This window comes from Carassius carassius, chromosome 27 (assembly GCF_963082965.1).
Source record: "Carassius carassius chromosome 27, fCarCar2.1, whole genome shotgun sequence".
Taxonomy (NCBI): Eukaryota; Metazoa; Chordata; class Actinopteri; order Cypriniformes; family Cyprinidae; genus Carassius; species Carassius carassius.
The window spans coordinates 2,443,129-2,565,024 of NC_081781.1; the positions used below are offsets into that span (position 1 = coordinate 2,443,129).

The 121,896-nt window shown below is 35.5% G+C and overlaps 4 protein-coding genes and 1 long non-coding RNA gene across 7 annotated transcripts; 2 read left to right on the plus strand and 3 right to left on the minus strand.

The window, feature by feature from the left end:
• Positions 1–17,149: 17,149 nt before the first annotated feature.
• LOC132107193 (uncharacterized) lies at positions 17,150–20,647 on the minus strand. Its single transcript, XR_009424246.1, has 2 exons — positions 20,431–20,647; positions 17,150–17,294 (listed from the first exon to the last, which is right to left on the minus strand). It is a non-coding gene; the product is annotated as an uncharacterized LOC132107193 (long non-coding RNA).
• Positions 20,648–50,195: 29,548 nt separating this feature from the next.
• xrn2 (5'-3' exoribonuclease 2) lies at positions 50,196–79,574 on the plus strand. Its single transcript, XM_059512095.1, has 31 exons — positions 50,196–50,414; positions 51,351–51,478; positions 51,558–51,669; positions 52,231–52,342; positions 52,472–52,530; positions 52,710–52,799; positions 52,892–52,964; positions 53,186–53,236; positions 53,947–54,104; positions 54,189–54,263; positions 54,773–54,906; positions 54,991–55,048; positions 55,201–55,308; positions 55,445–55,489; positions 55,907–56,044; positions 56,609–56,650; positions 56,795–56,889; positions 58,589–58,724; positions 61,412–61,519; positions 61,655–61,744; positions 64,236–64,308; positions 64,405–64,488; positions 64,620–64,717; positions 65,012–65,091; positions 65,243–65,299; positions 66,712–66,780; positions 66,879–67,007; positions 68,098–68,258; positions 72,515–72,557; positions 79,121–79,259; positions 79,341–79,574. Exons 1-31 carry the CDS (start codon positions 50,340–50,342, stop codon positions 79,395–79,397), a joined length of 2,877 nt encoding a protein of 958 aa, XP_059368078.1. The 5' UTR covers positions 50,196–50,339; the 3' UTR covers positions 79,398–79,574.
• Positions 79,575–80,426: 852 nt separating this feature from the next.
• nkx2.4b (NK2 homeobox 4b) lies at positions 80,427–82,955 on the minus strand. Its single transcript, XM_059513435.1, has 2 exons — positions 82,314–82,955; positions 80,427–81,406 (listed from the first exon to the last, which is right to left on the minus strand). The coding sequence occupies exons 1-2, from the start codon at positions 82,654–82,656 to the stop codon at positions 80,826–80,828; spliced, it is 924 nt and encodes a 307-aa protein (XP_059369418.1). The 5' UTR covers positions 82,657–82,955; the 3' UTR covers positions 80,427–80,825.
• A 16,288-nt stretch (positions 82,956–99,243) lies between these two features.
• nkx2.2b (NK2 homeobox 2b) lies at positions 99,244–101,279 on the minus strand. 2 transcript variants are annotated; one of them, XM_059512099.1, is made up of 2 exons: positions 100,777–101,279; positions 99,244–100,015 (listed from the first exon to the last, which is right to left on the minus strand). In XM_059512099.1, exons 1-2 carry the CDS (start codon positions 100,964–100,966, stop codon positions 99,504–99,506), a joined length of 702 nt encoding a protein of 233 aa, XP_059368082.1. In that variant the 5' UTR covers positions 100,967–101,279; the 3' UTR covers positions 99,244–99,503. The 2 variants fall into 2 exon arrangements, with proteins under 2 accessions (XP_059368082.1, XP_059368081.1); XM_059512098.1 differs by having other exon boundaries at positions 99,244–100,018.
• A 5,421-nt stretch (positions 101,280–106,700) lies between these two features.
• Positions 106,701–111,461, plus strand: LOC132106427 (paired box protein Pax-1-like). 2 transcript variants are annotated; one of them, XM_059512097.1, is made up of 5 exons: positions 106,701–106,922; positions 107,915–108,520; positions 109,386–109,519; positions 110,121–110,316; positions 110,903–111,461. In XM_059512097.1, the coding sequence occupies exons 1-5, from the start codon at positions 106,913–106,915 to the stop codon at positions 110,971–110,973; spliced, it is 1,017 nt and encodes a 338-aa protein (XP_059368080.1). In that variant the 5' UTR covers positions 106,701–106,912; the 3' UTR covers positions 110,974–111,461. The 2 variants fall into 2 exon arrangements, with proteins under 2 accessions (XP_059368080.1, XP_059368079.1); XM_059512096.1 differs by having other exon boundaries at positions 110,900–111,459.
• The last annotated feature ends 10,435 nt before the right edge of the window (positions 111,462–121,896 follow it).

A 121,896-nucleotide genomic window follows, 5' to 3' on the forward strand; every position in this document is an offset into this window, starting at 1 on the left:
GACAACACACAGCCTGCTGGGACTGTGAAAGAGAATGAAGGCTTGTTTTGGTATGGTACACACTTTACCAAAACTTTCCATCTAATCCAACATCCAGATAAAAGTTTAATTCACACAGCTGCAACTCAGAGACTCTTAAAAAAATGTCTCATTCAGTGTTCAATGAAAGACAAAGGTCTATATATAGAAACAAACACACTACCATTCAAAAGTTTGGGGTAAGTCAAGTCAAGTCACCTTTATTTATATAGCGCTTTAAACAAAACAGATTGTGTCAAAGCAACTGAACAACATTCATTAGGAAAACAGTGTGTCAATAATGACAGTTAAAGGCAGTTCATCATTGAATTCAGTGATGTCATCATCCAGCTCAGTTCAGTTTGAATAGTATCTCTTTCAGCATTTTCAGCTCCATTACTCCAGTCTTCAGTGTCACATGATCCTTCAGAAATCATTCTAATATACTAATTTGCTGCTCAAGAAACATTTCTGAGTATTATCATTGTTGAGAACATTAAAAAGTTCAAAAACATTATTTATTTGAAACAGAAATGTTTACAGTATTATAAATGTCACTATAACGTTAGATTAATTAAATGCATCCCTGCTGAATAAAAGTTTTCCTCTTTCACAGTTCAAGAGATTTAAAGATCACTTATATGCTTCACTGAAACATCAATCTTTGTTCAGATATCTATTTTAGAGAAAGACTGAATATAATGCATATCAGTAAAAATTATGTTCTCTCTGTGTGTGTGTGTGTGTGTGTGTGTGTGTGTGTGTGTGTGTGTGTGTGTGTGTGTGTGTGTGTGTGTGTGTGTGTGTGTGTGTGTGTGTGTGTGTGTGTGTGTGTGTGTGTTGGCCGGTTTGGCGTGTCAGTTAAACGTGGCACATGTCTATTGTGTTTTGGGACCCTGGACCCTCGGCACAATTCAGCAGGAGGTTTGCAGACGGCTTTCTGCGGTGGGGGGGGGGGCACAGCTGATCCACACAAAAGACTCGGACCTCCTGTTCACAAGCAGCACACAATACCCCGACCCTAATGCTTGTAAATCTATTCACTGATCAGAGCACAAGGTCCAATGCATTTACCAAACCAAAAACTGCCTGTGACAGCTTTAACAGCACAGACATTTCTGCAGGAAAACATTTAGTTTCACCAAATTACAAACTACCAACAAACCAAATGGTGTACTTGGTTTGTAAAATACTGTTCATTTCTTGCATCTAATTTACTTGAAACAATTTTCGCTCAAATCCTGCTAGAAAATTTTACTAATAATAACATTTAAATACAATTTTACCATAGTTTCCATTTTCATGTGCACTTTGCAGGATTATTATAGTTAACTAAAACCATAAAACATTTCCAGTACTTGAAATAAACATTAACTGAAATAAAATATAACAAGTAAACATTTCGATAGTCTCCAAAGAAACATTTCTCATTTTCATTTAGTTTTTACTGGTGAAATAACTAAAACTAAACCTGAAATAAAAGTTAATAAAAAGTATGTATGCATATTTAAAATCAAATAAAATTGTATTCAATTAAATAAATAAATTAAGTATAACTAAAAGTTAACTAAAATTAGATGATAAAATTATAAATGTTTCGGTATGGAAATAAATAAGTTTAAGTTGCTGAAGTAACTTTAAATTGCTTAAACTGAAATAAAAATAAATAAAAGCAAAACAGACATTTAAAAAAAATAATAAAAATGGCAAAAGCACATAACAAATTTCTAAAACTTTAAATAAAATGCCAGTAAAAACTAAAAATATCTAAGTTCAATAAAGTACCAATAAAAACATAACACTATCTCAACAATACTGAAATAACACTGGCACTAACAAGAACACCCTCAGAAGAATGTAGAAACATCAAACACACTCGTTCTGAGCTCTTCAGTATTCGGGGTTGCTGAAAGGTCGGCAGAGGGCGGGGCTGGGTTTCAGGAAGCACCACCATAATTATGCAAATGAAGCTAGCTCCCCCCGCCTTCTCTCGTCACTGTCAGACTGCTGATCGAGCCAGACTGCTACGAACACAACCTGCACATCTCAACACACACACACACACACACACAGATGATGTCCCTCCCCAAAGTGCTTGGCTAGATTACATCAGACTATGTGATCTATGACATCAACCTGTGTGTTTCATGTGTTCAGTTTGGATGAACATGCAACAAATGCATCTTGGAGACAAAACAAATAATAGATGCCAACAACACCAAAACACCTATACTTTGAGGCCAAAATACTGATAAATGTCCTGCTTTTGCAGAAATCCTCATAGGTCACTATCATTCTCAAATAAAGGTATACTATGTTATTTTACTTGTATATTTCTAAGCTTGTAAACTAAGGTTTAGTTTTCTTGGCTGAGTAGTCTTAGGTATGTCCTCATTTACCTACCTCTATAAGTGTGTGTGTGTGTGTGTGTGTGTGTGTGTGTGTGTGTGTGTGTGTGTGTGTGTGTGTCCGTTTCTCCAATTCAGTTTCAGCTGCTGTTTAATGAATGCATGGAAACAAGAGCAACAAAGAATTCATTACTCCTTAACTGTACAAGAAAGGAAGAGACAGAGAAAGTGAAAGCAAGAAATGTTTAAACGGCTTTAAAATGCTTGAATTGTTTAAACTGTTTGTGCATTTTAGCATAATTTTTTAAGTATTATTTATCTTATTAACAATATTTTGAATAGTTTTTAATATTATTTATATATTATTATTAATTCATATTTTGAATACCTTTTTATATTTCTTTTTTTTAAAGTTTTAGTCATTTTGTGCTTTTGCCATTTTATTATTTTCTATATAAAGAAAATTATTTTGCCATTTATCTATTTATCTTATTTTTCTTTGTTTATTTTAGTACTGTTTACATTTAGTCATTTCGTAGGCACTTTCATTATTGCTTTTATTATTATTTTTAATTAACTTTTATTTTTAAGGTTGTAGGATTAACATTTTTAGTTTTAAGTACTTTTTGTACTTGTGTGCTTCTACAATTTTCATTAGTTTTTTTAGATTTAAATTTTTATTAGTTTATTTGAATATTATTCATAAATTACTATAGTATTTGTTAATATTTGGATTACCTTTTACTTTATATAATTTATATACATTTTTATTGTATTTTTAGTTTAGGTTTCAGTCATTTTATTGTGTACTTTGGCCATTTTTATTAGTTTTATATTTATATTTTCGCTGTCATTAGTTTTTTATTTCATAATTTATATTTTATTTTATTTCAACTTTATTTCAATTACAGAAATTATTTTTAATAGCTTTAGACACAACATTTACAATTCTGGTTTGTAGGCACAATGCTCTCAGAAAATGGCAAATCAATCAATAAAGTTACATTTACTGTTTAAAAAAATAATCAGAATAAACCACTGTCCTGACAATAAGTGTAGACTATTTAAAGCTGCCAAGCAACACAGTGCATTAATAGGCCAGCAGAATAACATTTTTGTATTTCAGTATTTTACAATGGCTGAAATGATAAACTGAAATCACAAAGTCAGTCTGAATCTGACCTTGTCTCATCCTGACTGGAGTAAATGAACAGTCTGCGGAGCTGCAGGGTACAGCGTGTGTGTGTGTCCTGTGGGGGTTTCTGTCTGGCCCCTGTGCCTGCATCTATTCTGGGTAGGGGTTGTGGTTGCGCTCACGTTGCCAGGGCCGGGAGCCGGTGCCCGGGCGCAGGGCGGGTGACAGCAGTGGTGGGCTGTCAGGACGATGAGAGGCCGTCTGGCACACAGGGAGCAGAGCTGCGTCGGTGATCTGGCACGTGCCATCGCAGCAGGGCCCAACAGAACCATGACAAAACCATGACAAAACCATGAGCGCAACACCATGCACCTGAGGACACTGTCAGAGGACAAACACACACACACACAAAGACGCACACCTCAGAATTCCAGCATGCATCCTGCTCAGAAACCCAAATACAAATCAGAACAGCCTAAACCGTGCATTTTCCTTTAATTAAAGAAAAAAAAACCTATATTTTGTTGCCCAGAAGCTGCTCTTTGATAGCTCAGGAGATTTAACTTTGTATTAGACCTTTCTCCTAAATAAAATAAATATATAATCAGCAAACGTGATGAAAATGATAAACTGTGTATAGCTATATGACAATAACAGTATTTTAGATTTGATAAGAAATACTGCCATTTAATCTCTTTTATATTTTTTTATTTATATATTTTTCTAAATGGTTCATTATATTTATTACATTTTATATTAATAATTTTTTTTCCGTTATGTGTGTATCATTGTTATTTCAGTATCATTGGATGCTATTATACTTTCATTAATTCTTTAATTCATTTTTTTATTAATACTTTAATTCAAGTTATTAATAATTTAATTGTATTTTTATGTTAACCATTTTCATTTTAATGAATGTTTTAGTAATTTAAGTTTTTTTGTCATTTTTAGTAGTTATTGTTTGTTTGTGTGAGTGTGTATTAGTTTTTATTTATTCTTAGCTATGAAATTAAACTAAATTATGCTGCTTTGACAACTAACTGAAAATAAATAATTTTTATAACTTGTGTCTATTTTATTTCAGTTAAAGTTTATTTTTATTTAAAGTAATGAAAATGTTTTTTTTTTTATGATTTTAATTTTAGTTTCAGTTTCAGATTTAGTTAACTAAAGTAACCCTGGTGTCTGTGCCTCCAAAATTCCTTGTTGGTTCTGTTTGTTGTTGCTGCACAGTGGGACAAGGAACTTTGTCAACATTGTTGGTCACCAAAGGTATGTTTTCTTCATTCACTCTACAAGTGATGACTGAGTATGATGGAGGACACCTACAGTTTACAAGCAGAATCACTGAGGATAAGAGGAACAGCAAGAACAGAAAAAAAACTATAGCACACATCCATAAATTACATCAATATCTCACCAGAGGATGATTAAAAAACTCCAAAAACAGCATTACCTTATTCACTTAATACAAACAAGTTTGGCTTTTTTTTTTCTTTCATATGGTAGACTACATGTACAAAGGTTGTTTATGTGTGTTACCTTTATGGTAATTAGTGTTCCCTTTAGTTGGGCACTTGGTCATTGACTTGTTTCAGTTATTGTTGAAAGTGCACGCTTATAACTATTTTCAACAATATTTTAAGGTCCTGACTGCACATAATAAAATCATCCTCTTTTACTAAGACAGCAACATCTTCAAGAGGCTTCAAGAGACCTTCCTGCAAAGCTACAGTATTGTTAAAAGGGTTTGGCACCTGTGTAAAAATGCTGTCAAATGAGGATGCTGTCAAAAACATTGCCATAAATAGATTTTCTTTATCAATTAACTTCTATTAAATAAATTAAATCAACATTTGGTGTCAGCATAGTTTGTTTTTACAGCAGTTTGTTCTGTTTCTTCATGTCATTCCAGACAGACTGATGATGATCAGATCAGATCTCTGCAGCACTGGTTATTGTCAGATTCCTTGTGCAAACAAAAATCTCACTGGATTATTACAGTTTACCTTCACATCATTGTATAAAATTGAGAAATATGCAAGCAAAAACTATGCTTGTTCCCAAAACACTGCTTGCATACAGACAGCTGGCCTAGTGTTACTGAATCCTGCAAGACCATTATGGTTGCTGGTTAATCCGCATCACCAGCTCCATTTTGCCTGTAATGCTTCCACCAGCAATATACTAGCATTAACCAGCCTAGACGATAAAATAATTACAATATATTTAAACGTAGCGAGAGATGGTACAGATTCCATATGTAATGTACAGTGTACATTACCTTGAAGTTCCTTCCATACATACGGAATGCAGATCTCTGGTGAGTGTGATTGAACTTATCTTGGTAAAATGTGTATTAAAAGCTTCTGCTATATTATATTTATCCTTCATTTCTTCATTATTTACCTTTAGTAAATCGGGAGCAGCTAGGGCCAACATAGACCCAGACGATAATTTTATCAGCTTCCAAAATTTACTAGGATCATTAAATGTTTTATTTATCATACTAAGATAATACTCACTTTATAATTTTGCATTTTCTATAATTTTAGTGCATTTATTCCTTAGTGCTCTATATTGTTCTCAATTACCAGCGCTATTAATTCTTATGGCCTTGGTCCAAGAAATATTTCTTTCTTTGATGGAAGAAAGATGTAGTAAACTATGGATTTTCTTTAGCACAGACTATAAATAGTTTTAGACTTTTAGAATTTTAGTCTTAAAATAATTCCATGCCAGATCAACATCTGCCATACCACACGAGAAACTTCACTAGTATACAGGTCATGCAAAAATGCTTGCTCACAAAAATTTTTTATAATGTCTTCTAAAAATAAACTTAGACTTATATTTATGAAGTCTACTATTTCTGACACAGGCAACTGTACAATGATCAACTAAATCATTACTAAATATTCCAACGCGGGAATACTTATGTAGAGAATTTGTAAGTATAACATCAAGTGATGTGGACTTGTCCATATGTTTTAATTTCAACCGAGTTGGGGAATTAATTAATTGCGACATATTTAAAGCATTGCTAATATCCTGACAACTGATTTTGAAGATTTGGTTAACCAGTCCCAGTTCAAGTCTCCCAACAATACAAAGTAATTGTCTGAAAATGTTTAAATATAGTCCAACAACAGTGTTAAAGCTTTATAAGATGCAGATGGTGGACGATAGCATCCCATTACTATATCCCATACCATATCCCATCCCATTTGGCTTGCTGATAGACTCTATTCAAGTACAATTGAGTGCCGTTTTGACATAGATCACAGCCCCCCATCCCTTTTAGCAAGATCTATCCTATAAACATTGTATCTATCAATGTGATGTGAATCATATTGTTCATAACTGATGATTTCAGCCCCATTTCAGGCACAAACTGCATAAATTTTATTAATTAAACTACGTACATTTTAGTTGATCTGGGTTTTTCAAGTTGTGCCAATTCAGGGTCTGGATTCAGGTGAATGTCACCTGATAAAAGAAGTAGAAGAATCAACAAGGGATTTCTTAACTTGAGCGCATATATGTAATTTGTATGTGACAAATTGAGCCTAGTTTGAGACATTGTTCAGATCCGATACTCTATATAAGAAACAACAGCAGTCTCCAAATTCTCTATTTGAGATCACACTTGTGATTTTTCTCTTTCCTGTGGGCATGCACAAACAGCATCAGCTGTGTCCTGAACAGATTTCCACACAAACCTTTCTTCTTTATTAGCTCTAGGAGAATGAAATATCTGCGATCCATTGAGGACAACAGACCAAAGGTTCACGACGGACCTCCCACCTAAAGCAATTTCATTAAAAATATGTTGCGCTCTGTTGGGATTGGGAAGTGTATCACTATCCATGCTGCCATAGCAACAAGGACTATGTCATAAGGGGTCATTTCCTGAGTACCGTGGTATTCAGCGCAGAATACAATGTGAGCACAGCTGAAAGGGCTCTCACACTCACAAAAAAGCAATGCTCATTTGCTGATTGTGTCTTTGTTTTGAGCATTATATATTTATTTATGCATTTAGTCACTGTTTGATTGACTTGTGGTGCAACAGATTGAAAAGAACATCAGAGCTATGCGTGGACAAAGTTTATTGTTGATAAAGTGCTTTGCTTTTAGTGCATTGTGATTCAATTCTACTGTGGAAAATAAAGAAAAAAAAATGTTCCAGAATCATTCAAATGCATTAGTTTATGAATATGCTAATTATTCAATACCACGGTATTTATGTGATACTACCACTGCACTACGGTAACAACATTTGTAGAGAAACAAAGCATGCATTACGTGCATTATGTAATTCTAAGCATGGCCACGGTCCACTATATTAGTCTTTTTTTCCCTTTATGTCAGCTATTTTCATGGCAGAGCAACAGTTTGTTAAATTGTTGACATTGTTATAATGTGATCCTTGAAAAAAAACAAATCCTGTGTATTTGAGTACTGAGTTTAGTTCGACACAGTAATTAATTACAAGCAATTATTTGTACAACCAATTTAGTACTTTAAACGAAGTTTTTTTTAGCTCAGACCAAATGCTTTATTGCTTTTTTTAGAACAATTTATTTGGTATTTAAAAAAAAATGCTTAAGACAAAACAAAACTGTTAAAAATTATCTCAGCAATGCATCTGTTAACGTACACAGACCACTACCAAAATCCAAGCATCTGTTCATCATTAGTTTTTCAAATCAAATTTACTAAGCACGCATGCAACGTTTCAAAGTACCATGGACAGCGCAAATCAATGCTTCCATTTAGAGTTACTATTGAACATATTTCAGTGAAGGAAAGCCCTTTGAATTCATTGTTCACTTCATATTGTTTGTCCTTTTGGAGATGGATGACACCGTTTGTAAGGGTCATGAGGGGTCAGCAACGGTCTACTCTGACATCCACTGTGGTAGAGAGTGGGTGTGTTGACCAGACACAAGACACACGCATAAGACAGAAGACCCTACAAATCTATTATAGATGCATGGTTGTTTAAGAATGACAGCATCCAGAAGACAAAGACGCAGCTATTGAGAAAAAAAAAAACACAATATCAGCAAGAAGGTCAGGGCTCAGAGAAAATTGGCTTGGAGAAAGGACTACAACATTCATGCAAACTCCCAGCTGCAACAGTGTGCTAAGCCCAGCACATGAAAAAGTGGTGGCTACCTTCACGGGTTATCCTCCTTTAGATGAGGTTAGCTAATTAACCTCCATGGATCAAGATGACCTTCCCTGGTGCTCCTTAACTGGGCCGACCTGAATCCCTGCAGATAATTGCCTCGTTGACATTCAGCCAATCACAAAATCCAAGCCTATGAGAATTCAGTCCATGCTGACGTGCTACACGTTCTGCCAGTTTCGAGATTTGCCCCTTCAAGTCAATAAAGCCACAATGAAAGACTCCAATTAACCTCATCAGCTCCCGCGTCTTAACAAGGTGCTAAAAGCAGACAAGAAAATGCATCCACTGCCGTGATGAAGACGGAATCGGAGCCTGCTAATCCAATCTCATCTCCATTACTCAAAATAAGTGCACTAATTACATTTTTATATGCATTACAGGGCCAGTATAGATCAGTTTACCACAAGCACCAAGAGGCAGCTTGATTATGCAGCAAACGTTTTATTTTTTCTGTAAGTAGTCCATGCTGCGTCAGTACAAGGGTGAGTGTTGAGGAAAATGAATGCTGTTAAAGTAATTATGCTTGTGAGTAATCACATTTGGGCTAAATAAATCTGACATGGACACCGCATTAGTCAGGGAAAGATGCTTTGTGCACGTATCTTAAAACAGTGGTTCCCAAACTTTTCCATTCCACGACCCACCTAGACAAGTGTAATATATTTCACGACCCACCAAAATATTAAAAAAAAAAAAAAAACAACGAGTGAAATTACTTTAAACCTAATCTTACTTAAAATTTTTATGACAGAAATTAAGTATTTAAGAAAAATAACCATTTTATTTTAGAGTACAACTGAAAATTTCACTACAAATTTACAAGTTTTAATTTTTGTTTACTGGCGTTAAAATATGTAGTGTCCATAAAAACGTGAAGCAGGCTCACTCCAGTGAAGTGTGATCTGCGCTGCTGTGTTTTGTTGCATTCATGATCCTTCCGTGTGTGTCGGCGAGAACGGAGCACAATCCAACACTTTTTTAGAAAAGCATAAGAAGCAAAGCAGAACTATCTAAAACAGTTTGGAGATTAAAATAATTGTGAAATAGGTAAAAAAAGACCGATTGAACCTTTTAATGACATTGCTCTGAGACCTTCAAAACACGCAACGCACACGGACTTAATTGCAATTTGAAAATCACACTAAGGATATTGCAGTTCATTATTAATGTTGGTGGGCTATATCGTTGTGATGAGTGGGTTCCCAGTTCCCGCCTCCTTCTTCCTGTGATTGTGAAGATTTTAATGTTTTACACTGGTGCCGAAGCCAGGGAGGAAGGAGGGGCGCGCTGCCGAAGATCCTTCGCCGCTGGGGTGAATCCGCAGTGCCATCGAGCAGGGCGAAGGAGTCTGCCGCCGAGGGTGCTCGATGTGGTGGGCTGGAGTGAGTTGGAGTGAGAACTCACTCCAGCCCACCGCCTCGATGACTCCTTCGTGGAAAGAGGTGGGAACCGGCGGACAATCAAACAAAGTTTTAATAACCAAATAAACACAAAACAGCGCGACAGCCCCTCTCGGATGACTGCCGTGCACAAATAAAAAACAAACACAAAATAAAACCCAGGCCTGGTCCTCTCTCGTCCTTCACTGTCATCGCTCCTCTTTTGTATCTTTCCGATCTCCTCCGTGGTTCTTGAGACCGGTGAGTGTTGCTCATTTCCCAATCACTCCACCGGCCTAGCTCTGTTCCCATGGCACTAGGCCCCGCCCCACTCGTCACATTCGTGCAGCCCTAGACTGAACTGTGTTAGTGTCTGTGTGTCATTGAAACGCAAAATTAGCTGCAGCCAAGTGACTTTGTGCGACCCACCTTGTTCCATTCCGTGACCCACGAGTGGGTCGCGACCCACAGTTTGAAAACCCCTGTCTTAAAACATGAAACCTCAAAACTGTATGACTCATTTTTTCTCTCTTGAGTGACAAGGAGAAAGTGTTACCATGTCCATCAGATGAAGTTGCAGAAGTCTCCCAGGAATTCCAGTGCATTACTGAAAAAAGGCTGTCACTGGGTAGGTACCTTTTCAAAAGTTTCACCTTTGTACCTAACTTTCCCCTAAGTGGTGCATATTAGTATCTAAATGTACAGATTAATACCTGAAGTGCACATATTAGCACTTTTTGAGAGGGTACAGTTCCAATGACAGCTTTCATACATTTTTTCTGAGAGTGTAGGCACCACATTCTAGGAAGTATTTATATTTGTCTCATTCCGGAATTCTGCTGGTATTGGAAGTTGGTCACTATTACTACTTTAGAGATGACATCAGTAGGCAGCTGTGGGTGGGGAGTGTCCCGTGGCCCCGGCGGCAGTTCTTGTACGGTACACGGCGACGTCTCAGCACTGTGCTGGCAGGCACCAAAGCCATCTAATTAACACAGGCAGAAGAGAGCGCTGTGCTGGCAGGTTAATTGAGCCTATGGGGCACTCTCTTACAGTAAGGGCTGATTCCATTTACCAGAACATTGACTCCGCAACATGAGTTTTCAGAGGCACGTAGGAGCTGCATTTGAGGGAAAGAGGTGGTTATTCTGGAGATGCGTGGTCTGAATCTCAAGTCTAATTCATCCCTCTCTGGCCACTATAGGTGTTTTTCTCATTTGGTTATCACTGTATGCTTTTGTCATAGACGCAAGTGCCACTGTTGAGCAGCAGCAGCAACTGTTTACCATTGTAGCTAGGTAGCAACTCAAAAGGGGAAGACGACAGCATCCCATGGTTTTGTCCCTTTGCTCTTATTACCAAAACATGCACAGAACAGAACTTGCATCCACCCCGGATGCACCAAAAGAGATAAAACAAATGCTTTGTACTAAATAGGCAAATTATGTGTCGGCAAAAGACTGTACGACATTCACATTACATGATTTGACAGATTTGTATGTAGAAAGGGTGACAGCGCACCGCATTAAAATAAATTATCATTCATGTTTTCATAACCGGTGGCCAAATAAAAAAACAAAACTAAAATGTAAAATTTGAGAGCAAGAGGGCACCCTGGGATTTCGGGGGCCCTACGCAGCTTGCGTATTTTGCGTATAGGGAGGATCGGCTCTGCTCTTGAAACATTAGTGTTACATATTTTAAAACAGCTGGGAAAGAAATCAATTCTGTCTGTATGCGTGTGAAAAATATTCAGATGTAACACCTTTTGTAATCGTTAACATGTTCATAAGTAACACATTTAATTTTTTCTCAGTAACTGTAACATATAACAGTTACGTTTTTGTAATTAAAATCCATTACATGTAACTAGTTACTCCCCAACAGCGTTCAGGTATGTATAATTGCAGTTGAAACTGAACTTTGAAGGATAATGACCCACCGGGAGCAGGATTGGACCTTAATTTACGTCAGTCCAAGCTTGCGTGACTTTTTTCTTTGGAAAAGACACAAAAAAACATCGGACACCATTTACTTTCATAGCATAAACAAAAAAGGCGTATAGGTTTGGAACATCATGACCATGAGAAAATGATGTGAAAATTAAAATTGTGGTGTGAACTATCCCTGTACTTGCATTTAATTTCTTAATATTCACTTTTAGGTTTAGTTTCTTCCTAGACACCCCTAAAAATATGGAAATGTGTGATAGACAAGCCTAAAAAGGTTTGGAAACCCTGTCCTAGACACTGCTTAAAGAGTGCTGTGCATTTGCATTTGCAAAACAGCTTTCAAACCAACCAAACCAACTGAACTCTGACTTCAAAATCTCTAGTGTGAAATCGCCCTGAAGCTAACATGTCACCTTTATTTCTAGCTAAGTGCCTAGCCATGATTTCAGTTCATGTAGAGGTGTGTCTGTGATGTCAGTCATCCAGACTTGTCACTGAAAGCTCAGGGGACCGTCTCTGCCACCGCACCACATGGTCCCACGACGGCCCAACGCCCAACGGACCAGAGTGATTCAGCAGATGTGCACATACCGTCTTGCAGATGGTAAACAGACACATACACAGGCCGACTGACATGAAGTCTGCTCGTTAGATGGTCCTAACGATGCCAGATTATCGCCCCTTCGGCCCTGGCACTGCAAACTCGGCTCAATTTTCTCATTCCTAGGGCCTTTCGTAAATAAATAACAACAACAAACAGCAACAAGAGTGCTATACCCAGCGGGGCTTCATGTGACATATGGGATCTCCCTGCTTTGGCCGCACTGAGCGACACGGACACAGATGGCTGCTCTCAATATGGCCTCCCTCTCTGTCTCGCTCTGAAAGCCCCCCGTTCACTGCATATTCAAATTAGCACGCTCGCGCTGACAACTGCTACCCTGCGACTGCATTTCCAATTGTTGAGTCCTGTCAGAGTCTCAGATGGGTTAAACACAATGGCGCACAATTAGAGGAACGGTTCTAAGAGCAGAGTTGCATTAAACACAAGTTGTAACGAGCTTGAAAGGACCAAGGCGAGGCTGACTCACATCTCCCCACAGGCTTTGACGGCGTCTCCTGTGGCCCGGGGGGAAAGGGTGGGTTAACTAGTAAAAGCGCTGTGCGTTTGCTGATAAAGGGGTTGTCACTCTCACATTAAGCTTTGGATGGGGATCTCAGAGGACCGTAGAGGAGATCCTGGAACATTACAGCACTTACACACATAAGCACAGATGGCTTTCAGTTGCATTCAAAATACAATGCAAGAAATGCATCACAAACACATCTAGGTAAATCAATTAAAAATGAGTTGCAAAGATTCTCCTAAAATTTTCCAGGAGAAATATTAACCCAAATTAGAAAATTGTTGATGTACCGTAATAAGTATATAAAGCTTTTCAATCATTGCTCACATCATTAGGTTTTGGAAGAACTTTATGAGAAATGTTCGAGTTCACATTGAAATACGCATGTTTTGATCCCAAATATTTGGAGTGAGTATCTCCACTTGAGCATTTCTCATTATTTTTCTCGAGCTTCTGAGATTTACAGTCGACTGTATTTTAATGAGGTGAAGGAGTGATGAGTTTCAGAGTCATCAAGTTCGTAAACAGATGGAGCCAATACCTTGCTTTATCAAAATCCACTTCAGATCTCCACCTCCAGTGTATTAAACAATACGACTGGCTTTTTTCCCTCTGTCTGTCTACCCTCATCCCTCAAGTCTTTCTTGGGAGGAGTGCTGGGATTGTGGAGGATAGGGGGGTGGGGATCTGGAAAGAAAGAAAGAAAGAAAATGGACTTCTGTGTCAGCAACAGCGTCTTTCTTTGCTCTAATCCTCTCGCCCCAAGCCGCACAGTGCAGTCAAGCGCACTGTTACATGGCAACAATTAGGAGAGCCGAATCTCAGCACCTGGTCCTCCCCAATCTATGGCAGCTGACTGTACACACACACGCATACACACAGCCAGGTGGCACCCCTTCAATTACATTAGCTGGCCACTCTAGGGTTAATAAAGGCTGCAGCCCCCTCCCTGATCTGCCTGCCGCCCAGACTTTTCACCCCGGGGCAGACACTATGTATTCTTTACAGGCCCAGAAACAATGTCGTTTAAACCCATTTAAGAGGCTGGATCCCTGCACTGAGGGCCGGGCCGAATGTTTAAGAGGCCTCTGTGATTTCTTCAGGTCTATTTATTCCAAGTGTACTGTATCACAATGGGGCCTTGACAGAAACAACAAAACCTTAACACTAGATTTTGACATATTCAGAAAACAGGGTAAGGGGTGCTTGCCAACAATGGTTAAATTTGCCTAATAATTTCCCCTGCATTTGACAATGCATTGCTTGAACTGTTTCTTGGTGGTGGTGGTGCAGCCATGTTGTCATGTCCCCTCTGGCTCTACAGGATTTGAAGCGGTATGTATGGCATGGGAGGTGGGGGCACTAACAAGCATGCTAAAGACTGCAGCCCTTAGCATCAGTCGCTAAAGCACCTCTTGAGATCAAGGGAGTGAGGTTTGCCTGCACAGCTGTTGCTAAAACAAATCTCCCCAAACCTCACTCCTATCCAGTTCTACTTGATTTGAACCAGCATTTCCGACACGGTCCGTGTGCCCCCTTAAGATTTAGTGAAATTTTGGGGATGTAAAATTTCACCAGATGTGACCTAATGGTTAGAGAGCAATATGGCTGCCCACTGCTCCGGCTATGTGTCCACTACTGTGTGTGTGTGTGTGTGTGTGTGTGTGTGTGTGTGCACTTGGATGGGTTAAATGCAGAGCACAATATCACTTGATTTGATAGGGACATGCCACAGTCGACCGCTCCAAGCACACAGATGCATCCGCCATCTAAATAATAGGGAATCTACCTATACATATCTATGGTTGTACCTGCGATTTCGATTGTGTAGTGAAATGCAGTGAAAACACAAATGTAGACAAGGATCGTTTTCATTTTAAAACGCTGTTTTATAACAAAAACGCACTAGTGTAAACAGGGCCTGATATTCTGGCTCGGGCCGCTCCATCAATCTATGTAATAATCTGTCAGACAAAAATGATTAGTGTGACCATTTAGTTTTTGCACACCTCTCCTTAACAATCCATATAATTTAAAATATTTTTTTTTCACATCTGTACCATAAACTGTGTAAAATTGTGGGCGAATTACAAACTACTAATGACATGATGACATGAAATTAAGCTGCTTTTTACAAAAAAGGGATGGCATCAGACAATAACATCATTATACTGTTCAAGTAACATGGTATTTACATTGTATTCCAAGTATTCTTTGGTATGCATCCAAAAAACAAATAATTAAGATCATACCATAACAAAAAAAATCCATGGTAAATCCACGCTACCATTTTGTTAGTGAAATGGCCGTTGCATGGAAATTTGAAAATAATAAAGCCACAACACTGACCTTTTGTTTTCCTTCTTTTTTGTTTGTTTTCTTTTGTTTCTTGTCATTATAATGAAAGTTGAGTGAACAATGCTCATTTTAATTACAATACCTGTAGATTTATACTCTTAGGTTTGTGAACACAAATTACAATATTGAATTAAAAGCTTCAGCTTCAGCTGAATGTTATCAGTGATCAGAACGCCTGTTGCTTTGTGTTGCAGTAAGATGCCACAGAGCCATTGAATCAGTAAACAGACATACAGAAAGATTAATTGAGCAAACGAACCTCTCCTGGATGCTGATTAATTCAGATGGAAACTCAAATGAACAAAAAAGCATGGCTAATCCTTCTATCTCCTGGGCTGATGATATTCTACATTTGTCAAGCGCCAAGGGAACTTTAATGGTTTACACAGGCTGTGCACTCCATTAGACCCATGATTCATTTCTTCACATGCATTTCTACATCCTCTCTGCTCTCCTCTGCCTTTTAGGTTGACACACACACACACACACACTGAAGATGCCCCATTTAACACATCAAAGCTTGGGGACTGAAAGCTGCGAGCTGGAGGACAGACAGATGCAGTGCTGCATCACTTTAATCCTCTTTACCAAGCCACGTGTGGAGAGAGAGACAGAGACTAACAAATTCCACTCAGAGTAAACATGCTAAGGTGCTAAGGTGAGGAGTGCATGCATAGGCACCCATGCATCCACGCGCGCTCACACACACACACACACACACACACACACACACACACACACAAACACACACGCACACACACACACACACACATTTCACAAGCCTTTCAACTATGTAAAGAGGCATAATGCACATCCTATTAATGATTAATCAGTTCTGGTTCAAAATAAACATTCGCTTCAGGCTCGTCAAGATACAGAGAGACCATGCATGAGGGAGGAAAGAATGACAGAGATAGACAAAGAAAGAAAGAAAGAAAGAAAGAAAGAAAGAAAGAAAGAAAGATTTGTTAAAAAGGTTATTAGATGCATAGACTAAGTAACAAATATTGAAAATTACAGATCACGGCAGAAAATTACCATAAATAAATGTTAAAATGCAATAAATAATAATGTTAAAATAAATAAAATGTTGTTATAATGTTAAAATAAATAAAATGCAATGCCAAACATTAATTATTTTTTAACAAATAATAAATACAATTTGCTCAGTTGTTAATGTTATTAGATGCAGAGACAAAGCACCATCAATTGAACATTATAGACCATTAAAGAACATTATAATGAATAAATAAAATAATAAATAGTTAAATGAGTAAAATTAAATATGAATCAAAATTGTAAGAATAAAATAAAAAATAAAAGTAACAAATCATTTTAAGAAATTATTTTAAATAAATAATATTAAATATAAAATGAAAAAATAAATTATATAAAAAAATCAAAATATTACAAATACAAGTTATCAGATGCAAAGACAAATCATAAAAACTGAACATTATATGTAATTACACAACACTACCATAACTAAATCTTACATTGTTAAATTACACAAACCAGAGAAACATTACCTCAAACAATGGTGTGAGTTTGGAGCAGGTTTTGTTTGTTTATTATGGATAAAGTCTTCAGAAAACCTGTCATTACTTTTTGATTCATTTTTTTTTTGAAAAACACACACCAAAAGTAACAAAAGTTATTTCTCTTTCGACAGGCTGACAACTATCTCATCCCCAAACTCCTCTAACTTTCACACAGAACATGGATTGAGGCTGTTGAGATTTCTGCACTGGGATCAGCTGTGCTGAAGGTCTCACTAGAGGAAAGACAAAAACAAATGGAAAAAGTTCCAAACAAGAAGAAAAAAACACTCAGGGTCTCAGTGATAGTCACATGAAAGTACAGCGCGGCCTGAGAAAAGAAGAGACAGTGTTATTGAGACAACAGTAGACAGCTAAGGTGAAAAGAATGCGGCTGGAAACACAGGTATTGATTTCTACCACAACCGAGCACAGTCAATGCATTAGGTATAATGAACTAGCAACTAAGAATCTTTTTTGTTTGTTTATTTTTACAGAATTGAATCTAGGTTATAGATGAATAAATAAATTAATTCATATATAAATACACTACAGTTAAAAAAATTTGGAGTTGGTAAAAAACTTTTTTTTTATGTTTGTGAAATCTCTTACACTCACCAAGACTGCATCTGATGAAAAATACAGTACAAATAGTAATTTGCCAAATATTATAACAATTTAAAATAACTAATCACTCAAATAATTTTCTATTTGAAAATATTTTAAAATGTGATTTATTTCTGTGATGTGCAGCTGTATTTTCAGCATCATGACTCCAGTCTTCAGTTTCACATGATCTTCAGAAATCATTCTAATATACTGATTTACTGCTCAGGAAACATTTCTGATTATTATCAACGTTGAAAACAGTTGTGCTGCTTCATATTTTTGTAAAAAATAATAATAATAATTTCTGGATTCTTTTAATGAACAGAAAGTTCCAGAAAGACCAGCATTTATATGAAATAGAAATCTTTTGTTTCATTATAAATGTCTTTACTGTCGCTTTTGATCAATTTAATGCATCCGTGCTGAATAAAAGTATTAATTTATTTCAGTAATTATCCAATTTAAAAAATCCTTGAATGTTAATGAATATATCATTATTCATAGCTAATTCATGTTTGCTCATACATCATCAACTAATGTCAATTTATACAACTTAATACACATAGAAATAAACATTAACCAACCAAAATTAATAAATGCTGTAAAAGTATTGATGATTATTTTTATAATTTGTGGTAGCTTGCCTGTGATAGTAGTAGCCACAAATCTGCTGTTTGATTCACCAAAAATGAAGAACCGGAAGAAACACAAAGCATTTGCGGAGCAGCCATCTGAAAAGTGCTCTCGCAGGCTTTTGTGCTGATTAAAAATTACTGGAGTACGAGCATCTCCTTCAGTGATCCAGGAACAGGCAACAGCGATTCCATTTCACATGGCGGTGATTTTCATTTCCTAGAGAGGGGGAGAATCCCCGAGGAATAACAGCGCTCCTCTGGCAATGACAAGTTTGACAGCTTCAGCCACAGAGACAAAGACAGGACAAAAGTGGATAATGAGTTCTTCACATCGGGGGATTCCTGCGGCTGAAGATGCCAGTGAGTCAGAGCCACACAGACGGACGGCAGGTTCCTCCTCCAGCACCTGATGGTGGCAGCTGCTTTTGCACCGACATGTCCTCACATGCCATTCCAACACTCTGCCATGCTGTTCCTGACAACAAACACAAAAACCAGACAACTCAACACAGTTTCTGAGATGAGCTGGGTTAACTCCAGTATGGGGGAGAGAGTGAGAAACTCAGATTAGCTACGCTACTTAATCCAACTATTTATTGTAGTAGTGTTAAAGTAGCTCAGGTTTAAACAGAGGGGAGCTTTTCCAGATAGAAATGAGTATATATATATAGTATGTCTTTGAATTTATCAAAAATATAGTAAAAACCTTAATATTGTGAAATATTATTACAGTTTCTATTTTAATATATTCATTTATTCCCATGATGTAAAGCTGTATTTTCAGCATCATTACTCCAGTCTTCAGTGTCACATGATCCTTCAGAAATCATTCTGATATGCTGATTTGCTGCTCAAGAAACATTTCTTATTATCATCAGTGTTAAAAACAGTTGTGCTGCCCAATATTTTTGTAGAAACCTGCTTTTGACTCGTGGGGTTTCGTCGTGTTACTTAGTATTGTTTCTTCAAAGTAATGCTAAGTATTCTAAACAATAAATAAATTATGTTACTCAAAAGGTAATTAACTTTTATATTTGTTTACAATTTATTAATCAATTATTTATTAATTTGTATTTTATGAAACACTGTTTTCATTACTTGAAATAAAGATGAAATAAAATAAATATTAGAGTTAAAAAATGTAAACTGAAATAATTTTTCCTCGACAACTATCTGAAACAAAACCTGAAGTACTAAAATGTCTAAATATAACACTGAAATAAATATAAATCTAAATAATAATATAGAGCTAAATATAAATGAGACTAAAGCACATAAGAAAATTGCTAAAACCTAAACTAAAATGTAAATAAATAAAAAAATGTTTCATCAAGATATAAAATCTAATTAAAAAAATAAAAAATATGATAATAGTGTATAAATAATATTAATAACAGTTATACTTCATATGTAACTATAATGTGCAAAAGCTTGATTTTTAGGTTGATTTCTCCAAAAAGCGTTTGTTCTCAACCTGTATCCAAAAATAACATTATTTCAACTAATGGCATGTGATTTAGTCTGTTGGACCGACCGATGGAAGACACAGGGAGCTTTTGAGAATATGTATGAAAATAATCAGAATTTCGCATGTTTTATGATGCTAATGCATAGAAATCAGACAACTCATCTATAACAAAGATGTTCCTTCAATAAAGTTTCATTTTCAAACACAAGTAGCTTGGGAAGCCACCAAACTTTCAAAGCAGCTTAGCAAGTAAACCTACAGTAAGCTAAAATGCCGGCTGTTGTCCACAGAGAAATCAGTGCTCATTTGAAAATTGGCCCCAGTTCAGATGGACTGACACATATCTCGGCTGATCCGTCCTTCCTTATGGACTGCGTGTCACTTCATACGGGGGATTTTCCACTCAGCCGAGTGGATTTTGCATCATTTGTTGTCAGTTCGCTTTGTTTGTGTGAGGTGAGAGAGGACATGCATCTACGATACACGCTAATCTCCGTCTCATCAGAGCGACGGGTGCAAGGCATTTATGGCAGATGTCCATTAGCAGCCGATCAGCAGGGTCTGTCTCCTCAGGGGCCGTGACAGGTCTGAGTGTGTGTGTGTGTGTGTGTGTGTGTGTGTATGAGTGAGAGAGAGAGAGAGAGAGAGAGAGAGTATTACGGATCTGGTCCTGTGGATTTCTCCCTCGCCCCACTCGGGCGTCTCGGACACAAGCTGCTGTCCTCCCCCCCGCCTCTGAGATCAGGAACCCACTTATCCAGCCACGCCATTGTCTAGTGTGTCCACACACATCTGTTATGCTTGGGCAACACCGCCACTGACAGACAGTCCATTGTTCCTGCGGCCGGTAGGAGGACGCAGTCACAGTTTGGGGTAATTGGCGCTCCTAATTAGTTCAAGACACACAAACGCAATTGCTTTTTAATTAAACGCCATCCAGCCTCTAATGAGCAATCAGTGTCAACCAATAAAAAGAGCAAACGCATGCACAGTCACAGTTTTGAAAGCGGGATAAAGTAAAATGTGACTGCAAAAGTCACTAGGGTGTTGTTATGCAGGTATTTTGGAATGTTTGTGTGTTACTACATGGTTGCTATGGTCTTCTAGGTGTCTGTCTTTTCAAACATTTCACAAACATCCTAACAAGAGTAGATTCGAATGCATAAGTAATCTAAAACATCTTTGCATCTGCTAAAGCATCTGTTGAATGGTGTTTTAAGAGGCATTTTAGAGAAGAATTGCAAATTCCGTGCCAGTTGAGTAAAAAAGAAAATATAACTGGAGGCATAGATTCAGTCAATGGGAAAAATACAAAAAGAAAAAGGAGTCAGCACACCAAGCAAATGCAAAGTTCATGGTGCATTGAACAAAAATTGATTACTTATTATTACAACAAAAACTAAAGTGCACTAACAAAAATGTGACTCTGCACACACACACACACACACACAAAGCAAATGTTTCACTCGGTACTGGACTTCCTTCAGTGCTAAAAATTACAAAAGTGGTTAACAAACATTTAAGAAAGTCAAGGCACAAATGGTGTAAAATAACATCTCCCAGAAGAAAACGCATAGAAGTGCATGTAAGCATGAGCAATATTAACAGTGATGCGCTACTTACCAAAAAAAAAAAAAAAAAACTAATAGATTAAAGAAAAAATAAACATTTTATTCAGCAAGCATGCATTAAATTGATAAAAATTGACTGTAAAGGCATTTATGATGTTATGAGAGATTTATATTTCAAATAAATTTCAAATTAGATTTCTATTTCAAATAAATGCTGTTCTTTTAAACTTTATATTCATCAAAGAATCCTGAAGAAAAAAATGAAACAACTGTTTTCAGCATTGATAAAAATATGAAATGTGTACTGAGCAGCAAATCAGCATATCAGAATGATTTCTGAAGATCATGTGACACTGAAGACTGGAGTAATGATGCTGAAAATTCAGCTTTGACTCACAGGATTAAATTACATTTTACAATATATTCAAATAGAAAAAAAAATATTTGAAATTGTAATAACATTTCACAATTCTACTGTTTTTACTGTATTTTTAATCAAATAAATATATGGTGAGCATAAAATACTTCTTTTTTTAAAAAACATTTAAATCTTTTGAACATTTGTGTATGTAAAGAAAAGAGAAAGAAAGAAAAAGGGAGAGCGAGGCTGGTCTTAATCCCAAAATGCCGAGATGTCCCCATGTTGCCATGGATTCTGTAACCTGATAATGTGAACAGACTGTACCGTCACTGTGGGAATATGGACGGCTTTCACCTCATCTCACAACTCAGGTCCTCTCTGAACTCCCTCTGGGCCGCTGGCTGACACAGACCTGCTAATGATGACGGGAAGCGTAACCTGTAGATGCTAGAGGGAAAAGAAAAAAAATCAGAACTCCATCTGTACCCAAAATCACAGTTAATGCATATCGAGCTTTACAAGCTACTTATAATTTAACATTTAAGCTACCTGTTACTAACTAAAAGTAAATAAAGAGAATAACTCTGTATCTTTTTAAATATATCAGATGATGTCATTTATTTTATTTATTATTATTATTTTATAATCAAACAAAAAGCAATGAAGACATCAGCTGGAAAGGCTGTATGAACCTTGAGCACAAACACACTGTACACTAAACACAACTAATAAAACTAGAAACACTCATATACGAACAAATAGGCACAAACAACAGCATTTATCTAAATGAATCACTGAATTATTCATATGCATGATCCAAATGAACCAATTCACCAAAATCAACAGGCTGCTCACAGACAGTCAAAAATAATATAGCAAAATAGCTAAATCTAATGATATTAACCGGCTTTTTGCAATTCCCAAGAGTCAGACATGTTGAAACAGTACCAGGCTGAACAAGCATTTCTTGGACTAGTCTCCAGATTTGCCACGGTTCATGGCAGCATATCTTTGGAACATATCGAAAAGTTTTGTTTGAGCTATAGTCACTGTATGATTTGCAAAACAGACCAGTCTGCCTATACTTAACTACGAGCTCTTTTTCCAATGCTCAACCACATCAGAAAGTGCTTCTTAAAAGGGTCATTAGATGCTTTGCTGCACAGATTCAGGTTGTGAAATGTAGTGTTACTGCAGTCAGAGGACTGTTTTGACTTTTTATTTGAATGTTATGTGCATGGTAAAGTTTTGTATAAAAACATTTAAGCCTTCAGTGTGCAGTTTAACATATTTTGAGCACATACCTGGCAGCTGTTCACAGAATCAGTGACGCACTTCTCCAGAGTCGGCCAGCAGATATAATTCTTCACCAGCACAGTTGTATTTGGTAAGCCTGGTTGACCAGCACTCAGGAGAGAATTTGTTGGATTAACCGCCGCTTTACTAGTTCCCATTCTTTAGTTCCCTTCAACAAAGAGCAAGCGAAGTGTAAATCCTGGAATGGAATGTTGATAAAATTGCAAATCCTTGAAAATTCTACAATTCTTCGGTTTCCCGTGGTTATTCCGGTCTCCTGGATCTCTGAGACCGGCATGAAAAATAATGTTTTTACAGCCTTTACAAAAAAGTTCAAGTACCTACTTAATGATATATGTATTATATAATGTTAAGTGAGTAAATAAAACCATCTTTTGAGCATTTTATTGTGAATATTTGCAAATAAATTAAAACATTTATAGTGTTTCACATTTTTCCAAAATTGGTGAGATACTTTCCACTCAGAAATTGTTAATAAATTTGATAAATGATTTGAGAGAACAGTTAACAAGACATTGAATTAAACATGCAATTTTGAAGTAGAAAGACTAAAACAGCACTTTTTGTTTAATTTACAACGTAAAAAAAAAATTCAATGTTTGTTTTAGCTGACAATATAACTGTAATCTACGAATGTACAAAGTGATTATGCATTTAAAAAAAATTTGAAATATGTTTTTAAAACCTTAAAACATATAATTTTGAGACGATACAGTTTATATATTCTTCAGAATGAACATACCTACATAAAAGTTCAATAAAGAGGTAATATTTTCATCATAATATAAATCAAGCGACTGACTGAATGGCGTTATCTCAAAGTTTGTTCTCAGGAGATTTGGGAAGGAAAATAATTCTCATGACAAATTGCTCAGGTGAGGCGATGCTACAGGTGTTGAGGTCAGCGAAAGGTCCAGGTGACCATCTGTGTGTGTGACGGCTCGCAGAGATCAGAGAGGATGTGAGAGAGGAGTGTGTTCAACCTGAAATCAGCCAAGATTAAAGCCAAAACAGCAGCATCGTGCCAACACTGAGAAGAAAGAGAAAATACACACTGGAGGAGACTGACAGAGTGATACAATGTGACAATATGAGAGAATGGGTAGAGAATAGATAGAACGATAAACTGAAAGACAGAACAATAACCACATAGATAGATAGATAGATAGATAGATAGATAGATAGATAGATAGATAGATAGATAGATAGATAGATAGATAGATAGATAGATAGATAGATAGATAGATAGATAGATAGATAGATAGATAGATAGATAGATAGATAGATAGATAGATAGATGACAGACAGACTCTGTTAACTGATCTTCACATCTCTGATCAAAGGTTTTGGTGTGTGTTTCTCTTCTAATCATTGATCTGTGTTTTTTCCTCGTTCATGATACTCATGTCTGTTCAGTATCCGGATGTGTTTGTTCTGGACATGAATCTGCCAGCAGAAAAGTCCAGATCCCATAAATACTCGTTCATAACATTAAGAGCGTGAGCTGTAGTGCATTAAAGTACAGAGAGACGGGAGGGAGGAGAGAAGCTGCACTTGTACATTAACGTCCTCTGGGTTTTGTCAATACTAACCCAAACCTACATCACTCACCTACTCACACCACTGTGTTTTTCTTCTTTGTAAAAAGACAATGTGTGTGGAATGAACTTAATGGATATTTTAGTGAAAGATCAAACCATTTGCACTACATTCTTGGACAATGTGACTATATAACACTTGATATAAACAGGGCGCCTGGAGCCAATCTAGATAAATAATTCATAGATGCACACAAACTCATATTTGTGCACTGATGGGTTTTCATTCACGATGTGAATAGAGTAAGTGAATGGAAGTAGTCACATTAAAGCAGTGGCAATATTTCATGTTCACAATCAATATTGCAGGTTACAGTACAGATGGAAGAAGTAAAAGTTTTTTTACTCATTGTTTTCGTGGTTTTGTAAAAGGCAAAGCCAATTAGAGTTGAAGCTCCTGGATGTTTTCTGCCCATGGGGAGGATTGTATTTAATCCAGGCTTTGGCGAGATCTGAACATAATCTCCAGATTAAAAACACAAGCTTTAAATTCAGGCCTCTTTTTCACGGCCCAACGTTACCAATCAGTAAATATTCAATAATGCACTTACACCACAACACTATGCATTTATATCTATACACATACAAATGGGTGACTAATGGGAAATGAAATATTTAATATTTTCAAAATGTAAAACATTTATTAAACGTCTTTTTGTTTTTCCTGTATGTATATAAATAATACACACACACACATATATATAAACACATATATGCATATACCAAAACTTCATCACACTAAGGATGTCCTTATTTTAGCTCACACACTGTGAAACTTATGTATCTGAGGTCATTCAATGTTTGTCCTTCCTTAAGCATCTGTGCACACACACACGCACAAACACACACACACACACAGCATAAATCAGGGTAGTTAAACACTGTGTACTTTTACTACAGCTTCTGTAAATACCTGCTGTGCACCTGGATTTAACATGTTAATTTAAAATATAATTAAAAGAAAAGACCTATGCAGGGGACACCAAACAGAGGCTTTGTAGAGATACCCACACTACTTAATAAATAAATGCATAATGATGATAAGGAAAAAACAAAAATGGAAAACATACTGGTAATTGTTTGCCCAAATGTTTTCTATTAATTTTACAGACCTTTCCATAATCCTAAAACATAACAGAATGAAGTGCAAACTGAAAATAAAGGTAAAACACCTGTAAAACATCAATAAAGAGAATTCCCTCATTCTAATACAGTACATTGTGCCATTTTTGGCCATCGAACATCTTGCTATATAACGTAACAATATTTTTTTTTTTTTTTTGCTTGCTGTTTACAAACATTTCATTTACAGATATAAGAATCTTGCATATTTGTCTGATCAGTATCCATTTTGAACTGATGCGTAATCTTTAGATAATCAAAAAATGCTACAATACACTGGCAGGAAGTGACTTCATCCCTAAAATGTGTTTCATGTTTTAAAATCTAAACTAATAGGTTAAATTTAGCAATATAATTTCATATGCCTGACCTCACAGATATGAAGTCAATCAGATATGAGTCAAGGTTATTATTGTCAAAAAGACATCAAAATTACTAAAAGTTTACCTAAAATGAAAGAATAATATAAAAAATAATATCCAATTCAAATTATTAACACAAAATATAATCGTATATCATTGATATTAAAACAACAGTGATATGTGTCACTGTCATTCATTATAAACTCAATAAGAGAATGTTACTAAAAAAAAAGTCTTCATAATCTTTCATTATATAACTTACAACTGCCTTCATAAAAGTCTCTGTAATGTGACTCTATAATATTTCTATAATATAAAGGAAGACTCTGGGAATAAGACCTGTTTGCAGGTTTAGGACGCTTGGAGAGTCTGTCTGGCTGCACTTTTGAGCGCTAATGGCTAATGAATAGGCAGCACCTGGTTCCTCCATGCAGCAGCACCGCAGGTTCACAGGAGGAGCTGCTCATGATGCCAGAGATCTGATCTCTGCCAAACCCTGATAGCATCAGACCGCCTGTGTCCCCACACCTCCACCATCCACCCACACCCACACGCAGCCCTGCGGACCCCACTGCCTTCAGCTACATTCATGAGGTGTGGAATCAACCAAGCATCTCTTAAACATTCAGAATTCTTCAAGCACACGGTCAAAGTCACTTGATAAATGTATAAACGCAAACTAAAGGTGAGCTACACTCACAACTAGTAATTACAGGGTATGTCGCACGCAAGTGCACAAAATTACCAAAACTGTCACATGTGAATATATTGTGCTGTCCATGTGAACAAAAGTAGTTTTTATGGTAAACTTCAACATGCTGTGAAGTATTTTCCAGATTTTCTTTTTAGTTACAGCACCCCTAGTATTGATGAATTTATTTTGTTGAAGTATTTTACTTGTGTTCAGTTGCTGTAGGCCAATAATATGTCATTAAACTACTTCAAAGCAATTGCAACAGTTACAATGAATTCTTTTTATTTACAGGTAAGATTTATTTATCTGAATGTTCAATAAATAAATGCTTACTACCTTATATACTATTCATATAAATAAATAAATACACTGATATATATATATATATATATATATATATATATATATATATATATATATATATATATATATATATATATATATATATATGTTATACTTGTATACAGTGATTTAACTATATTTTATTTATATATAATTTATAATAAATAATAGTTATTAGTCACATTTTATATATTAATATGTTTAATTTCATTTATAATAACTAATTTATTGAACATTAAGATATATTTTTGTTGAACAACAGAACTAATTGAATTTTTGATTTATTATCATCATCTACACATATATAGATGATTTTTGCTTTTATTACAGTAATCAATGTAGTAAATCTTTTTTATACAAATAAAACGGCTGAGGTCTTCATGACTTTGTGTAACTGTTAATGTGCCAATACTGTGATATTTAAGGGGAATCAAGTATAACACATGAAGAATCTTATAAGGGTGTATCCCTCTTAACCTCTCATCATCTATAATAGACATTTCCACAGGGAACGGGTGCAGCAACACACCCTTAAACCAGGGTTTCCACTGCATTATCCCATGAGCTTCAATCCATGCTGGAGAAGAAACCAGTCTGCCAGCTAAGGGATCAGATCCAGAACTTGTCTTTTCTGAGGGGCCACATTTCACATGGGATTGTGCTTTTGACAAAAGGAGCGGTTTGGGATGGCACACAGCCAGACACTTTGAACCGGAGCCAGGTGCATGTTGGGATGCTTTAGACAGGGTGAGAATGAAACTTGCTGCGAAAGCAGGTTGAAACAACCACCAAGGACATGTAGTAGAAGCACTGAGACTCCACAGTCTGTGTTGGTCTCTTGTGTCATTACAACTATTAACATGTTAAAACAATAGCAACACTCTGGGTACCAGACTCAGGTTCAGAAATGATGGATCGGATCTCTAAGGAGATAAAGTGAGATGTAACTGTGAACGACAGGCCAGGTTTGATCAAATCCAGACAGATGGAAACATGTGCTTGAAAATATTTGCTATCAGCCGGATGTGATGATTCAGATATGATGGTGGTAGAAAAAGAGGAAGTAAACTTGAACAACATCACCACCTGGTGTACACTCAAGGGTGTGAATAAAAGATAAAAGGTCAATTACACATTACAGTTTTTCTCAGTCACTTTGGTGCATTTCTCAAATTAGAAATGAAATTCTCAAAACTACTTGTACAACTTCCACATCATCTAGTCATTTATACACATCATAAAACCAGTTTCTCATTCTTTTGAACAAGTTGCGATAGTGACTCATGCATTTAATGACTTATATGATGAACTAAAGACTAGATGTTTTGAGGGGTAAGACTATTGCACAGAAAACTGTATAATACATTTTGAGCAACATGACATTAACAATTGATAATGTAGGAAACCGCAGCTAAATGTGCTTAATCAATTGAATGAATGTACAAAAGCAATCGCAACTTGTTCAAAAGAATGAGAAACTGGTTTTATGATGTGTATAAATGACTAGATGATGTGGAGGTTGTACAAATAGTTTTGAGAATTTCATTTCTGATTTGAGAAATGCACCAAAGTGACTGAGAAAAACGGTAATGTTCCTTATAATATCTAAATGATTAGCTGATAAATAAATATATATTATACACATATTCTGCTTTTTACAAATTGAACCATTTAAATTACATTTGTTTAAATAAATGATATTGTTACAGTTTACAGTTTATTAATGTTATTACATTACATATTATATTTATTATTATATATTATTTACAACTATGTTTTAAAAAATATGTTTCCTTTGCTCACTAAGGCTGCATTTATCTGATCCAAAATTCCATAAAAACAGTAATATAGTGAAATATTGCTAACATTTTTGTTATTGCTAATGTAGGATTTAATTTATTTCTGTGATCAAAGCTGTATTTTCAGCATCATTACTCCAGTCTTCAGTGGCACATGATCTTCAGAAATTATTCCAATATGCTGATTTGCTGCTCAAGGATGCCATTTATGTGCAATAGAAATAGTTTGAAATATTACAAATGTTTTTACTAACACTTTTGATCAGTTTCATGCATCCTTGCTATATAAAATCAGTCATTTCTTATCTAAAAACAAATTGTGTGTGTGTAGCATATATCTGATTATAACATATTTTGTGACATTTTTTAAATAGTAGATATATTTCATTTCACTAGTTTCACTACAGTGGCATCAATCTAATTAACCTAAATTACAATAATGTAGATGATCTAAGAAGCTGTGTTGCAAATAACCACACAGACTGAACTAATATCTTTATTCAGAAATGATATCTTGCAAAAAGAAGGTCTATCTCTGCAACAAAAGTCAATAGTTGCTTCAATATCATCAAACCAAGGAGAAGCAGTGTTTGAGAAAGCACACTATTGTTCAGCCCTGGCTGCTTAGTAGTGTACACTTAGAGGTCACTAAAAATAACATACTGAAGGATGACAATGCATTATTAACGGTTTTCTCTCGCTGTGTGTCAAAAGTGTTATTAATAGAGGAAGGCTTTGATTAACACTGTAGGGCAGAAGGTCACAGAGGTCAGGAAGAAATGTCTCTGGCATCAGTTTTGCAGTTCAGGAGCATCTGAAGGTCAAGCTCTTTCTAGAAGAATCTCAAATGAATGCAGAAAGACATGTTTTTGAATGCATCAATTAAATAAATATAAAAGAAAGAAAAAAATCCCACAGCACTTTTGGCAACATTGTCGCATTTTAAAGAGATTTCGATGTCTAGGTGATATAAATTGTAACTTGTTAAAGTAATTAGAGGTTAATCAGACTCACTTAGCTTTCACACTGTAAATTACTTCTACAATTAGATATTATCAAAAGAGCTAAATTAATTGTGACCACTAGGAGGCAATAAACGTCCACCAAAAAATGCATTCTGTAAAAGTGAATAAATTAACAAACTACATAATTTAATAAATATAAATATCATTATTTCAATAATTGTATGAACTATTTAAAGTTATGCTATATTTTTTTAAATAATAATAAAGGATTATAAAACAAAAGCAGTTGCTTAAATATAATGATTATATTCATGTTCAATTACAGTAATTGTCTATAATCATTATTTAGAAATAATTTCATTATGATGTGCATTTTGCCTTATGATTGGTAAACAATCAAAACATATATATCTAATGCATAATTTCAGTCATCCAAAATTCTCCAGCCAATCATTTATTATGATGTTCCAAATACTAAATGCTAAAAAGCTGTCTATAATTAAATTATACTTTCCTAAATCGACGCAATAGTGTAAGTATTTTTAGATAGATAGATAGATAGATAGATAGATAGATAGATAGATAGATAGATAGATAGATAGATAGATAGATAGATAGATAGATAGATAGATAGATAGATAGATAGATAGATAGATAGATAGATAGATAGATAGATAGATAGATAGATAGTCTTTATGTTTATTTTCTGTGTGGGTTTGCCTTTCGATGTGAAGGTGGACACAGTTAATGAGTAAAATACGTTCAGCAGCGTCTCGACGACTGATTCTCCAACTCTGAGCCTCATCTTCAATCTCAACAAATCATGTCTGCATCTAATGCAATCAAAAGTGTGGCCACATCTTGACAAATCCAGCAGAAATCCACGTTCACCCAAATGTTTGAATAATTGACACCTTAATGAGGCTAAATTAATTTGCCCCTAATGACCCTGTGCCTAACCAGAAGCACACTTGACATGCTCCTCAAATTTACAGCACAGGAAATCTGTCAGCTTCGGATGGTTTCGCCGGAATACAAGTGTTTGTGGGTTTTAGAGGATTTCAGGTTGGATGAGATGGAAACAATGAAGGAGAGGCTCTTCAGCAAATGATGATGAATTCTGTGTTTTTAAAGCAGGCAGAGATCAGCACGTCAGGAGCTAAACTCTGTGGAAACATCTCACTGCCGGGTTAAGATCTTTTGTATTATCGGTGCAAAATAAATAAATAAAAAATCCATCGCATAAAGGATCATTCAGCCTAATCCTGTGTGTTTTATTCAAGTAGTGTTATGCTGATCTGAAACCATGCATATCCATTCAAGCACTGGGTATACAGCCTGTTTATTATTCAAATTAGTATCAGAATTATTATTGTTCTTATTTTAATCGTTGAGGTTAACTGACTGAAACGCTGCTAATAATTTAGATATTACTTCTTTAAAGCTTGTCAATGAACTTTTCAATGAATTTACATTGATTTATTTTAGCAGACATAAATACTATTCATTTATATTATCAGATATCTGGATAGACTTTAAATGTTTGCTTTCCTTCGTTGCCCTGCATGTTCAAATGTATTGATTTGTTCTGAAGTAACATCAGCCATGAGACACATTATACTTTTTTTGATGTGAACAGTGAAAATACAGTAATCGCCTTGAAATACAGTGCAAAAATGTATAAAATATATTAGGCAGCATAAATATAGAGTGTAAATAGCTGTAACAAATTGTGCAAATAGTAATAGGACTTATTTGTATGTGAGCTATTCCTTTAGTTCATGTAAAAAACAGATAAACAGTAAGAGGGAGTAAAAAGACGCTCCTCCAGGTTTAAGGTGAGCTAAAGCCTCTCATATAGACGCAGCTGTCCCTCATTTGTGATTCCCAGGCCTAAAAAGACATTGGTGCTGTAAGCTCCAGGTGTCCGGGGCTCTTTCAGCTCTCCGAGGCTCTGTGAAACCCGCCGCTACAGACCCAGACAAGATAAGAAACACGCTCATTGAGGGGGAGGGCTCATAAAGGGAAAGAGAGAATGAGTGGCAGATGAAAAAGACGAGTGACGTGATGAATCAATGCAATGCGCCACTGCACACAAAACAAAACAGCAGACCCTGCCTGCCACATTCACGTTCAACGAGATATTCACACGCTCGTACACTCACAGCTCCAGTGAGCGCTTTAATGAAGGCCTTTGAATACAACTGCCAGTCTTGCTCAATAGTCATATATCTAGACCCATCTGAAACTACCAGAATGATAAGGTGTTCTAGGTGGTTGTTAAAACATTGCTAAAAAGTTGCAAGGTTGACTCTAGGGTGTTCTGGGTGGTTACTAGAATCTTGCATTCTGGGTAGTTGCTAAAGCAAAGCAATAATGTTGCAAGATAGTTACTAAGGCCTATAGGGCATAGGTTTAATTTTGAAACAGCAGAAAAAAACTCCCTCCCCATCCAACTTCCCGACATTTTTTTATTTATGATAGACTTTTGACCACATGTCATCTAAAGTTTATAGCTATTACACCCTACATGCTCATGAATGATTAATAAAGAGAGCTTTTTATGTTAGCATATTCATCAGATAATAATTACACAACAATATTACAGCAGCATCAGAGCACCGGGTGTTTTAATTAGGCTGTCATCATCATTTTATTTTAATATTAAAAATGAATTGGACCAATGATGATTCTGAGAGAAGACTCACCAGAGACCCTGCTGTTGCTATTATCATGTGTATCTGAATGACAGATAGCTAAACCAGATAAATCAGTGTTGTGATTGTGTTGTGGTATATATATATATTTCAGCTAACAATTTACATTGTACATTCAGTTTAACAACATAAAGAGGGCAAACCTTATCATTCAACTGAACTGTGCACACGTATATTTTAAACATTATACATTCTTACTCTGCCCATGTATTGAATGTACAAGTTAGCTATGACCATGTCAACATGATCAAATTTTAATGAATTGTTAAAGTTGTATTAATTGTTGTAACTTGTTATTTTTTATCTAGTTGCAGTTGACCTAAACTAACATTATGATTGCTTGACTTGAAAGACAACCAACCGTAGAAGAATATGCTTTATAAATGCTGCAGTATTGCTAATAAAATCAAATACTGAGCAACTAGAAGCATTTGTATTGCACTCATATGTCTGTTTCAGATCTTTAACATTTTAAGTCACACAAATAAACCATCTTGGCCCTTGAAAGATTCCAGAAACCCAAACCCTGGTCTGAAGAAACTAAACCTAAATAACTTTATTCTCCAAAAAGAAAGAGTCCAACTTAAGACTCCAAAAATGGTTCTTGATTAAAACGGGGCTCCATACATAGATTTCTACATTTTAGGATTATTTTTAATGACATTTAGCTCTTTTTGTACATTTATCATCTTAATCGAGCCCCAAGAGTTTTTTGTTGTTGAAGCCCTCCCATCTGTTGCATGACTGAACTGACGCTATCTTTCTTAATTAAAAACAGAACAAGACACGAAACTCTAATAAAGACAAACTAGCCCTTCCACCAGACAACAAAACAACTAAACAGCTTGCAGTCTGAGCAGGAATGCTGTCCCGGGTTACACTAATAGATGTTTAGTTAAACCCTCTTTTATGGGTCCCGACCTTCCAAAGTCCCTCTCAACAAAAGGAAACTCTTCAAGATTCAGTCATGACCTCAGTAGAGGAGCGACTGCTGATTGGCTGAAACAGATGACCTGTTGAAGCGTTAGGTAAAATGTAAGCTGTGATAAATGACAAACGTTTTAAGTTTTTAAGGAATATTCCAACTTTAGCACTCTCCGAGATTAAATATTAAACAAAAAATAAAACATTACACTACCTTCCAAAGCCTTTTGCCAGCTAACAATAAATATATTTTGAGAATGTTTTGCTAACATTCCCATTTTCTTTTTTTTCCAAACTTTTTTACTGAGACAGTTTCTTCTTGGTTATGTGAATGTTAGGGGATTATTCCATTCTATCATTTTGAAAAAAAAATTATTGTTATATGTAGTCTAAACAATACTTTTTTTTCTTGGTAATGCGACCATTAGAGGAACATTCCATTTTCATCATTTTGAAACCATTATTTCTATTTTTTAAATACCCAGAACATTTCTTCTTATACAGGAACATCCCATTCTATCATTTTGAAAACGTTATGAGAATGCTACATTTTAATGTTCTCTTAAATTTAAACAAACTTTTTTTTTTTTTGTTTATGTGTACGTTAGAAGAAAATTCTATTTTTATAATTTTGAATGTTTTCAATGTATGAATGTTTCATTTTTGGTTGTGTAAATGTTGGAGGAACACTCCATACTATCCAGCTGAAAACATGAGAATGTTCTGTTGTTATTAAAAAAAAACATTATTGAACATAGTTCTGAACAAGTTCTGAGAACGTTCTCTTCTAATGATTAGCCTACTTTCTGAGAATAATGGTCAGAAAATGTTGATTGTTAATGAAAAATTGGCAAATTAACCTTATATGGACGAACATAACTGCCACAACGTTTGCAGCTGCTAACATTACGAAAACAGTGAGCAATCTTCCCTGTTAGCTGGGTTTCTGTGAACATGCTGCACACTACTGAACAAACACACACACACACACACACACACACACAGACAGAGCACTAGAGGTGCATTTACGCTTGTGTGGAAAAGAGCGAACCCTATAAGTGGCCATTAAAATAAGCTGTAGCATCACTTACACCTGAACACTTACAGGACACAACAGTGAAGCTCTCTCTCTCACACACACACACACACACACACACACACTTTCACTCGTTGTCCATCTATCCATCCATCTCACATATACACATTTCTCTCATTCTGTGTTTATCTCTCTTTTCATGTGTCAGTCTATTTTAGGCTTTCTTCTGGTATAGTTGCTGTTGTCACTTATTATGTGAGGACTGTGGCACCAGATTTATTGTATCATATTTGTTAGCTGAATATCAAAGACATGAGGAGGGAATCTCAGGCTAAATAAGTAGGTAAAGAAGTGAATAGACAAGTAAATAAATTATTATAATATAATATAATATAATATAATATAATATAATATAATATAATATAATATAATATAATATAATATAATATAATATAATATAATATAATATAATATAATATAATATAATATAATATAATATAATATAATATAATATAATATAATATAATATAATATAATATAATATAATAATATTATTTAGTTCAGTCAAACGATTAATCACCCAAAATAAAAGTTTTTGTTTACATATACTGTGTATATTTATTATGCGTATATATATATACAAACACATGCATGCATATTTTTTTAAATATGTTATATTTATATGTTAAATTTATTTAGATATAATATAAAAAATAACAATAATATAAATATATACATGTAAAAAAAAATTATTATTTACTGTATGTTTGTATTTATATATTCACATAATAAATATACACATTACACGTGCATATGTTATGCAAAAAACTAAACTATATTTTGGATGCAATTATTCATGATTAATTGTTTGACAGCAGTAATTATATTATATTATGTATTATGCTAAAGATCAAACTCAAGTATAACTGGTCAGAAAATGTTTAATACAATAATTTGCTAATATATATATACTTACCTGTATGTTAAAAAAAAAACATCACATAATGTCACATCATATACTAAAAAAAACATATGGTGGTATTTCAAGTCAAAGAAACCCATGCAACCCAAAAAGTTGAAAACTGAGAACATTAACTATCATTAACTCATGGTTTCCTCATTGCTGTACAACCATCCAACCATTCACAAACTGATCTGAGATCAGTATGAAGACAAATCATACCATATGGAATGAAACATATCAGTCTTATTTTTAAAACAACATATAAGATGTCTAAAACACACAGATAGTCATTATGTATGTTTCATTTACCATGAAAAATACTAATAATAGACATTTTTAGTAAATAGAGCTCTTATTTGTACGTAAAGAACTACTTCACTAATTAGTAAAGCACACACATCTTGCAGTATTGATTTTCATAAAGACAGATTTGCAAGCCGCCTGTTAATGGTGCAGGAGCCCACAACCGTGTGAGAGTACACTCAATTCCAGGAGGAATGGAAAACATGTTTTACTTGCACTAGTTTCAGTAATGATCTACTGAAGGAATAAAAAGCTTTGGGTACGAGGAACTATACTGGGCTGAGCGCTGCTGACATCGTGACTGGAAACAAACACAAGAAAGAAAATGCACCATAGAAAACAAATGACTGAAGATGAATTCTAAAAACACAAGATCAATACTGGATGACATTTCAGATGCACATGAAAGCTGTATCCTGTCTTGGAAGGAAAAAAGAAATTAAATAAATTAATATTTTAATAATGTTTGGCTTAACGTTACATTTTCTGAAAGTTATTTAGTTCTTAATTTACACCTGTACTCTTGACAGAAAGCAAGATTTCAGAGAAAATTATATTAAATACATTTTATCCTCAACTATAACTATATTACAAGGTTGCATTTTCTTATGAATTCATATGAAGTGATTTGCATTCATTATTTTTTAAAAATGTAAACACATTATAAAAATAAAGTATATTTAATTTCAAGTTATTATTTGTTGTATTTTCGACATTTTTATTAGTTTTTGCTTTTTGTAATATATTTATACAGTTTTTATTTATTCAAGTTGCTTTAGTTTTACTTAGTTTAGCAATTAAAAACTAAACAAAAATAAAAAATGCTGGCGTGGCAACTAAAAAGAAACGTATTTTATTTTAGTTATATTATTAAGTAATGTTTTAGTTTACTATAATAACCCTGACCCTAAATATGAGGAGTAACAGTGTCAGTGTTAATTAAATTGGTTTTTAATAAGACCAGATGTAAAGTAGAGCAACGCATCATTAAACAGAAAAGTGTCCTTTAATGTGGTTCTCTCCCACAGCTGGTTCCTTTCAGTGGGCTTACGGATGAGCTCAACACTACCCCCTCAGCACCTGCCCTCCATTACTGTCCGTCTTCAAACATATGTTTTCACATGCAGGCCTGCGACACACAATAACCCCAGCACACGGGGGCTCCGGGGTGAGGGTATCTATCTCTAATGAGAGGGCAGCTATGGGTTTGTGGAAGAAGGCCAACAGGAAACAGACTAATGCTTCTGGGCTAAATGGAAATCCCTCGAGTTGGAGGATACAAAGAATCCTCTTCGGGTGCCTTTGCGCTTTTGTTTGGGTTTGTTTACCCTGTCTGGCGGCCGGGATTGTTGGTGGTCCGGCCCGTCACGGCCCCCCGGGGACAGTTTTACACTAGCACACACGGTTAAGAGAGATCTATTGTGATAAACGAGAGGGCACACACTCGGAGTCTGGGCTGGGGTGAGAGGCGCTGTGCACCAGCTTTCACAGGTATTTGGGTTTGGTTTCAGGAGAGAGCTGTGTGTTAATGAAAAGTGATAGAGCGCTGTGTTTGCAATAATGTACAATTTCAGCCATTCATGGAGCTTCCCCTTTATCAAAACCTCTAAAACTAGCCTATAAAATGAAAAAACTGTTACTGTTACAAATCTCTATGCATTTCTTTCTTTTGAAGAACACAGATATATTTTTAAGAATATATAACTTCTACAACATTGCAACTGTGCAATAAATGTACTATTTTAGCAATTTACTGATAATCTTCACCTAAGTTAACACTCAATTCTGACTAGTGATAGTTTAATCATAAATAGAAAAATTATCATTGCTACAAACCTCTATGCATTTCTTAAGTTGGAAGAACACAAATGAAGACATCTTGAAGAACATTAGAGCCTGAAAAAGCAAAGCCACTGAGATGTTATTCAAAATATCCTCTCATGTTCTCAAGAAAAAATAAAAGTGCAAAGATTTACAACTTTCAGTTTTGTGTGAACTAGCTATCTTGTTAATGTAACTAACTCAATCTCACAGGCTTTTCCTCAAAATGTTGCTCTGCCACGCTGATGAATTAAACATAACTAACTTCTTTATAAACTGACATAACATTAGTAAAGAGGAAAAAAAAATCCAATCTGATTTTATGAGAAATGCCTATTTTATGAATTATGAAACAATTCTTGTAATTTGCTCAGAAACTCAATAAGGGCAGTGAAAAATGAAAGCTAAATTACAATAAACCTGGTTGAAATTATAGACAAGCAAGTAAACACCAAAACATCTAAAAAAAAACACATTTAAATTAAAATTAAAATCCAAAATGAACCAGCAAAGCAGATTGTATACAAATGTACAAATGAGACTGTAAATTAATTGCCACCATGTAAAGTTTGCCAGAATGTAAAAAGGTTATGAATTGCCATGAGAATTTTAGGAAGGAAAAATTAAATCCCATGCAAAATTGAGCATAGCTCTGCAATTATAGTGATCTCTGCAAACCATTGCAATATACTCTTCTATGTGACAAAACACAATCATCACCTTCGTGACATAATTTTTCAACCAACAAAATGCTTATATGTGCCATTTCAGACAGATTACATCTATATGTGGCTATTTTCTACTTATTTCTACTGTTTTCTCTTGTCTTATAATTCAACCAATTAGACTATTTTTGATGATATATAACAGTGGCCTCAAAATATACATGCGTTACAATATATATGGAAACTTCAGAAGGGCTTAAACGTGTCTGATTGCTGCAGCATTAGATGACAAGAAATGAAAGAAAATAGCATCTGTTATTAAATTCTGCAATATCTTTTCTCTTCACTAACTTAAAAGTCATTTTTAGTCTCAATGTCTTTGAATCAGCTGGAGTTCGGTGATTTTATGATGTGTGAAGTCACGTGTCAACACTTTATCATGCTATTATCATTGCATATCCTTCAACATTTTTCCACCTTTGTTCCACCTTATGGAAAAAAAATTATAACCAATGGTGTAGCCATTAGATGCCAGAATAGCCATACATATTCAGTGCTGTGTAGTGTGTACCATTCCTTAGTTACTTAGCAGTGTTTTCAGGCAATATTGTCCCTTATTTATTTCTGCATTGAGGCTCATTTGTAGATTGTACACATAAAACATCTCTGTATTTTTGTGTATTTCCCAATTGTTTCTCATGGCGAGCAAGTATGACCATTAAACTTTTTTTTTTTTTGTCATTGTGACTGCTATAAAATTAACCAAGTTTTGTATCATTCCCATGAAGCAGCAATTTTTTTAATTTACAAAATATTTTTGGAACTATCAAAAATGACTAAACAACACTAGAGGGTTAAAAAGATTGCCATGCAAGGTACAATATAAATAGAAAATCATTCAAAGTATACATTTTATCAGTTCATGCATTCCCTGGGATTCGAACCCATGAAGATCACATGGTGGCATTCATTTGTGAAACGTTTGGCTCAGAAAATGCTCAGTTGGTTTGATATTTTATGCAATCCAAAGAAATGCATATGTTATTGTAACAATAATTGCAGACCAGAATTCTTTTTCTTGCATAAATATGGTCCAAATATACTAATTAATACTATACTAATACTAACAAATTCAGTTGTCAAATTCAATTCACCCTTTTTTACTGCACCAATTTTGCTACTTTTTTGTCTTTGTTGAACAGAGCCCACAGTTGGTCCTTTCCAACAGAACAGACAGACTGAACTTGACCTGTACGATAGAGAGCACGCAGGCAAGAGCGCTAAACACTTTAGAGGATTTCTGAACAGCTCCATTAGCCTCAGCCTGATGGATCGGGCTCCATCTCACATGCATATCGTTCTAATGAGGTCTACCTGTGCTATTATGTCCCATAAATGTGTCATTTGTGTTCTGAATACATTTCATGCCAATCCGAGAATTAAGAATGTGTACGAGACAAAGACAGAAAAGACAGAGAATGATCAGATCTATTATTCATGTATTATTCATAGAGATGAGGTTGTAATTGAGTTACTTTGCCTCATTTTGTAGAAGAATATGCTATTTAGAGCTCTGTAAAGAGCTATGTAATGTAAGATGGTCTGAATTGTGTCATTGTGTATTAACAGCACTATTGTTAGATTTACCCTGCACTGATCTTGTGATACTGAGCCGTAGTGAACAGAACAAACATCCAAGACTGATGGATACAGTCAGTGTCCCCTAAATGTATTTAGATATGCAAGTCACTCTGTAATTTTTGTATTGTCTTGTTAAAACAAGGTTTATTCAGTTGAAAGCCACTCAGAAAATCTTGAATTTATACTGACACTAGTAAATGCTGCTTCATGCAAAAGCAAAGATTTTTTTAGTTATCGATGCCAATATGGAAACCCATCTTTCACGATCAGTCATGATTGATATTTTAACATGGAGTCAGAGACGTTTGGATCCATATGCAGTACATTATTAACAGAATGGTAACAGGCAATGATCAGAGGACAGCGTCAAGTATGTAAGGGGATATCCAAAATCAGAACCAGTAACAAGCAGAGGTCGGGGCAGGCAGCAGAGAATCACAGTCGATATAAACAATCCAAGATCAGACACGGAAGGAAAAAACACAGGGAAAATGCTCGGAAATGCCAGACAGAACTAAACAAGACTTACTTAACTACGTACTTAATGAGAGTCCAAACACAGTTTATATAGGTGAGTGGTAATGGGGAACACCTGGTAGTGATTAGTCCTAAGCACGGGATTCTGGGGAACGGAGTTGGAAATGGAAAGTGAGTGGAGTGCCCTCTATAGGAGTTCATAGGCACTCCAGCTGATGATCGTGACAGATATATTGTGAGAGAAAATGTGACAAATAAAAGATTTTTGAAAGATATTATTACTTTTATTCAGCAAAGACACATTAAACTTATCAAAAATGACAGTAAAGACATTTATAATACTACAAAAGACTATTTTTAAATAAAGTCTGAGAAGAGATGATGCCAACCCTGAAACAGCAAACAGAACTACCAAATTTTGCTATAAGTTTGATTGCATCATATAATAATTGCAGTTAATAGTGTTCATCGTCTGTTTGATTACGTCTTTAATTGATTGTTCCGTACATTTCTGTCATATGCACATGAACTGATATTATATATATATTTGATTGAGTAAATGCAGCCGTAGTTAGCATAACAACACCCAAAAATGAAAATTCTGTCAACATTTAGAAGATACTTTGAAAGACGTTTCCATTGTAACATTGAACACCAAGGAATTTCATTGTTTTGGACAAAAAAGAGAAAAATGAAGACAAAATAGTCATATGCACATAAACTGATATTATATATATATTTGATTGAGTAAATGCAGCCGTAGTTAGCATAACAACACCCAAAAATGAAAATTCTGTCAACATTTAGAAGATACTTTGAAAGACGTTTCCATTGTAACATTGAACACCAAGGAATTTCATTGTTTTGGACAAAAAAGAGAAAAATGAAGACAAAATATTGTGGTTAATAATTAATTTCTTGTGTGAAAAAGCGTTTTTATGAATTATGGACTCATTTTTATCAGCTGTTTGGGCTCTCATTTTGACGGCACCCATTCACTACAGAGGATCCATTGGTGAGCAAGTCATGTAATGTTACATTTCTCCAAATCTGATGAAGAAACAAACTCATCTTGGAGTACATTTTCAAAACATTTTCATTTTTTAGAGAACTGTTCCTTTAAAGGACCTTGAGACTTCCAAAAAGTGATGTTACTGAAGAGAAAAGATCATGCAGCATTTGAGACATGCAGATACAGACACTTGACATTAATAAGTGTGGCTTCAGTATCCAGGTTTTTTTTAAAGCAACAGCATGTTCTTTCCAGCTGTCCATCAAAACTGCAATCATCCATAGATCAGAGAGAATTATGACCATGAAGAGAAACACACAGATTCGCCCACCTCTGACAGCATTTAGATGCACTTATCTTCCTCTCAAGAATACTTCTCCCAACATATTATGACTGCATTAATTTTCAAGACAATACAATGTGACGGCACTTGAGATCAAACCTGCAACATGACAAAAAGCAGCCAAATCTATGTAACAAAGAAGCTTGTTTTATAAATAATCAAAGATCTGTATGATTTTGGCCTGTCTCACCCTTTGACCTTCAATTCTGCAAAATGTTTAAACTTTAAAGGCTGATTAAATGTTCTTTATAATATAATATTACAAACCAAAATTTGATTCCAAAAATGGCAGCCACTTATGCTTGATTTCTATGTAGATTTTTTTTTCAACTTTATTTCCAGACTCAAGGTCCACTAACAAGAATCACACAAAACAAACCAAAACAATTCACATTAAAAAAGGCGTTATGTTTGTATAAACCTATTCTACCAAATAAATGGTGCGCAGTAATGAATGGGAAATGCTAACCACACAAGGTCAACACGTTTGCTCTGGTAAAAGAGGTAATGATGCTCCGGATGTGACCTCTGTTACTGAAGGTCAGCAGGTAGAGACACAAGACACCAGGACGACTGAAGGCCAGAGACATTATTACAGCACTAAAGCTCAGCTGGACGAGATCACAGCCATCTGTTCCTTTCAATAGTGTAAAACAACATAATGGTTAGAAACGCAAAGAGGAGAAGCTCCTTTAAAATATTTACATTAACAATGGCAGCCGTTGAGTGTGTGACCCACATCCGTTTTCACTTTAAATGACCCAAGTGTAGCTAAGAATCTCATTAACGTGAGTATAGGGAAGGTATCCTGGATCCTTGAAAAATAGAAAAATAGCTCATGGTTTGTAACGGCCTTCAGACTCTAGGAATAAAATCGTTTTAACAGCCCCTAAACATTTTAAAAGGTAACAACTACCTAACAACAGGTTATATTAGCAAGTTCTGGGTGATCATTTGAGTCTCTATCTAGCAAAAAAATCTTACACAACCAACATACACTCAATTTTTATCCATTTCCCAAAATATGCTGCAGCCATAATGACTAAAACTATGTTTTAGTTCTGTATTACAAGCTGAAGTAGTCTATAGATGCATGACAAATGGCTTCTGAAAATGTTTGACTCCCTCTTGTGCTGGAGGCTAACGGGAAAATGTGTTTATTATTAAAATCGTGTACGGTGGATCCTCACCCTTGGCATCTCTATGCTAATGTGCAGGTAAGAGCCCTTGTGCTTTTGTGTTACTGGGTACAACAGGCCGCCTGCCAATGTGGTGTCTTGCTTTTAACTGAGTGCTTTCAATTCTCATCAATTTAGCCCAATTAAAGCGCTCTGCCTGCACGAAGAGCATTTTAGAGCCACGTTACAAACCCACTCTTTTCAATTAAGCTCAGTGATAAAGATCCAGGTTTCACTGATGCATTGAAATGCACTGCGCCTACTTTCTGTTCAATACCGTAATGCAAGGTCGGCACACTTAATATGAAGCAGAATTCAATGCTTTAACCTTTACTATGAATGCTACTGAGCAGTAATACTGTGCACTTGAAAAACATAACTACATTATGCACCATAAAGACAATGAACAAAATCATAATCATAACATAAATAACCAATTTTAGGAGTTCTGATGAAAGTTTTAAATATCCCATCTGTATGGTAGTGTACTACTAATCGTTCATTATCAGTAGGAAACAACAAATTTACACTCTTTCTTGAATTAAAAATAGACCCAAAATATTGATGACTCATCCTGCACCTCACACAGTTTTGTCCAATCAAATGCTATCTAGCTGTCAAGCTGTAAAAAAGAAGGAAATTAACAACAAAAAAATCTATTTCAATATGAAATGAGACAGGAAAGACACCCGTTCTCATAAACTGAATTCACTATAATGGGACTTTTGATTACAAAATCATTTGAACATAAAATAATATATTATGATACACAGTTATCCTACAGTTAGAAATAACCCCAGAGACAAATTTGATTAGTCGAGCTCTATGCTGTCTGTCTTTTCACCTAAAACCATAATTTCTATGTAGTGTATTCAATCATGTATGTATTAATTAATTCAAATTATAATTAATGTATCTATTGTATTTTTTTATTTATTTAACATGTAATAGCAGAAAAATGTAGTCACCTGTCATAGCATGCTATTTGTTTTTCAGTAATGACCTGCTGACAAAATTATCCCTTTCTTAATTTGTTATTTTTATTTGTAAATATTTCATATTTTTACATGTTAATATAATGCTGATTCGAAGTAAGAATAATGGTTGGTGATAAATATACATAATTATAGCCTATCTGCTGTTTATGTACTAGAAGTTTACTGTATTAACATATAACAGTTAGAAACGTTACATACATATTAGAGCAATTCAGCAAAACATTATAAGGATCTACTGTCTCGCCAAATTCACAGAAGCCATAATAAGATTATATGGCATTTGCACTCATTTGGGCCATATACCTGCCCAAATGTCCTCTTGGCTTTCATTAACACATCCTGATTGGCTTTATTAATGCTTAATTTTTTACCTCAATATAGATAACAACAGAGGTAATTTTCCATTCTTGTTTAAGAGTTTGAGTTATACTGAGGTTTAGAGTCGAGGGCAATTATGTTGTTGCCATTTATTGACTTGTATCTGTACTCCTCTAACCTATTTTCCTCAATCATGATTACATCAAAACAAACCAAAAAAACTATTCGCTCAAAATGATGAACAGAACAGGATGCTTTAATTGGTGTGGGTCAAACTGACCGCTTTTATATAAATAAAAAAAAAATCTTCTTTAGTCTGGCTATTAAGCCAAAATGTTGCTGTTATTTACGTATGTTCTTCCTTCATTGCTAATTAGCAGATGTTTTAAATTCAGGACATGCTCTCTCATTCTTCTGGAAAAGTTACAGTTGTGACGTCTTTGGCTTTTTGCCAACTGGATGATTGACTTCACAAGTCCTTGTTGCAAGCTCCGATTTCAGTCAAAAATTTTACTTTTCACTAATCCAAAATCCTGCTAGAAGATGCTAATTGTGATGGTATACGAATGAATGTCAGTTGTGTTGGGCAGGATTGCTATTCGTTATGTTTTTTTAAACAAAACCATCTTGAGTGGTTTCTTTTCTAAGGCATTCAGAACCAAGCCCATGGATCAAGACCAGCTCTCAGCCTTGGGTGCATAAAATGATCCTTTGTAGCATGTCAATTGAGACAGAGCTTTTCACATGTTCACATTCAAACTTGTAGACACACAAAAGGGAAAAAAGTCATCTCACTCTCTCAATATCTGTGTTTTGAGTGTGTGTTTTATGCAGTTTTTAATGTTTGTAACATCTCACAGAACATGTCCAAGTCATATTTCTCACCAAAATCAAAGGTGAAATTACATTTTGCATGATAATTCAGCACCTTTTAGACCTTTTTGCATATTAAAAAATGATGCTTGTTGAATTGCCTTATTTTATAATGTAATAACCCCCTATTTTGGATGAAGAGATGCTTATTCGTGTGACTGCTTCTGCCTAAATGCATGTATGCTCATTTGTAAGGATGCTCATTATATGTTCGCCCAGTTCATTAAGTAATTGGTCTGTGGTTGTTTATGTGAGTGTTAAAGTTGTCCATTCAGGAGCCTTTGAGAGATGTATTGTTGTCAGGTTTCATGTTGTGAATCCAGAATGAGATGTGCTGGTGAATCCTCATTGGTCAAACCTGCTACTCCACTGAAAGGCCAAAACACTTTGTCCTGCCCTGAATAATAATAATGGGAATAATGCCAATAAACCATGAGGAATAATTTACTTGGTCCTCCACAAAAGAGCAACTGTTTGCACATTTGCCATTGACATATTTTATTTAATTGCATTGGTATAAAGAGTAATTTGATGCTTCGCCATAATTTTAACATTTGTAAAGAATGCAATGGAAAACTGGAAAATGGGTTGTAAAATAAAAAAATGCACCGTTAAATCCAAATGTGGCACATTCAGCTGAGAGTTAAATGACTTTATTGATTCAGAAAAAAAAAATTTCACAGTTTCTTCTATATACATTATAAATGTGTTTTATTTACTTCAGCTGCTTTAAATGGGCTTCACCAAATATATATCAGAATAAATGTTGTAATCTATTGAAGGGTGCAAAGATAATTTTGCAAACATGCGGTTATGCTTTATTATCCACTCAGTTTGTTATAGAATAGGTTTTGTCTTTGACCATTTCAAAAGAAAATACATTAGACATAAACAGACATAAATATACAAGCAAGAATGTGTATAGTTCGATAGAGAGTTATTAGCATTACTTAAGAACATTTAAAATAGGACATTAAGAAAAGTGAAAAGAAAGGTATTGTCCAGCAGAGGACGCTGTTCTTCAAGGTGTAATATTTTTGGTTCTCCAAAATGACATAAAAATGCATACAGTTTGATTACAGAAACATGGACTCATGTCCAAATCCCTGCAGGGGATAGAACCATAATAAACCCTAAAACAAAGTGGGCACCAATATTTGATTTTCTGGTTTTACCGAGCGCCAACCTCCCGCTCTCTCTCGTGAGGCCAATAAGGAAGTGACTAAAACTGCAATTCATCGACTGGCCGCTTGAGGCTGGCTGCAAAAGGGAGTCAGTCCCATAGACTCCCCATGTTAAAATGCCCAACTTTACAGCAGGAGAAAACATGCTTACAGCCTGGTTCAAAAAATGATTTTGGTCTAAATAGCTAATTTTGCCCTTCATGACAACTGTGAGGGGGGTGAATTTTTTTAGAACTCATCCGTTTAAATTATATTAAGACTTAAAGTTCTGCATAATTAAGGGCGTGGCCACTTGAGTGACAGGGAGATTGCCGCTGCTGACACTGCCGTCGCGATAGGTGGGCGTGGCTACAGCAACTAGCTCCCGCCTTTTTGCCCTTTTTTTTTTTTTTCAAACTTTATTATGAACAATGCACAGGACAATAGGTACAGAGAACACTACAAATACTGTGAAACCTGCACAACAAAAAAAATAAATGTACAGACCAGAGGATAATAACATATTAATTTATAGAAGGGGAAAATTAAAATATATTCAGTTCCTTCAGGAGATGAAATGTTCTTGTAGCCTTCATATTTTGCATGTTTTCTATTGTTTTGTAATATGTTTTAAAGTCCAGATGAAATACATTAAAGCTAGGTTGTGAATTAGACCATTTACATTTGTGAATATGGTATTTTCCGAAGATAATAAACAGTTGAATAACGAAAATTAAATTTTTGGACAAACCACATAAATAAAAGTATAACATGACATCAAAAATATTGATTCTGACGTTTACATTCAATTTTGTGATTATAAATTCTTCCAAATCAGACCAAAATTTGTTTGTGTACATACAGTGATAAAATAAATGAAAAATAGTCTCCCTATTTGATTGGCAAAAGACACAATACTCTTCTATGTTTATTTTAAATCTTCTTAGCGTATCTTTAACAGGATAAATTTGATGTAAAATTTTAAATGAAACTTCTTTTATTTTATTATTAATACAATATTTATAAATAGTAGTGTTTGCCTTTTCCCAATTTAAATCACCCATGGTTGAATACCAAAAAAACTTTGCAGCAGGTGGAACCGAGCATGAAATTTGATTTCTAATATATTTATTGGTGTATTCTTTCTTTGTAATGTCTGTATCTCATATTATTCTATATTCTATTAAATTCAGCACTAATGTCTGTAAATGATATGTGTTTTAGAATTTGAAGTGAACCTGTAGGGATTGCATCAAATACAACTGCGTATTCTTTTGGTGTCACTGGGAAGTTAAAGTTCTGAAGAAATTCTGAATATGACATGAGCAAACCATCTTTGTTCAATAACTGTCCTACCAACAGAATTCCTCTATCAAACCATGGCTGACAAAACAGAGACTTCTTTTTATAAAGAATTTCTTTATTATTCCAAATAAAGTATCTATGTGGACTAAAGTTGTGTTTATATATCAATATCCAAGATAGAAGGGCTTGTTTGTGGAAGTCAGCTAATTTCAAGGGAATTTTATCAATAGAAAAATTAAATTTCAGTAGAAAATGTATGCCACCAAGAGTATTGAACAGATATGATGGAAAAGCATTCCAGATGCTGTCAGGGCTTTTCAAGAATTCTATAATCCATTTAATTTTAAAAGTATTATTTATAGTATGAAAATCCAGCACTTCCAGACCACCTTCGTCTCTACATCCTGTGATAACATCTTTTTTTAGATAATGGGGTTTTTTCCTCCAGATATAATCATACAGTATTTTATCCAATTCTTTAATTGTATTTTAAATGTATTTTTTGGGATATCCAGTGATAAGGCAACATATACAGAGCGTGATATACCTTCTGCCTTTGATATTAAGACCCTGCCAAATAGAGATAAATCTCTCATTAACCATGAATTTAATTTAAATTGTTTTTTGCCCATTTTTGATTGTCCGGGAGAGTCGCGCGGTGACGCGCTGCCAAGATGGCGACGGCACGCTCTACACACTTTAGGCTTCAAAAACTCTCTTCAGTAGTCTACGGGTGACGTCAAGGACACTACGTCCATATTTTTATACAGTCTATGGGTTTTACAGGGGTTTGAAGCCCTTATCAGCTGGAGTACAATTTAACACAAATGAAAAACTGCAAGTGCTGCTTTTCCCCTTTTCACGTTTTCTTGCATATGAATTTTATTTTATCTTTGAAAAGGACCATTTGTCATGCAATGCATTTTTGTTTGCATGAAAATGTGTTACATTTTAATTAAGCACTTTCATTAATGGCATAGTTCACAAAAAAAGGAAAATTTGCATGAAAATGTACTCTCCCTCAAGATGGACTCTCATTCTGACGGCACCCATTCACTGCAGAGGATCTATTGATGAGCAAGTGATGGAATTATACATTTTTTCCAAATCTGTTCCCATGAAAAAACAAACTCATCTACATTATGGATGGACTTAATGTAAGTACATTTTCAGCGGAATGTAGTTTTTGCACGAACTATTGCATTAGTGTATGTTTTCATTGTACTTGGGAGCATCAGAGGATTCAATTTCAACATGTTTTGTTTGCTCTGTTTATTTTTAATGAAGGATCATCCTCATCTCGATTCATTAGAGCTCTGTAGTAAATGATGAGTCAGCACAGGCCCTGATAAACACATTTAAGCTCAGTAACAGACGAAAAAGGCATCTGAACTACCACAATCCACCACGAGAGAGCAGTCAGACTATGAACGGGAATGCAGAAAGGAACTTGTTCACTGGAGAATCACCTGCATGCAGGCACTTGAGCACAGACAATAACAAGCAGTGGTTTATATAATGAATTGAAACAGAATGCACTCTTTTATATTATTGGGTTGGATACTTTTTACTTGGATTGCTGATATGCTTATTGCTTGCTTCAAAAATTTATGTTTTTATATACATTTTAGACCAAAACACGATTTGTTTTATGTTTATGGAGAAGTATATGATTGAAAGTAAGTATGCCATTCCTAGCTCCCACTGAATATGACTTACAAGAGCTGCTGGGATGCTGATGGCTTTTCGTTCTATGTGTATGTGATTTCAGACACAATTGTATAAACGCGAGTGTGTGTGTGTGTGTGTGTGTGTGTGTGCGTGCGTGCGTGCGTGTGTGTGTGTGTGTGTGTGTCAATGTTTGTGTGACAAGAGGCTTCATCAATGAATAAGCCTCTGGGTTCATGGATGTAATGTGAAGACTCAAGAGCAAATGAAGATAAGGACAAACTACTGAATTTGCATTACCAGAGATCAAACAGCTCTTCACCGAAATCAGCTGAATACTTCAAGTGTCCATAGATTGTCATGATGTTAATTTGCATTGGAAAGGATCTACATAAATCTTCCACTGTGTAGTGAAAGAAATGCAATTAAAACACATAAACCTTTATTCACTGACACGAAATTCTGGTTATATTATGGTTAAAATGTTACACACCTACAATTACTCTAATAGTCTTAATATTATTATTTATTTATTTATTATAATTTTTTTTCAAAATGTGCTTAAGGACAACATTTAGTTAAAACCGTAATTGTATTCAACATTTGTTTGAAGTTTAATTTCAAAATAAAATAAAAAATTTCAAGTTTGAAAACTAGCCTAGTGTAATATAAAAAAAATCTAAAATGACGAAAAGCCATTATTATTAATAGGCTTATCATAATTTATAATAGCATGGTTAATAAGAAATATCAAGTCTCACTTTTCATTATCTTATAATTATTTATTTATTTTTAATTCACACCTTGTTGTAACTAGCAGTTGATTTGGAGGCGAAATTCGCTTTTTATCCAGCGCAGGGCGCGTGTAACGTCACTTCCTGATAACCCGGAAGTCACTCACAGTGTACTGGTATAAATAAACTGCGTGTGCGCTGTTTGGTAGCTGTCTTCATCCTGCTGCGTGTTCCGCTGTTTTTAAACCGTTTTTAAAGTAGCACTTTCGTTCAGAAGTGCTGTATTTTTTAACGGGAGATGGGAGTCCCCGCGTTTTTCCGCTGGTTGAGTCGGAAGTATCCGTCAATAATAGTACACTGTCTTGAGGAGAAGGTGAGAAACACTAGCATCTCATCGACTGTTTAATTAAATGCGTAATGAGTAATTTAGTTATGTTCATGTTGGTTGTAATCAAATGAGGTTTACGTTTCTGGCTCTCAGCTGTAATTTTACGCTTTATTACAGGTTATATGTGTGTGTTTCAGTCCACGTGGTTTAATTGTAGTCGATGTTTTGATTGAATACACGTTTACTCGCGAATGTATTAGAGACGCTTAAAAATTAGAGACGCGAATGTATGGTTGTGTCCCAAACACCTTTGAAGGCTATTACCTAGACCGCATTTTTAGGGTACCTACATGTATAAGACCGCTCGAAAAATCAACCAATCACAGAGAATTATGCAAATTTCCAGCCAATTGTAAGGAGGAAGGTGGTTCAAGTACCTAATCAGTAATATTTCGCTTCAAAACGCAGCTGTAATGCATTGTAACTTAAGTAGTTTGACAGTTTACTTTGGTTTTAAGACTGCAATGTCCAAAACGTATATCACTTTTTTTTTTTTTTTTTGCTATCTTTTTATGTTTCCCTGGCAGGATCACAAAACCAGTCATAAGGTCCAAAATTCTGAAAGCTGGATAGATAAGCTTTCCATTGATGTTTGGTTTGTTAGGATCGGACAATATGTGGCAGAGATACACTATTTGGAAATCATAATATTGAGAAAATCGTCTTTAAAACTGTCCAAATTAAGTTCTTAGCAATTCATATTACTAAGCAAAAAATACGTTTTACAGTAGGACATTTAGAAAATATCTGTATGGAAAATTATCTGAATATTCTAATGATTTTTGTCATGAAAGAAAAATCCATAATTTTGACCCATACAATGTATTTTTGGCTATTGCCACAAATATACCCGTGCTGCTTAAGACTTAGGTCTTGTGGTTCAGGGTCATATACATGAAAATAATCACAATTTCTTCTCAGGCCAAGGAGTACAATGGCATTACAATCCCAGTTGATACAAGCAAACCCAATCCAAATGAAGTGGAGTTTGACAACCTGTATCTAGACATGAATGGAATTATTCACCCGTGCACACATCCAGAGGACAAGTGAGAATTTTTCATTAATGCATTTATTCAAAATGTTCTTTAAGTGACTTTATTAAAACATTATTTGAACTCTTTGCAGGCCAGCACCTAAAAATGAAGATGAAATGATGGTTGCCATTTTCGAATATATTGACCGTCTCTTTAACATCGTTCGCCCGAGACGGGTTCTGTACATGGCAATTGATGGTGTGGTATGTATCCTCCTTTATAACATTTCTATTAGGCCTGTTTGAGACTGGATGCATGTTGAGCTTTCAGTATTTCTGCTTAATCTCTTACAGAAAATTGTAATTTCTGAGTCAATAAATTCGATATTTCATTTAATAATATTCTTAAATTCAGGAGTTAGCTACTTGGGGATTATTACAATTGATTATTACAAACAAACAAATATTTCTATATATTTTTATTAAATGTTATAAGTCTCTTTTAACTAGTTGGACATGTATGTTTATAACATAACTCCATATGGAGTTCATAAAAGTTTGCTGAAAGATAATAGAAAACATAAAAGCTGGCATGGCAAAACAAAGCTAATGAGATCGATGAAAAGTATTAGTACATGGTTTAGCAATTTGTTTGAACTCTGGTTTCCAAAACTAAAGGCAGCCTGATTGATAAAGACTCAAGTACTGTACATAAAATGGCCATCGATAATCTCTCTAATACACTTATATCAGTACATTCATGCAGTTGACTGTTTCCGTAACCATTTCTTGTGCTCCTCATCTGTGTTCTTGAATTGTTTGTAGGCTCCTCGTGCCAAAATGAACCAGCAGCGCTCAAGACGCTTCCGGGCATCTAAAGAAGGAGTGGAGCTTGTAGAGGAGAAAAATAAAATGAGGGAAGAAGTTATTCAGAGAGGTGAGAGATGTTGCACTTCTTGAACCAACACATCTAATAATGTTTAAGTTGCACGTTAACACTAAATGTTGATTTGGTGTTTGTGCACATGTTCTGGTTTAGCAGCCTGATAGATGTTTCTCTTTTTAGGTGGTTACCTGCCACCCGAGGAAATAAAAGAGCGTTTTGACAGTAACTGTATCACCCCTGTAAGTGTTCATATATTTTGGGTGGTTTAATGAAGTTATGCATCTTCTGATTATGTTCAGGCCAAACGTCATCTACATTTTCTCCACTTTGTTTCCTTGTTCATAATTTAAGGACGGCAGGAAATCTTAGTCTGTGTTTTTGTCAGATGTAATGAGTAGTTTTCTTGTTTTGTGTTTAGGGGACTGAATTCATGGATAATTTGGCCAAATGTTTGCGATATTACGTCGCAGACAGACTGACCAATGACCCTGGATGGCACAATATCACAGTAGGTCATACGACTCCTCAAATCAGCTGTAACATTTGGTGTTTTTGTTCTGCTGTGGGATGTAATCAATAAATAAATACTTTGTCCTGCAGATTTTCTTGTCAGATGCCAGTGTTCCCGGAGAAGGAGAGCATAAAATTATGGATTTCATCAGGAGACAGAGAGGTAGAGCTGATAATTAGGGTTATGGTCTTGTTGTTAAAGTCTTCTGAAATATTGATTTGATTTGTTGTGATTTATTTATTGAAGACTTTTCCTTTTCTTTTGTGTTGAATGATTAACTTCAAACATTTTCTAAAAATGCTGAAGACTAATAATGTCTGAAATGCGACTAGCAAAGGTTTTCATTGGTCTAATGTCTGATTTGGGTCATTTTTCTTTTCCAGGTCAGCCAAATCATGACCCAAACACACATCACTGTCTCTGTGGAGCTGATGGTAAAGTGTTTTACTTTTTAAAGTTTTAAAATGTTGAAATTAGCTGCGTATTTTAGACTTTAGTGAACAGAACTCTGAAAGTGTAAACAGGAAATTGAATTTGATCCTACATACTTTTTTTACAGGTTGTTAGTAGTCTTATTTATGAACTTTAATTTATTGGTGCATTATTTTTGTTTATAATTTTGAATTTGACTAATGTCCTAATGCCCTAAACACTTTCAGATTGTTTCACAAATAATTAAACCCCTGTTCAACTTTTCTTATTCAGTAGCTGTTTCACTTGAAGATATATCAATACTATAGTAAATTTGGCATAACTTAAGTTTCATGATGACTTTAAGCTACACACAACATAATTTTGTTCACTGATTGAGAGGGAGTTTTTAAATCCGTCTGGTTTTATTAGTATGTATAAGGGGATCTGATGCACAACATTATTCCTGTAAGTGAATGAATGAGGAAACATGTTGCATTTGATTAGTCTGGAGAGGAGATGCTTCAAAACATCCATCTTACTGAAAGCTTATGCTATTTACATTAATGAAGAACATTAGCTGCATGTTTATGTAACATAAGCGTTCATCTTTTTGTACCTCCTAGAGTCACCATTCTCTAAAACTTTGCTGGCTGAAAAGTATTATGAACTGCCCATTTTAAAACAACAATTCAGTTCAGTGAACCTTATACATTTATTTTATTTTTTTCAGCCGATTTGATCATGTTGGGTTTGGCGACACATGAACCCAACTTTACCATTATAAGAGAAGAGTTTAAACCCAACAAACCCAGACCCTGCGCCCTGTGTGGTCAGATGGGCCACGAGATCAAAGATTGTCAGGGGCTGGCCCGAGAAAAACAGGGCGAGGTAATTGACTCATCCTCTCCTTCCATCAACCCTGAGCATCATATCAACTCTATTTAAGAACTTGTATTGTGTTTTCTCTCTCAGCATGATGAATTTGCAGACACAGTTCCGGTATCAGAACAGGAGTTCATATTCATCCGACTGTCTGTGTTACGAGAGGTTTGTTTGCTCCACTTTAAAGAAATGGTTTACTCAAAAATGGAAAAATTGCTGAAAATTTACTTCAGCTTGAGGCCGTCCAATATAAAGATGTTTGTTTTTCAGATTTGGAGAAATTTAGCATATCACTTGCTCACCAAATGATCCTCTGCAGTCTTTGTGGATTATTGTGATGGTTTTTATCAGCTGTTTGGGCTCGCATTCTGATGGCACCCATTCACTACAACACTCCAAGTGTTGTCATGCTAAATTTCTCCAAATCTATTCCCATGAAGAAACAAACTCATTGTTGAATGGCCAGTTGTCAAAATTTTCAGCAAATTTGAAAGTTATGCTTTTAACGTAGTATAATTGTGTCTGATTATTGGTAGTTTAAACTAGATTATTTTATAAGAAAAATGTGATGTTTGCATGTGCACAATTTGCTGCCACAAAACCTGGGAAATGTGTATTTGTTTTAAAATGTTTTGGATAACCATATTGCTAGTAAAGTTTTCTTCTCATCTCAGTATCTGGAGAAGGAGTTAACAATGGCCAGCCTGCCCTTCCCGTTCAACTTCGAGCGGAGTGTGGACGACTGGGTGTTCATGTGTTTCTTTGTGGGAAATGACTTCTTGCCCCACTTACCATCTCTCGAGATCAGGTACACTTACAGAAGCTGCTTTATTTAGTTTGTGGTTTCCGTGTGCTCTACTGTGAGTTCTGACTCTCATCTGTCTTCAAACAGAGAGGGCGCCATCGATCGTCTGGTGGGCATCTACAAAGATGTTGTGCATAAGACCGGGGTGAATATTTCAGTGTCTATATGCTGTATTCTTGAAGTCGACATAAAATGTTTTTTTTTTGTTGATTATATTCAATGACGTGACTTGATTTAACCGTACGAAATTGATTGAAGAGAGAAATGTATAAATAAGCTGTTTTTCTCTTTCTCTAGGGCTACTTAACAGAAAACGGCTTTGTCAATCTCGAGCGTGTCGAGCTTATTATGCAAGCCGTAGGGGTGGCAGAGGACAACATCTTCAAAAAGCGCAAATACGACGATGTGAGACCACACAATAGATGTTGTTTGCTGTCAACACTGCACAGCAGAGGGCTTGTGACCTCTGACTCTTCACGCCGATGATTGATACAGAAATGTGCACTTCATTGGACTCATCATGGCCTTTTATTTCTTGCAGGAGAGTTTTAAACGGAGAATGAAGGAAAAGAAAAAACGAATGAAAGTGAGTGAAAAATGTGTTTTTTGGAAGCAATTAAATGTGAAGAGGGTTTACAATTATTCCTTTTGAAACGTTAACGCATCTACAGTTTCTTTGAAAGACGGTGAGTTGAATTCATTCACAAGGTCGTTTCATTTAGCTGACAGTGGCTGAATGGTTTGCATCTTGACCCTGCAATAAAAAAATCATGCATTCACTCACAATGAATGTGCATTTATATCATGCAAATAACACATTTTTATGGCGGTGAATTAGTAGGACTGGATGGTAGAGCAGAGTAACTTTTTTTTTTTTTGCACAAAGATTTGTAAATCAAATTTTAACGTATGAACCAATTTAACAAATGTTCCTTTCATTACTGTAAATCTAAAGTCTGCGGAAGTATCTAAATCATGAACACGTGACTTGCCCTCTTTGCAGGCGGACAAGGGTCCATCATTTGTCCCTGGAGGCCAGTTTTCCCCTCAGGCTCTGGGCGGCAGAGACAGACCCATAGCAGTGCAGAACGCCAGACAAACTGCATATGAAATGAGGATGCAGGGAAATCAGCGCAATCAGGTCTGTCTTTGTGATTTGTGAATCTGAACCACAGTAAATCAACTCGAGTGCTAAGAAAACCCCTCAAATTATGGTTTAATAAAATTTATTATGGCTAATAAACAGAAATGTTTCTTAAGCAGCAAATCAGCATATTAGAATGATTTCAGAAGATCATGTGACACTGAAGACTGGAGTAATGATGCTGAAAATTCAGCTTTGCATTACCGAGGTTCATTATTAAATATATTCAAATAAAAAAGGTTTTTCATTAAATTGTAGTAATTTCTCAATACTGTATTTTGATCAAATGTAGCCTTGGTGAGCTAAAGAGACTTCACAAACATTAAAGTTTTTGCAGACCTCAGAATCTTGGGGGATAAATAGGTTTTATCGTTGTGTTTTTGCAGTGAAATCCTACATTATTGTTAAAATCACACTTTGCGGATAACTTGAATGGGATCTTTACTGGAAGACCTGGACTGCTGTACTGCATAAAAGCTTTTGAATTCGTCCTGAGTTTCATGCTCATTTGGTCATCTTGGTTGAACATTTGGTCAAGTCAGCTGTTTCTGTACTTTTCAGGATGCAGCTCAGTCCTTGAGAGCCATGATGAGAAATGGGAAGGCATGTATCTTTTTTTTTCTTACTCCTGCTCTCCTGTAAAATGTGTATACATGTTTTAAATGGTTTATGCTTTAACAGTATCTGCGATTTTCGAATGACTCATTAATTTGAAGTTTATAACAATGTTTCTGTGCTTCCTTTCAGAGTCCTGCTGGAGCCAGTAATGACATGGATAATCGTGGTGTGAAACGTAAAGCTGAGGACAGTGACAGTGAACCAGAACCAGAAGATAATGTCAGGTAATAACAGCAAAACACTAGAAATGGGCCACAATGCGGAGTCGTTGTCCAGTAGCTGACTAGACACAATTATTTTTTGGAAACTTAAAAAATTAATAAGGTTTCACTGATGAAAGCATTATCTAAAATTTTACTTGGAATGAGTAATTCATTTGTTAGTGTTTATTCATCTTTTTTTTTTTTTTAACCTTGAGGATAATAATAATAATAAAAAAGTACTACCATTCATTGTTGGTTCATATTAGCCCAGGTCCATTAAATATTGTTTAATTTCAAAATTACCATTTAATGAAGCTTAATCAATGCTGTAGGTTTACTTTTCATTGTTAAATGTAGTTTAACTAATTGAACCTCATTGTAAAGAATAACTGATGTTACCACAGAGCATTGAATTAAAATAGAAATAGTCCAGATTTCTAGCATGCATCTCGAGACTTAAGCATTTTTTTTTTAATTCATGTTAACAAACGGAACCTTATTGTAAAAGATTATTATTATAAATGTATTCCACTTTTTATTATTCTTTAGAGTAAAAATAGCATACATCTTGAGATTGTAATTTGTTACGTTGCTCTTGGTTTTTGTTTTTGAAGTTTATTAAATGCTTTAGTTAACCAACTGCATGAGATTTTATTTACATGTTTATTCATATTAAACTGAAATATGTGGTAAAGTGCTATGATGCTTTTTATTTTATTTTTATTCTTTGGAACATTGCATCTACTTGGAAGTAGTCTTGCATGCGCCTCAAGACTTTTGCAATCTGTTTTGAAACGATGTGTATCATATGCAAAAGCCCCATATACCTTTCCAATTGTGGTCTGGTGAGTCTCATACTAGCTTAATTATACCAGCCTTCCTTAAGGCCACTAATCAATAAGGAAATCCACAAACTAGGGCTGTCAAATTGTTTTTAGAATTTTGAATATTCATTGAATTTAAAATAAAAATCCACATTCGAAATGAAAAAAAAACGTTGCTTTGGAATTTTAGGTGTGCGTCAGCCTGTCTTATCAGTGGAGCATGAAATGCTACAATGATGTAAGTGTCATTGCATTAATGCTTTTGTTAGCCTTTGTGGCCTCTGGAGAGAAGCCAAAAAAAAAATTTTCCCCTAACTGAAATGATGCCTTTTTAAATTTGATTATGATTTGAATATTGATTGGGAAAAAAAATTGAATTTAGTTTAACCATTTTGACAGCCCTACCACAAACTAGAGGTTTTTTTATTTTTTTTATTTTTTTTTTTGCCTACACGCATCCATGTGAATCCTGCAAGAGTCTTTGAACTGATGCATCTCTGTCACAGGTGATTAATACAGCAAATGTTTCCGTCATTAGCTTTCCAACGCGGTCTAAATCAATTGGTATTCATGGAGGTTTTCCGTGTCCCATGTGGGACACTGTAGAGGTTACACTAGACAGATGCAGCTCATCCTTGATTATGTGAGCTGCATTTCCAGAGCATGTCAAAACATCTAGACCAGTGCTAAGGTGGAAAACAAGTTTCCGTCGCCTCTTAATGGAGCCCGTCAAAGTGGGAATTTCTCATAGGCATGCATATGCATATAAGTGAACCCGCTTGGGTTTGGCACAGGAGAGCTTGGTCTCGTTTTAATGAATTCAGGCCCGTCTTTGGAGAAAATGACAAACTGAGAGGTGTATGTATCTGTGACTGTGTTATAAATTTGTTTTGCAGGTTATGGGAGGAGGGCTGGAAACAGCGTTACTACAAAACCAAATTTGACGTGGATGCGACGGATGATGAGTTTCGAAAGAAAGTGGTGAAGTCGTACGTGGAGGGCCTGTGCTGGGTGCTCAGGTATTACTATCAGGTAAATCACTGGTACACACACCAAGCTTCATTAGATCAATTGTGTTTCATGATGTCTTCAGTTAATTGGGTTTCCCACAGTGTTGTTTTAGTGCCACGGAGATACTAAAAGTTTTATTAATATTTAACAGTTCATAAAACTTAATAAATTAAGTTTTAATTTTAAAGTTGTAGTAATTTGGTTGTCTTTGTTTTGTTTTTATACATAGTTAACTTATTTTAATCTAAGTGTGTGTAAAAAAAAAAAAAAAAAAAAAACTGATTTCAGATCATGATAAATGCTGTTCTTCAAACAATGTACATGGTGTCAATAAAATGAATGCGTACACTAATTTATTTTTATATTCAAGCATTTAACATGCAGTTTTAACTTATTATAGCAGGTAAGAGGCACATTTACGCCTGTGTATAAAAATAGAATTTGCACAGCATAGAATTTAAGTTTTAGTTGTTAATGACCTAATAATGAATGTAATTGGTCAAAATGATCCATCAATTTATTCACTCATTTGTGGTTTTGCCAATTTGAAATGCTCGCTTTGAGAATATAAAAAATAAGTTTACTAACTAGTAGATAATGAAATTTGTTCTGTTTTGTTGCTGTTTATTTGATCAAAAATCCAGTACAATAGGAATATTGTGAAGTGTTATTTATACTTTGAATAAAATGTTTAAAAGAATAGCGTTTATCTGGAATTGAATCAGTTCAATGCATCTTTGGTGAATAAAAAAAACTTCCTACGTTGGTTTTCTTTCACAGTTGCTAAAGCCTTGGGCCTTAACCAGATTGATTCACAGTCAGTTCGTGTTGTGATGTGCAGCCTAAAGCCAGCATGGATATTACACACTTTTGTTTTGATCAAAATCACACTAACTTCTTACCTTATATTTCAACTCCTTTTGAATTACGAGTCTGAAATGAACAGTCTTCACATCCCGTTTTAAAGCAGATCCATCAAATGGTCTAGAATCTCCTTCGCTGCTTCTGTTTGTTCACCAGCTCGAGGATCAAACCGCTTTGTGCTGTGTTTGCGCTGCTCTTTGAGCCGGTTAGTGTTATCTAGTTGAGTTTTAATGCAGGGTCTTGATCTTTAGCTTGAAATTCAGTCATTAGAGCTCTGTTCTCTCCAGCAGATCTCCGGTTGATTAGAGTTCTGTGTGCAGGGATTTGTCCGCAGTAATTGGAGCTCTATATATATATATATATATATGTATGCACAGCCTGCACTCACTCCATGTGCTCGGCGGACGAGAGCCGTCCCACGGGAACCACTGAACAGATTCATTATGGAGTCTCACTGCTGTGTGAGACATGTTTGCTCCCTTCTGCCACATATTCGCTGATTTGCGCGCGCGCACACACACACACACACGCACACACACACACACACAGACACACAGACGGTGCCAAATGGTAGATGAGAGGAGGCATTACTGCAAAGTGTGTTCAGGGGCAGATCTCTACATGGCTTTTATTTACCCACATTAGGGTGTCTTTTTTTCATTTGAGGGGTCATGAGTATAATTTCTATTGTGCCGGTTTCTTGCATCTTTTTGCCACTTGACTGAATGGCAATTTAAATACGGGAAATTAATAGATTGATTGACTCTATAAAGGAAGCAGAAAGTTGCCACCACCTGCCGTACCAAAGAGATGCATTCTCACTCATATATTTGAGCCAATAAATCTTTAATCTATATATATATATATATATATATATATATATATATATATATATATATATATATATATGTATATGTGTGTATATATATTATATACGTGTGTTATGCAAAATTATTATTTATGGGCTTTTTACCCATAGTAGTAGTCATAGATTGAGTACATTTATAAATATTCAGTAAATGCAAGATATTGCTAGAAAGGCTTATCTTTTGAAATGTATCAGTATATAGTAATAAAATATATTACCCTGCAATTATATTTAATGTATACATGATGCATTCAACTTTAACTGCATACAGTACTTATATCAAGTGTTGTGTAATATAAAAAAATATTAAGTGATTAATGCGCCCATATTCTCACAAAATCTATGTATTTATAAACCATATTTCCCTACATATGATGTTGACAGAATGTAAAATGCCACACTGGGACTTTATGGGCAACTTTGCGTGAAGAAAGAATCGTTGGATCTTGAATCTTTTGATTTCAGGAGTAACTGTAAAGTGCCATTTCAAAGAATTGATTTTCAACTCCCAACCGTAGGAAAAGAAATCCAGATACAGGCATCCATTTACAAATTTCCTATTTTCTTTCTTAATGCATTTTCCCTGCTTGATTTTTGGATCAGTTTTTTTGGGGCTTACACCTTTTTAAATCTACTTAACAATTCTGGTGACCTTAACCGTAATAGACATGGACTAAATCCAGAAATTGTGGTCTTTTAATAGTTTGTGTCTTTTGTTGAGGCTCTCTCTTAAACTGTCTGGTCTAAATGCCCTCTGGAGTGTTAATTGAGCGGTAGGTTTGTAGGTTTGACGGTGTATCAAGGTCTCCCATTGAAAGTGTAAGTGTGACAGGCTAATGGAAGAGGTCTTAAGAATGACTTTGATTGAAGGTCTTTCCAAAAATCGAGCGTTTCTGATTAAAGTTACTGAAGATGTATTTAACTTGTCTTTGTGTGGTACGACGGATGTCTCTAAGTGTCTGTTTTTATGTCACAGGGCTGCGCGTCCTGGAAGTGGTATTTTCCCTTTCATTATGCTCCATTTGCCTCCGACTTCAAAGACATCAAGGGCATGTTCAGCGATTTCGAGAAAGGGACCAAACCGGTAATTTAAAACGCATGGCAGCACTGAGCCAAAACAAATAGTGCAGAAGAGTTTGTGTGTCAGTGCGTTGTTCTTGTATTGCTGATGTGTGTTGACTGTTGATTTAACTCAGTCATCATATTTCCTCATTTGTAGTTCAAACCTCTGGAGCAGCTCATGGGTGTATTTCCTGCTGCCAGTGGAAACTTCCTGCCACAAACATGGAGAGCTCTGATGACAAACCCAGTGAGTGACCGATTTACCTCTGACCGCTGCTTTTTAAAGAAACACTCCACTGTTTTTTGAAATGGGGCTTATTCACATTATTTCCTACATTTAGATAGGTGGGCAAATGCATTTTTGTGTCAGTGCATGCATTGTTTTAGTTTGACTGGGTCGGCCTTAGCTTAGCACAATGAATGGAATCCTTTGTTGCCAGCTAGCATGGCCTGAGTAAAAGTGATCAAAAAAATAAAAAAAAACCCACCTAATTACTTCTTGTGGCCTGCGTATTCACAACGAGTACAAATAGCGATCCAGATTAACACTAGGCGATTTCCTAGGCAGATATTGACTTGGGACTATATTATGGGGAAGCACAGGCGAAGCACTGCTACTTAGGCGAAGCACTGCTACTTCGGCGCAGAGATATCACGCAACACATGAAATCCCACGAATTCCGTCAACATAGCGGCATGCAACGCGTAAAAAAAACAGAAGAAGAACATACCGGCGTGACCTGCATGGAGTGTCTTCACTTTTGGATGATTTATTTTGAGAAATTACAGCAAACATGGTTATTACCTGCATAGCAAAAGGTTGTGAGAACAAGCAAAGGACATACACGAATGTAATGTTTCACAGAATTCCACCTAATGTGGAACTGAGAAATAAATGGCTAGCAGCTCTGGAGATCTGTAGTTCAACGCCTCTCAACAAAATAAAGCAGTATCGTGTTTGCGAAGAACATTTTGCACCAGAGGACTACTTTGAAAACACAGGAAGAACAAAGTGCACATGCAAGTTGTCTTTTATTTCTCTTCCTATATAACCTATATTGCCTGTGAAAACATCAACTCTATGTGAATACAGCTATAATATGGGTCGATCTATACATGCGTCATGATTAAAATAATCACTTACTCTGTGGACAGCTGTCCATTTGGTCCAGTCGGCGTGGGGCGTTTTTTCCAGTTCACTTTGTCACACCGGAAAAAAAATCGAGTACTGTAGAATGGATCAGCGCCGTGAAATCCTCTGTAGATGTGACACAACTTCGGGCACGCTCATCTTGATCTAACGTGTTGAGCCGGGTCATCAATGGCAAAAACATGTCCCACTCTCTACAGCATAGACACTCTATTTCCGTCGGCATAGATTGGCATATTCCCCCACATTCACACCACCAGTTCATATTGGCTCTCATCACGAGCGATCGCAACCTCCTCCTCCTGTCGTTCTATTTCCAAAGCACGCAGCTCGTCTTCTGTAAACTCTGGTTCAAATAGGTATGGTTCTGGTTCTTGACTGTCCTGAGAAGTCACCCTCTTCGTCTCTCTCAAAATCAGCCATGTTCATCGCCATTCGTGTACTGTAAGGAAAATAGCCAGGCAGCTACTATTCACGCCGGTATGTTGACGGAAGTCGTGGGATTTCATGTGTTGCGTGATATCTCTGCGCCGAAGTAGCAGTGCTTCGCCTAAGCAGCAGTGCTTCGCCTGTGCTTCCCCATAATATAGTCCCAAGTCAATATCTGCCTAGGAAATCGCCTAGTGTTAATCTGGATCGCTATTTGTACTCGTTGTGAATACGCAGGCCACAAGAAGTAATTAGGTGGGTTTTTTAAATTTTTTTGATCACTTTTACTCCGGCCATGCTAGCTGGCAACAAAGGATTCCATTCATTGTGCTAAGCTAAGCTAACGCCGACCCAGTCAAACTAAAACAATGCATGCACTGACACAAAAATGCATTTGCCCACCTATCTAAATGTAGGAAATAATGTGAATAAGCCCTATTTCAAAAAACGGTGGAGTGTTCCTTTAAGTGATACAGAATGCAGAGCTACATTTGATTTCTGTAATTTTGAGAATTTAATTAGGTCATAAAAAATGCCTTTTCTTTTAAATACCCAATCATCAGATTTATTAGGAGCCAAGCACCTCTAGTATCCATCGGTTTTCTTATTTCAGATTGTGTTCCTTCCATTATTTTTAGTTGTATATTAATTTATAGCTGTCATTAAATGTGCAAGACAAGCAATTTAAATTCTTTTCTTTTTTTCTGAATGCAATTTGAAATTTGCATTTAAGAACAATTTGAATTCAATTTTACGAATAAATATTATTCCTTTTGTTTTATTTAACTTTTTAATTTTATGATTTTTTTTTTTTTTTTTTTTTCTTCAACTTTATTTATTTTTTTTATATTTTGGACTTTTCTGGCATTCTGTTTTGATATAAATTTTTATTTTATATTTGTCTTTTTTTTTTTTTTTTTTTTTATATAAAAAAATTTCATTCGTCCTTGTTTTTTATTTATTTTATTGTGGGGGTTTTTTTTTTGATCGTTTATTTTAGAAAAAGATTATTATTGTTGGTTTATTTATATATATATATATAAACATACTGCTCCATAATTGTGCGCAGTAGGACCAGGGACATGTCTGAATGTAAATGGCATGAATTTGAAGATTCCTAACCCTTTTTTTTTTTTTTTTTTAAATCTGTCTTTAACAGGAATCGTCAATCATTGATTTCTACCCTGATGACTTTGCCATTGATTTGAATGGGAAGAAGTACGCCTGGCAGGGTCAGCATTAAACTTTGAGCTTCACCGTCTGATCAGGAGGAGGGAATACTGTATTATGCTTTCTGTCATTGTCATTTGCTCATCTCCTCTCAACAGGTGTTGCTTTATTGCCGTTTGTCGACGAGCGGAGGTTACGAGCAGCATTAGCAGACGTCTACCCTGATTTGTCCCCAGAGGAGGGTGAGGCACAGTAGAAATACTGACCAATCATGTTGCATTGTTTTTTCATAAATAAAAAAAATTGTTTGTGCTTAAGTATAAAGTATCTTTAATGTTGTAATCTGACCGTACTATCCTATGGTTGTTTTCAGTGAGAAGGAACAGTCTAGGAAGTGATGTTGTGTTTGTGGGGAAGTCCCACCCCCTTTGTGATTTCATCCGGGAACTCTACCTTGCAGAATCTCATGAGGTACTGATCTTCCTCTTATTACAAAAACAAGATCATTTACATAAAACTCTATTTTTTCAGTTTTTGTCATTAGTAATTTGTGAATGAAAATTAGAAATGTTGCCGTTACATCTAACTGAAATTAGTTTTTTCATCTTTATATTAATTAAAATTTCTATGCAAGTTTATAAGGGGGTGTGTGTGTGTATGTAATATTTCTAAAATGAAAAATTATATAAATCAATTTAAAGATAATCTAAAGTGTTATCAATAATCCATAGTCTGAAGTTTAATGTCCCAACCCTCTCTCTCAAGGAAACTGAGATCCCTGCAGAACTTTGCCATGGAATCCAAGGTATATTAAATCTAGATGAAGACCCTATTCTACCAGATAAGTAAGGGACAACACAATTATCTTTTTTTTTTTCTTTTGGGTTTTTTTAATGCTTTTTCGTGTTTTGTCATTACCTGGGTGATGTCTGTTGAGGCACTTGAAACTAAAGCCTCACAAATCCTGTGAAACACCACCCTTTTTGTTTTTCACAGACCAGTGGAGTCGCCGATCCCAACACTGAGAGACATCAGCAGCAACAGTGCTATTGGGTAAGAGTTGGTTTTAAACATCAATCTCAAAGTGGCCAATTATCATCTGATTCATAGGACTGATGATCAGTGCAGGTCTCAACATTACCGCTTGTCCGGGACAAGTGGATTTTGTGAAGGGGCAAGTGAAAGAGAATTTTACTTCCCCAAACGGACAAGGTATTACCTTATTACCTTGTTAATACGTTAACTAATTCCGGTTAATGTATTGACAGTATCAAGGTCACGTTAGTTGAGGCTCATGCAGCCTGTCTGACTCACGGAGAAATCAACGCAACAGCACACAAAGATAAAAACATGAACAAACATACTGCGGTAGAAAAAATATATAAATATTCTATATAATATATGCAACATCACATGAGCAGGAGTGATGTTTTCCCGACTTTCAGTTCGATTGCAAATGTGATATTGATTTTATACAGCTTTAGTTAAACAAGTAATATTAGCTGACTTACATTTTAGACACATTATGGATAGTTTTTGTTGCTTTTCAAACTAAAATAGTTCTAAGCAAAGCCACAGAAGAACAGTAGCGCATCTGCGAGCAACACACAACAGTCTTTTGTTACTAAATGAATCATTTTTTAACGAGTCAATGATTCAGCGAGCCATTTAGAAAAACGGTTACTTGCTTCATTTATTGAATGAATCAGCCGTTTGAACGAATCGACTGAATCAATGATTCACTCATTAAGATTAATTTCATATTTAAAAGTGTCATTGCATTTTTCCAACATTTCATATTGTTGATTACTGATTAGTATCAGCCGTATAGTGTCTTATTATTCTAACTTAATGTATTGATCACATGTAAGAATTCAATGTAAATGTATTGATCACATGTAAGAATTCAATGTAAATAGAGACGAGTACATTTAATCAGTCTAGGAAAATATTGTCCTTCATAAAGTTAAAGTGTGACCGCAATCAATTTAAGCCAAATATCTAATAAAAAAGTAATACCTGATAGAGCACTGATGAGACTGCTTCAGAATAAATTATATTTTTATATAGTAGGTAACTTCTTTTTTTTTTTTTTTTTTTTTTTACTCTGTCAAGTGAATGGTTGATTTACTTGTCCGAAGGACAAGCTCATGTCTAAGCTTAATATCGAGCCCTGAGTGTATATACATCTATATTCCTTTTGAATTGCTATTTTCATTTGGCTTATTAGTTTGTGTATCAGTCATTTGAGCTTTATGAGCTACTAAAGGACTCGTCTATCAGGCATTGAAACATTGGCCTTGTCCTGCTGATATTTACTGGCTCCTCTTTAAGGCATGAAACCCTGATTTGTTCGACAAAAACTTTAGATGAAGTCTGGTTTAATGCCATCCGCTTGAATGAGATGTATCCAGGCATTGCACTTAAATGTTTATAATTAAATGCTGATGTTTTCTGGTTGGCAGAATCCAATTCAAGGATCCGCAGTATGATGATTGTTTTGTGTTCAAGGCTGTTATCCTACCAGGGGCAAAGTAAGTATTAAGACCTTTTGAATACGCGCATGAAAGCAAGATTGAATGGACTTTTTAGTGATGTTTAATATTTTATGTATTACAATTTCTCACTTCAGGATCCCTGACAAGGTTCTTAAACCGGGTGATTGGGAGCAGGGTAACCGCGGCCCATGGAGACCTCAACTGGGATTCAACCCAAACCGCCAACAAGCCCATCTGGACCAATCAGGTTTCAGAAAGCTGAAGTAAGTGATTAAAAATCCCACCCAATCCATCAGTTTCTTTGGTTGAGTTCTTGCATTTAATGCTTTTAAGTGGTATTGAGTAAGAAGAAACCAAATTAGCACATTAGTTGGGATAAAACTGGCTAATTTAACATCTGGTGAATTCAGGCTTCATTGATGGGAGATGAATTATGCATGGTGTTTAGAGATGTATGCAAATGATGCCCACCAAAGACTTAATTTCTTAATGAAAGCTGTTTATTGGGTTTGATTTGGATGGTGCAGACAGGTGTTCTGGGACTTCAGATAGTTCTGTGATCTCTAATTTGTAATCTTTATTTCATTAAGAATTTGTTTAAATATTTCGCCTATTAGGGATATTTTAGTAGTTTAGATTATCAACCTTTTCCAACCCAAAACAATGTAATTTTATTTATATTTTTTATTTTAATTTTAGTAATTGTGCTTTTGTTTGGCCTGTATTTCTATTAAAGTAGTAAAACTTGAACCTTTGTTATTTTATTATCATCAGTGATTATACTAATGTAGTTTCTGGATTATTTAATTTAAACTCTATAAAAATTATATACTATAAAAAATATATATTAAAATATATATATTTTGTGTGTATGCAGGTGTTTGTTTTTATTTTAGTAGCTCAACTTTAAATTATTTTGTTTCAAGTAGTTGCAATGTCAGCATTTCTCACTGAATTTCATTCCAGGTAATGTTAATTGAATAAGAAGTTATTCATCTAACACTTTTTTTTTTTATATATATATATATATATATATATGAGTTTTTTATTTTAGCTTTATTTCAATTTCCAAAGTTTTTAATACTTTAATTTTACTTGCTGATAATAACTAAACCCCCAAGAAATCTATTTCCTAGACAGTCAACCAATTCTGGGACAATCTGACCAACTATGGACCAGAAATATAAAAAGAAACAAGCCATGAAATTTTAATGTATTTAGGATTAAATTGTATACGAACAAGGTTTTATTTTTGAAAACCTCAAGACCTCCAGAGGCTAAAAACCCTGATTCTTAATGTGTATATAAACTTCCATCTTCTGTTAATGCTAATGTTTTCTCTCTTTTTTTCAGTCATTATGTGGACAGAAATCAAGGGCGGGGTCTGTATGGCGCCAGCCCATCTTTTGGGGCTCAGCATAGGGGAGGTCATTACAGCAATGCCCCGCCCCCCAGAAACTATCACCAAGGAAACTACCGTCCACCCCAAAGAGACCGTTACCCTCAAACCCAGTGTGAGTTTTACACTTTCCAAGAGTGGGACTGTGTCTGGTTGGCAATCGTCTTTTAATTGTTTAAAAAAAAAATCAAATGTAAAAAATGTATGCAAGTGATTTTTCCAAAATTATGTACAAAAGGATTGCAAAATGACAAAAGTGTGTGTACTGCATGTCCCAATAATCATTTGGATCCTAATAGCAGCATGAGCATACCATATTTTTAATTTTTTTTTTTAATATCCAGCAAAAGTACCTTTACTATGACATCCAGTTCCTCATACCAATGTTTTGGTCATATAGTCCAGTGTCTTCGAGAATGTTCTCGTGTCTAAGCAGTGTTTAATACAGTAATTTGGTGACACTGTGGGACAGGAGTCGCTCTTAACGTGGACAGTGAGCTTCAGTCCTCCTCAGTGTCTCTGTCGGCCCCGTGAGTGGCTCCCATCTCCTGTGCTGCTCTCCTCCGCCGTCACTTTGATGTGGTAATTTGCAAGTTGATGAATAATCGCATCTGTGGGCAAATGGAAGCCGCCCTGCTGCCACTTGATGCAAATAGAGGTTTGGGGTTTTTGCTGATCACTGCTGCTCTTCACTGGCCTGTGCAATGAGGCCCTCAAGCAAAACCCTCCAGTTACACGTACAGCACGCTAACCGCCCTGCATGCCATTCATGCTTCTATGAATAAGGCAATCAGAGTAAATATTCATCTTTTTATTTATATATATATATTTTTTTTGCTTTCAATTCTTGAGCTGATCTGATATTTGAATATAGTTTTGTATAATATATGTATATCTATATCAGCTCCTTTGTTAGTGAATTTTAATAGTGACTTGATGTCAGTTTTTGGGTAAACCATTATTTAGTTGATCCAAATTTATCATTTTCTTCTGTTACACAATGTTCCAAGCTGCTCTTTTTTCCGGTATGATTAACATGGGTGGTGATTTGATACCATACTCAAAAAAATTTCTTTTTTTATATAAATTACTACTATTATTCAGCAATGATTCATTCATTTTAACAAAAGGTATTTAAAAACATTAATGTAACAAAAGATTTCCATTTCATATTAATGCTGTTCTTTTTAACTTTCTATTCAACAAAGAATAATGGGGGGGGGGGGGGAGTGTATCACAAAAAATTAGTTTAAGTGCCATTACAACTATGTTAGTGCTGATTTCCTTTTTTCTTTTTTTTCCTTTCTGTGATTACTGACTTAGTAATTTACAGTTTTTATGCAGCTCTTTTTGGTCCTCCTTGTTGCTCAACAGCCCATTTTGCTTTCATTGAAAAGAGCAGCATGAAAATATTCCTAAATATCTCCTTTTGTGTTCCACCAAAAAAAGGGAGATTTCGCTTCGCTGCGATTTTTAACTTCTTTAACACTTTCATCAGTCACGTCATTGCATTGATAAGCTCATGAGGTTTTCTCAGACCGCTCTGCTGGTGCTGCTTCTCTCTAGAGAAGTGAGTCTGTGTGCCAGTGACCAAATCCTCGTTAACTTTTCCCAGCTCGCTGTCTTTCTCCCTCTGCCTCCTGTGGTGTCGGCTCAATGCGGAGTTCCCGTGACATGCCGAAGTCTTTTGTTAACCCTAATCAAAACAGCTGGTGCTAAAGGACCAACTTGTGTATTACAGTCCTGGGGTCTTCAATCTATGGATATTGATAAGCTGTATTGTAGAGGTTCATTACTGGCTCATTACAGAGATCAGGGTCCATTTGTGTGTATGTCTGCGCTCTGGGACGATGTAATCCCTGTTAAATTAATGTGAAAACCGTTTACTGTTGTGTTTTTAATGCGTAATCCTATTTGGGCTTTGTCAACTGGCTTTACCTTCCCAACATTCAGTGTGTGGACTGCGGTTGGTGTTTGTTGAGAGCAGGATGAATTGGCTGTAATTTCGTCTTTCGTTTGACTGGTTGTGAGATGAGCCGGGATGAATTGGTGTTTGATAATGGAGGTGTAAGTGGGTGGTCCGGCCTCTTTCTCTCTCTCTCTCAGGTCATTAGATCTCATACTGGATTTTTAAAGGTGTTTATTGGTTGTCAAATTAAAAATGTCTAGGATGTCTGACAGCAACTGTTGAGTCTGTACAAGCACTGGAAGAGCGTTAGTAAAGGAGTAGCTCACCCAAAAATATAAACTGTTACTCCCCCTCAGACCATTGAAGATGTTACGTTTTTCTTCATGGGAACAGATTTGGAGAAATGTACGTAGCCTTGCATTTTGCTCCTCAATGGATCCTTTGCAGTGAATGGGAACCATCAGAATGAGTCCAAACAGCTGATAAAAACATCACAATCCACACCACCATCAGTTAACATCTTGTGGAGTGAAAAGCTGCATATTTGTAAAAGAATAAATAAAATAAAGAATAAAACCTATTTATTAACCTGATGATTTTTTCATCATCTGATAAAGAAACGCTTTACACCTTGGATAACCTGAGGTTGAACTATGCATTTAATGAACTTTAATGCACTTTTAGGAAAAGCAAATACAAACTGTACAACAGTCACATTTAAAATTTGACTGTAGAGTACTTCCATAAACTTCATTGAGTTTATTTGTCTGATTTTTTTCATGAGCACATAGAGCTGTGAACTGAATGCAACCTCTCTGAATTTTCTTTTTTTATATAAACTAAGCATTAGTCTGTTAAATTGGGTGCATGCAACGGTCTTCATTTCAAATATTATTTCAAGTTTAAATTAAAGATTTTTGTCCTGTTTTCTTGCTCGAAGAATGACTTTTTGAACTTGCAAGAAATAAAATGGCTTTTAAAGCCCTGTGCACAAAGAAATCCTTTTATAAGTGCGTTACTGTAAATGCAGTTGTTTTTTTTATTATTATGATGATGATTTTTCTGTGTTAAAGCTCTTCGCACTGACCCTAGGTCATTCTTTTTAAAGCCATAAAATCCCTTTTAGCTTCCAAACAGGGAAATTATTTTGGTTTCTTTCCATTGTTACTCCACCTTCAAGCCTACATTTGTATATGACAGCTTTTTCTTTTGGGCTGAAGTTCTTGTCTTTGTCCCGCTCTTTCTTTCTCTCACTCTCTCACTCACTCACTCACTCACACAAACACACACACACTCATCTCTGCTCCTGCCCTATAAAACAAACCGCTCGGAGCCCCACAGCTGGTGATCACCTTGGCAACAGCGGATCAGGAAAGAAGCCGCTTGCTACTTTTAAGTCTGTCTTTGTGAAGGACCTGCAGCGCTGGAACTAGAGCACTTGAGCTCGCCGCAGCGTCGGCTGATGAATGCTTATTTCATTTAGCACGGGAAGAAATGCAAATGTGCCACTTTTGACGGCTCACCTTCCCCCCTCCCAAACACTAAATCCTGTTCATATTACTGAACAACACAATTCACTTCATCTCTCAAACTGTTTTCGCTTAAATTGAAAGCTGATACAAATTAGGTTAATTAATTCTATCTCATTTATTTAGCGTTGAGACCTTTTACCCCGCTGTAGCCTGGTCTTTGGCTGTGGTGGTTGTTGTTTTGCTGCTTAATGTTAAAGAATGATTACAAAATGTATTTTATAGAACACATCCCACTCAGCAGTGCTTCATGTAGCATTTGAAATATTATCTTTAGACACCTGTAGCAGCTCTTCAGAAAATCATTGTCGTTTTAGAATCAAGGTTCTGCATTAAACCAAACAAATGAATTGAATTTTTTTTTTTTTTTTTTTTTTATCACATTCCTTGAGTGGTGCTTGCCTATCCAAAACTTGCTGTTAAAATGCTAGGGCTTTAGGGGAGGATGCCAGTGTCTTCCTAATGTTTTTTTTTTTTCAGTGCCTCTAGGTGGTTGTTTTTAATGTTCTTTAGAACTTTTTGGTATTCTAGTGGTTACTAGGGTGTTACTAGGGTGTTGGCCGAGTGTTTCAAATAGGTTTTGCTTATTTCTAGGATATATTTTTGTTTGTTTTAGTTGCGAGGGTATGCTAGGTATGCTAATTATTTTTTTTTATTTTTTTTAATCTCCTGGGTGAGGAGGACATCTTCAGTGTAAATAGCTGGGAAGATATTTTTCAAGTTTTTCTTGAGAAAAGAGTTTTGGGAGTTATAATTTTCAGTGCATGGATTTTATTTGTTTTATCCTCAACCCATTTTTAAGTCACTTAAATATCTGAGAGGAATCTTAAGTCTGACCTTTAAGAAAAGTCACACCTCTCCTCTAGACACAATTTGAGGAATCTTTAAGTAAATGCCACTAATACAATTAATTGCCTGTTTTCCTCTTCACAGATTCCCGACCAGCTCCAATGAATGACGCTGCACCGTATCCCAGGTAAGATGTTTTCTCTGTACCCATTGTCACGTATGTTTGGTCCAGAAGGTTACGGTGCAGCTGTGACAGTACATTTCCAGCTTGTCTGGATTGTCTCTACAAGCATACCAGGGCTGAAATGAGTATTCATCGGTTAACAGGTTTTTTTTTTTTTTAATAGTCAATGACAATAATGCTGTTGTTGAATAGTCATTTAATCTCATGTTCCTTAATGTAAGGTCCTGCAATAACACTGTTTGACAATTGGGGCACTGTAGCGCAAAACTGTAATTCAGCCCTCCCACATGCAGTCTAATAGAAGTTATGCAAAACTGAACCAGAAGAGTGTGGACAATTTTTTTATTTTTTTTTTTGTTCTTTCAACTAGAAACAGAAAATGTGGTCATGTGCAAACGTCCTTATATACTTAAGGCACAGGTTTTTTTTTTTTCATTTCTCGGTTGGGGGTAAAAAAAATCCTTTATACGCAAACAGCACTTTACTGTTAGCGAACATCCTGACGCTGGCTGGGAGTGGCATTTAGATAGAAAAATATGCTGCACACTTTCCTCTAAATAACAAAATACATACACCACAAACATGTCAGTGGTGAGAAAACTGCAGTTTCAGCATCGGATGATAGCGATGCGGTCTTGTTTGCTCTGCAATCTTCTCTCCAGTAAACTTATGTTTATAACTTATGCAATACAGTCGTGGGCAAAAGTTTTGAGAATTACATAAATATTAGTTTTCAAAAAGTTTGCTGCTAAACTGCTTTTAGATCTTTGTTTCAGTTGTTTCTGTGATGTACTGAAATATTACAAGCACTTCATACGTTTCAAAGGCTTTTATCGACAATTACATGACATTTATGCAAAGAGTCAGTATTTGCAGTGTTGGCCCTTCTTTTTCAGGACCTCTGCAATTCGACTGGGCATGCTCTCAATCAACTTCTGGGCCAAATCCTGACTGATAGCAACCCATTCTTTCATAATCACTTCTTGGAGTTTGTCAGAATTAGTGGGTTTTTGTTTGTCCACCCGCCTCTTGAGGATTGACCACAAGTTCTCAATGGGATTAAGATCTGGGGAGTTTCCAGGCCATGGACCCAAAATTTCAACATTCTGGTCCCCGAGCCACTTAGTTATCACTTTTGCCTTATGGCACGGTGCTCCATCGTGCTGGAAAATGCATTGTTCTTCACCAAACTGTTGTTGGATTGTTGGAAGAAGTTGCTGTTGGAGGGTGTTTTGGTACCATTCTTTATTCATGGCTGTGTTTTTGGGCAGAATTGTGAGTGAGCCCACTCCCTTGGATGAGAAGCAACCCCACACATGAATGGTGTCAGGATGCTTTACTGTTGGCATGACACAGGACTGGTAGCGCTCACCTTTTCTTCTCCGGACAAGCCTTTTTCCAGATGCCCCAAACAATCGGAAAGGGGCTTCATCGGACAATATGACTTTGCCCCAGTCCTCAGCAGTCCATTCACTATACTTTCTGCAGAAGATCAATCTGTCCCTGATGTTTTTTTTGGAGAGATGTGGCTTCTTTGCTGCCCTTCTTGACACCAGGACATCTTTCAGAAGTCTTCGCCTCACTGTGCGTGCAGATGTGCTCACACCTGCCTGCTGCCATTCCTGAGCAAGCTCTGCACTGGTGGCACTCCGATCTCGCAGCTGAATCCTCTTTAGGAGACGATCCTGGCGCTTGCTGGACTTTCTTGGACGCCCTGAAGCCTTCTTTACAAGAATTGAACCTCTTTCCTTGAAGTTCTTGATGATCCTATAAATTGATTTAGGTGCAATCTTAATAGCCACAATATCCTTGCCTGTGAAGCCATTTTTATGCAACGCAATGATGGCTGCACGCATTTCTTTGCAGGTCACCATGGTTAACAATGGAAGAACAATGATTTCAAGCATCACCCTCCTTTTAACATGTCAAGTCTGCCATTCTAACCCAATCAGCCTGACATAATGATCTCCAGCCTTGTGCTCGTCAACATTCTCACCTGAGTTAACAAGACGATTACTGAAATGATCTCAGCAGGTCCTTTAATGACAGCAATGAAATGCAGTGGAAAGGTTTTTTTGGGATTAAGTTAATTTTCATGGCAAAGGACTATGCAATTCATCTGATCACTCTTCATAACATTCTGGAGTATATGCAAATTGCTATTATAAAAACTTAAGCAGCAACTTTTCCAATATTTATGTAATTCTCAACTTTTGGCCACGACTGTATATTTCTGCTGTTCCAAAGTGCCACCTACTGGCAGAGAACTAATTTGCATTTTCAGTAAGCTGTCATCTGTTTTTGTTCAGACCAGGGCGAAAACTGACCCTTTTTTTTTAATCGGTTGTAAATTTGAACCGGTGGATTGATAAGAAGCTAATATGCCTCTAAATATCTAAACCATTAAGACGGCAAGATATGTAAAAAAAAAAAAAAAAAAATATTTAAAGGCTGAAATGTGAAGTTTATTTGTGAAAACCTGTATCTGAACTTGAAAGACCATAGACATTACAGCTCATTTTTTATTTTAGTCTTATAATACCTTTTAAAGGACTAGTTCACTTCCAGAACAAACAATTTGCAGATAATGTAATCTCCATATTATGGACTATGGTGCCCGCGAGTTAGAACTTTCAAAATGCAGGTGGACACTATAGTAGTATGAAAGTGACTACTGGTATTATGTTGTTCCATGATATGCATTTTGCTATACTGTGGATACAATTATATATTCACAAATTCAAATGTTGCATTTAGGGCTGGGCGATTTATGTCGAATACAAGCGATAATATCGGAATAATTTTGACGATGTACAATTTGAATATATCGGGAATATCGTAATATTTCAAATTCAAGCATACTTTCCCAAAAGAACGCACCGAATGACTAAAAAAGGAACCTGTAACTGCTGACTGCTCTACGCCCCTCTACTACGAGAGCTTTAATGATAGCGGTTGCCAGATAACAAGAGTTTAAATCTCCCAATCAGAGCTCCACTGTTACAAGGATACATTTTCTGCCCGGTGTTTGCTTATTTTAAGCAATCTGGCAACCATGCGCACGTGCTCACTCCTCATTGCGGAAGAGCTGCTGACGATAATCTGAAAACACTAACAAGCTGGAATTGAGCGATCTAATGAAAGCGTCGTTCAGCCGGTCTGTGTTCTGTCGTTAGATCTCAACTGTATTGTTTGCGTTTGTGATCGCAAAATAAATTTACTTACTCGACCGCTGATGTTTGAATAGAGAAACATAGGCTATGGCCATTTGGAATTACTATTGGGGAATTTCACTGATATATTTACCAGTTTCCATAATATAGACACAGAGAATGCAAAAGTCTTTGGTATTCATTTATATATATTTATATATAAGAAATAGATATGTGCTTCAGCAACTAGCTCCCCATCTAAGAGGGTTTTTAGTGTCAGTAGGAACATAGTTTCATGCCACAGAGCTTCTCTTAAAACCGCAGACAGTTGACAGACTTGTGTTCTTAGCTTAAAAACTTGTTAAAAAAATTAAAATAAAATACTTATCCCAGTGGCATAGTTTAAATTGTGAATTGCATGCACTAAAAAGTTGACAGAATGCACTTTCTGTAACTGTTACTTAATTTGCACTGCTTCAGTTACATATAGGCCTACATGTATTCATTTAATAAAAAGCAGTAAGTGATCTCTTGGTCTAGATTTTTTAACTGCTTAAATTAGCTGTTTAATCTAAATGTTTTTTTTTTTTAATGGGCAAAAGAAAAATCATGTTTAATTATTTAAATGCAAATGCAAACATATCGAGATATATATCGAATATCGTAAAAAATTTGACTATCGAGATTTTTTTTTTTTTTTTCGTATATCGCCCAGCCCTAGTTGCATTTGTATAGTTGTTTTGTTCAATTTGGTACGCTTTGTAAATTAACACATGATGATAAAGAGTCGAGGCTGAACGTTTTTATCGTCTGTGTGCAACGCTGTACTTCACAGGCATTAGTAATCAAACACATAGAGCATAGTAACAGACCAAACTAATAGAGCGCAAATCGCCGACTGAGGGATTGTGTATAGTCAGCAGTTATTTTGCAAAAACTATTTTCTTTTTTTATAACATAATATTGATATCGCCTGGATTATGTAAAATAGTGATATGAATTTTGGCTCATATTGCCCACCCCTACTTCAAATGTCTCTAATTGATCCCAGCTGAAGAAGGGTCTTTAGTTAAACGATCGGTCATCTTCTAAAAAAATTTAAAAGATGTATATACTTTCTAACTTCAAACGCTCATCTTGTGTAGCTCTGCAATTTGCATGCATCTTCCGTGCACTCAGTTTCAATACAGTTAGGGAATGTGGAAAAAAACGGCCATCTAATTTTCTCCTCCAATTTCAAAACCATCCTACATCGCTGCAGAAATACCGACACTGAATTTACAAAGTGAACATGCAAAGGCCAAACACCCTTTAAAAAAACAAAACGAAAGTAAAACCTCAACATAGCAAAAATGTTAAAATTGGAGGAGAAAATGAGATGGGAGTTTAGACATACCCTAACTGTCATGAACTGGAATGCACAGAGTTCACGCAGAACTTGACAAGACAAGCGTTTGAGATTTAAAATGTAAACTGTAAAATATATATATAGATATATATATTTTATTTATTTTAAGAACCTAGCCGATCGTTACACTAGATAAGACCCTTCTTCCTCAGCTTTAGAGCAGTCTAAAGCTGCATTTTTAAACTGAATTTTGAAAGATCAAACTCGCTTGCACCATAGAGGTCCACTATATGGAAAAAATTCCTGAAATGTTTTCCTCCAAATTATTTACGACTAAAGAAAGACCGACATCTTGGAGGACAAGGTGGTGAATATATTATCTGCTCATTTTTGTTCTGGAAGTGAATTACTCCTTTAAATTTGATTAGAATAATCCTGCAGATGCACTAGAATAATCTACTGATTGGTCTGTGAAATTCTCAGAAACGACGGAGCAGACTCCAGTTGTCTTACCTCTCCTGGTGTTAGCGGTCTTCCTGTGCAGGATGCGAGTTATTGATGTTCTTCCTGGGGGGGCCGGACTGAATTAGTTTCTCTGCGTGCTAAACAAATGTTCCCTTAAAGAAGTTTGCAGGGCTTAATGAGGCAGCACTAATGCGGTTGTGCTTCACCGTCTCTTGTGCGCGGGGCCACTGGGGGCTGCACAGAGCCGCCATTGATTCTGGCTCCAGACCACTTCAGGAACTAATCAGCTTCTTTTGGTTCAACTTTTTAGGCCAGGCTGCCCATTGGGGCCCTGTGTCACCTTAGGTCAGTAGTTATTAGAGCAGAGTTTCTTTAACCCTTCGGGATGGAGCCGAATGAAACGCACAAGGAACCTGGAGGAGGGATTATGGATTCCTCAGGAAGATTGTGAGCTGCGTCAGTAATGAGGGATGCTGATGTCCAGCTCTCTTCTTTAGAGAACTGTAGATGTTTGGGTAGGTGAGCTGGTTTATGGTGGAGCACAGGTTACAGCCGTGTTATTTGAAGCGTTCGGGAGACTTTAGACTAGTTTTGATGGCAATGGGTGAAGTGGGAATAAAAGAACGAGCTGGCCTTTGCATTACAAAGCCACTTCAGCTGAAATCTCATTATTTGTACTGCTGGATTTTAGGTTTTTGTGGTTTCACATGAAAGATTAGTGTTTCCGTAGTCTTGGAAAACCAAAAAATATCAGGGAATGGTAAAAATGTGATCATTCAAGCCTCAAATAAGTCATGGAGGTCAATTAATTGTGAAAATATATTTAGCTTAATATGCATTATACTGTTTAAAATGTTAGGGTCTGTGAGGTTTTTGAAAGACGGCTCTTCTGCTCAACAAGGGTGTTTTTTATTTTTAAAAAAATGTGAATCAAAAATCTAACTTTTTATTTGAATGTTTTAAAATGTAATTTTATTCCTTTGATGCACAGCTGAATTTTCAGAATCATTACTTCAGTGTCACATGATCCTTCAAAAAACATTATAATATGCTGATTAGCTGCTCAAAAAACATTTCTGGTTGTTATGAGTGTTGAAAACCATTGTGCTGCTTCATAGTTTTGTGGCAACCATGATACTTTTATATATATATATATATATATATATAAGCATTTGAATTTGAAAATCTTTAGTAACATTGTCCTTACTGTCAGTTTTGATACATTTATTGCATCCTTGCTAAATATTAATACTATATATATATGTGTGTGTGTGACAAATATGTGAAATATTGAATAATTTAAAAGCTGTTAGATTTTGTTGTTTGGTAATTTTATCTAAACATTATACAGTATCTAAAATGAATGGAAATAAGTCTTGGAATGTCCAGCAAACAATGTGTAAATTTATTTAAAGAATTTAATTTTTCTAGATGTGCTCTAGAAATATTTCAATCGATAGGAATTAGAAGTGCAATAGTGCTTTTTATAAGGATTTTATTTTTCTCTCCCTGCTGGAGCTTTCTGAAGACGTTTCTCTCTCTTCTGTGAGTGTTTAAAGTCACCATTGTGTTTGCTGAAGCGAGTGCTCTGATCTCCACAGGGTCCAGCATGGATCTCACGGTTGGGATCGGTCCATGCAGTCCCAGAGCACTGCGTACCAGCAGAACCAGCAGCGTGGACGAGGAGGGTGGAGACCCCCTCAAAACCAGCAGGACAGCCACAGAGGAGGACAACAGCAGGTCTGACGTCACCTCATCATTTCAATGAAAACACGCAGGTGTAAACTCTCCCGCTCATAGAAAGCTCTGCTTGTCTTTCAGGGGTTTGGAAAGGGTTATGGGTTGCCTCCACCATCAAGACGCAACAACTGGAACTGAACTCTCAGCCTTATGTGAAAGAAGGCATCTTATTTTCTATTCCAAGCAAACATTGTCTTTTTTTTTGGGCTTTTAAGTTGTAGAGTTTTTTTTTTCTTGTTTTACTGACAAAATGTTCTTATGTACTGATTTTTAAGAATATGCCTGTAAAACTTATGAAATACACAAGAGACAAGACTGCTGAGTTTTGCTTTTTTTCTTCGTTTGTGTGTGTTGTTAGGAATTCATTAGGTACCCAATTTTTTTATGCAGATCGATTTATTAACTGCTGTGGTCAGCAGAGTCAGTTTTTGTAGTCTATTTTAATCTTTAAATGAATATTAATTGCTTATTGCTTGCCAATTATGCTGATGGACATTTTGAGAGTCGGTTTAAAATTAGCCTTGAATTAATTAATGGATTAAACGGTAATAATACAGAGTGGACTAAAATGACCAACATAAGTTTATTTAAAAATTACGTTTTCCGTTAAATTCATATAAAATAAGATTGATCAATGCGAAAATAAAGGTCAGTATACACAAATTATTTAAATGTAACAATTTGGGAAACAAAATGTTTCTTATAAAATGTTTCCTAAAGAAATGCATTTTATAAACGGTTAAAAAAAATTATAATAATCTTGCTTTAACATCAGTTGTGGTTTTTAATATGAAATGAGATCAAAATGAAAAAAGTATAACCGCTTTCGAAATTTAAAGCAAATAAAAGTACGAAAATATATTGCTATATATGGTTTTTAAAATCTAAATCGCCTCAGTTAAGCTTTTTTGCACGCTCAAATGTGGGGAAATTTCACTAAGAAATGCTAGAAAGTTTCACCCTTAATTGAAAAGAAACGTTAAGTAAAACAATTAAACGTTACATTCGGAAGTAGAAAGACTGAAATTGTTTCAATTATAACTTTTTTTGGGGATTTTCTTGGTCCGAGTTATAATTACTATAAATGATATTTTTCTATTAAGATAGTAATTTTAGACCTATAATGCATTATAATCGCTGCTCTGTTTGCTCTCTAAAAATTTCTGAGGAACAAAAAAGATTTAATTCTGAATTTAAGTGATTTCTTTCATATTTGCAGCACTCATATTTATTTTGTTTCCTTTAAAACTTACAAAAGACTTCAAAGAAAGCATTCTCCAGTGTTCGATATGTACACAAAACATTTCATCTACAGCTCGTATTTTACAAAACAACAAAACTGATGTCGGATTAATGGCATCACGCTATACTAGTCTTCATCTTACACACACTCCTCATCCGCACCAATGTTTTCAGTCAATAACGATTAAATGTTACAATCCATACAAATCACGTGAGGGTCCGCAGACCGCCGCAACAGACGAATGCGGTTTAAAAATGTCTTTGAGGAAATGCAATTGTCGTTATTATGGTCTGTGTTGGTAAAAATGATCGCCGGCGGAAATATCACCACGTTCTGCCGTACAGCAGGTTGGAGCTCACCATGCCGCTCGTGTACTCGATGAGCGCGGCGTCAGTCTGAGAGAGGCTATTCATCAGAGGAGGACTAGGCGACATCTCCTCCAGATCCTCAGCCGAAGCTAGAGTCTCGCTGCCCAGCACGCTCTGCACCTGCTGATGGACCGACGTCGGCGTGCTGGAGCCGTTCTGGCACGGTTTACCGTCTTTAACCAGCACCGGCACGGCCACGCGCCTCGGCGACTGCTGCGCGCACAGGCTTCCGCTGTCCTGCTGATGCGACGCTTTATCCTTCGCCTGGCGTTTCATTTTATATCTGTGATTCTGGAACCAGATCTTGACCTGGGTCGGTGTCAGGTGAATCATGCTGGCCAAATGTTCCCTCTCCGGCGCCGACAGATACTTCTGCTGCTTAAAGCGGCGCTCCAGCTCGTACACCTGCGCCTGAGAGAAGAGCACGCGCCGTTTCCTCCGCGGCGCCGCGTGTAAAGTCACCATAGATTTACTTGCATCCATGCCCGGTAATGTTCCCATGTTCATGCCCGCCGATGGACCCATAAACCTGGAGACTACAGAGAACAAGCACATTACATTTAACATCGATGCGCAAATTCAAAAACTTATGCAGTGTTTGGAAGCATGACACACACACACAAATTATAAATAAATAAAACGAATTTGTAAATAACGCTTTTTCCAAGAAAATAATACTTAAACCTTTTTTATATATAAATTTAACGTTAAATTCAGTGTGCTACTTGCCGTTTATTTGTGAAATTTACTAGTAGCCTACTTTCTGAGTAAAGAGTGTTTCTGAAATGTATTTTCGTTGTATTTGGTATAAAACTGAATTCCATATAAGATAAAAATAAATTATAGTAGCCTACATTTGTATCCTATAGCTGATTATTGTTGATCAAAATATTTTAAATCCAAAGCTAAAAGAGAAAATAATTAAATGAAGTTCTTTCAACACTAAAATGGTGCAGTTACTTTGAAACAATTTTTACTTCGAAATTGCAATCTCTTAAATAGTGAAAGAAAACGGAAATTAACATTGAATTAAACATGAAATTTTGAGGCAGAAAGGCCGAAATAAACGATAAAGTACGTTCTTGTAAAACGTAGTTAAATAGGCTACTCCGTTTTATTTAATAATATTTTTCACGGCCACTATAGATGGATATATCGGCCTATTAATTTATATCATTATTTCATATTAAATGGTCAGGTTTCTGACATATAGGCTGTGGACTTGCATTGTTATTTATTTTAAAGAAAGAAATATATTCAGAACAAATTCCATAAGTCTCTATAATATAACAGCTCGACAGTGTGTAAACAAATGGCTAAAACGAGAGAATTACAGAAATCTTCGCGGTTCGAACTGGCAAAAAAAAGCCTTAATAACATGACATTTTTAGATGGATATTGATCCGCTGAGTCATGCAGGATGATTCTGCTGAGCGGACTCACTTGTTGGGTATCTGGGCTCCGGGTTCGAGCCGTACCAAGCCGTGGCCGTCGCGCCGGTCCTCATGCTCTCCTGATAGGACGGCAGGTCTCCCATGGTGCCAATAGGCCCGTTGCAGTATCCTCCCATGGCGCTGTGCGAGAACTGGGAGTGCGGCATGTGGTAGGTGTTGTGGCTCATGCTGTGCTGCTGCAGGTTCGCCTGAGACACCTGAGTCTGTCTGTACAGAGGAGACGCTAGACTCGCGCTGCTCTCCATGGCTGCAAACTTCTTGAAGGTCTCCTCGATCGGGCTCAAAATATCGCTCACTGAGAAAGGCGTTGAGTGTTTGGGGCTCAAGGACATGGTTCAGCCCGCGAGCGAGTTTGCTGAAGCTGCCACAAGCCCGTGGATGCGCGCGCTGCCGCCAGACGCCAAGTGTCCGCCGTGCGTAACCGCGTTCTCCGAGGTCCGAGTGTGCGTCCTGGAGAAACGGACGAGTCATGGACGCTCTTATTTCTGCCTTATTCCCGTCAGACCGCCGGTTTACGACAAACACGGGAGGCGGAGCGACGAGCCAAATGAGCCATTGACATCCTAGTAATTGAAGAAAATACTCACAGAGCAAAAGATACGCAAAGAATGCCATCAGAACGGCTAGCAAATTTGTATCATTTTGAGCTTCCAAGTGGCGTCAGCTTTTTTACATCAATCTATCTAAGCTTTCACATTATGATAAGTGGCGAATTCTCCTCCAAACATCGGAGATTTCTTTTTATATGAACTTGATAGCTCGGTTTGACATGCAATGCGTCAGAATCGGACGCTCGGGTTGTACAATTTCACTTGATGATAGTTCATGCTAAAATCACAAGGATGGCATATTTATTTGGTTTGAAATGACGGCACCAATCCCGAACTATAACTCAGTGTGTTCCTATTCAACCTAAAAAAAACTCTAAACTAAATAAAGCATAGTTTCAATTTAAACATGAAAGAATTTTAAACGTTATAAAAACCATTCTCAAAACACAAATGTGGTTAAGTAAAGTTTTCACGCGTATAAAATCATAATGCAACAGCCAATTTAAAGTTTATTTCTAGAATTGTGGGATTTTTCAGTATGCAAATCGAGGTCCCTTTTACCCTGTATAATATAAAGTCAGAGGGCATGGCCTACAAACTTAAAACACACCCGTGTGTTTTCAGCTCCATGCACAGTCCGCAAAGAGAAATCTGCAACTAAAAAAAGCGAAGGAAGAAGTTCTAAATAGTGAATTCATACATTCATTGCCTTGAATTTCTCAGGAGTCAAAGGCAGAGGTTCGAATGAAAGCTCCCAAATACAGCAGGTAATCAGTCAATATTTGCTTGTTTATAGTTGTATAGTGAAATAAGAAATGGTCTGGACGAAAACAGAGCAAAGCATGTTAAACTGGATGCTTCTCAGCAGCGGGACAGAATTTTGTTTATTCGAATTACTTCGTGATCAGTTAAATTCATCTGTGTTTGTTTGATAAGGTCTTAACATCGGCACATTTTGTGATTCAAATTAGTCCACATGGAAGAGGAATGACCTTTTTTTTTTTTTGTAAACGAACGATTATTTATTTGGCCGTATAATCTACATATTATGCGCGCACAATTAAAGAAATTAGGTAATATTTTATTTATTCAACCACCACTGTGGTAATGCAAAATAAAGCATGTTTAAAAACGCCACCACAAATACAAGTCCTGAAACAGTTGCATTATTTCCATAAAATATCACGAAACATTTGGAAAGGTCAGAGGCGCGTGGCACAATGGTGTAAATAAATAACACGGGTTATCTCAATGCGATCTCCATTTTTAAACACATTCAGTCCTGAAAGCACTTCTTTTTAGGTGCGTTTAGCGTCAGAATTAAAATTTAGCAGACCTTCCAAAACAACAAAGAACGGTTTTAATCGTTTGCGTAAAATACGAGAACCTCACATGAATTTATTGCCTGCTCTGTTATTTTTGTTTGTTATTGATGGATATTAGCTTTAATATTTTAAAAGATGTAAGCTAAACCATGACTTTTGCTATCTCAAAAACACCTTTAGCCCATTGAAAGGTTTATTTTGTGGTCGTAATTAAATCATAAATCAGTTGTTAAATATTTGTAGCTGAGAGGTCCAAATCGGAAAGCAGAAAACAACGACCTTTCTTTGTTTAATCGCCTTTATGTTGTCCTCCAGAGGCTTGTGCACGGTGAGTCTCCAGGTGTACATGTGGCTCCGTGGGCTCTTGAGGACGCATTCCAGCCTGTGATGAGGTGAAAGGTCCAACGCAAGTGACAGAGCACTTAAACAGCCTTTCTTCTGCTGCCTCCCGCAATTAATGTTATTGAAGGACTGAAATGATGCTAATAGTTATAGACAGAAAGCCTCTGACAGTGTGGAACCCCAGTTTGCCATTGCATTTGAAATAGAATCGCGTTTATTAAAATGTGTAAGTAACGGAGAATCCCCTGCAGTGATTTCAAATGACTGGATGTCAATAAAATCATTAGCCTTTGGAACTGTTTTAATGCCTTTACGTTTCCGCGAACAGATTTGTTTGACCTAATAAAGACTCGAACTGAGTTGAAGGCCTGCAGCTCGGTGCTTAGAATCGATTTAGTACTGTCTTAATACATGCTAAAAAGACTAAATATGGTACATTATTTCCAAACGGCTATTCATCGTCATTTACGTTAACATATTTGTTATTCAAAATAATAATAGTAACAATAAAGATAGAGTGCATGGGATAGCCTAAATTATTTCAAATAAAAATCTAACGAAATGAAAATGAGACAATCTTTTGAAACTGATATTTTCTACTATTTTACTTGAAGTGATGGGAAAACAAAATATGCCAACAGAGGACTTGATTTCAATGCATTGCAGTATGGGAGAGTGGCGATTTAAAAGTTTTCGATTTTTAAAATGTATTCATTAATGTTTATTTTTTAGCATAAGTTCATTTTATTTTCTATAACGCTAACAAAACTACAGAGATTGTAGGATTTCCAGATTATCTGTAATTCAGTTCCTCGTGGACGATGTTTCGCTGCAGAACTCCAAATGTATTCTCTGCTTGTGTGTGTGTGCACAGTGCATGTTTATTGCGTTTTTTATTCATCGTAAACTATAAAACATGACTCATATAGGCTATAGAACGATATAATATAGGCTTTAATATTTACAGTTTAGCCTACATAAAGCCTTAAATAAAGTTTGTTTATAGTCAACAATCATTTCCCGAGTAACGTTTTATTAAAAATGCACAGTATCCACAGTAATGTGTCACGACTTCTATGCATATATTTTAAAGATTATAGGCTATTTAGAGTTTTTATCGAATGTTTATGGCTAAATCATGCGTAACATAATGTGTTATTTTTTTGATTAATTATAGCTTTCAATCACGAAAAAGTGTGATTTAGAAATGAAGATTTCATGAAACCTTGCTCTGCAAGAAGCACATCGAAATATTAAACCGTGACATTATATCGACATTTTCTGGGATTTTAGAAAAAAGAAAATTGTACTGATTTAAATATATTATTGCTTGGGTAAAGTGTCTGTGATTGTGGTTATCAATTTATATTTGGCAAGATATTTGATAATTACATTTTTATCCCTTTGATTTTATTTCCCCCATGTAGCCAATATAATGGGATTTACAATTAAAATAATTGTATTATGTCAAAGTAAATTGCGCTATAAGGCTGTTGTGCGATTTATAGTCGTATAGGCGTATATAATATTTTTTGTTTCTGCCCAAAAATATGCCTTTTATTTTGCATTACAAAACAAGGACACTATAGCAAAAGATTTGATGCAAATCTTACACAATATTATCCAGCCAACGTCTTTAAATATCAAATATTTGAAGTAGAAATTCCACAATATAAGCAATATCTTAATATAATGTATAATATATAAGATAAACATTATATACATCTTTTACAAATGAATCTAAGTAAACATTTTTTCACAGTCCAAATATATCCGAAACAAAACGAATGGGTTTTTAGGCCATGTTCTCCGCTGAATTCACATCTGACCTCTAATCTCCTCCCCCTCTTCAGCTGAGCTTTCCATCGGGTCTTTCTCACATACCTACCCACCTTCTCTCCCTCTCTTTGTCTTTCCTCTTCCCCCTTACCTAAAGCAGCAAATCTCTCTCTCTCTCTCGGGTTTAAATGAGATGAGCAGGAGGCCAGGCAGCTGAGCTCCTGCATCATTTGAAGAGGCGACCCACTTTGCCCACTTTAAAGACTCGGTTTAGACCACCTGGCATCCCCACAGCTGACACACATCACCCCAACAAACTAGTCCCTGGATAGAGTTTTTTATTATTATTATTACAGTTTTTCTCAGTCGCTTTGGTGCATTTCTTGAATCATTCTTAATACTTGCAAAGAAGTATGTGCATTTCTCAAAACAATATGTACAAATATCCCCACACACTGGATTACTTGCAAAAGTAACATATCAGTGCCATCAGAATTAAAAGTCCTTGTGTCATAGTTCACAAACAAGATAGTCCAAATGCAAGTAATGTTGTCAATATAACGCTGTACTCTGTTAGGATTATGATGTAAACTATGACAACAGTTTAGATGACAGTTGCTGTATTGAAATTTAGAAAGCTGCACTTCTTATGAGTGCCATAAATATCCATTTCAAAAGTACAAATTTACTGTGCACATTACTGTTTGAGGGATATTGATTGAAAGAGACTGGATAGGATTCACAGTTACACTTGAGCTTTTTTATATATATATAACTGGTTTATCATTAGTTGACCTATATTCTTTTTATTAGAGAATGTCAAGATTCACCTGCACAATTCATGGCAAATTTACAGTCTGACAGAAATGTGTAGAAAATGTTCATGACAGTTTGACAACTAGATCAACCATTCTGCATTTATTGACTTATACAATGAACTAATGACTAGATGTTTTGAGGGGAAAGACTATTGGACAGAGAACTATATAATACAATTGGAGCAACATGACATTAGCAACTGATGATGTAGGAAAACACAGATAAATGTGCTTAATCAATTGCATGAATATACCAAAGCAATAGCAACTTGTTTAAAAGAATTACAAACTGTTCTTATTAATATTGCTCTTATTATTATTGATTATTATTGCTTTATTATTATTATTTGCTTTTTATTATTATTATTTAGGTTTGCTGTTCAGGATGTGTTTTGTTATTTTAGTCTATTTAGTTTAGTCTTTTGGATGTCCTTCTTTACTCTGTTAATTACAAAGCATTTGTGCGTCATATATTTTTGCTGGAAATGGTTGCTTTATACCTATTTATGTGTCTGTCGACACTCCACTGCAATGAGGGACGTCAGGAAGAACAGACATTTGCTTCTTCCTTGATATTTGCTGAAGTAAGCAGATGTTTTGTGAAGATGTTTGTCTACAGAAGAGCCCTCGAGAAAGCTCAGAGCACAACCAAATGACATCTGACTTTACGTGGAGACGTTCAGGTTCAGCAAACACAAGCACACAAAGAGAAGTTCTGGGTCACAACATCTCTCCCTCTGCCATCACTTCAACAGGACTCAGAAAGAGGCACCAGTCAAAAACAGCTCATGTGAGATCTACCTTATTTCTGATTCCCTAAACAACTGTTTAGGGAAAAAAAATCTTAGTGTGAAGAATTGCCTATTTTAGTAAACATAAATCTTCTGAAAGAAAAAAAAACTTCCATGGTTTCAATGGGTAGCCTACAGTACTAAACCATGTGATCCGTTTTAAGACACAAGAGAGTCTTCTACACACAAGAACGGAACTTTGGATATAGTGAAGTGATTAAACGTGTTTTAACGTTACACTTGTTCCTTCTCCTTTTGGATCACTGACAGTCAAAACTGATGGTCTAGTGTTTTGGAATGTCGCCACCTCCAGGCCAAAGAAAATGGAACGTTTAGAATGTTCAGCCTTCCATATACTTTCAAAGCAGTTTTTTATTTTGATTTTTTTTTTTTTTAATATATTAAAAGTGTACGTATTTTGGAACGGAAATTTTTAAAAGTATTTTGCCTAAAAATTGCAATTTGTTTTGCGAATTACATGGGCACGTTCAAGCGCAAACCGGTGCACAACCTACGGTTTTGGGGTTGTACCACATGTTTCCTGGAAACGTAGTGCAATCATAGACAGTAAAAGAAAGAGAGCAATGTGTGCAACGGGATTTGAGATACGTTTTCTCTTGTTTGGTGAATGTGTCAAAAATGTCAGCCCAATCAGCAGCAACGTAGCTATATAAACCACCCGTTATTAAAGACACAGCTGGCACAATGGGTCCAAGTCAAGTCCTTTACAGATGTGTCCGCTGCTGCTGCTCGGTACACGCAACAACTGAAGATATTAGAAGACATGTTTGTTCTAAGGGTTTTATAGTAAAAATATAGTATATCAACATGATGTAGTTGTTTATATTTTAAGCTTCATTGCAAGGCACGTTTATACGAGATGTCATACACAATGGTAATTAAGTGCTTTAAATAAAAATTAGAAAGAAAAAAACAAGGTATTAAAAAAAAGGAACAAATATAAATAAAATAATAGATTTAAAAGATAAGGACGGGATTTCGTCAGTAGTATGTGAGGCTAAATAGATGTGTTTTTAGTCTGAATTCTCAGTCCTGGTCATGTCATCTTTAGCTGGTGATAATCTTTAATATTTCAATTTTTTTGTGCCACACCATCACGAATTAGCACATCAGATGAGTTGAGTGCAGTTTATTCAAAGAAAATATTAATGTTTTTGTAAAAATCTTATAGATCATTGGATCTTATTTGTAAGTTTTAATTCAGTCAGTGATGTCATAGAATGGCTTCACCTTAGCATCCATGTCTATTGTGTGGCTCAGGTAAGTGGGTAAGTACAGCCAGTGGAAGTTTTGTAGGCAAACATCAATGCCTTGAATTTTATACGAGCAGCTATTGGAAGCCAGTGCAAATTGATAAACAGAGGTGTGACATGTACCCTCTTTGGCTCATTAAAAATTAATCTTGCTGCCGCGTTCTGAATTAATTGTAAAGGTTTGATAGAATTGGCTGGAAGACCTGCCAAGAGGGCATTGCAATAGTCCAGCCTGGACAGAACAAGAGCTTGAACAAGGAGTTGTGCAGCATGTTCCGAAAGAAAGGGCTTGATCTTCTTGATGTTGAATAAAGTAAATCTGCAGGATCGGACAGTTTTAGCAATGTGGTCTGAGAAAGTCAGCTGATCATCAATCATAAATCCAAGGCTTCTAGCTGTTTTTGAAGGAGTTATGGTTGATATGCCTAACTTGATGGTGAAATTGTGATGAAACGATGGGTTTGCTGGAATCACAAGCAGTTCTGTCTTGGCAAAGTTGAGTTGAAGGTGATGGTCCATCATCCAGGAAGAAATGTCTGTTAGACAAGCTGAGATGCGAATAGCTACCGTCGGATCATCAGGATGGAATGAGAGGTAGAGTTGAGTGTCATCAGCATAGCAGTGGTATAAAAAGCCATGTTTCTGAATGACAGAACCTTATGATGCCATGTAGACAGAGAAGAGAAGTGGTCCAAGAACTGAGCCCTGAGGCACCCCAGTAGTTAGATGTTGTGACTTGGACACCTTACCTCTCCAAGATACTTTGAAGGACCTATCTGATAGGTAAGACTCAAACCATTGAAGTGTGGTTCCTGAGATGCCTTTTGCCAGTACGGTTGATAGGAGGATCGGGTGGTTAACCGTGTCAAAAGCAGCGGACAGATCAAGCAGGATAAGTACTGAAGATTTGGATTCCGCCCTTGCCAGTCTTAGAGCTTCAACAACTGAGAGCAAGGCCGTCTCAGTTGAATGTCCACTTCTGAAGCCAGATCGGTTGCTGTCAAGGAGGTTGATGTGTGTGAGAAATGTAGAGACTTGGTTGAACACAGCTCATTCAAGTTCAAGAAGGGAAACTTGTCTGTAGTTCTCTAAAAGAGATGGATTGAGGTTGGGTTTTTTAAGTAGTGGAGTTATGCGTGCCTGTCTAAATGATGAGGGAAAAACACCAGTGTGGAGGGATGTGTTGATGATGTGAGTGAGTGCAGGTACAACTGCAGGAGAAATGGCTTGAAGGAGATGAGATGGAATAGGATCAAGCGGGCAAGTTGTAGGGTGATTAGAAAGGATGAGTTTCGAGACTTCTGCCTCAGAGAGTGAAGAAAAGGATGTAAATGAGTGTAAGTTTGCTGGTGATATGAGCTTGACTGATTGTGGTGTGGAAAATTGTGCACTAATGTGTTTAATTTTATTAATGAAAAACGTTGCAAAGTCGTCAGCTATTAGAGATGAAGCAGGAGGGGGAGGAGGAGGACAAAGAAGTGAGGAAAATGTTTTAAAAAGCATGCGAGAGTTAGACGAATTGTTAATTTTGTTATGGTAGTATGTCATTTTAGCAGTGGAGACATTAGCAGAGAAAGATGATAGGAGTGACTGATACATATTAAGGTCAGTAGTATATCTGTATTTTCGCCACACCCTTTCAGCAGCTCTAAGCTTAGAACGGTGTTCGCGTAGAACATCAGATAACCAAGGGGCAGAAGGGGTGTTACGGGCTGGCCTGGAAGATAAGGGGCAAACAGTGTCTAAACAAGATGTAAGAGTGGAGCAGAAAGTATCAGTAACACTGTTAGCATCCAAAGATGCAAACAGTTTAGGGGAAGGAAGTGAAGATGAAACCATTGCAGAAAGCCGGGAGGGTGAAAGTGTGCGTAGGTTACGTCGAAAGATGACATGTGGAGGGGTAAGTGATATGGCAGGGACCATGTTGAGGTTAAGAGTGAGGAGGAAGTGATCCGACGTGTGCAGTGGAGTAACCAGAACATGATCAGTAGAGCAGTGTCGTGTATAAATAAGGTCCAGTTGGTTGCCTGATTTGTGAGTAGCAGTAGTTGACACTCGGCTGAGATCAAAAGAGGCAAGCAGAGTGTGGAAATCAGCAAACAGAGGTTTATCTAGATGGATGTTGAAATCTCCAAGCATAACTAGGGGAGTACCATCGTCAGAAAAGGTTGAGAGCAACACATCTAATTCATCCAAAAGGTTACCCAGTGGTCCTGGGGGTCGATAGACAACTACAAAATGTATTTTAAAAGGGTAGGTAACAGTAACTGAATGAGATTCAAATGAGCTGTTGATACCCAAAGATGGTAAAGGATTACATTTCCAATCATTAGAGATGAGCAGACCAGTACCTCCACCTCTTCCAGTCAAACAGGGGGAGTGGGAAAATGAGAAATTATTGGAGAGTGTTGCAGGTGTAGCAGTGTCCTCTGGTTTGATCCAGGTCTCTGTTAGGGCCATGAGATTAAGCTTTGAATGACTAATAATAGAAGTAATGAAATCAGCTTTGTTTACAGCAGACTGGCAATTCCAGAGACCAATAGAAAAAGAAAGTTGTGTATTAGCAGATATAGGCAAAGTGTGCAGGTTGTTAAGATTGCGCTGTCTACATTGTGTGATGTGTGGTTTGCGAGTGGTAGTGATAGTAGGGATCTGGAAACACATAGTAAGATTTGGTTATAAACAAAAAAACAACTGAAACAGAAATGAAACAAGAAGGAAAAAGATTAATCGAAACAATACTTATATTCCCTGCCGATGTCCCAGCCCGGTGGAGTCACACGGTAGAGTCGATGGTCTTTACACTCTTCGGTCTTCACACGAGGAGGGCTTTTAACTGGAGGGCTGCCGCGACCGCTGCCGCGGTAGCTATACTAATCTTTTTTAAACCCGACAAAACGGAAATTTAATTCAGCTGAACGCACTTTACTGTTAATCACAACAAAGGTCTAAGCAAGCGCACATCAATGACAACGTATGCGATAGAGTACGAGACCAAACGCAGCACGTCTCAACACAGTAAACAAACAAGTGTTTCCTAGCAACGACAACTGCGCTAAACACTAATGAGACAAGAAATAAATACACTTACGATCTGCTTTGAACTCCCGCTGATTTAACCGCTTCTCACAAAGGGTATTTCTTTACACTCTCTTGGCTGGCGCTTGAACACACTTTACTGTTAATCACAACAAAGGTCTAAGCAAGCGCACAACAATGATAACGTATGCGATAGAGTACGAGACCAAACGCAGCAAACTATTATTTTTGAGTTCATTCAACAATTATCATAGATTTAAGTTAACAGTAAATATTTTTTTGAGTTTTTACAACTACACTTCAGTTAAAGAGTTTAGGGAACTTGAAAAATAGATTCACCCATAAATATTTTAATATCAAACATACGCCCTCTAGTGGCGGTTTTTACCAACAAGTGGTGTCATCGAAGTGTTTCAAACAGATACACTGGCACTTGGATTCGAAAACACAAAAATAAAAATAGCAATTTGTTCTGTCACAGTTCAAAAAAATTTTAAAATTGGATACAGCAGATCAAGAAAGCTTTATTAATTTGCAGTGTTAAAAGTTATAAATTCCCAAAGAGTTGAATAAACAATCCACAGTGTTAAACCGTACTTGTGTTCAGTATTGTTTATATGGTGTAATTTAACTTTTACACTAAAGTGTGAAATAAAATTAAAAAAAACTCTGAATTGTCTGGACTCCGCCCCTCAGTGACTGCTGACTCGAGAAGCGACAACGCCATATTTTCTTCGAGTGACCGAGGCGGTAAGTTGGATTGCTTTTCTCTTGATAAAAGTTTTAATGGCGAAATATGTCTGAATCTATCTATAGTTTCTTTTCGTTGTAAATAATAAATTAATTGTAAGATAAATTAACACTTGTTAATAAATGTGCAATATCCTTATATGTATTTGTTACCCCCTCCATCTTAGTAATGTTACATCCCTCTTACTCAATCCTATTCCATTATCATTTATAGCACAATTGTTTATACATTATACATTGTATATACATTGTTTATTTGCCTAATTTATTTTTGTCTGTGTTGTTGTCTGTACTGGAAGCTTATGTCACTAAAACAAATTCCTTGTACAATAAAGCGCTCTCTGAATCGGACTAATTTATTCTAATGTAGTACACTGTTAATTTTAAGATGCCATATTACTCATGTTACTCATTAAAATTATACAAATGTATTTAATAATCAGATTAAATAAATCATTAAATTGTTTTAGGCCTCCATGTGAATATTGCATAATGTTTCATTTAATTGACCCTAGAATGAAGGATTTAAAATATATAAATATGTATGTTTACGATATGACACCCGTATTATAGACAGTTCTCAGCATACTCATAATTAGGGAAAATCGCGATTATTATACCAAATTAATTTAAGTGTTTTTTTTTTTTTTTGTGGGTTTTTTTTTTTTTTTGTTCTTTTTCAATAGAATTGTCCCAGACTTCTGCAGTGACAAGTGAAGGAAGCTCCTATGAGTCTGATGACTCTGAGTGTGAGTGATGGAAGCCCTACAAGAAAGGAGCAGAATGCTGAAGATGAAGCCAGAAGTGTAAGTCTGTCTCATTTATGTTATTCTCTGTGCAGTACAAATTTAAAACGCACAAATGAATATGAAAAATTTAAGTTTAACTGGGCAGGCACACAATATTAGCGAATGTTCACACCTGGCATTTACTAATTATTAATTTAAGATCTCAAACTGCAAAAAAGATAAATGGTAAATTGACCCAAAAATGAAAAATTGTCAAAATTTCTCACTCTGTCATTCTAAACCTGCAAGACTCTCATTCATTTTCAAAACACAAATGAATGTAGACACATTTAATATAGATAAAATCCGTTGGAGAACTGACTGTTACTTTTGTCTTTTATCTGCAGGCACTAACAAGAACAGCTTGATTGCTGAGAAGAGACCACACAGCAATACCTGCTCGCTGATGGGATAAACGAGGAACATCATTCATGGATGCTACACAACTCAGATCTACACGTCATATTTGTGCATGTCTAGGTAAATGTGACGATTTTGTTTTATTAACTATTTTATGTTTCTGTGCAACACTTAATTAATGTGACTGACTAGTTAACCTCTACACATCTGATATATGCTTTAAAGTTGCCACTTTGCCCATTTGTTTAATAAAAGTTGAAATGTATACATCTGTCTGAAGGCTCTTGATTTAATGTCTAATCTTGTACATGAACACCATACAATAGCTTTTTTTTTGTTTGCGCTGAAAAGAGTACATTTATTAATTACACTTAAAACAACACCGGGGGTGTTAAATACCCCAGAGTGTAAAATTTAAACAACACTTGGAGTGTAACACCTTACACTTGGAGTGTAATTTTTCTACACTATAAGGTGCTATGTTAACACTAAATATTCAACACTACGAACGGTGTACTTTTAACACTAGACAGATTGGGACCATATATGATCTTTAGTAGTGTTAAAATCGACATTTTGAGTGTTGAATTGAAAAAACTCAGTTTTTTACTGTGTTAATCCTGTTTTGTATTTGTTAAGGTAGTATTTTAATTGATTTTCTTTGACCAAGTGTGCCTTTTTGTTTTTTTGTTGCAAAGAATTGTTGTCACTGTTTTTGGACTGTCACGATTTTTGTTTACATAATGCCTATTTCTTTAGGTAATAAGACAATTTATTTTCTTTGATCTGATGTGCCTTTTTGTTGCACAAAACAGTTTTAATGTCTCATGTTTTATTATAAATTTTTCTACTTCGTATAATGATTTCAGATTTGTAATGTGTACTGTTAAGTTGTAAAATGTAGATATTTGAGTACAGGAAACTTAAAAAAAAACAAGGCAATCAGTTGCCACAAAATATTTAAGTAACATTACTACTACAATTTAAGTTACATAAATTATATAATTTAATTTAATAACATTTAAACTAAGTTTAGATAAATAACATTTTGATTTATATATATGAGGGATATTTTAATTAAGTAAAGTAATTGAAGTTGTCAGTACTCAAAACTTTGAGTTGAACTAAAATAAATATGATCAAAACACTAAATATATATTTTGATTTAAATTAATGTTTATTTATAATTTACAGTTACTCAAAATAACTAGCTATATGCTTACTGATGATATTTAAGTTTGCAAACTTAAAAAAATAGCGGCAATCAGTTGCCTCAATTTTTTTGAGTTAGTAGAACTTATCTGGGTTTACAGTGCATGCAGCCTTGATCACCTCACCTTTGTGGCTTTATATTCAATATTTTATTTCCATTCTTTTATTAAACGAAAACATCTGAAAACATAAGTGAAAAAATAAAATAAAAAATTTGTTAAACAGAAACTTGAATCACCCTCCACCAAAAATAAAGCAAGTTCATTTCATTTTATTTGAGCTGAAGTATTTTCAGGGTGTTCTGCTTCACAATCATTGTCATTGTTGCCGTCCACCTCTTCACAATCCTACATTTGGTGGCCTTCCTCCCTCGAGAGGAAATTGTGTAGAACACATGCATCTGTGATAACCACTTGTACTTTTTTAAGGTCTTCCATGGGCAAATAATTCAGTAGTCTCCATTTCCCCTGTAGAAGGCCAAATGCATCTGTTTGAGCTGTGGAGTGTGTTCATTTTTTTTTTTTTTTTTGCCTTCGGGATAGGTGCCCAATATCTCTGTATGGTGTAGGTGGAGTCTCCAAGTAGGTGGAAGTCACTTCTCATTGCATCCTGGAGATATATCGGAAACAGCTTAGCATCATGCACAGAACATCCAGGAACATCATCTGTGATGTACACACTGCTTTGAGTTGAATACGTGCATGTCCTCTCCTGTTTATGTAACTGTTTGGAGTGTGAGTGCTGGGATGGGAATGTGTGTGCCATCGATTGCTCCAGTGAATCCAGGGAAGCCGGTTTTGTCCTGAAAGCCATTTGTCAGGTTTGCAAACTCATCCTCTGTGGGCCATCAAATGTATTTATTTCTCAGTGTACAAAGGACCTTGCAAATGTCTAAAGAAATATAATGAAGGGTTCCTTTTGACATATCAAACCGGTCTGCGACACCCCTGAAGCTCTCCAACAACCAAATAGAGCACAGCTATTTTTTCAGTGTGTCCATGGTTATGTTTACCAGGAAAGGACCAACTTTCTTACAGAGAGAAAAGTATGTGATGCATTAATAGTAGAAGTTTCTACATCCCTATGATGCTGTAAATCAGCTGACACAAATCTTGCTATGGCTGTTGTATCCACACTGATTCACATGCACAGTGGGAATTTGCATGTAAAACATCAAAATAAATTCACAAGAGCAGGTATATTGTTTGCACATGTTTATTTACATTAAAGGCAAAATAACTGATATAATAAGAGCAAGTATATATCTGGAACTTCTTTAAGTCTGTCTAAATAGCATTTAACAATTGCTTTCCTTAGGAATTTGTGAATAATGTAAAATTAAAATACATAATAATTTGTATATATTTTGCTATTGTATTGTGAAGTGACACTTTCATAAATTTCTATACTCCTCTGATTATATAATGGTAAATATTACAATACCATAGCACAAAAACAGTGATCAGCAAGAATGATAAGCCAAATACTCACAATAAAAATAATAAGTTCATATAGATCATAACACAGAAGTGGATTATCCTTTACCTGAAATGTTTGGCTTTTCATTATGAAATGCGAGGCAAAGGCAAATGAGGGATCACAATAATTAGGAAGCAGTCTCCACAAATCCCTTCACTCGATTGGGATTTTGCAGTAGCCTATTAAACACGTATTTCTACCGATTTCACCAGGCCCCGAAAATTCTTCAAAAAGAGCACAAAGAAAGTCCTTCTCAGCTGCTTTATTTTCAACTCTTGCGTCATCAGAACAGAGTGTTTAATGCACCACCGTTTCCGTTTAAAAAGCGTTTTGCACTTTTTTTCGGGGCTGAGCGCATCCCAGGCGTCACCTTGACGTCATATCCTCCCCATAATTGTAAAACATTGAGCTCTTTAGAATAAAAACAAAAGTAGATGAGGATTCCAATGGAAAGTTGTTTGTGAGGGCAAGGTGAAGATGATCAAGATAAAAACATGGTTTTCATGAACAGATGAATTGAGTGATACCAAGATATCATATAACTTTAAAATCTGAGCAGGGCCTACTTGAACGTTCAAATGACAAAATAATTATCTAATATCATTTTACCATATAAACTACGCAAGGGGCATCTTTGAATTAAACTTTGTATTACTTAGATTATTCATTTAGACTGTAAACCGTTGAAGAGCATTAAATGTCATCAAACTGATTATCTTTATTTAATCTGTACATGTTCATTTCGAAATTTAGTCCAGAAGAGAAACTTTGACCGTGAATAAGCCGATGTGCCTTTATTACCAACAAAAAAGTGCAGTCCACTCTCAGTTAAATTAACGTGGATTTATTAGTTGATTTATCTTATAATATATATACTGGTTGTAGCTTTTGGCTGTAAAATCATCTTTTGAAAGTTTTGCATGATCGAAACGCATTTTGCGATTACAAGTTCATGTGAGAAGTAGCCGTGGCCTATTTGCAGTTTATTTGTTTTTTTGATAGCCAGAGCTGAACCAAAACTGATTAGGTCTGGTCTCGATTAAGTCATTATAAAAGGCAATGCTGCCACCAAGTGGTCATTGAAGAGAATGCAGAGCTCGTGCGTCTCCTAACAGGCACATTTATTAGCTCGGCAGGTCGTAGATTATAGGCTATAATGACTTTTGTGACCTCAGTTTCATAGATTATCTCACTTCCCTTTTTCTTTCTTTTTTTTTTTGTCGCCTGTGGCACAACCTGATCTCAGCAAAAAATCACCCAGTGCCACCGAAAGTGTTTACCAAAAATACCCCAGATTTAAACAAAACTGACCCATAGTAAATTACACAGGTTTTTTTATCTCTAGTATATGATAGATAGATAGATAGATAGATAGATAGATAGATAGATAGATAGATAGATAGATAGATAGATAGATAGATAGATAGATAGATAGATAGATAGATAGATAGATAGATAGATAGATAGATAGATAGTTTGTGAAACAGCTTAAAACCTGTTCTGAAAACACAGAACGTCCAGAAAACATGGAACTCCACAACAACTCCAGTTACCTTTTTTGTGGTCAGAAAAAAATGGCTCTGAAAATCGATTGTGGAGGCAAGAAGGTCTATCTTAATGAAAAAAATAATAATAATTGAAATAGTGTTACATTTGAATAACTATGGCGCATTGTTCTAGTATTTTTTTATAAAATAAGAATGTATTTTAAAAAGATTTTAAATTATTTTTCTTTTCTTTTCTTTTTTGTATAATCTTTTTTTTCTCACAAACCAACTGTTGCAGAAAAAGAGCAGATTTAATCACAAAATAATGGCGAGGATGCACGTGGTTATTTACAGACGATAACACACAACACGCTTGTTTCTGTGAATTGTGGATACTTTCCATAGACTTCTATTAGGCTACATTTATACTGAACAAACGATATTTTTTTATTCCCTAACCCAACCCTAACCCTAAATCACTTACAGAAAACCTGTTTGCATTGTTACACATTCAGTTAAACACCATTTATTGTTTTTAGTATTTTTTTCCGGTACTCACAATGTCAAAAAAAAACAGGTTTTACTAGCTATCCTTGGGGGACATTTGGTCCCCACAGTGTGGCTTAAACACACACACACACACACACACTCACACACACACACACACACACACACACACACACACACACACACAAACAAGTATTCTAATACAAATAATAATAATAATAATAATAATAATAATAATAATAATAATAATAATAATAATAATAATAATAATAATAATAATAATAATAATAATAATTGCTTTTGCACGATTTTCAGAAGGGGGAAAAGATTTTATTACAGGTTAGTCAGAATAATTAATAATTATAGTATACAAATGAGACAAAAAATAACATATGAAAATGCTCTGAAACTAACGTTGTCAAATTGTCCGCAACCTTCTTGTACTCTTGCTAAAATTTACTCATCAATACACTGTAAAGCATAAATATAACTACAGACAACACTTTTGCGAGATGGTGGTGTCCCAGGGTGTATTACAGTTATATCGAAAATAAAATGAACCGTCATTGGAAAAAAACATTTAAAACACATTTAAAAATATATATGTCCACACTGTAGAAATATAGCCTAATTAGTGAAGCGAAATTTCCGCTGCGTAAAAGCTCTCCAGTAGCTCTTCACCAGGACCAAGGCTGCATGTGGCCCAGATGATGTGTCATGACGCTGGAGCAGATGTTGTGACTGTGCTGAATTTGAGGGAACTGCTTCATATTAAAGGCAGTATATGGTGCCGCTGCTGGAACAGTAGCAGTGATGTCCTGAGGATTGAGAACATGGCACACTCTTCCGTCCCTCACCAGAACGGGAACAGCAACCCGGCGCGGAGACAGCAGATACGGGTCCATTCCTTTCTCAGCTCGGGCTCGTTTCACTTTGTACCGATGGTTCTGGAACCAAATCTTCACTTGCGTCGGAGTCAGTTGTAAGACCTTAGCTAGATGCTCTCTCTCAGGCGCGGATAAGTATCTCTGTTGCCTGAAGCGTCTCTCCAGTTCATACGTTTGAGTCTTTGAAAACAGGATCCTCCTTTTGCGCTTTTTTTCCGAGTCCTCTGAACTCTCCCTGTCCCGATCAACAGACTCATCCGTGGACAGTTCTGGAGTTAAACCCTCTGGAGACGCGGATGACACTGCTAAACACACACACACACACACATATATATTTTATTAATTAATTTACAGTAATAATGTATATGAGTCATCAGAAATAAATTACCAATATGTATAGATCATCATACACTTTTAAAGATTTCAAAATAGAGTTTTCGTAGCGATGCAGTACAAGAACTAATATTTTCCCTTAATAACTTTTAAAAGAACCGTTTTTTTCTGTGAGACATATTTCAATATTCAAAGAATATTTTCCCACTATAAAGAACCTTTATGTTCTATAGTTTATTTACGGAACCAACGCTAGAGTAACCTTTATTTGTTATAGAGGGTAATTGCGTAAATGCGTAAAACCCAGGATTATGATGAATGCATTTCTTAGAATTTTATTAAAAAAAAAAAAAAAAAAATATATATATATATATATATATATATATATATATATATATATATATATATATATATATATATATATATATATATATATATATATATATATATATATATATATATATATATATATATATAATGTATTATTTGGTTCGAATATTTAAAAATAATATATATATTTATATATATATATATATATATATATATATATATATATATATATATATATATATATATATATATATATATATATTTATTTATATATATATATTATAAAATAATAAATAAAATAAAATAATATAAATTAATATATAATTTTATTATAATAAAATAAAATAATAAAACACCAGCTTAAAGTGTTTATTTAAATCATTAAAACGCGTAAAATTACCTGGATATGTTTGGCCACAGGGCGATCCGAACCAAAGCGCATCTCCAGAGGATGCGCTCTGCTGATTTCCAGAAGAGCCTTCATCCGCCTCATCCTCAGTGTCTTCAGTCTCCAATCCTTCATCGTTCGTGTCCGGAAGGTCTAAGATATCGCGGACAGAGAATCCTGACTTGGAATCCTTTAGGGACATTTCCCAAACCAATATAGCCTACCGTGAGAGTGCAATCTGTCCAAAAGCGTTCTGATAAATTATAAATGAAGATCCGCCGGATTGGACAGCGCGCACACACACACACACACACACACACACACACACACACACGGATCCCAGATGCTCCTCGGATGCTACAGTGTTTGACCAAACCAGTCCATTAGTCTGGTCCATTTAGGGTCGTAGATGAGTGCCGGTCCTGCAGAAAAGCGTCCAAAACGATCGAGGGCGGATCTTTGGAGTCAAGTGCTCGAGCTCTTTCTGCGGGTGTGAAATAGTGAGTTGAGCTTCTATCAGCAGAACATCAGAAATGCATAAGTGGGATGAGGTGACACGACTAAAACACGAAAAGGGGTTGGGGGGGAATGTCACCCACATTTACATATCAGAAGCGTCCGTGGCGCAAATGGAAACCCTCCGTTATAATTATCTTTTAAAACGGACGCATTTTACATTTACAGCGCGTGATTGATTGGTCGAAAACCTTGTATGTTGGGGTGATGAGCTGTCAGCGTCGAAATGGGGTTGTTTAAAATGGCAAGTGGCAAAATTATGGAAACCTTTTGGTTTTGGGTCAATATTTTGCTTAGAGCTTAAGTCAAGTGCCAAATTCACCAAGCAAACCGACCCATATTTGACGACAAGAGCAGAATCCTGTTACTGACCTCCTTCAGAATTCATGCTAGGCTATATACTGTAGGTCATTGATACTTAGTGTGGCGCTTAAAAGCTTTTCGTTAATGATGCATTCAGATGCTTGAAACTGATGGCTAAATCGACATGCTTCACTGCATACTTGTTTTAGAATGATCACAACCCAATGCATTTATTTATTTATTTATTTATTTATTTTAAACCGAAGTGCATTACAATTACTACGTTTTACAAATTCATTCCGAATCCGTTGAGATGTATGGTTAAACTATCATTTGCCTATTATCTTATTTTAGTTTAGGAGTAATTTAGGGTAAATTCGGGTTAATTGGGATATTTTTGTGAGTCATCTCAATGTCCAAAAGTGTGTCAATTTACCTGAATTCACCCACTATTTTATAAGCGGGTTATCTGCAATTTATTTTCATATATTAGTTTTATTAAACTTGTTTGTCAGTTATTTTAAAGTATTTATTTTTTTATTTCGTTTTTTTTTCAGTAGAACTTTTTTAGGTGCAAACAAACCGTTTTCAAAGACTACCTATGGGCATGCATAATAAGAATATTGAGTGCGTAAGTCTACAAGAGATTATGGTTATCATTTTGGTCAGATAACCGTGTTTTGTGAATGCATATTTCATAACTTTATTTATTCGGTTATATCATCTGAAATGATGTGTGTGTCTCTGCTTCTCTTTCTGACAGTAAGTGATGTGAATGTTCAGTGGGCTCTGCGTGCGTCATGGGTGGTCGGACTGTGCAAACACATCTACAAACCAACAGCTAAGCTCTGGACAATAGACTAATGAAAGGCTCCCTCTGGAAGTTTTTGTGCTAGATCAGGTTTTGCATTTATTTGGGGAGCAGAAATAATGGCTGATTGACGCCCTCGCACAATACACCCAAACTGGTCAAATAAAAGTGAGCGCGCTCCTTGTTGTCATGGCATTCAGCTGGCCTCAGTGAACGATGCCTTCATTCATGTTTGGAGCTTTGACTGTCTTATAAAAACCAAATTAGACATTCATTGCGAAATATTTGAGAGTTTTCTGCAGTGCTTTAGATTTCCTGCGGTCAAAAAGACGTCCTTGTATAATAATACAGTTGAGATTGAAGATTTGAAAGCTTAATGTACACAGATCAAGCTCTCAAGAAAACGACATGAAACTCAAGGAAGTTGTAAATTGAAGAAACTTCAGCGTTAAACTGAAATAGCTGGATGCAGTATTTTTATAAGCCTTAATTTCTTTTAATGCGCACTGGTTTAGTATTTATTTGGACTGATTGATCGAGCTTATGCACCTTAGTTTTATACCCTTTTTAAATGGGATAATAAAAAAAGACATTTATTTATTTCATTTATTTATTTTAAACCGAAGTGCATTACAATTACTACGTTTTACAAATTAATTCCGAATCCGTTGAGTTTTATGGTTAAACTATCATTAGCCTATTTTAGTTTAGGATTAATTTAGGGTAAATTCGGGTTAATTGGGACATTTTTGTGAGTCATCTCAATGGCCCAAAGTGTGTCAATGTACCTGAATTCACCCACTATTTTATAAGCGGGTTATCTGCAATTTATTGGATTATTTATTTTAATGGGATAATATTGGCTAGCATTTTCTGAAAAAAAGAAAATCCATTCGGGGTCAAAATGTCAGGAACATAACAGGGTAAAAAAAAAAAAACTTTGTGTGCGTCTTATATAGATATGTAACTAACATTGTCTTGGGTAAGAGCGCCATCTAGTGACTGGATATAATGATAGCAGAATGGGATTGGGAATTCACTGATGGTTAAACAGAAGGTTTTCTAAAGAACTAGAACAATAACTGTTCTCTTATATGGTCTCAGACTGTAAATGTTAAATCAGTTTAGATTGTGTGTAAACTATACGCAGTAGATCTATGTAGCTACATGTATTCTTTTCCATTTTTATCTTTTATTTTCATTATGTTATGCTATTTTAATTATTTTATGTGCTGTTATGTTCTGATGAAATTGTCTAGATAAATATCTGTCCTACTTTGCTAGCATCAAGATACTATTAAACAATGCCATGACAATATCTGTGTTAATCTATTGCATGCAAATTAAAGTACATGTGATGTGACTTTAATTTGTCTAACCCATCATAATTCTAGTCCTCTTTCCGTTTCGAAATGTAATTTCTAGTTTTTGTCTTTTAAGTGATCAGAATATGTTAGTGCATGGTTTCTGACTAATTTACCAAATTTAGAGTTTCTTACCGTAGCGTAGGCTACAGTTACATTCTAAGTAGGTATTCTTTCTGTTTTGACACTTTTATGGAATTCAATATTTTTTTTTATCATTAACTCCCTCTTTCGGTGCAGTCTGGTATGTACAACCAACTAATGGGTTAAACAAAAAACCTTTAAAAAGACCTCTAAAAACCTGATATGAAAACTCTGATATGCCTCTGAAAAAGGCATCGACATTCGTAGTTACATATTCTTAAAGGATCTGTATTAAAACGTTTCAAAGCAGACATACAGTATAGTGTAAAAAAAAACTAAGCATAATATGATAATATAGTATTATATATAAATATATATACATACATAATTACAATATATATACAATATATACATACATAATTAAAAAATAATGTCATGACAAATCAAGTTTTTAGCACACTACTAACTGGATAAAAAACTTTTTTTGGGGGGGGGATTCCTGAAGTTGTTGTGTTTCATTGTTGATCAATTAATAAAAATTAATAAATCAAACAAATGTAAATAAATAAATCCCTTTGACCTATGTTTAAATTGGCCTTTATATAGATCATGTGTTGTCCCTGTAGCAATTCAATTTTTACATTTCTAATCAATAAAATAGGGCTATAATTTAGGGCTATAACTTAATAATAAATTTATAATTTGTTATTAAGCCTTGCCACTTGCCAATTTAACCATTCAAAAGACTTTAAAGCATTTAAACACAAGACACGGAAAAGCTGAACTGAGTAGCTGGTTACTCGTGCGCTGTGCTCGGTGCGCACGCGGAGAGAGAGCCGCATCTCACAGACAGCAACACTGAACCGAGCTCTCCTTTACAGAGTTCTCATTTAAGTTCATCCTGCACCTGAACGAACAACAACAAATCGCAGTTTAAACAGCCATAAAAGGATGTGTAAGAGCCCACTTCAGCACCGCGGTGTTATGGTGTTCAGGCTCATGCAGAGAGAGACGTCTTAATACACTTGAACACCCAATTTGTCTGTTTTTGCTCTTGTACCGACAAATACATAAAAAAATATGTGAAAATACCCGTCTTGGATAGTATGTTCGAAAAAAATTTCGGTTATGTCTTAAGTGAAAGTAAACAGTTGAGGGGGGGGGGGGGGGGGGATCGTATGTGTATTATATTTGATGCTTTTAATGTCTCTTAAAGTGACCGCGACTAATTTGGCTACTAGCTGCTGTGATGTTAATCCAATGCAAGAAAAATTTAAAAAATAAAATGAAAGAAAGACATGTTGATTTTTCTTAACTAGTACGTGCAGGACACTATTAATTAATGTATGTAAGTGAGTATAGTAAAATAAGAGGGGCCTAATGGTTAGAGAGTTGGACTAGTTACCAGAAACTTTGACCATGTTTTGTCTGAAGTTTTGTTTGATTTTAATCCGTTACATATCTTTCTATCAAAGTTATCTGATATTATCAAGATTAATTTGTTCTGACAGTTTAACTCTGAGTTCTTGTAATATTTTATAACCACTTTCTAAACTATAGCAAATAAACTGATAATGTTAGAAATGTTGAAGGTGTCTGAATAAATTTTGGTTTGACTGTATATTTAATTTTTACAGTGCTATTTTACATTTAATTATTCGGTTTCTGTACCTGGACACTTACAAACTTGAAAAAACTTAAACACTGTGTAAATAGCACAAACAAATAAACGGAATGAACATACAAAATAAACACTTTCAAACAGGGCCCACTGGTACAACCTGCACCGGGGACCCGCTGACAGCTACGGCCCTGCGTAGTAGAATGGTGTTTTGAAGCACGTTTGACTTGCTGCTTGTAATTCCTAAAATCACCACAAGATGACGATACTGTCATACTTTTTCTCGAATTTGAGACCAAATTCCCACTGTGTCTGTGACAGTTCATGCATACTCACCTTCAGTGTAAATAGCATTTATAACATCTTCGTTTCCATTCTTTGACCGTTACAATATTTGTAATGTGCATTCAATTTTTTTGTTTAGCTATTTGTTTTTCAGAGTTTCTAACTTTCGTAATTTAGTTCAAAGCAGTGGAAAAAGTGCAAAGAGCTTGTAACTGCAGCTTGCAATGTTGGAACACCAAGTGTTTACTTTTTCTCTCTCACTTTTAAAATGCTTAAGCAACTAAAATGCTTAATATTTTCCTAATTTTAAGTGGGTCTACAAACCTTTTCGTGTGCCTGATGTAAAAGGGAAGTATAATTAAACTTGAAATAATGTCTATATTTATTTAATTACATTTTAATTAGAATTTATTTGGTGTAAATTTGCAATTTAAATTTATTTTAAATAGTAAATTATCTACATAGAATATAATTTGTATAGAAGTTTTATCCAATTATTTTAAATTATATTTTATACAATTATATTATTATATAGTTTTATAATATATTATATTTTATATAATAATACTTTTACAATATTAGCCTATACTGTTACAAATTGGAGTTTCACACTGACATCGCGTTGTATTTTAATATAGCCTATCGTTTTTTTTTACATAAGGCTCCAAAAGGTAAAGTAAAGTTCAGACAGAGGTAAAAGTTAAAAGACTAGAAAATATGCATGCATTATACTGGGTTATTAGATATAAATTCCCACTTTCATTTCAGTTAATTTGAATATATTAAAATATTTTCAGATAAGTTTTCGTATGAAGGCGCTCCTAAAATGGCAGGAAAAGTACATTTTGATGCCGCATATCCATGATGGGGCAGATCCTGCGAGCCAGAGGATCGGGGCGGAGTCACGCGCTCTCTTCGTTTGATTGATGCTTGTGACGCTCAAATTGAGCGCACGAGCCAGTCTACTGGACAGACGGACTTTCTTAAGTGGATCAAAGATTACTGTAAAAAGCTACTCAGTCCTAAACTCAGACACTTCAGCCGTAAAAAAAAGAGGGAGAGGGCAGTCCTTAACGGGAGACACGGGGAGAGCCCTCCAGCGCTGCACGAGACTTAACAGCAGCACCGTTAAAGGTTAAAGGATAACTGTAGGGAAATATCACTATGCAAATGGGTAAGTTCCTCTTGATCTGTTATAGCTAGTCAGAATGACGCCTCTGAGACAGGAAAAAAGATTAATAACAATATTAATAACAATACACTCTTTAAACTAAAGGTTCGTATTGGCATCGATGGTTCCATTAGCAATATTTATAATCTATGGAATCTTTACGTTACAAAGGTTCTTTACACTTTTAAAACGTTCTTCACACTAAGGGGAAAATGGTTATTTTAAGAACTGTTCACTTAAAAGTTATTTGGGGAACCTATTCTTTTTGGTATCGTTGCGAGAAGCCCCTGTTTGGTTTATTTTAAAGAGAGTATATGCACCTACACCGTTCAAATCATGTATTTCGTGTCTTTGGATGCTTATAGAGCAGAACACTTTTTATGCATCTAAATATTCGATAGCTCAAACATAAGTTACATTAGATGAAAGTCGATTACTTTACATCTATGCGCTTTTACTCATAATTATTGATGTTTTTAAGATCTACAGTTTTTGTCTGAATTTTCCATTAGCTACTCCCTATTCTTGTTCCCCATTTCCCAATTGATTACCGCGAGAAAACCCCTTGAATTTCAAAGAAACCATTTAGTAAAATTGTTCATAATAATAGGCTACGGATATTTATAAGATTATTAGTGTTATCGTGGAGCTTTAATTTTGTGTGTGTTTTATTTTTTTATTATTTTGAGCGATGATTTAATTTACATTACAGCCGCAATGGTGCAATTAATGCAGCTACTAAACTACACTCTAAAAAAAATAAGGTTCTTCATCAATGGTTCTATGGAGAACCTTACAAATCCATGCAACCTTTCAAATACAGAAAAGGTTCGAATTAAATTTTTAGAAGGTTCATCAAAATATTTTTTTCGGAACTGTTCACCAAAAGGTTCTTTGGAAACCAAACAATATGACATCATTGCAAAAACACCCTTTTGGGACCTTTATTTTTTAGACTTCGAATATGTTGAATGTAGAGTTTTTGGTTCTTGCAGATCAGACGTACGGGGAGGTGAATCAGCTCGGCGGGGTGTTTGTGAACGGTCGGCCTCTTCCTAACGCGATCCGGGTCCGGATCGTCGAACTGGCGCAGCTCGGGATCAGGCCTTGTGACATAAGCCGACAGCTCCGGGTCTCTCATGGCTGTGTGAGCAAAATTCTGGCCAGGTACAACGAGACCGGCTCCATTTTACCGGGTGCTATCGGTGGGAGTAAACCCCGTGTCACGACGCCAAACGTGGTGAAGAGCATACGGGATTACAAACAGGGCGATCCTGGAATATTCGCTTGGGAAATACGCGACAGACTGCTGGCCGACGGAGTGTGTGACAAATATAACGTTCCTTCTGTGAGCTCCATCAGTCGCATTTTGAGAAACAAGATTGGAAACCTGTCTCAGCCGAGTCACTACGACAGCAAACCCTCTCCTCCGCAAATCTCTTATAATCCTATGTATCCGTATTCATACCAGAACGCCATGTCTCCAACCGGCTCCAAACTCGGCAGTCCTCCGGCTGTGTCTGTCAGCCTGTCCCGGGCCTGGCCCTCCGTTCACACCGTCAGCAACATATTAGGAATACGGGCTTTCATGGACCCCGCAGGTAATCCTCCTTCTGGATCATAGCCTTCAAGATCCTTACACTCTTAAAAATAAAGGTTCTTTATTGGGTTCTTTATTGATTCCACAAAGAACCTTTTCCATCAATGGAACCTTTTCATTCCACAAAACGTTCTTTAGATTATTAAAGTGTCCATCACTCCATAAGAAGAAGAAAAAAAGGTTCTTTGGGGAGCCAAAACTGGTGACATCGCTGTGGAAACCTCTTTTTGAAACCTTTATTTTTAAGAGTGCATTACTGTTTTTATTCGATTAATTGGAATATTCATAGAAATATAAATGTATCTGCTATTTTTATTTTAATGTCTTACCAGTTTGTCACCCAGAGCGAAAGTTCAGATATTGGCGAAGTAGGACAGAGTGTTTGTATGCAAACTCAGAATGGGCGAGATCTTTGGGGAATCTTTTCTGCATCTGGAATATAAGTGTTGCGTTGCTTCTGCACTCTTGTTGTGCTACTTCTACCTTTTGGAGAATAAAAAATGATTGATGTTATTCTGTACGTCTTCAGATCAGTGTTTAAAGCATGAATGCAGACAAAAAAAGAAAAGGTTTTCTAATAGCATCATGCATAGCTGTGAACTAATTTGAGTTAATAAACTAAAAACTCGAACGCTCTCACAATAGTCTGATAATGCACTTGTAGTGTTTCTGTTTAAAATGTGACCAGTGTTGTTTGCCTAAGAAGCCCGTATATCATTTTCAGACTGAGCCAATTTGAAATTAAGTTCTTTAGGTTTTCTCCAAGATTATAATAATAATCAATTATTATTTGATTTGTTGATGTTTTTGTTAACGTGCAGCAGCTGCAACTATTAAACGAGTTTTATTTTTATTAATTTTTACAGCTCTTGCCGGAACAGAGAGTTACCAGCAGAAAATGGAGGACTGGACGGGCGTTAACAGACCTTCATTTCCTTCCGTTCACGCAGTCAACGGGATCGACAAACCTCCAACAGAAAGTGACATTAAGTACACACAGGTAAACTTTTAATTGAGGCCTACTGGTTTATTAATTTTAGCATATGCGTAAATGCGTAATTTACGCGTTTACGCTGACATGTTTTATTTCCAATTTTGATCACAATATAAACAAACATTCTTAAAAGTAAAAGTTATATGGGTGTTTTCTCAGAAAAACCATTCTTGGTTCTCCAAAGAATATTTCAGAACCCTTTTTTAAATTATTATTATTATTTTTTTTAGTATAAAGATAATTTGAATAACCTTAAGAACATTTTTCCACTGTAAAGAACGTTTTGTGCATTAAAACGGTTCGATGGATGTTAAAAGTCAATGGTTTCCAATACCTAATCTGTTTATTTGTGTTTGAGAGGTCTGTGTAAATGTTGCTTTTATTTTTTTCATTCATAATTTAACTAAATTGAGTCAAATTGGATCTTGTGAGTTTCATGGAATTATATTGTTCTTATTAAGAGTTCATAATAAAAAATGATCACTAGTTTGTTAATTGTATTTCATTTTCTCATATTATTTATTTATTTATTTATTTTAATATAAGTTATTTGTTGTCGTTCTTTTCGTTGCAAATATAAATATAAAGTTTTTATTTTTATTTTTAGGGTTCATCAAATTTATCGGCGTATGTTCCTGCGTGCGCATACTCCGCCACTAATCAGTACGGCGTTTACGGTGGACACGCCGGTAACTACGGGCACTGGCAGTCTCAGGGCGCGAGCCTCACCCATCCAAACACCGGGACCATGATACAGAGCCCTATGCACACCGCCATATCATTCAAAAACCCGCCCAGAGAAGGTGAGACTGAACCCTCAATCATTAACATGAAAACATGAACAAACGAAATAAATAAAAATAATATGCACATATGCATTTATAACTTATATGATATAATAATAATACAATATAAAAAATGCATGTATTTTATGTGTAAAACGTTAAAAAATGTATTATTTACAGGGCAGTTTTGTTAAGAAATCATTAAGTTTAACTTTTTTATATAGAAAAATAAAAAGCAGTCGCTCCTGGTGAAACGACTTTCCTGCAAAAACCATCATATTTATTTATATTTAATTAAAAATGTTCTTCTTTGTTTGTCACTCTTATTTTGTGCATTGAAGTGTTTTATTTTTCATTTTATGTTATTTAGCTCATGTGTATTGCATTATTTCCTTCTGTTACTTATTATTATTTTAGACCGATTTTAATGAACTTTTAAGACATCTGTGGCCTTCCACTGTCCCACAGCTGCCAGTTTGTACCTTAGATGTACCCCAAACAAATACAGTGACGCTGTAAGGGAAGTATAGCCTTTACAAACAGCTGAAAGGCTCATTTACACCTTGTTTGCTACATAAACACCTCTCTCTTTTGGCTCCAGCAGAAAGAAAGAGTCCTCTGAGCAAACAGCAGCACGAGGGTCTGAGCGGCATTCATGGCCTCTCAGAGTCATAAGAACACAAAGACCACCAGAAAAAATTACTCTCATCTGTTCATCCTTCATGTGCAGCTTCAAGTAGTCACTCAGCAGTAAGTTCTGGACAAAACACACCTGAATGTTTCAAACCATTATGGAAAAGTGGGATCTGGAGCTGTGGAAATACCACAGAGGATTTCTGCAATATTTGCAGTAGATTTTTTTTCTAGTTCTTTGGTGCAAATAAATTTAGCGTCAGGCTGTTGTTATAAATGGGCTGCAATTTGTTTGAATATTTTCTTGTTAACAAAACAACATTGTTAGAGGGGATATGAAATGAAACTGTCCATGGCTTTGCATTTTCTTGTCTGTTTGATAATGAATGGCATATTGAGTAATACTCATCTATTTTTATCATTTCAATTTCTGCTTAATAAAGGCATGTCAAAAGTCTTCAATGGCTGATTTCTGCTCAAGAGTCACAGTCTAGATAACATGTTTACAGAGAGATCATGTGGGATTTTGCTGTCGATGTTTGACAACCATAAAAATAAACAGACAGACGATCCAATCAAACTGGTGCAATCAGTTTATGTGACCTGAAATGTAAAACTTTATGAACTTTTATAAACATAAACTGTGCAAAATATTTCCAATAAATTAATTAGTGAAAATAACAATTTAATTAATGAAGCAAGTAACAAATGAGATGCATTAAAAAAGAAGTAGGCCAGTAAAACAACTATCTATTAGATAAACTTTGAAAAAGCTAACGAAGAACAGACGGAAAATGCATCCGCACTCATGATATTTCCAGACTTTTATATATATATCAATATTTATTTATTTATTTATTTTTTTTTAATGTTGAACTTGAATTGATACACTTTTATTTGCTTTTTGATATATTTAATATATCAAAATATTTTTTAATTTTGATATATTTAATATTTGTAATTGATTTTTAATTTATAGGCTACTTATTAAAGGCTTACTAAGCTACCTAATTCTCCGATGCAAACTAATTTTTGATGTATTCATTTGGAGTAAGCTATTATAGGCCTGGTTTATTTGATATCGCCTATCCACTGATTAGTTGTTTGATTTTCGTAAAAAATATCTATAATAAAAAGCATATTATAATTATTATAACTAAGCCAAAAAGTAAGGGTTTATGTTTCGGCAATTTAGCGATTTTTTTAGGCTCAGCGATTAGATTTTTATAGAGTAGTCTGTTTGGTATGTAAGTGTTTATTGTTAAATCTGCAGGACCTAATTTAGCACTTCAAAATCACGAGATATCTTTTTGTTATTTTGTTAAACTTTCTGAAGCAGGGCTGAATGTTAGCCTACTCATTTTGTGGATGTTGTTGTGGATGAAGTTATTGGTCACACTGTAAAGAGTGTTGAACTTGAGGAACATCTGGTTTCACTTTTAGGAGAAGGCAAACCTAAAGGGCCGTTCACACCAAGAACGATCTAGAATATAGATAACTTTATAGTCCACTCCGGTCGATACCGTGTATTACAAACGCGCATGCGCGGATATATTGTTTGCTGTTTTAAATTCCCGTGCTAATTAAAGCATTATGGATTCCGATTGGCTGTCAAAGTTATTATTGTTCATCAGCTAAAAAAAAAATAATTAAAAAAAAAGTGATTTCAAGTAGGCTTATCATTCCCATGGACTTCGGTGTTCTCATTGATTTAGAACGATACCTTCATCCTAAACATACACACAAAACTATATTTTCAAGAATGTGGATAACCCATCTGATTGGTCACCACTGAATTTCAAAGTAGTTTTTTTTTCTTCCACATAATGGAAGTCAATGGGGAGCATGCAGCTACTGTTTAATTACCCATTTTTAAAAATATCTTCCTTTATGTTCAGAAGATAGACAGAAACTCATACGGCTTTAGAAATACATGAGGGTGAGTAAATGATGACAGAATTTGTTTTTATTTTTGGGTGACCTCTCCCTTTAACTGATTGGATACATAATTAAAAGCATATTAATTCATTTAAAGTTGTTAAAGGGAAGTCTTGGCCAAGTGAGATGAAGAATTATTTTATATTAACCTAATGCTTCCAACAGTATTTTAAAGCTCTTTTGAGTCTGTGTAAACAAACACAGACTCAAAAATTAAAGAATCAGAAACCATCCTTAAGTTTTATTGCAGATTTAAACCCAACTATTAAATCTAAGTATGCATCAGTTGTCATGCAAGTAGATATTTAGATATATAAGATATATAAAATCAAACCAGGCACACCCTGAAAAAAGCTATTCTGTAAAAAAAGTTGGTCATTACAACTCAGGGCAAACGTTTTTGTACCATCCTGCTCTTGTTTAGCAGAATGTGCGTATATGTTCTCATCTGAGTGAACTATTGGTCCTTATCTGTTCGTCTAGAGCTTCTTCTTTCTTATTCAAAGCTTACCTCTTGTGTTAGCTCAGGCATGTTTGGCAGGTAACGTGAGATGTAACATTGTCTAGTTGCAAACATCTCTATCTGAATGAGGATGTGCAGCACTCTGTTTGCTGCAGGTGACTTGAGCCTTTAAGGAGCTCTCAGTAATGGCTCGGCTCGATGAACCAAAGGGTTTTACAATCATGTGACTAATGAGCAAAAATGCAAGAGAAGTTATAGTGAATTCCAATAGGTTTTAGAAACTACTTGGAATATTCTGGACTGTTTCCATATATGGCCCCAGGTTGCAATAAAGCTTTTTATAAAAAATCTGGAATATTTTCATTTAGAGATGGAAATAAACATTGTTTTAGGGTTTAAGTATTTTAAAAAAAAGTTATGCCAAAAATATAATTCATATATTAAAAATATAATATATATATATATATATATATATATATATGTGTGTGTGTGTGCGTTTGTTTCTCATTAATTTTTTTAATAATAAAAAATACTTTTTAGTTGATAAATAAACATTATTGGTAATAACATAATTCATTCTCTTAAATAAATTTGTTAAAATAGTGTAAAACAAAATTATAATATGTATAGGCTCTTTCTCTCTCTATTTATATAAACATTATGTATGTATACAGTATATATACATTACATACGTATGTATGTGTGTGTGAGTGTGTATATATATACACTTTTCATTTGTTTTGTTTTCATTTTGTTATACATCACAAAAATTTAACATAATATTTTACATAATACAACAATTAAAACCATTTACATAATAAAAACAAGTTTTTAATAGTATAATTACAATTATATTAAATCATTATATAGATAATTAAATAATATAATCATCTGATAATATAATTTGTAATAAAACTGGAAAACTGTTCAATATAATGCCTCAGACCTTTGGTCACCACTGTATTCAAAGGACTTGATTAGCTGTGTGAATCGTTTGGGAGTCATTTGAGCTTTAGGTTAAAATAAATACATATTAGAAGATAATGAAAGTGTTTTTTGACCTTGTATGCATGTCGACCTGTTGTTGGGGACTCCCGAAACCAAAATAAGAACCTTTCATTACCCATAATAGGGGCACTTTAAGACTTTGCAGGCAGACAAAGAGCCGGTAAAGAAACATATCACATCTTTATCCATCTGATCCATCAAGTAACATTATAATCCACAGACATCTCAGACATAATCCTACAGAAAATCCTAATTTTCAGTGAGCACGCTCACAGCATCACAAGAAGAGACAAATGTCAAAGCCTGAAGGTAATTATGGGTATTATGCTACATGCCTTGTTGTGTAAAACTAGTTTTGACTTTTGTTAGTTATGATTGTCCTCCACACCTCAAAACATTGTTTATCTTGTCCAAGTCAAACACGATTAGAGCAGCACACAGCTCTATTTCAGGCCACAGGGTTTGAATGTCTCTGAGCAGCGCAGACAGCAGGCGCCGGGAGATGCACTATACATTCAGAGCGTGAAACCACAGCCTGAAGTCTCCTGCCTTACTGCTGTCTTATGTGTAGGACTACCTATCACACACTCATTCACAAGCACCACACACATTCAATACCGCACACGTTTATACAAATAAAACTATATAAAACACAAACAAGTGACAAAATACACACAGTTTCGGTTCCAGAGTAATTCAGTCTTAGTCAATCCTCAACAATGACACAAGGCCTCAAGTGTGAAACTCATAGATAAACTGATGAGATGCTGTATAATTCTGCATTACACAAAATAATAAATAGGCTTATCAAATTTTAAAAGGGAGGAGGAAACACTTCCCGCATCTTTTGTTGGTGCTGACGTCAAAGGTTTAGTGTCCAATCAAACACTGCAGTACTTTGACGCCAGTTCAACATGGACAGGTTGTTGCGTGACAAGCCCTCATCTTCAAAAACCATGAACAAACTAAGTAAAATAAAAAATGTCCCATTGAATACAGGTGTACTGCCAATGTGGATGAACATGTTTTGTGCTGACTACAATGTGTTTCCTATCATGCACTGTCGGCCATTGAAACTCAAAATGTAGACATTTGCAAGTAAAATAAAATACATTTTTATGGTAGAAAGATTTTCTTTTTATAAAAAATGTTTTATTATTTAGTATTATTGGGTCTAAAAGTTCATGATAATCTTTTTCAGTGTTTGATTTTAAAGACTTTTGCTACTAAATTTTGTATTGAATCGATTCTGTCATGATATCCAATGTAAAAACCATTTGGTTTGGATGCATAAAAACAGTTTACACATTTGGCAGATGTTCTTATCCAAAGCGACTAACGCTTTAGTCAGGATATATATTTGCATATATGAAATTCTGAAATGTGAGCTGAAACATCTTCACATTTTAAATTGCTGCATGTTTATTATTAAAAATGCTAAAATTAAGCTAAATTTCATTTATAAAAAATTCTCAGAAATAAATTATTAGGCCTATACAGTTCATGACAATAGTTTTATTATGTTTGATTTGAAAGATTTATTTTATTATAATTTGTATAACAAACAATTTTGTCACAGCCACTTGTTGTCCAATATATGAAATGCAATTTATTTTTATTAAGAATAATATATATATATATATATATATATATACTGTTCACGGGTCATGAGAATACTTTTTTAATCGTAAAAACATTTCAGTTTTGCATGACAAAATCTTTTCCTCAGCCATTTGATGTATAATGCACAAAATACAATAACTTTTTTTATAATAAAAAATACACAAATACAAAATAATTAAAACTGAATTATTGGGCGTGCAAGGTTCTTGATAATGAAAATATTTTTTATTATTTTAAAAACATTTGATTTTTAATTTTGCATGACAAATAATTTTGTCACAGCCATCTGTTGTCCAATGCATAAAATACCAAATTTTTTTCAGGAAACACAGGACGAGATGTAATGCATCCTTTTAAGTGCAAGCGCGTACCAGGAGAATTGTATCTAATCCAAAATCATCAATGTGTTTGTTTTTAATAAGATATACATTTGGCAGACACCTTTATCCAAAATAATTTTTGTTGTATCTAGGCTGTACATACAATGAGATTATAATGTAAGTCCAAACACTCCTCACAAAAAGCAAAAACACAATTTAAATACATATTTTAATACAAACAAATTGCTGAATCTTTTCTTTTACAGTTCGTTGAATTCAAAAGAACCAGTCTGGTAAAATGAGTCTGCTTGTTCCTTATACATGTGACACCAAATAAAGGCATTTAAATAAAGAATCACAAAATGACTCTTGCTACTGTGTTACTTCCCCATTCATTCATTCATCAAACACATCCTGATGTGCAGCTTCATGGGAAATTAGCTAATGGATGCTCAGAAGTGTAGGGTTACTATGTTTGTCGAGCACTTACGTGTGTGTGTGTGTGTGTTGCCCATTTATTTCATGTCTTGGTCTTCTAAACAGTCTCTGTTTGCTCTTGGGCCGTGGGCCGCTCCGGAAGCCTGTGGTTCTGATCCAGTACGGGCTCAGCACTTCTAGTGCTTGTTTGTGTGATATGGAGGCATGGCTTTGAAAGAAGACTGACTGACCTTTAAGAAGCCCGCCGTACTAAAAATTTGAATTATTGTCCATGGTTTTATGAGGTCACAATGAGCTTCAGTAGAAAGAGTCAGGGCTGAATTTGTTTTAGTTGTGGTTTGTGTTCGAGGCCAGGCTGCAAAAACAGCACGATGATGCCTAGAATATTTGCATGATATAAACTGGAATTTCCTCTTTTTTTTCTCTCGATATTTTTGGATTTTCAGATACACAAACAATCACAAAATTTAACACACCTACACAGGTTAGAGAAGAAGAAAAAAAATCAAAACACACATCTCCTTCAGACAGATTCGATTTTGCAAGGTGAAGCAGGACAAAACAGATTTTTGCTCAATGTGACACTATGGACAAGGTCAAGCTAATAATAATAAAAATTATGATAACCACCTAGGTATTTTAACCTTAAAACAAGGGTGATACTTAAGGAAAGTGACAGTTAAAATAGACAGCAGATAGATTTTCAAGTGTCAGCATTGCTGCTAGTTTTTACTAATAATTGAAAAGATTCAAATATTCAAATGAGGTACTTACACACACACACACACACACACACACACACACACACTTATACGGGCATATTGACATTGACACATAAATTAAACAAAATAGCAATTGCAAAGTTTCAAGTGTTGTCATGGTAATTGGAAATTTTTAACAGGTGATTGAAAAGAGGCCTCCAAGAAACTTTAAATAGATCTTTATTTCAAGACATACTTTATCCAAGCCTTTTTACATGAAGGGTTGAGAAAAGCTCTGACAGACAGATATTGAATAGTGGTATCGACTTTTTCTACCAAATGCACAGAATAGATTTTTTTTTGCGATCATCATAACATACTGTATTGGCAATCAGAATGCATGGTTAAGATGCTGCAAGGAAGCTGACCAGCCAAGGACAGCAGTTGCAGGATCTAAAGGAAGCTTACATGCATGAGCTCCTGAAAGAGACTTACACACCTCTGACCAGATTTTACCAAGTTTTAGGAATGCCCAGAAAAGCTGACCAAGAGAGCCCTCTGTAGATTCACAATTATCGCAGAGAGGAAAAACAGTAGAATAAAAAGTATTAAGTTTAGCCCTTGAGTAAAGCAATCTATGCATCACCTTATACTGAATAAGTTGGTGCCTGGCGTTAATATAACATGTATGTTTAAGACATTTTGCCTGGTCTGGAATTTCCTCTTTTTGACACAAACACAGTGTTCAACTAAATGGTTTAGAAAATGTTGCAAATTTGAGGCTTGTTTAATGTTCTGATCCAAACGGGCTTCATGTTTTGTGCCCATAATTAACCAAAGTACAAGAATCCTCCCCTCTGAACACCAGCCCACCCTATATAACTTCACTGTGTCCCATAATGCAATGCTCCCAACAACTTCCTCATCTGTGGGCAATGCAAGAAACAGATGCAAAACACTGGAGCACAATGTCAGCGTTTCTCCAAAATGAGCTTTGTTATGCAGTCAGCATCATGATTTAAAGAGGTGGTTGACTGTTTTTTTTTTCAGATTGTGTTTATGCAGTGTATTATAATATAATTTACCTCTATTCCACTATTCCATTATTTTATGAAGTCCCTCCCTCAGATACAGGCAATGTGCTTTGATTGGTTAGCTGGTCCAGTGTGTTGTGATTGGCTAAACCACCTCTAGTGCTTGTCTAAATGTCACGCCCCTCACCTCAGTGGCATGTGCTCCGGTTGTATTGTAAACAATGGCATCTTCTATATTGCTTATTAATTTGAGCCCTATTGAGACCCAGAGAATATTAGTGAAGAGGATCGTGCAGAACCTGTGCAAGCACAAGGCTCTTAATGGTATGTTTTTTTTTTACGTTTGTTGTTATTTGTAAATACTGCTTCTGTTAGCTTTTAATATATGGTTTTATCCTAATTAAAGCTTCAATACAGTAGGGCAACCACACACGCATCATATAATGCTTCTCATAGCTTTGTGTAAATAAGTGTATAATTGGAACAGTTCCTTTTCTGAGAGAGAGAGAGAGAGAGAGAGAGATGCAGAGCTTGTGCAGAGCAGGGGGACACAAGGAACAGTATTAATAACTGCTGCTTTAGAACATTAATCATGAAACTTGTGAATCCATAAGAATGGTTACAAGACAGAATTGTGATTTATATATGAACAGATTTTTATGTGCACCCTTAGTTTCCTCTTCCACTTCTCTAAAGCAGTACAACATGGCCTCGCCCCCTTCGTTGCATGTTCCTGGGGGTGGGGTTCATCTGGTTTCATGACGTAACAAATCCGGGAAGTAACATGTTGTAGTCACTTGTAAAAAAATTATTGTGATTTTAACAGTAAAAGATTGTAAAAATGCTAAAGTAAAAACCTGTTAACTGGTTAACAGTAAGTTTCCATATTAAATTCGGTGAATAAATTTAATTTAATTTAATGTAATTTTACATTTAAATACTGCTAAAAATAGTGTTTTTGTCATTGTGTAATTTACAGTTAAAAAAAAATTAATGGCACTCCCAGAATTCCCTGCATGACACTTTATATTTTATGTTTTTTTCATTGAAATAACTGTTTCTTCTTAGTTTTTTCTTATCAGTTGTGTACATTAGGATTTAATCTCACATATAATGTTTCAACATTAATGTTTATTGCATTATTTCAGTATCATGTGTGTCACATGATGGGATTTAGTGTGAATGACTTCTGTATAACTGTGTAACTTCTGTATGTAAGTATTTCTCTTCTCAGCTCGTAGAAAAGCTGTTTGTGATGACCTTTGGTTCATCATGTGACTTTCTCATCACCACCAGTTTTTTGTGGTTATCAGTGCATTATAATGGTTCAGAACAGATATTAGTACTTCAAAATGTTTATTAACATGACATCAGTTAATGAAAAACTGTATTTTATTGTGAATATCAGTCTATAAGTCTATAAAACCTAATATGCTGTTACCATATTTTTTACAGTGAAGTTCTGGCAACCACAGATGTCTGTGTTTTACCGTAAATGCCACAGATTTATTTATTTTTTTACAGTGTATCAGCCATTTTGTCTAAACTGCCAAAATTGAAAAAGATGATATCTTAGTTTGCATTGAACTTTCAGCGCCACAACTTTGCAGATATTGTTTATGCTCAAACAGCAATTACACAACGTTAAAAAAGTGAATTTATTTTTATTTTTAAATATAATTTTAAATTTGTTATTGACATTAAATAAGTTTAAGATTCCTTTATTATATATATGTAAGTTATATATAAGTTGGAGTATATATATATTTATATATATATTTATAGTTGATATTTTAATATTTTAAAAGTTTGGATATGTTGTATTATTAAGAAATTGCTGTATTTATACAATATACATTTGTATAGAAATAATTATATAAATAAATTGTAATAGGCCCATATTGTAAAGAAATTCATATAGGCACAATGTTTTACATAAGCTAATATTTAGGCCTTTAGCAATATTTGCCTGCAAAACTAATTTCAAAGCAGAGGCCTTTACATCACAACGTCTTTTAGATCATTCACTCAAGTGTCTCCAAACATTTATCTTATATTATATCATATAGAATTTTGCAATAATAAATTAAACTTTGTCTTTCCACAGAATCTACTGAATAGTTTAGATTATATTCTCCTGAAGAGAGAGAAAAAAGAAAAGAAATCACGCCTCAGCTTGTTAAAAGGCATTCTGAGACAGACTGTGCTGTCAACAGTGTTTTAAACTGGGTCTGTTTCAAAATCATCTACCATGATTTTAAAGACTTGGACAAGAGCTTTTTGTGGTCATGTGACACCGTGCTCTGTTTCATCTTTTGCACTGACTCTCTGCTGACCTCGGAAGAGTGTTTCATTATTAACGGTGGTTGGAAACCGTCAAACTAGTTTTTCCACTGCAGCAACACGACTGTCTCTAATCTGAGCTCCACTAAACTCAGTCTCCACATCGGAAAAAAGAAAGAAATGAAAAGAAAAGTGAGGTACTGAGATGCTTTTCATTGATGTCATTGTGTTGATTGCTCCTGAAAACACGTTATGAATATGTCTGCGAGTCAAAAGCATCTTTAATGAAAAAGCTGCACGCACGCATGAACAGAACCGATCGCTATCTCCTCCTGAGGAGAGAAAATTCAAGTCTTGACTGTAATCGGGAAATTCCATCTCAACTTAATGGCTGACGTCCACAGAATATCTCAGGCCACCGATATGGAAGAAGTTCAATTCACACCTCCCAGATTAAAAAAAAAAAAAAAAGTATGTGCATCTGTGAGTGCACGTAATGATTATGATTTTTGGTAGTTTATAGCAACATCCACCCCTCAACAATGAAATTATATGAAATTAATCCAAAACAAAATTTATATCAAATAAGTAAATAAATAAATAATATAACATAAAACAAAATAAAAATGAAAGAATAAAAAATTAGAAAATAAAATAATAAAATAAAATAAATAAACGTAAAAATAAATAATCAAAAATAAAATATAAAAATGTAAATAAAATTGATAATGGGATTAAAATGACACAACTTCCAATTAAATATTTTTAAAGGGTTAAACAATTTAGAAGTTGTAAGTAAATAATGTGTCTTCTCTTAGCGTCTAAATTTGCCAAGTCCAGTCGAGTCACACTTCCGCAGATCGTTTACTTCAGAATGAAATATCTGTCATCATCCACCCACTCTTGTGTCACTTGAAACTCCTGACATTTTCCTCGCTGAACACAAAAAAGCTATTATCAAAATGTCATGTTTTTCAGGCAACAAAACTGCAATGATCACCGGCTGTCAAGGTCAGGTGCGGTTTTAGTTTTGTTAAGGGAAATACAATGTAAATGTTCTTGGTTTCCTTCGACACCAGGGACATAGCACCAAATATTGGGCCACGGTCACACAACCAAAGGGGTAGGCCACTCACAACACAACTCCTCACCAATCA

Coding starts and splice junctions, on each gene's coding strand:
- nkx2.2b (XM_059512098.1), bottom strand. CDS start 100,966: ATGTCCCTAAAGGATTCCAAGTCAGGATTCTCTGTCCGCGATATCTTA. Junction 100,019..100,776: donor CTGTGGCCAAACATATCCAG/GTAATTTTACGC, acceptor GTGTGTGTTTAG/CAGTGTCATCCGCGTCTCCA.
- nkx2.4b (XM_059513435.1), bottom strand. CDS start 82,656: ATGTCCTTGAGCCCCAAACACTCAACGCCTTTCTCAGTGAGCGATATT. Junction 81,407..82,313: donor GGAGCCCAGATACCCAACAA/GTGAGTCCGCTC, acceptor TGTTCTCTGTAG/TCTCCAGGTTTATGGGTCCA.
- xrn2 (XM_059512095.1), top strand. CDS start 50,340: ATGGGAGTCCCCGCGTTTTTCCGCTGGTTGAGTCGGAAGTATCCGTCA. Junction 64,718..65,011: donor ACCTTGCAGAATCTCATGAG/GTACTGATCTTC, acceptor CTCTCTCTCAAG/GAAACTGAGATCCCTGCAGA. Junction 68,259..72,514: donor CCGTTACCCTCAAACCCAGT/GTGAGTTTTACA, acceptor TCCTCTTCACAG/ATTCCCGACCAGCTCCAATG.
- LOC132106427 (XM_059512096.1), top strand. Junction 108,521..109,385: donor GGCTTTCATGGACCCCGCAG/GTAATCCTCCTT, acceptor TAATTTTTACAG/CTCTTGCCGGAACAGAGAGT. Junction 109,520..110,120: donor GTGACATTAAGTACACACAG/GTAAACTTTTAA, acceptor TTTTATTTTTAG/GGTTCATCAAATTTATCGGC.